This window comes from Jaculus jaculus, chromosome 19, assembly GCF_020740685.1.
Source record: "Jaculus jaculus isolate mJacJac1 chromosome 19, mJacJac1.mat.Y.cur, whole genome shotgun sequence".
Taxonomy (NCBI): Eukaryota; Metazoa; Chordata; class Mammalia; order Rodentia; family Dipodidae; genus Jaculus; species Jaculus jaculus.
Genome location: NC_059120.1, coordinates 18,017,102 through 18,161,280, shown reverse-complemented (window position 1 = coordinate 18,161,280; position 144,179 = coordinate 18,017,102). Strand labels below are relative to the sequence as shown.

The 144,179-nt window shown below is 44.7% G+C and overlaps 2 protein-coding genes across 2 annotated transcripts; both read right to left on the bottom strand.

The window, feature by feature from the left end:
* Positions 1 to 6,837: 6,837 nt before the first annotated feature.
* On the bottom strand, positions 6,838 to 7,800 carry LOC101594829 (proteasome subunit alpha type-6-like). The gene has a single exon (XM_045138505.1). The coding sequence runs from the start codon at positions 7,732 to 7,734 to the stop codon at positions 6,994 to 6,996; it is 741 nt and encodes a 246-aa protein (XP_044994440.1). The 5' UTR covers positions 7,735 to 7,800; the 3' UTR covers positions 6,838 to 6,993.
* An 18,623-nt stretch (positions 7,801 to 26,423) lies between these two features.
* Positions 26,424 to 131,007, bottom strand: Lrrc8b (leucine rich repeat containing 8 VRAC subunit B). The gene is made up of 5 exons (XM_045138315.1): positions 130,983 to 131,007; positions 64,574 to 64,629; positions 49,383 to 49,485; positions 42,981 to 45,148; positions 26,424 to 29,956 (listed from the first exon to the last, which is right to left on the bottom strand). Exons 4-5 carry the CDS (start codon positions 45,120 to 45,122, stop codon positions 29,684 to 29,686), a joined length of 2,415 nt encoding a protein of 804 aa, XP_044994250.1. The 5' UTR covers positions 45,123 to 45,148; positions 49,383 to 49,485; positions 64,574 to 64,629; positions 130,983 to 131,007; the 3' UTR covers positions 26,424 to 29,683.
* Between the last annotated feature and the right edge of the window lie 13,172 nt (positions 131,008 to 144,179).

Genomic DNA, 144,179 nt, shown 5'->3' with positions numbered 1-144,179 from the left:
CAAACTCATTATCTTGTCATTGCTGGGAAACACACACACACACACACACACACACACACACACACACACACACACACACGGCCAGAGGCAGCTTATGGGAGGAAATGGCTTATTTCTGGGAAGCTTTGATCATGGCAGTAAAAGCATGGCAGAGCAGGCAGCCAGAGTGTCACATCCTGTCACATCAGTGAGAAGGAAGCAGCCATAGTGAACTAACGAGCACTGTTGTCATGGGGGGATGGACCATAAAGTCCCAAGGCCTGCCCCAGTACACACTTCTCCCCTTCACAGACCAACCTCCCCCTCACAAACACCTCACAACTATCCCAAGTTGCCACCAGCCGGAGTCCATGTATTTTAAACACATGAAGCTATAGAGGACATTTTATTTTTTGCAATAATTTTCCTATTTATTTTATTTTTTCTGAAAAAAATTATTTTATTTTATTGACAACTTCCATGATTGTAAACAATATTCCATGGAATATTGTCCCTCCCCCACTTTCCCCTTTGAAACTCCACTCTCCATCATATCTCCCCCCCTCAATCAGTCTCTCTTTTATTTTGATATCTTTTCCTCCTATTATGGTAGTTTCAGGCACAGTGAGGTCATGGATATCCAGGCCATTTTGTGTCTGGTTGTGTCTGGAGCATGTTGTAACGAGTCCTACCCTTCCTTTGGCTCTTAAATTCTTTCCACCACCTCTTCTGCAATGGACCCTGACCCCTGGAAGGTGTGATAGAGATATTTCAGTACTGAGCACTCCATTTCTTTCCGGCACCATGATGCCTTCTGAGTCATCCCAAGGTCACTGACATCTGAAAAGAGAAGATTCCCTACCAAAAGTGAGAGTAGCATTAATATAAGGGTATGAACATTAAGACAAGTGCTTACTGGGCAGTTTGATGAGTATAGTATATACATTTAGCCAGACAGCAGCAGACATTACACCCCTAGGGCTCATGACTACCCCTTTTTTAATTTTCAGTATCAGGGATATATTCCCTCTCATGGAGTGGGCCTCCAGTCCAATTAGAGGGCAATTAGTTTCCACCATGACAGACATGCCACTATTGCACCCTTTGGCTCATTTGGCCTGGCTGGCCAAATACAAGGCTTGCAGTGTCCACTGTTGAGTATCTTCCCTGGTGATTTCTCTATTTCTCATTGAACTGCATGCAGAATGGCTTCTTCCAGCTTTCTGTCAGCTGGTCTACATGGAGGAGGTTATCAGCTTCATTCCAGGAGGATTTCTCAGTGGCCTTGCAGCCCACATATGTGGAGTCTTCAGCAATAGGGTCTTACTATCTATTCCTGGTGGGAAACCAAGGGCCTTGGCAATGGCCTGTAATGTTTTGGGGATATCAGGGACCTCCTTGGCCAACAACTCATTGGAAGGTATCCCATTCCTGGCACTGAGAATTTTCTAGTAACAACCTATGGTTCCTGAGTGTTCCATTGTCCAAAAAGGTAGGTTTCCATATGACTTATTTATATTCTCTTAGATTTTGATTAGTACTCCTTCCATCTTTTCTTTACTCAATCTCTTCTCCTGACCTCACTTAGGCCTTTTCACTCCCATTAATCTGTTCTTCTATTTACATATATACAATACCATCCTGTTAAGCCCCCTCCCTCCCCTTCTATTCCCTTTATATCTCCTTTCTAGCTTACTGGCCTCTGCTCCTGAGTTTTCTTCCTCTCAGGTAGAAGTCCAATCACTTGTAGCTAGGATCCACATATGAGAGAGAACATGTGACATTTGGCTTTCTGGGCCTAGGTTACCTCACTAAGTATAATCCTTTCCAAATCCATCCATTTTCCTGCAAATTTCATAACTTCATTTTTCTTTATCCCTGAGTAGAACTCCATTGTATAAATGTGTCACATCTTCATTATCCACTCATCAGTTGAGGGACATCTAGGCTGGTTCTATTTTCAGGCTATTGTGAATAGAGAGGCAATAAACATGGTTGAGCAAGTATCTCTAAGGTTGTGAGACAAGTCCTTAGGATATATGCCTAGGAGTTGTATAGCTGGGTCATATGATAGATCTATTTTTAGCTGTCTCAGGAACCTCCACACTGATTTCTACAATGGCTGGACCAGATTACATTCCCACCAACAGTGTAGAAGGATTCCTCTTTTTCTACATCCTCGCCAGCATTTGTGGTCATTTGTTTTCATGATGGTAGCCAATCTGACAGGAGTGAGATGGAATCTCAACATAGTTTTAATTTGCATTTCCCTGATGACTAGGAATGTAGAACATTTTTATATGTTTATATGCCATCTGTATTTCTTCTTTTGAGAACTCTCCATTTAGTTCCATAACCCGTTTTTTAATTGGGTTGTTCAATTTCTTATTATTTAATTTATTGAGTTCTTTGTATATCCTAGATATTAATCCTCTGTCAGATGCACAGCTGGAAAAGATTTTCTCCCATTCTGTAGGTTGCCTCTTTGCTCTATTCACAATGTCCTTTGCTGTATAAAAGCTTGTAATTTCATGAGATCCCAACAGTTGATCTGTGGTTTTATTTCCTGAGTAATTGGGGTTACATGTGGAAAGTCTTTGCCAATACCAATATGTTGAAGGGTTTCCCCTACTTTTTCTAGAGGACAATTTAAATTCAAACTACCACAGATGGCTACTCTTCTCTCCTGAACTGGCTTGAGGGTGGCATGAGCACAGGCTCAGGAGTCAGCAGGCCTGTGTTCGAATCCTAACTCATGACTTGACCAGTCCTGACATGTTGGGCTAAAACAAAGCTTCCTCACACCTCAGTCTCCTCATCTGAAAATTTTGTTCACTCGTTGAATGTCTGCATAGGTCAAGGAGAACAAATTTAGGACATTCTCACAGTAATCTGAGGGTGACCCCAGGGTGGTTTGTGCTACCTGGTATTTTATGTGTATACTGGGGATCTAAACTCAGGTCTTGATACTTGTATGGCAAGTACTTTATTCACTGAGACATCTCCCCAGCCCCACACCAGAGAATTTTTTTCATGGCTATCTCTTATGGGGGAAATAAAAGGAAGGGAAAGTTGGAATAAGCTGGGTGTGGTATTGCATCCTTTAATCCCAGACTCAGGAGGCTGAGGTAGGAGGATCGCTGTGAGTTCAAGGTCACTTTGAGACTACATAGTGAATTCCAGGTCAGCCTGGGCTAGAGTGAGATTCTACCTAAAAAAAAAATTGGAATGATAAATTTATTATAAATAAAGAATAAATAATAGATTTCATTTCATAGTTAGCTTTGGAGAAAGGAAGTAAAGACTCTGTGATTTCCCTTGGTAAAGGAGAATTCTAGTCTTTACAGCATGTGTTGGAGAGAAAGACAGTCTTGGGGCAGAGAAAGTTTGCCCCTGAGGCCTTCGCTTTGGGTGTTACTATCAAACCAAGGAATTACTATCAAATGATATAATTTATCAAATGTAATAAGTAACTTGTAAAAAACAAAGTAAAATAAAATAAAAGTTCTTGCGTACTCAAGAAAGCAAGAGTGATCTCTGCCAACCACCTGGAGAGAAGCCCAGAGGACTGACTTCACCCAGCTTCAGACTGTTGCCCGGGAGCTCCGAGCCCCACGCAGTAAGATGGCTCACTTACAGGGGTTTCGTTACCTTCCAAACTTAAAGGTAAAGAGAGGTCCTGGAGTTGGACATATAATACAGAAAGCACATACCTAACTGCCCACTGATTTATTTATTTTTTTAAGGATGTTAGAGATAGAATCAGAAAGAGTTCGTCATGACTAAGGATGTGGAGAAGTCAATTCTGACAGTTTGGAGAAACATATCTGTACTTACCGTGTGGCTGTGTGGATTTCCTGTGTACGTGGTAAGTGTGCATGTTTTTGGAGAACACTGGCATCCTCCTCTATTATTCTTTCATGTTGCATTTCTCTGAAACAGCCTGTCTCACGAAACCTGGAACTGATGTGTTTTGTTCAGAGTGGCTGCCCATGGAGCCCTGATTACCCTACTTTGGGGCCCTCCTTCAGGACTCAGTTACAGGCCCAGGCCCCTACTCCCGAACCATCTCCACCTTCTTGGAGAAATGTTTCAGAACCCAAATGGAGGAGAACTTTGAAGGGCGGAGGTGAGTTGCACAACAGAAATTATCACAGGGTCTTACCTGGGCGCCCAGGACCTGACTCATGGAGCAGTTTAGTAAATTTTAGCTTGTTCGCTTTTGCTTAAGACCTCTGTTATTTATTAATCTTTGCATTCTTAGCAGATACATAACAGATTCACTCTTTTCTAGACTCAAAGACAATCATTTTCTGTATTAACGTTTCTAAGGTCCTGGAGACTGAGAGACCAGGTCAACATGGGTACATTGTTGGGCAGGGGAACTATAATTGGAGCCACACAGGTAATTTGAAGTTTTCTAATACTCACATACTAAAAGATAACAAGAAATTAATTAGGGCTGGAGATATGGCTTAACATTTAAGGTTTTGCCTGCAAAGCCAAAGGACCTTGGTTCGATTCCCCAGGACCCATGTAAGCCAGATGCACAAGGGGGCACATGCATCTGGAGTTCATTTGCAATGGCTCTTTCCCTCTCTCAAATAAATAAAATTAAAAATTTTTTAAAGAAATTAATTAAATTAATTTTATGAATATTTGATTTAACGAGTACAGCCAAAATATTATTCCTTGTATACTATTTTTTTAATATATTTTTTGTGCATTATTTATTTATTTATTTGAGAGTGACAGACACAGGAAGAAAGACAGATAGAGGGAGAGAGAGAGAATGGGCGCGCCAGGGCTTCCAGCCTCTGCAAACGAACTCCAGACGCGTGCGCCCCCTTGTGCATCTGGCTAACGTGGGACCTGGGGAACCGAGCCTCGAACCGGGGTCCTTAGGCTTCATAGGCAAGCGCTTAACCGCTAAGCCATCTCTCCAGCCCCCTTGTATACTATTTTAATGCAATCAAACCTAAATTGGTTATTAAAAGGTGGGACCTAATCGTAGGAAGTAGGTGACAGGGAAGTGTACCTCTGAAGGTCATATCTTGTTCCAAGATCCCTCCTTCTGTCCCTTAATATTTAATAAGGACAAAAGAAAATGGCTATTTTACTCTTAACTAATTATGTGAAATGAAGTGTGATTTTTTGTTGTTGTTGTTTTTTTGAGGTGGGGTCTCTCTCTAGCCCAGGCTGACCTGGAATTCACTATGGAGGCTCAGGGTGGCCTCGAACTCACAGTGATCCTCCTACATCTGCCTCCCAAGTGCTGGGATTAAAGGCGTGCGCCACCACACCCGGCTATGAATTTTACACCTATAAAACATCTCCTTCCCAACAAGCCACCTTTCAAGACCTTAGCATGTGGCCAGTGGTCATCACATTGTGCAGTGCAGTTCTGGAGATAACGAGGATGGGATTTTCCACTCCTGCTTTATTCTTTCGAGTCCCTGACATCCCACTTCAGGAACACAGTGTGTTGGCAGCTGGTCAGCCCAGATATTACTTGTTTCTTTGCTTTCTGGTGGCGCACCCTTTCTTTCCCTTTCCCTCGCTCTCCATCTTTCTCTCTCTCTCAAATAAATAAATAAATAAATTAAAAATGTATAACAAATTAAAAAATAAGGTAGCATGAAACTGAGGAAAAACACTTTGACCTGCATATGCATATGCACACGTGCATGCCCCCAGCACACCTACCAACATATATACACACACATACACCCACACACCACCCATGCAAAAATGAAAAAGTACCTAGAGATATGCACATCTTTTAACCACAGAATAAACAGTCTCTAAACTCACATCTCATTACCCCTTAACATGATTTCCTATACTTTTGTGAGATAAATCTCATTTCTAGCTTACCAAGTCTTCTGACCAAGGACTGTCATACATTGGCATTTGATTGAAAGGGCCACTACAGTAACACTGTTGTGACAGCTAACTCTGATTGGCTTGAGAGGCACCTAGGAGATTCGTCAGGCACATTCTGGGTGAGCTGTGAGGGCATTCCCAGAGATGATTGGCATGTGGGGCAGCACCCATCCATCCTGAATGTGGGTGGGACTGACCAATCAGCTATGCTTTGGCTGGAACAAAAGGGGAAGAAGGAGGAAGCCTTCTGGCCCAGTCAGCCCCTCTGCTTCCTGGCCACCAGGAAGTGAGCCTTTGTCTACCCGTGATCCCACAGCCATACTTTCCCTCCCCGCAGTCCAGAAGTGATTCTGAAACGTGAGACAAGTAAGGTCTTCCTCCTTTAAACTGTTTCTCCCAAGTATCTGTCATAGCAATGAAAAGCCTGATATAAACTTTTTTTTTTTTTTTTTCTGGAGATCAAGGCTAGCCATTGTGTATGCTGGACTTAATACTCTTCAGTGAGGTCTCAGCTTAAGTTGTGTTTTGTTTGTTTTTGATTTTTTGAGGTAAGGTCTTGTTTTAGCCCAGGCTGACCTGGAACTCACTATGTAGTCTCAGGGTGGCCTCAAACTCTTGGCAATCCTCCTACCTCTGCCTGCCTCCCAAGTGAGTGCTGGGATTAAAGGCATGTGCCACCACTGCCTGGCTTTTTTCTTTTTTCTTTTCTTTTCTTTTTTCTTATTTTTATTTTTATTTTTTTTGAGGCAAGGTTTCCCCATTTTTCTCAGGCTGGCCTTGAACTCATGATCCTCCTGCTTCAGCTTTCCCTGGGCTGAGATTACTGGTTCACATTACCATACCCTGCTCAGTACATTTTAAACTAACCAAAGTTTTTAATAGGAAGATATGCATAAAATTCAACAGAATAAAAAATGAACAGCCCAAGGAATGTGTACAGGGTTCCTAGGGGATTTTTTTTTTTTAATTTTCTAAAATTTCTGTGTTTATTTATACAGAGTCCTACCACTTCAGTGGGAGGGAGTGGAAAAGTTCCTTTTTCAATCCATGGGCCTCTATCATGTTGGTCTGTTGTTACCAAACACACAGGCAAGTGGCATCTTGGACTTGGTAAACTACTGGCAATGTTTAGTCTCTCTCTGCTAGAGCAACAAGGTGGGTGTCAATCTCTGCTTCTGAAAGAATCCTAAACTTAGGATTGTCAACTGTAACTACTCCAACTTCTATTTCTGAAGGTTTGAAATCAATTGATAAAACAGTAGATAGGCATGTAATTGCAGTTTCTACTGTCTGTTCAAATGTCCAATCAAATTTCTTCTTCACTTTTTTTTCAAGAAAGCTGGTTGACTCCGTTTGTTTAACTCCTGCTGCAGTAGCTTTAAACCCACAGTAGTAACCTGCAGGATCACACTTGTACACCTGAGGACCTTGTTCTTCATCTGTACCAATTAAAATCATACAACAACCAAGTGGCCTCATTTCAGCATTCTGTGTGTAGACTTGAGAAATATCAGCGATTCTTTTACACAGCATATCCACAGGGATCTCATAGCCGTATTTGTATTTCCAATTAGCTGCTTCATAGCGCGCCCTCTGTACTTGGGATCTGCTGTCAGCTGTCATTCCAGTCATCACACAGCCAATGTTTTCAGTTATCTTGAACAAGTGTGTCACTGTGCTGGAATCTAGTAATTTGTCAGGTACTTTCTTCTGTGTGACAATTACTGCACAGTCTTTTCCTCTTACAGCTACTGATGTAAGGCCCCCTTGGTTAATAGCCTTAAATGCATATTCTACTTGGTAGAGCCGACCCTCGGGCGAGAAAATGGTAATGTGGCGGTCAAAGCCAGCGCTGGACCCGCGGGACATGCTGGGGTACCCACGACTGTAAGCACGGCGTGCACCCCGCAGCTCCCCACACCTGGCACACAAGCCTCCCCGTCCTCGGGGATTTTTGAACGTCCACTAGAGATAGTCTATGAATTAAGCTTTCTCTCACATACCAACCTTTAAATCCAGTCATGCATTGCTTATCAATGAAGATGCAATCTGAGAAATAGATCATTCGGTGATTTTGTTATCTTTACATGAACCAAGATGGTTAGTTCTATTACTGGCAATATAATCTTATGGTACCATCAATGTAGGTGATCCACTAGTGACTGGACATTGTTTATATAGCATCTAATTATATTTGGTTAGCACAGTATAGTCAATAGGGATCTATTGTTGTTATCAGATGCCCTCACATTACAAGCATTTATAAAGACATGGAGCAAGGGTTTTAGAGAGATTGATTGTCTCTCCAGACAGTTTCTTTTGTTTTTAATTTTTTTGTTTTGTTTTTCAAGGTAGGGTTTCACTCTAGTCCAGGCTAACTTGGAATTCACTATGTAGTCTCAGGGTGGCCTTGTACTCACGGCGATCCTCCTACCTCTGCCTCCTGAGTGCTGGGATTAAAGGCGTGCACCACCACACCCAGCTTTGCTTTTAATTTTTATTTGTGTGTGTGTGTGTGTGTGTGTGTGTGTGTGCGCGCGCGCGCGTGCGCATGCGTGTGCGTGGACCAGGAATTTTTGCTGCTGCAAGTGACTGTCCATGTGGCTTTACATGCCTGACTAGGGAACTGAACGCAGGCAGGCAGGCTTTGCCAGCAAATGTCTTTAACCCGCTGAGTCATCTTGCCAGCCCTCCAATGACATTGGCTATTGGCTCTGTTGGTGATCATCTCTCCTAACTTCCCAGGGGTCAATGTATGGGACAAAAGCATCGAAAAGAAGGAGGGATGGGCTGGAGAAATGGCTTAGCAGTGAAGCCTAAGGACCCAGGTTCCATTCCACATTCCCCACAAAAGCCAGATGCACAAGGTGGTGCATGCATCAGGAATTCATTTGCAGTGGCTGGAGGCCCTGGTGCACCCATATTATCTCTCTTCCTCTCTCTCAGATAAATGAAAAAATAATTTTAAAAAAAGAAGGAGGGGTAAGAAAAGGAAGGGGAAGCTAATAAGTCCCATGGGCACTGGTAGAGAAGGCATCTCTTCATACATGCTAACTCTTGAACAGGACACAGTTTAGGTGTCCACAGAGGCCAGCGGGGAGAGAGGCAGTCAGTAATGAGGGCCTTTATTGAGGGCTCAGCCCTTGGTGATGCCTCAGACCATACAGAGATCTTTGTCTACTGTGACTCAGCAGAAATCACTTACAGTCAGTTGATCTCATCTCTGAGATGACTGGAGGTGCCCACTCTTGAATAAACAATTATATAGGTTTTTCAATAATTGCGTTGTCACTGATGGTTTCAGTCGGTTCTGGCTTTACAACATGTACCATGGCTGGGTGGCTTGAAGAATGGACATTTATTTCCCATTATTCCAGATGCATCTGGATTTACGTGGGCACTGGGGAATCAAACCTGGGTTGTTAGACTTTGCAGGCAAATACCTTAGCCACTGAGCCATCTCTCCAGCCACTATGGTCTCTATTTTCAAAATGGGGAGGCTGATTTAAGATGCATTTGATGATCTCCCCAGCACCACATGACTAAGTGGCAATGGGGAAGTGAAAATTCCAGGCTTCCAATTTCAATTTTTGCATATTATATCTGCATCAGAAATCAGAAATCCAGCCACTACCCTTCCTGGTAATAGCAGAGACACCACAAAGGAACACTGTGAGGTGACTGGGTGCTATACTCAGTGCCTATCTCCTTTAAAATGTCATGTGGGGCAGATACCAGTGGTTTTTTAAAATTCTATTTCCTATCCTTGAAAAAAAATCCTAGAATGATCAGGATTAAATCACTTTATGCAGTCACACAGTTGGTACATGAGAGACTAAATGTTCCACTTAGGTCTGGCTGAATGTCGTGATTATGACTCAGTAAACCACTCTGCTACAGCAGCCTTTGGGATGCTCTTTGGAAAATGGTGTGCAAGATGAAAACATTCTTTTAGACATATTTATCAAGATTTTAGTTTTAAAAAAACCATAGCATCTCTTGTCCTTTAAAAGCATTAATGTCCTGCAAAGTGCTCCATTGCAAGTCCTGTTTTTCAGGTGCTACAGATGGAGGACAGATGTGTCTTTATGCTGGGAAAGGTCCACACCATGGAGCTGACTCCAATAAGATGGAATAAGATGGTATCTTGTTGTAAGTGCTTCAGAGTAATGGCATCGAGCAGACCATTCCAAATCAAACTGAATCAAAGAAATCATATCAAGGCACTGATTTCGTGAGCAAACAAAGCAAAACAACAGGATGTTAGTCAGTGACATGGGCGGGAACTCTGCCTTTCAGAGTTCATCCTGAACCCTGACATTTTAGGATATTTTCCACCCTAAGCTCCAGCCTGAGATCGGGCTGATTGAGAGCGATGTGATGGGCGAGGAGGGGGCGGGGGGGGGTGCGGCAGGTCATGGAGCTCAAGGCCCCTCGCTCTTTATTTGGGTGACATTCAGAACAGCATGGATCACAGAGAGCATGTGGAAACTTTGGTGTGACAAAGCAGACTGAAGAGAAGAACAGAAATTTTCGGTGAGTTTGGAGAAATGGCTCTTGACTGTGTGGGGAGATGTTTTTGAGAGCTCACTTGGGAGAAATGGCGGCGCCTCCTCGATACAACCTCACAGCTGTTGGGTGTGCTGGAGGCATGACTGCAGTCTATGGAGAGCTTTGTCAGGCTTGATGCTGAAATGTACTCAGGTCTTTTTATATTTTATTTTTATTTATTTATTTGAGGGGGAAGAGAGAAAGAGGCAGATAGAGAGAGAAGCAGGCATGTCAGGGCCTCCAGCTACTGCAAACAAACTCCAGATGCATGTGCCCCCTTGTGCATCTGGCTTATGTGGGTCCTGAGGAGTTGTACCTGGGTCCTTTGGCTTTGCAGGCAAGCGCCTTAACCACTAAGTCATCTCTCCAGCCCTGCACTTAGGTCTTGACTCATCTTATTTCCAGCTAAGAAAGTCTATTGGTGCTTTACAGAGAATCACAGCCTCTCAGCATCTACAAGTGGTTTTAGAGCACATACTTCAAGTCTCCTTTGCTTTTTTTTTTGGGGGGGGGGTGTAACATGTATGCATTTGTATGTAGTGTTCATGAGTGTGTGTGTATGTGTGTGATTATGTGTGGGTGTATGTAAAGGCCAGAGAATGATGTTAAATGTCTTATTTGATCACTCTCCACCTTGCTTTGTAACACAAGGTCTCTCAGTGAACCGAGAGCTCACCAATTGGACTAGACAAGCTAGCCAGCAAGCCTACCGTCTCTGCCTTCACAGGGCTGGGAGTACGGGTGTGCACCACAATGCCAAGCATTGTACGTGGGTGATGCGGATTTGAATCCAGGTCCTCATGCTTGTATGGCAAGCACTTTGCCCACTGAGACGTCCCCCTGGCTTACCTCTCATTCTGTGGAAGAGTGAGGCTCCCTGAGGGTTGTCACAGCTGGGAAGACACCCCCTACAGATCTAAAGGAGCCTTGTTCAAGGAGTTTGCAGATTTCATTGGTATTTTTGCGAAGGATTTAAGGCTGTAACTCTGAAAGCATATCTGGATGCTAAATGAGATTCTTTTGCTTATTAGGCTTGTGTCCTTTGGCAAGTTATTTAATTTCTCCCTGTCTCAGTTTCCTCTTCTTTAGAATGAGTACATAATTTTCTTTCTTTAATCTTATCACATCACTATCTACCAAAAACTGCCCCTAAATGACCATATCTATGTACCATTTCCTTTTCTTACAAAAACCTCATTGTTTCCTCTGTATGTCTTCAAAAGTCTCCACTAGTAATGTCTGGCACATACATTTGCCCTGACACAGTCTGGTTGACCCCATTGGCCAGGACATCCATTGCCAAGGATAAGGCTATTTGCTCTCCATTCATTCCTACAATGTACTACAGGCTTTGAAAGGGATAAAAGTTTAAAGATTTGGTTTCTGTTATCAGTTTATTGAAGGGAAACGCCATAAATATTCCGACTATGTAGATTTAAGGGTTGAGATCAAAGCCCCTCACTCCAATCTGGAGGGAAGGAAAGGAGTCAGAGATTTTGCACATGTCATATATATATACATACACACACACACACACACACACACACACACATGCACACACACACATATATATATATTTTTTTGAGGATGAATTGGGCTTTGAAAGATAGTTCTATCAGGAAGAGACTTCCGGCTGGGCTCACAGGCTGGGTGAAGGTATGGAAGTTGGCACAGCTTGGCATAGAGCACTGTCCTACAGCTCCAGGGTGAGCCTGCAGGAATGCGTGTAGGGGGTCCAGCTCTGCCTGCAGGATTTGGATGCTGGTCCAAATAAAGCCACTGCGGTTAGGTCACACTGATGTTTTGCTAAGTACCACAGGGCACAAGAGCGTTCCTGTTGCCAGGGAGCTGCATGAAAACAGCTGTACGTTGGCCAAGGTCTTGTCCTCAAGGTTCCAGCGACTGAGGGCTTCCAGATCATCTCCCATCAGAGTGAAGCAGCAGCATGGTTCAGCTTCTACCACAACACCATTCCTATCTCGTGATGTTGCGCCCTCTCTCTCTCTCTCTCTCTCTCTCTCTCTCTCTCTCTCTGTCTGTTTCTATGCCAGTGGTCAAACTCAGGGCCTCAGTCACTACCTGTGAACTAAATCTACAGCCCGTAGACTTTTACTTTTGTCAAGCTTGTACAACCTACAGTTATGAGAGACCTCATGTTTGAAACCACGTGCTCTGGCTGTGTCTGGTACGTGGTACCGAAGGGGACTCAGCGCGCTCCGCTCTCCGCAGGCCCCGGCGTGGGTGCTTAGTAACTGCGTCCCGACAGCGGAGGGCCCAGCACGCCGTCCTTTTGCCTTGGTCTGACCCTCGGCTGCTTTCAGGGAGGTGCTGCTTGGGGCATGACCCGTTATTTTTCCACTATTTCTTTGTCATCCTTCTTCTTCATGGAAGGAGAAGAGGAGAAAGAGCTGCACACCTGTTCATGATGTGCCAAATTCCTTTGTTTTGGCTTCAGTGATACCCCTTCCGACATTAGCCAGCTGGCTGCTCAGATATTTATGGAGAATTTCAAAGCTGGATTCTCAGACTACAGGTAGATATGGATACTGACTATATTTACAGCATAATCAGGAAAACCAGACACTAGACAGTACTCAACAAACGGGTACGAGGAAAAGTGTGGCCTTCCCGGGCAGGGATGGGCAGGGGCACTGGGAATGTGGTGATCTGTCCTGATGACTGGATGAACGGGCAACAGCTTGACGAGGAGAAATACATGTGTACAGACCACGGTGGGAAGGCTTGTAAACTTTTAATGGTTTCCATTAAATGTTTTGGAGGAAAACTCTAGAACTACATAGTAAGTCTGTTGCGTACATGACTTTATGAAGTGCTCCTAAAAGCTAGGTGGTTTGTTTCTATAAGGACAGGACTCTGGTCCCTACTGGCCTTTTATTGTTGTTGGTTTTTTGAGGTGGGGTCTCACTGTAGTCCAAGCTGACCTGGAATTCACTATGGAGTCTCAGGGTGGCCTCGAACTCACAGTGATCCTCCTGCCTCTGCCTCTCGAGTGCTGGGATTAAAGGTGTGCATCACCACGCCCAGCTTCCCCCATTGTATCTTTAATACCCAAGGAAGCTCTTGAGTAGTAGCACACATTAAATATTTGTAAAAGAGAGTTAATATTTACAGAAGAGGAAAGTGAGGCTTAGAGATATAGGGCAACTCAACAATTATTGTTGAAAACAGGACTCCAACCAGCATGCAGATGAACGCCCCAGCTCTATGGAGACAACTGTGTCATCTTCTTTCCCATACAGAAGGATCTAGAGCAGGCCTCAAGCAAAGGTTGGGTGCCAGAGCTCAGCACATGTCAGTAAGAAGTGAACCTGTTAGCCCACTGTGGTAGTTTGAATAGATGGCCCCCAATATACTCAGTGTTCTATTAGTTTGTAGTTTGCATCTTCAGTCACTTGGCTGGAGGTAGTGTCGCTGGGTGGATCTTAGGGTCCAGCCCTAGGGTGTGGTGGTGGGTTTAAAATTCCAATCTAAAGATATGCAAAGTGCCCAGTTTCACCTGGAGTTCCTGAAGTGTGTGCTCGGTGGCTTTGGGCTTGTGGCTTCTCTCTGCTTGGCCCTTCTTCTGCCATTATGGAACTTCCCCTGGCTCTGTAAACATCAATAAATATCCCTTCCTCCATAACTGCGCCTGGTCTGGAAGCTCATCTCAGTGAACCTGAAGCTGTCTGCGACACCCACCCTTGGAGCCAAAGCCAGGGAGCATGTGCCAAGCCCGGGTAGAAACTTCCTAGAGAATCCCAGGCACAGGTGCATCTTTCTAACCAGGACCCCGTGAGCAGATCTAGGGCCTGAGCCCTGGAACGCGAGCTTGAAGACTTCAAGCTGCCGGCTTCTATTGGCCGTGTGCTGGTGGCGGGGGCGGTGGAGGGCGGGCTGCCCACCTGTGGTGCAAGGTGAGCTTTCAGTTCTCAGCGGCAGTGTTAAAGCCTCAGCCAAACGGTGCACTCTCAGGACTTCCCCTCACTGGGAGCTGAACCCCTGAGACCCCGCTGGCTGCGTTCCTATGCATTCACCGTGAGCCTGACTCCCATGGGGAGGTCCTGCAGAGCAGACCAGCCGTGTAAGATAATTTCACTGGCTGAAGGTTGCAAGTTCTTCGGTGAAAACTTTCCCTCACATGTCATAAAAGTGAGTCATTTCAAAGCCAAGATAGGAAACCGATGACCTGCTCAAGCTCTGAAGAACATTGCTCAGTCCCGACCGACCCTGCTCAACCCTTCCCGCTCGCCCAGCATGACGATCACAGGGGGGAGAAAGGTGGGCTCACTGGCTTTGTGAGGTCAGTCAGTGTGGTGGTTTGATTCGGGTGTCCCCCATAAACTTAAGTGTTCTGAACGCTAGGTTCCCAGCTGGTGGCAATTTGGGAATTGGAGCCTCCTGGAGGCAGTGTTTTGTTGGGGGCGGGCTTATGGGTATTATAGCCAGCTTCCCCATGCCAGTGTTTGGCACACTCTCCTGTTCTTGCTGCCCACCTGATGTTGGCCAGGGGGTGATGTCCACCCTCTGCTCATGCCATTGTTTCCCCCTGCCTTCCGGGAGCTTCCCCTCTAGTCTGTAAGCCCAAATAACCTTTTTTTCCCCCCACAAGCTGCTCTTGGTCAGGTGATTTCTGCCAGCAACCAGAGCCTGACTGCACCAGTCAGGACGCAGGGTGTGTCGCCAGGCGGGTCACCATGGAAATGGTAGGGTCATGGTGCCAGCCTAGAAGTCACATCCACCATGGCTCCCCGCTCGCCCCCTGCATGAGACAGCCTCTGGCATCATCCCTACTCCATGGGGTCAGGTCCCCCGAGTGCCGGCTCACCCTGAGAAGTGGGGGCTTCCACACCAGCTCTCCCAGTCATTGGCTCAACTGCAGCGCTCCCCGATTGTTTGACCAACACCCCAAGCCACTCAACTCCTTTCCAGCATTGACCAAAAAAAAAAAAAAAAAAAAAATCCCCTCTGTGGATACCCTCTGCTAAGCCAGAGGATTGACAGGCTCTGCCAGTAAAGGGGAGAAAGACCGGTCTCTCTCATCTTCTGAAAGAAATAAGTAATGGGATTGTACCATGTCCCTGCATAATTGTAAGTCATCTTTTCTTTTTAAATTTTTTTGTTTTATTTTTATTTATTTATTTGAGAGCAACAGACAGAAAGAGGCAGTTAGAGAGAGAGAGAGAATGGGCGTGCCAGGGCCTCCAGCCACTGCAAACAAACTCCAGACGTGTGCGCCCCCTGGCTAACGTGGGTCCTGAAGAGTCAATTGTCGAACCCGGGTCCTTAGGCTTCACAGGCGAGCGCTTAACCGCTAAGCCATCTCTCCAGCTCTGTAAGTCATCTTTTCATTGGCACGCTTGCTGAGTGGAGGGGACAGGGGTCTCTGTGTGAGCGAGCCTCCCAGACAGCGGAATCAGGTGCCACATGGGGCCTGACCTGCCACCTGCCTCTAAGGGCCAGCGTGACAGCTGGCTGGGCTGGGCAGAGCCTTTGTCCCGCTCAGGGCGCGCTTGGCCCAAGGCAAAGGTGGCTCATCGAAGCATCTCGGCGGAACGCAGCTTCTTATCGGAAGCATGCCACCGATCCAACAAGGACAGCATAACTCGTCCCTCCGCCTCATGCCCCAAGTGTCAAAATCCACAGCAGACAAACGAGTGTAGCTGAACTGTGATGGGAATTCGCTGTGCAAGTTTGCCGTGCCTCCAGCATTACCCTACAATAAATCAGGGCCCTTGGGGAGTTAAACTGTAACTTCTATTCTCCCCTCAAACCTGAACGGGCAGCCTCCTCACTGGAAACAGGAAACCACAAAGTATCAATTCTTTTTAATAGATTGCGGGTCATTATCCTACATCACCCCAGAGTCAGAAATCCAACGTGAACCTCCATTCTTCTCATGAGAATAAATGTTTTTTAGAGATTTCAATTAAAGCATTGAAATAAAATCCAGCCATGGTCAAAAGTAACGTTAAGTTCAAAAATAGTCATTTGGATGACATATTTATACTAAAGTGTGTTTTAAAAAATTATGTGTGCGCCGGGCGTGGTGGCGCACGCCTTTAATCCCAGCACTGGGGAGGCAGAGATAGGAGGATCGCCATGAGTTTGAGGCCACCCAGAGAATACAGAGTGAGTTCCAGGTCAGCCTGGGCTAAAGTGAGACCCTACCTCGAAAAACCAAAAAAAAATTACATGTGCACTAGAGTACATGTATGTCCACCATTTCTAGAATATTCCGAGTCCATATATTATCAAGGACATTTTACTGGGGTAGCACTTACCTTCTTGTTGCTGGGACAAAACACAGGAGTCCCAGCAGCTTGTGGAAGGGAAGGGTTTATCTCTGCTTGCAGTTTTGCTGGTGAAAGCATGGCAGAGCAGACATCTGGTCACAGTGGCTGGGAAGGACTGGCAAGACTGGGTGGGAATGGGAAGCCTCAAGTTCTGTGCCCCCCCCCCACCAGTGACATCCCTCCTCCAGCAAGTCCCCACATCTTAAAGCACCTACCAGTTGGGGACCAAGTATGATATTTAATCACAAACACAACACGAGGCTATGGGTGATAATCCATAGTCTAACCACGGCTGGGCTAGACAGCAATACCCAAAACTGCACTCCCAACCCCACTACTTCCTAGGCAGTATGTCAGTATGGTTCAATTCTTTAGTTTAAACCCTGGCTCTGTCAATATACAGTTTATATAATCTAGTATGACAGTTAAGTTACCTGAACTAATTTTTCACTTATAAAATGGAGTTCATGGGCTAGGGAGATAGCTCAGTGAGAAAAATGTAGGTCACACAGGCCTGAGTACCAGAATTTGGAATTCCCCAGCACCTAGGAAAATGATGGTCATGGTGACACGTGCCTATAATCCCAGCACTGGGGAGGCAAAGACGGGAGGATCCCCAGTTCTAGATGATTAGCTAGTCTCGTCAAATTGGTGAGCTCAGAGCTCAACTAAGAGACTCTGTTTCAAAGAAAATAAAGTGGAGTGCGATTGGGGAAGATAGTGTCAACTTCTGACCTCCACGTGCAAATATGTGCATGGGTACCCACACATGAACATGCACATATACACACACGTACAAGTCACACACCCACAAAAGCGGAGCTCATGCAGTTTAAGTATCAGTGACATTAGACGTTCTCAATCCTGCCAGCTACTGAAGGTGTCTTTCAGAGCCTGTTTTGCTCATGTGTGAAATGGACACAAGAGCCCAAGTGGCCTCAGCACAGCAGTGTGCCCTGAGCATGGTGTGTGTGTGAGGTGGCAGTCAGTCATGAAGACAGAGTTTGTAGATGAAATGATGCACTTGTTAGAGAATGTGCCAGACATGAAGCTAGCCAGGAGATGTGGCTGCTGATCTGGGCTCTCACACACTAGGCTTTGGCTAAATGCATTCTCCCTGTGCTTCTCAGAGCCAGCCCTGCCCAGCAAGGGGAGCGCTCATGGGAGGAGAGCGCCAGCCGAGGCATCAAGCTCCCTCCATCAGTGTGTGGTGGTGGTGGGGGGGAGAAGGATCTTTACCAAGTCGCTAACCTTCCTTACTCTGAAAACTCTCAAGACTCTTTCTCATTGGAAAGTTCTACCATTCTAGAACTAAATTGGAGGATGAGTGTATTAGTTATCTTCATGTTGCTGAGATAAAACACCAATAAAAAGTCAGCTTAAGGGCTGGAGAGATGGCTTAGCCATTAAGCGCTTGCCTGTGAAGCCTAAGGACCCCGGTTCGAGGCTCAGTTCCCCAGGACCTACGTTAGCCAGATGCATAAGGGGGCGCACGTGTCTGGAGCTCATTTGCAGTGGCTAGAGACCCTGGTGCACCCATTCTCTCTCTCTCTTTCTACCACTTTCTCTCTCTCTCTGTTGCTCTCAAATAAATAAATAAAAATAAACAATTTTTTTTTAAAAAGTTAGCTTAAGAGAGGGTTTATTTATCAGTTCCAGTCAGTCCATCATGGAGGAGCTCAAGACCGCTGGTCACATTCAATCTACAGTAAGGAAGAAGAGAGTGGAGTGAGGTGTGCTGAGGCTCAGCCAACTCTCTCCCTTTTCGAACATTTTTCTTTATTTATTTGTAAGCAGAGAGAGAGAGAATAAGAATGAGTGCACCAGTGCCTCTACCCGCTGATGTATGTGCTACTTTGTGCATCTGGCTTTAGGTGGGTAACAAGGAATGGAAAGAAGGTTGTTAGGCTTTGTTGGCAAGTGTCTTAACTTCTGAGCCGTCACTCCAGCTCCAACACTTTTGTTTCAGTATAGTCCAGGATCCTGGCCCGTGGACTGCTTCTACCCCTCGTTAAAGTGGATCTTTCCACTTCAGTTAACCAGTTAATTAATCAAGACGATCCCTCTCCAGTGATTCTAGGTCCCGTTAGCAATCAATACAAACCATCGCAAGGAGGAAATTAGAAGACATAGCAAGTGGTTTTTTAGCTCAGAAGACAGGAATTGGGTATGGAACAGGAGGATGCTGAAAGCACAGGGGAGGTTGGAAGGGACCACGGAGCTCTGAAAGGCCGAGCTGTCAAGTCAGCATGGTGAGGTCACAAGGAGAACGCTCCAGTGCTTACTGGACACAAGCAGGCCATGCAGCCCCACAAGCAGCTGATGCCCCCCCCCCCCCCATTTCTGACCATCTCGAGCTCTCAGCATGAGGACACATTTTTATACTTTCTCACTTGCAGAATTGGAGGGCCACACCAAATAGGGTTGTTGGGTGGCTGCAGACATAACCCCCTTCTCCCCCCCCCAAAAGCCTCTGATAGAGAACATGGCATGTAGCACGTGCTAAATAGCATCCTGGTTGTCCCCTCCTATGTTACCCCCTTCTACAGCGACCGGCTTCAGGATAGATGGAGGCAGGGGCCACAAGCGAGGCTCAGACCAGCCAGGCAACTGCTGCTGCCCTTGAAAGGGTCTGCGAACGAACATTATGCACTGCTATGGAGAAAGCAACACAGGGTGTGAATGCCACCTGCTTGGAGGGAAGCCTGCAAGGAAAGCCCTTTCACACAGCTGGTGTTTGGCATCCCCTAGTGGTGCGATTTGGAAACTCTAGGAGGAAAATTCCCACCTTCCTCCTCAACACCTGCTGAGCATTGCAAGAAAGAAATAGCCTTTTAATTAGTTGCTCGCTGTTTCCTGCTTAGAGGGAGGTAGCCGCTGCCAGGAACAAGACACAGTATGCGCACCAGGCTGCGCTGAGCTAAAGGCTATTGCACCTCCAGGTGCCTGGGGATGCCGATCTGCAGGGCAGGGGTGCAAATCCCGTTACAAATACTTGGAAATATGGGGGCCAGTTAACCCAGGCTCTTGCATTCCACAGTTGCTACCCAACGAAGAAATAGAGGTTGATCCTGCTTCCATTCAACATAATCAATCTCTCCTTTTCCAACTTGAGAATATCAAGAAACTCCTAGTTTCTGGGAAGGGACACTCTTGTTCATTGAGAGACACAGGGCTGGAGAGATGTTCAGTGGTTAAAGGCACTTGCTTACAAAGCCTGGTGGCCAGACCTTGATTCCCCAATACCTGTGTAAATCCAGATGCAGAGTGGCGCACGCGTCGGAGTTCATTTGCAGTGGCAGGAGGTGCATCCATACTCACTCTTTCTGTCTGCCTCGTTCTCCCTCTCAAATAAATAAAAAAAAATTTAAGACACTTATTTTAGCAAACATAAACCAAAGCACTCTCCTTGGAGTAGTATTTAATATTCTTTTTTTAAAATTTTTATTTATTTATTTATTTGAGAGCGACAGACACAGAGAGAAAGACAGATAGAGGGAGAGAGAGAGAATGGGCGCACCAGGGCTTCCAGCCTCTGCAAACGAACTCCAGACGCGTGCGCCCCCTGGTGCATCTGGCTAACGTGGGACCTGGGGAACCGAGCCTCGAACCGGGGTCCTTAGGCTTCACAGGCAAGCGCTTAACCGCTAAGCCATCTCTCCAGCCCTATATTTAATATTCTTATAGGTGGGATTCAATGATAGGTGAGGGTACATAAGCTTAGGACATGGGACTGGGGGGAAGGTAAACAAGACAGGTATGGGACAGAAATGCTGAGTTGTGAGAACAGTTTTTCCTCTTCCTTGCAGAATTTTGTTTGAGAAGGGAAAAAGAGGAGAGCTGACATCAAGGCCTACAACTGATGAACTGAAAGTCAAAGTCAGTTTTCTCCATCTTCAGCAAATCTGTGTTGACTATTCAAAGAACATTTTATTGTTTGTTTAAAAGCAGTGCCAAATTCTTAATGAGCCACGGGACCAACCTCCTGGTCTGGTCCTGGTGCCAAGCACTGCGTGGGGCTGTGTTTGTACATCTCATTGGCGATATAGTCCCTGAGATTGAGTGAGGGCCAGCGAAATCTCACGCCATACCCGGGGGCGTTTGACTAAAGCCAGACCAGGGGAAAGAAAACCCAAAGCAGGAAATTGGGGTGTTGTGGCTTAAAGACCACATTGGGAAAGAGAGGCAAAATTCCATCCCACCTGCGCTAGCCCAGGGCTGCTTCCTGACTTTGTGGTGGTTACACACATGTGCAGTTCAGGCACTCACTCTGTGGGTGGGAGGCTTGGCCAAGATGAATGTGCACATTGATAAGTTGTAGGAAAGAATTTCCCCTTTTCTTAAGGAGGCCAAGATCTGAGATGCTGAGAGGCGGGCGTACAGTTAGGGTGACTGGACCCCTGAAGCTAAAAGGTGCAGGGAAGTTTGCACTTGCTAGAAATCAAAGATGATCTGACTTCTCATCTCTCTTGCCTAGTGCCCCAGACCTATTTTTCCACAAACAGCCAGGACCGCTCCTGGGAGGGAGGTCTTTCATAGGATTTGAACATTGTGGTTGGTCAAGTTCAGCCCCAGAACTTGATGCCAGAGCTACCCTCTTCCTGAGACAGCCCCTATCCCTAACCAACCAGCTGGTCCTCTGGTCCACCTGAGCTGGAAGACAGCCCACCCCCATAAAGTCATAAATGCCTTTTCAAGGGGAAAGCAGTCTCTGATCACTTGGGAACTTCCAGGTGTGGGTGAGTTTTTCCCTTGGCTCAGCCCAGGTCCAGGCCCAACCGGGAGAGGCCCCAGCCCTTACTCTCCGCAGGGGCTCTGTATCCCTTCCAGCTCCCCACATGCAGGAGCTCCTGGAACTTTCTTTTCCCTTTTCTTTCCCTGCCTTTTTCCAGGCCTTGCACGTGGAATGTCTAGCTACGTGGGCGCCTTTCTTTGGCTCTGTACTTCCCTCAGTAAATATAATCATTTAATAATTATCCTTCTCAGTCTTCTTTTTTATTCAATTCTTTGATTAAAAATTCGGAGTAGGGGCTGGAGAGATGACTTAGCAGTTACAGTGACTGCCTACGAAGCCTAAGGACCCAGATTTGATTCTCCAGGTCCCATGTAAGCCAGACACACATGGTGATGCATGTGTTTGGAGTTCATTTACAGTGGCTAGAGGCCCTGGCATTCCCATTCTCCCTCTCTCCCTCACTCTCTGACTGTAATTAATAAATAAAAATAAAACTCTTTAAAAAAATTAGGAGCAAACCTAGGGTTTGTGTTCTGGTTAGGAGCAAGATAGATTTTTTTTTTTTTTTTTTTTTGAGGTAGGGTTTCACTCTAGCCCAGACTGACCTGGAATTCACTGTATAGTCTCAGGCTGGCCGCGAACTCACAGCAATTCTCCTACCTCTGCCTCCTGAGTGCTGGGATTAAGAGCATGCGCCACCACGCCTGGCCAGACAGCATTTTCTAGTCTGGGAGGTAGTTAGCTAGGGACTGGCCTGTAGAAACATGAGTAACACCTTGCCTGCCCTGGCAAGACTGCAACGGGCATCTGACCCAGTCTCATCCAAGATGGCTGCCAGTAACAGCTTCTGGCTTCCTTCTTAGCTCAGCACATCTGAAGGCTGGTCCTTCCTGAGTCAGCCCCTTGAGTGCACCAGCCAGTCAGGCCCTAATTGGATGTTTGATTCCTATAAATGGGAAACCCTATGAGGGAGTCCTCCTGGCCCCTTACCACTTTCTTGGATGATCTTCCAGGTTGCCCATCCCCAGCCTAGGTGGGAAGGCTGCTTTCCTCTCTATGTGTGCCCAGACCTTTCCTATGTGAGGACGTCCTCTCCCCCTTCTAGACAGGTTTGGAAGGAGGGGCGTGGGTTCTCTTGACTCCAGCTTTCCTGCTGTACTTTCTTTCTTTGTTTTTTTGGTTTTTTTGTTTTTTGGTTTTTTTCAAGGTAGGCTCTCACTCTAGCCCAAGCTGACCTGGAATTCACTATGTGGTCTCAGGGTGGCCTCGAACTCACAGAAATCCTCCTACCTCTGCCTCCTGAGTGCTGGGATTAAAGGCATGCAACTATCATGCCCGGCTCTGCTTTACTTTCTTAACTCTCCCTAAAATAAAGCTCATATTTCATATGAGTCCACATTTTCAATTCTTTGATAACTTGGACAAGGAGCCAAAGTTGGGGTTCACTGACCTGGGGTCATTTTTGATAGACATCTAATCCCCCCCCATAATTCCCAGTCCTGAATCACTTAGCAAGTAACTGGTAATCTGTGTGCAAAAGAAGTTACCAGGACCAGTAGAACTGTGGGACAGGCAGAGAGATTCCGAAGTGAACAGTTAGAGAGGAAATGGGACTGGCCAGGAGGTTTGGGGTTAATTGGAAGCACAAGAAATGGTGGTAGGTTCTGGGCTAAAGAGATGGCTTTGTAGTTAAGGTACTTGCCTGCAAAGCCAAGGGACCCAGGTTCAACTCCCCAGTACTCAGGTAAAGCCAGATGCACAAGATAGCTCATGCGTTTGGAGTTTGTTTGCAGTGGCCAGAGACCCCCTGGCATGCCCATTCTGCCTTTTCCTTCTCTCTCTCTCTCTCTCTCTGTCTTTCTTAAATAGAAGGTCAGGTTAGCATGTATTTGTCTTCCAAAAAGAACGAACCTGAAGGACCCTGAGTTAGGCTGACAAGGCACTGGACACGCTTCTAGGTGATGTGTTCTTTCAGCGGCAGGGGGAGGTAGAGAGCGAAAAATAATTGAGAACAATGGACGCGGTGCGCAGGCATAGAGCTGAAGACAGTAAGTGAGGAACTTCAAACTCGCTGATTAGAGGCCGCTCTGCGGAAGCATTGTGCATAAGGAGGCAGAAAAGCTTAGCAGCAAAGGGAGAGATGGCATTTAAAAAAAAAAAAAACACAAAAATACCTAGCTGGATGTGGTGGCGCACGCCTTTAATCCCAGCACTTGGGAGGCAGAGGAAGAAGGATCACCGTGAGTTCGAGGCCACCCTGAGACACCATAGTGAATTCCAGGTCAGCCTAAACTAGAGTGAGACCCTACCTCGAAAAAACAAAAAACAAACAACAACAACAAAAAACCCTACACATGGAAAACGGCTTCTTTTCAGATCCTTCCTTGGCTAGTGACCCCGGGTTCTTATGTAAACCCGACTTGCGGTCCAGGTGTGTCCTTGCACCAGGGAAGCTCTGGTTTTGGATCATCTGCATTTCTCTAGACTTCAGAGCTGAGAGGGAGAAGGGGACCCCACGTAGGAAGCAGAGGAACAGAACAAAAGCGGAGGACGGTGGTCCAGGACCGCCCCCCCCCCAAACAGCCTCCCGTCCCCCGTCAAGGCCTGCGCCACGAGCCCTCCGGACATTCGGCGGTGACGGCTGCGGGCTGGAGGTGCGGCCAGCGACTTCTGGGGTTGCGAGGAGAGAACTGGGGCGCTGAAAGCACAGGGCGTCCCCGAGGCCCCGCAAGCCTGCGTGGCTGCATCATCCTTCAAGGGCCTTCTCGTCCCTGTACTTGAAATGCTGCGATTTTCACGAGAACGACTTCCCTTGGTATTGTTCAGTGTTCCCGGCGGCAGCTTGCAAAAGTGGTACTGAAATGTGTGTATGTGCACGGGGGTGAGAGAGATTTAGAAAGAAATTAAGGGACTGGAGAGATGACTAAAAGCGAAGGACCCAGGTTCAACTCCCCAGGACCCACGTAAGCCAGATGCACAAGGGGGCGCATGCATCTGGAGTTCCTTTGAAGGGGCTGGAGGCCCTGGCGCACCCATTCTCGCTCTGTCTGCCTCTTTCTCTCACATAAAAATAATATACAAATGAAATATTTAAAAATAAAAAAGAAATGAAATTTTATCCAAAGTATCATATCGTTGGCGCCGGGCATCAGGTCAGTTAATAGTGTTCACTATGCAAGTAGAACCAGAGCTCCATCCCCCAGTGTGTAATCCCAGGGCTGGGGAGATGGAGATGAGCAGATCCCTGGGCTTATTGGCCAGCCAGTCTAGCCTACTTGGAGAGACCTAGGCCAAGGACTCTGTTTAAAAAACAAAAACAGGATGTTCCTGAGGGTGCCAGAGGTTGTCCTCTGACCTCTGTACATACATGCAAATGCGCCCGCACCCCCTCACACAGACACTATCAAATTATTAAATATATATTGCCTAGTAATGCATTTTCACTAAACCCTCTCAAAATGGCCTGCTTTCCAGTTACTTGCTTTTGTTTACCTGTAAGATGTTCAGTGTCTGTTAACAGCGGAGGAACAGGAAGACTTAGCAGCGTCTGAGCAGTCCTTCCCGAAACCTTCCAAACAGAAACACGGCTGGGCACGGGAGGCCAGCATGAGACAGACAGACTGGGCTCCTTCTCCGTGGCATCCGCAGGTGCTGTTGTTTGGCGACTGCAGAACTTTCTTACTTACACTATTGCGGGGTCACATGGAAATCTGAGAACTCCATCACCTCATCTCAACCACTCAAACCTAGATTCTGATAAGAAAACATAGGCCACAATGAGTACAAGCAACTTCAGGCATTGAATGTTTTTATTTACCATTTATTATAAAAATCTGGATCTTTATTTTTACAGAAAAGGTACTTTAAAAATAGTAAAGTTTACTAACAATCCGCTGAATCGCTGGGACTCAGTAGGGATTTAAACCGGAGGGCCAAAAAGCAAGGAACAAAATCTTACATTCTCTAATAATTTGTTACCCGAAACAAAACCCAATTGTATACATTTCCAACCATGTGACAGAGATAACAAATGCTGGCCTTTACTGAGAGCGAACAAAAGGAAATGTTTCTACTCAAGATTGGCCCGTTATCCTACCATGAATGTAACATTTGAAGACTTTTAAATATCTGCTCTGTATGATGCTAATAGACACATTTCACATATGGGCACAAACACATCCATTCTACTCGCTACCCTTTTGTGGCTTGTAAGTTGCAATCTCTGTTAGAGATGGTGAATAACATGCAGGAGGCAATCATCATTGTTTTCCTCAGCAATAGTGTATTAATTGTATCAGTTAAATGAAAAACTTGCAGTTCAGTTGGAAGCCATGTGAACTCAGTCCTTTGTCTCATGTATTCCGTGTTAATCATTTTGTGTTGCTGAAGTCATTCATATAAAAGCATGTAAAGAAAATGCAGCCCATGACAAAGGTGCCTAGCAGATCGATCCTACTGGGTGGAGAAACTATGGACAAGAACCGAGAAGAGATCAATGAACTAGGACTGCAGTTTGGGACTGCATGTTACATCCCACTCAAGTAAGAACTAATTCTATCCAGGGCATCACGACCGCTGTTAGTTTACAGGGTTTCATATACGTAATGTCTTCACAATACGAAGTAATTCCTCCCTTCCTCCACCTGTCTTTCTTTCATTTTCCAGAAAGAAAAAGAGTCCAGTGCAATATACAGTTAATGAAAATGAAATGGATTTAGAGCTATATTCTTCTGCTTTGGATAGGGATGAAGGATCCTAGGATCAGCTCTAAATCCTGAAGGGATGATTAAGCAGAACTGCCCAGTTATCATTATGCACACTAGCTCCCCCCGTCAATAAATACACACTCAGATGTTGCTACTAATGCTGTAACACAAATACTGTCATCACTACACAAGTGCTGGTCACACTGACCGAGGTGAGTGAGTAGAGGAGGAAAACAGGACGCCTTACACACACAGAATGGTGCTAGGAGAATATAAAGATGGAAAGATAATTTTATTGAAGTTAAGGAAATAATATTAACTGCACAGAATAAGTGTTTGACTATTTTAATGAACCCAGCAGTATCATGCAATACTTTAACAAAACATAAAATTGGAATCATTGAAACATTTGTAGAATGGAAACATATTTCACTCTCCAACAGTAATGTTAAGCACATAAACCAGTTCAGCATACCACAGTTTGCCGTCAGAGCCACATCGCTATGAGGCCTTGAGGTCTTCATGGACCCTGATTTAATTTATGCTAAGTGACAATGAAGTATAGTGACATACAGATGAAAAAAAAGTTAAGACTGAGGGGCAAAAAATGAAAATACAGTACCTGCATGCCACAGAGGTATACCCGGATGTAGGTTAGGGAAAAACACACCTTAATAGGAATGCATACACTTCTATCATTTAATTTTCTTTTAAATGTTACAACTAAGGAAATAGAATACTTTATAATTCTGAGTAAGGAACTTAAAAGATTGCTAGCCTCATATTGTATATAACATGTAACCTCTTGTAATTTGGGAAAAAATACTAAAAACATAAAAAACTAAAAACACAATTTGCACACATGGAACATGTGTGTCTCCATGTGCATGCAAATAAAATGAACCAATGCCACTGTTAGCATAAGCCAAAATTTTGTTTTTAGTCCTCTATATTTGGCTTTTGGAAAACATAGTCTTAGAAATCAAATGCTAACTAAAGTCTCATGATAATCATTTAGAAAATTTTATTTTCAAAAAACTTAGTTTTCTTCATTTAAAATTCCTTTTATGTGAATATGAACACTGAAATACAGATCTGTTCTGATGGAAAAGATGGGACTAATATCACATTTTTCTTATGCCAAGCAGTAAAGTCATTATTCATTGAATCAGCATTAAGTTTGTTTTAAAGTTACCTAAACATGGGTGCATATGATTTAAATACAAAAGGCATTTAAAAATTGTGGTGTCAAGAGCAAAGCAGTTTGCTTCAGTAGCAACGTTGCAGTGAATGTGGCAAGCAGCAACCTGATCCACTATTGATCCTCCCAGGAAACCTCTCCCAGCCCATAAGGATGATTTGCCAAGACTTTTGCACTTGGAAACAGTTTCCAAGTGGGGAAATCCTTTTTTTGTGGTAGGTGCATATTAGGAAATCTGAACTCTGTTCTGAAAATTGTTCCCTGGGATTTTTTTAAAAATACAAATTATGGCTAATAACAACATTGAAACATCTCTCCGTTTATGTTCAAAAGTTCAGATCATCTTATCCAACTCTGGAATCAGTACACACAACAATTCTACCGGGAAACGTTAAGATAACCAGCCACTCACAGTTTTAAAAAAAGTGAAAAGAAGAAAACCCTGGATAGATTCAGAATCTGTTTACAAGTCCTGCGAGAAGGTTGCCTCAGTCATGCCTGGTTCCCTGAGAACTTAGATACTCTGATTAAAAGGCAAGTTTTGGTTAAAAGTCTATTTTTTTTATTCTCTTCCTTTGCATTTAGAATAAACAACGTGTTGGGCAGCTTCAGGCCCTACGCTCCTTTGTAGCTCACCTTACTCTAGTTTTGCTTGCTGTCAGTAATTCTTTTCTCTGAACATCGGGCTACCGTGGCAGGTGGGGGAAGCTACATTTTTTTCTACTTGAAAAACTCACCTGCCTCTTTCTGGAATGAAGCAAGAGGGGGAAAAATAAAAGACACCCCATAGTTCTGTGATTATAGCTTTCTTTACTCATCGTGTTTTGTGTAAATGCAGTTAATAGATTATAGTTACGTCCCAATCAAGGTGGTTTCACTGTGCCTAGACCCAGTAGAGGAAAACACATCAAAAATGTTCATTTCCCCATGAGTCGGTAGATTTTTATTCAGTTAACAGTATGCAGGAAAATAAAAACCAAACACAAACCTCCTTATAAACAAGGGGCATCACGCAGTACACCAGAGCTAACAGTATGAGATGCGTTTCAGCTAAATGGGTCCAGTTGTTGGGAGTTCTTATAGGTACCGAATAGACACTGAGTGTTTATATTATAACCATACCTAGACATCATGCAGATGGAAGAAAAAATTGTTTTAATGCTTTTCTGCAAAGTATTTTCCAATCAATTTTAAAATCCAAATCTGTCCCTCTCCCCTCCGTCCCAGTTTTTAAGTAGCTAAGAATTGTACCCACAGATTTGCAGGTCACCCAGGCTGGGGAAGAGAGAGGTAGGTGATACAGCCGGTCATCCTCTCACAAGGAAACCTCCAGATACTTTAGGACACAAAACACCAAGCTTTTGTCATCCAAAAGTAATTTGCTGCGCGGAGTACAAAAACATTTTGGGGCAGAATGCGTATAAACGGGAGTCATAAACAGCCCAAGCTAAGTATTAAGTTCTTAAAGAAATGCGTGTGTTTGTTCTTTGTACCTGACAAAAAAGTATTCTCGCAGATGTGGAATCTGAGAGTATAGGTTAGAAAATATTCATGTGTCTTAGGTTTCACAAAGAAATTCTTAACAAATTAAAAAGAAAAAAAGAAAGGCTTTGATGACGGACAAGAAGAAAATGTTGAGAATAACATTAAAGTTGAGGGTGCCAAGAACCTAAGAATGCGGGTTCCTGTTTTAGGCACATGCCCAAGGCCGGCATTCTCTCAGGGACCTCACTGTTATTGGAGAAATCCAGATGAAGGAATATTCAAGCAAGCTTGGAGAGGAAATGAAAAATAAGCCAAAAAGGAATTCTGCCAAACATAACACGCCCTGCCTAAAACATATATATATGGACATAAATCAAAACCAGTGGTGAGCATACATCAAGGAAATTTATACTGATGAGCTTTTATGGGCTTGGTGATAAATATCAAATGAGGAAGTCAGTTAAAACAAATGTGCAAATAAGTAGGCTAGGGAAGAAGAGGAAATATATATATATACATATATATATATATTCCTATGGGTAAAAACTGAAAGTTAAAGATGATATGATTTCATGCCCCTTAACCCACCCTCAATGTATACTTCTTACATTATCTCAATAAGTTAAAGATCAATTACAAAACTCCAGCTCAGCACTGACTTTTTTTTTTTATCTGTTTGATTTAGGGCCAGACACTGAGTTGCTTTAATAAGATATCCCGTTACAGTGTATTATAGCCACCAGCCATTCCCCCCACCCCCATCTTTATAACTTGGGAAATTTCACTCTCCTATAAAGCCCTGGGGATTTCCTTTTGAAGCGCTTCGGCCAAGCCCCTGAGCTCTAGATCAGCATTTATCTAAGCACGTCTGCAGACGTTCCGTCACAGGGAGAGGCAGCGTGTTGAGCAAACTGTCCTCGACGATCAGGCAGCTCCGTTTCAGAGACTGGCACCCTTCCAGCTCCGGGGGCAAGGTTTCCAGGTAGTTTCCGATGAGCTCCAGGTGTGTGAGGTTCGACAGCTCCCCCACGTGAGGGGACAGGTCCGTCAGGCTGTTTCTCCCCAGAAGCAGGCACTGAAGCTTCTTGCACTGGAACAGCCCATCTGGCAGGACCTCGATCTGAAAGGGGAAAGGAAGTAGATGAAATCGGTTTGCAAGACGACAGTACATGTATGCATTTATATTCTAGCTACCTTTCCCCCTGACGTGGTCTTGGGTCTGAAGAGTTACTTATTACACTGATCATAAACGGGAGGTATCTGTAAAATATAAAAAACAAACCCGTAGGAATGTCCCACCAAGCCAGATACAATGTCCCCCATGAACATCTCAACTGTCCCTGAGCACAGTGAACAAACACTCAATATGTGACTTTGAACCTCACTGTCACTAACATAAAACACAAACCAGTAACTCAGGAGAATCCTACTTATTCTTGAGTCCTAGATCAGAAATGAATTGCCCTTATGAGTCTTTCTAAACAGTTAACTGTGCCGGGCGTGGTGATACACACCTTTAATGCCAGCACGCGGGAGGCAGAGGTAGGAGGATCACCATGAGTTCGAGGCCACCCTGAGACTTCATAGTGAATTCCAGGACAGCCTGAGCTAGAGTGAGACCCTACCTTGAAAAACAAAAAAAAAAAAAAAAAAAAAAAAGAGTTAACTGTGGGGGAGATGGCTTAGCAGTTAAGGCATCTGCCTGTGAAGCCTAAGGACCCAGGTTCGATTCTCCAGGTCCCACATAAGACAGATGCACATGGTGGCGCATGTGTCTGGAGTTCGTTAGCAATGGCTGGAGGTCCTGGGGTACCCGTTCTCACTCTGCCTGTCTCTCCTCTCTCTGTCTTTAAAAAAATAAATAAATAAAAATTAAATGTCTTTAAAGAGTTAACTGTGTCTTTAATGAGAACATCCTTAAACTGGCCCTAAGAACAAACACAGGCTATTTCTGAAATTGGATTTTTTTCATGGAGCTTGAAATGTGATTTTGTTTTTCAGAAGGCTGCAGAAACAGAGGCAAATAAACAAATCTGACAAGATAGGCATGCACATTCCACCCCTCTACCAACACCACCTTCTGAGTATCTACCCTCCTTCCTAAGCTCACGTGACATCCATTTCAACATGTCACACAACAGAGAGATCATTTCAAATAACTGCCCATCAGGTCTGGTGAGTAGGCCAAGGGGATGTGCATACATGAATCCGGATTCGTTAAGGGGTGATGGGTGATGACTAGAGGAGAAGCTGAGCGCACTCCACCCCTCAGCTCATCACGCCACCCAGGGAGGGATGGGGAGCTCTGGAGACCACACAGCTTATCTACACTGGCTGGGGAAAAAAGCCATCTTGGGACACCATGAGATAGTGTTGTCTGCTTAGCTGGGGAAGCAGCTGTTAGAAACAGGATGGAAGAGCCCTTGGGCTTGGAGGCCTGCTTCCTCTGAGGAGCTAATGCAGTGCCAACTGGGCTACCTCTGTTAGGGCACCAGTACTAGGGCCACCTGGAGCCATTGCCTCAAAAGGACAAATATGAACTGAGGAAATTGGATTAGCGGTTAAGGCATTTGCCTGCGAAGCCTAAGGACCCAGGTTCGATTCCCCAGGACTTAGGTAAGCCAGACGCACAAAGGGGCACATGCGTCTGGAGTTGGTTTGCAGTGGCCGGAGGCCCTGGCGTGCCCACTCTCTCTTTGTATCTTCCTTTTCTCCCCCATCTCTCAAATAAACAAATAATAAAGTACATTTAAAAAAAAGAATCAATATTCCTCCCATGAACTAAACATGGTGGACAGCATCAGAAATGCTTATGATGTTGGGAACTCCTTTCTTCTACACTGTCCCCCACGTCTAACCCTGGACGTCCCACTGCCGAGACCAGCATTCACCATACACTGTCGCCATAAACCAAAATAAGATGCAAACAAAAGAGATGCATCTGTGCGTCGATTCCATTTCTTCTCACGCCTATACCTATGTAGACTCAGTCCTGACGAGGCAGAAGTGAAGCTCTTCTTAAAGCCATCCCTTCTGGTGGCAGAGCCCCTGGCAGCTCCGACGGAAAAGCCAGGCCCTGAGGGCCGGGCAGCAGTGACCGGGAGGCATGGCGAAGTCAGGGTGGGCTGGCGCCCATGATGTTCGTCTCCCGGCTGGGTGCTAGGGCTGAAGGGCTGAGCACCCGGCAGGGCCTTCCAGCGCGTCACCTAACGTGCTGTGGATATTGGGGTGGGAATATTCTCTCTGTGGCACCCGAGCTGCCAATCACACTTTCCTCCACAACCCCAAACATCCTCACACAAGTGTCCCTTGAAGGGCCAATGTCACCTCATGCAGTAGAGCAGCATTGTGTAAGGAGTGAGCCACACATTAGTCACATCTGGGAATCCCATACTCCCCTTCTGCCAACTCCAGATGGCCCTAAGGACATAACTGGATCGATCTCCTCCTGGGCCACCACCCTGGAGCCACAGCCCAGGCTCTCCTGTCTGTCTGTCTGTCTGGCTGGCTGGCTGGCTGGCTACTGGGTTCCCACTCATCTTCTTTCATATCTCTGAATTTGTGATTTCAGTCACTTCTGTCCCCACCAGAGGAGAGGGATTACATCACTCAGCGGAGGGAGTGACAGCCTGCTCCCTGCCAGGGACTACCCTGCCCTCTGACCCCACAAGGCTGTGGCCAGAGGTGAGTCATGCGCTGGCTATGACTGGCCGAATGCCCTCCCGTGAGTCAAGGGTTCATCTCAGGGCCTTTCTGTCCAGGCCAGTGCCCAGCTAATATGCAGGACCTCAAGTAACCGACTCAAATCCAATTTCCCTAAAGAAGCCTGAAGAACTTTGTTAAGAAAGTCAAGACTTTCTATTAACTTTAAAAAAAAATTTTTTTTGCTTATTTTTATTTATTTATTTGAGAGCAACAGACAGAAAGAGAAAGATGCAGATAGAGAGAGAGAGAGAAAATGGGCACGCCAGGGCCTCCAGCCACTGCAAACGAACTCCAGACGCCTGTGCCCCCTTGTGCATCTGGCTAATGTGGGTCCTGGGGAATCAAGCCTCGAACTGGGATCCTTAGGCTACACAGGCAAGTGCTTAACCGCTAAGCCATTTCTCCAGCCCTTCTGTCAACTTTTATCATGAAAAAAACAAACAAACTGTATTTACAAACTTTAAATATACTTTGCCCTAAAGTTTACAAACAAGAACACCAAGCAGATTTTGCATTTTGGGCCAGTATATTTTATTTTTAAAAAAGTGTTTCATGGGCTGGGAATTAGCTCAGTTGATAGAATGTCTTGCAAGCACAAAGCCCTGGGTTTGCGTGCCAATTCTACATATGACTATGCTTCTATAATCCCAACAATGGGGAGATGGAGGTAGGAAGATCAGGAGTTCAAGGCCATCCTTTGCTATTTAGTGAGTTCAAAACCAACCTGGGCTACATGAGACCCTGTCTCAAAAAATGTCTCATATAATTAATTTATACCTAATTCTTAAAAAAAAATATTATTTTATTTATTTGCCGAGAAAAAGAGAGAGAAGGAGGGAGGGAGGGAAGGAGGGAATATGAATATGAGCATGTCAGGGGGCTGAAGCTGCTGCAAATGAATTCCAGATGTGTGTGCCACCTTGTGCATCTGGCTTTATGTGGGTACTGAGCTGAGGTTCTTAAGGTTTGCAGGTAAGAGTCTTAACCACTCAGCATATCTCCCTAGCACTCTAGTTATTATTTATTTGTGGGGTTTTTTTTTGGGGGGGGAAGCAGAATTTTTCCCAGGTAGGGTTTTAGTTTAGCACAGTATGACCTAGAACTCGCTCTGTAGTTCCAAGATTGCCTTGAACTCATGGCAACCCTCCTGCCTCTGTTTCCCCAGTGCAGGGATTAAAATCATGTGCCACCACGCCCAGCTTCTCTAACTCTTTTAATATACCCTGTTCCAGACTGCATCATACATGAGCCAGAGAGGAAACAAGTCACTCTCATGGACAACTGGTCTCTTTCCCAAATCAAGAGGAAAGTTCAGCCTGGCATGGTGGTGCCATTAATCCCAGCACTCGGGAGGCAGAGGTAGGAAGATTGCTGTGAGTTTGAGGCCACCCTGAGACTGCATAGTGAATTCCAGGTCAGCCTGGGCTAGAGTGAGACCCAACCTCGAAAAAAAAGAAGAGGAAAGTTCAGAGGACTGTGATATGAAGTCAGCCTGAGGGTCCTCTGCAGGTCAGCAAAATGCAAATCTCTTGCTGTCTTCAGGCTTTTGTCAGATTTACTAAAACTGTTATCTTCAAGCAGGGATTATGTCACAAGTAACTGACCCCAACTTAAAAATTTAAAAAGAGGAAAGTTCATAGATTATTAGAGAAATGATAAACTTCAAAAACAGAAGGGTTGGCTCACAGGAGCTAAATACAACTGTGTGGCTCGGTCCAAGATGCCAATCCCCTTGGACCTTTCAAAAAGTTCGGTTTAAGAACCAGCGAGCAAAATCTAAGGAGGTCAAATGTAATATTGAGTCAGAACAAAACACTGAACACCATCAGTCACCTGAACACAGCAGTCACCTCACGTTCAATACCAGCGGTCACCTGAGGTCCAGCGCCAGCAGTCACCTAAGCATGGAGCCCACACCAGGCTTTCCCGGAGCTACCTAAACACTCCACCCCAGTACCCTGCCAACATCTACCCCATGGTCCCCGTTTATTCAAGCCATGCGATGTCCTCGTTCCTCCTCTGAGTGTCCTCTATTCTTAGTGCCCCCGATACGGCAGTGGGAGCCACAGAGGGACGCACTTTGACTACTGTTCTGATTCTAACGTATACCGGATCCATCCCATTTGGGGATCTCAGGATTACCTCTCGGGCTTCAGATACACTCCGTTTTACTCTGAACCTAGAAAGGAGACACTAGACAAACAATGACACGTTGGTAGTGGTTTCCTTTCCTCTTTTTTTGGTGGCCTGTTTTTAAGAAGACAGTCTTGTTCTATCCGTGCCTCCCAAATGCTGGGACAGGCCTTTTTAGCTTATTTATTTCGTTTTGTCAATTGTAGGGATTGATCCCAGGGATCTAATATACTACTAACCAGCTGCTTTGCCACTGTGCTATTTCTCCAAACAACCCACTTTTTAAAAAAAAATTTTATTTTTTAAATTTTTATTAGCATCTTCCATGATTATAAAAAAAATCCCATGGTAATTCCCTCCCTACCCCCCCCCCACTTTCCCCTTTGAAATTCCATTCTCCATCATATTACCTCCCCATCTCAATCATTGTACTTACATATATACAATATCAACCTATTAAGTACCCTCCTCCCTTCCTTTCTTGTCCCTTTATGTCTCCTTTTTAACTTACTGGCCTCTGCTACTAAGTATTTTCCTTCTCACGCAGAAGCCCAATCATCTGTAGCTAGGATCCACATATGAGGGAGAACATGTGACACTTGGCTTTCTGGGCCTGGCAAACCACCCACTTTTTGTTCTCTTGTTTTTCTTTCTTTCCTCTTCTCCCTCCCTTCCAGGTGAGGTTTCACTCTAGGCCAGGTTGACCTGAAACTTACTATGTAGTCTCTCAGGGTGGCCTCACATCAGTCCTCCTACCTTTGCCTCCTGAGTGCTGGGATTAAAGGCATGTGCCACCACACCTGGCTTTCTTTTGCTTTTTTTTTTTTCTCCTTAGGGAGCGCTGGGAATCAAAACCAGGGCCTACTCTATGCTAAGCAAGCTCTCTACCACTGAGCTAAACCCCAGGCCCCGTCCTGAGCAATTTTACTACAGGGAATTGAAAACTTAAGGAAATCCCTGGGCTGGAGCAATGGCTCCAAGGTTAAAAGCACTTACTTATTAAGCCTGATGGCCTAGATTTGATTCCCCAGTACCCACATAAAGCCAGGTGAACAAAATGGTGCATAATTCTGGAGTTTGTTTGCAGGGGCTAAAGGCCCCAGGACACCCATTCTTATTCTCTATTTCTCTTTCTGTCCTTGCAAATAGATAAATAAATAAATACAATTTGTAGAAAATCCTCATAATTCCAGTCTCTTGGACCTTCAAGATGGAAAGGGACACTCTGCAAAGTTCCCTTGTCTGCCTAAAGTACAGAGCCACCAGAAAAGAAAGTTACCTATAGTCACTTCTCAAACCTTTCCTAACCAGACTAAACCCATCACAGGAAAACGATCACATTCACTACTGCAATTCTCCTCTCCTGTTTAAAGATGCCTTTGCATTCTGTTTGGTCAGGTAGTAATCACATGTGATTATCTTCAGCATAAAAATATGTTTCCCTGTTTTGCACAATAATAAAGATATAATTTGAAAAAAAAAAAAACAACCAGAAGGATTGACTCAGATGGGGAGAGGATATGATGGAGAATGGAGTTTCAAAGGGGGAAGTTGGGGGGAGGGAGGGCATTCCCATGGGGTATTTTTTATAATCATGGAAGTTGTTAATAAAAAAAAGACTTGAAAAAAAAAGAAATGTTTTGTAGAGTAAGCGATAATATATAATGTAAACAGACACAAAATATACTGAATAATAAACAAGGATTCTGAAAAACATTAAAAAAAAAAAACCTGGCTATGTTATTTCTCTGTATCTCTGGAAATCAAGTCTTTAGTCAAATGGATCAGAGACCACAGGTTAGGACAGTTCTCTTATCTGTGGCTGACAAGGACAAAGAAATATCCTTCTGTCCGACAGACTAGGTGGGACTTTCCTCTAGAATCCTTCTCAATGTCAGATTGCCTTGTCTTGTTTTTCTTGTCAATGATACACACACGCGCGCACACACACACACACACACACACACACACACATTATCTTAGGAAAAGACATGGTAATCAACCCCACAAGTAGATCATTTCAAGAAACAAGGCAGGGGCTGGAGGGATGGCTTAGCGGTTAAGGCGTTTGCCTGAAAATTTAAAGGACCCAGGTTTGATTCTCCAGGACCCAGGTAAGCCAGATGCACAAGGTGGTGCATGCATCTGGAGTTTGTTTGCAGTGGCTGAAGGCCCTGGTGCACCCATTCTGTCTGCCTCTTTCTCTCTCGCTCAAATAAAATAAAATAAAATAAACATCTGTGTATATAGGGATAATAATAAAATCTTATGAAAAAAGAAACAAGGTAGGATAAATCCACTACTAAATAGTGATGTCAAAGTGACAAGAAGAACTTTTTTTCCTTCTTTCTCTCTCTCCCTCTCTCTCTCTCTCCCTCTCTCTCTCTCTCTCTCGAGGCAGGATCTCACTCTAGCTGACGCTGACTGGAACTCTCACCCTAAGTTGGCCTTGAACTCAAGAGATATCCTACTACCCCGGGCCTCCTGAGAACTAGGATTAACAGCATGAGCCACCATCCCCCAGCTCCCCAAATGATCCTTACAAGGAATCTCTACATTACTCACTTTCTGAATGGAAGGTTTTGTATTCCTTAAAGGAATATACACACAAGTATGGAAGCTGCAACACCTGAATCTACACTTGAGTGACTTACGAAGATCTGAACAAAAGAAGTTAAATATTTCTAATTGTGTGTGTTTGAAACCAGATGAATTTAGGCACTGGGAGAGGGTTGGATCCCATCTCTTCTTCTCTCACCTTCCATACCCATTGCCACACTTACACCCACTTACGCCACACCCATGCGGCACACTTACAGTGATGCATCATGAGATGCAAAAGTAGGACCACAGCCGGGCGTGGTGGCGCACGCCTTTAATCCCAGCACTCGGGAGGCAGAGGTAGGAGGATGGCTGTGAGTTCGAGGCCACCCTGAGACTACAGAGTGAATTCCAGGTCAGCCTGGACCAGAGTGAGATCCTACCTTGAAAAAAAAAAGTAGGACCACATGCCCCCCCCCTCGCCCCCACACCATCACCAGGAAGCTCCAGGCAATGGCCCAGTCACTGTGACCCTCAATTTCAGTATTAGTAAAATGAGGGCTGTGAACTATGTAGTAGAGACTGGCAAAATTTTTCTCTTGCAGTACCAGAACAATAAATATTTTGGGGTTTGGTGGGCCAAGGTACTTATTAGAATAAGGGAGGAAAAGTATTCCATATCTGTTGAAGTGATGAAATCTTAACAGCTGAGTCCGAAGTTTTGTATTATTTTGTTTTGTTTTTGTGGTACTGGGGATTGAACCTAGGGGTCCATGCATGATAGGCAAGTACTTTACCACTGAGCTACATCTTCGACCACTCTGCATAATTTTAATTTATTTTTTATGAATCAGGGTCTCACTAGCCCAGGCTGCCTTGCAACTCATTGTATATCCCAGGCTGGCCGTGAACCTCATGGTGATTATCCTACCTCAGCCTCCTGAGTGCTGGGATGAAAGGTGTGTGCCACCATGCCCAGCTAAGATTTTTATAATACAAACCCACTGAAAAGAATGGAATTTGTTCATGGACACTGAGACTTCAATTTCACACAATTTTTTTTTTTTTTTTTTGAGGCAGGGTCTCACTCTAGCCCAGGCTGACCTGGAATTCACTATGTAGTCTCTGGCTGGTCTCAAACTCACAGTGATCCTCCTACCTCTGCCTCCCGAGTGCTGGGATTAAAGGTGTGCGCCACCATGCCCGGCAAATTTCACATGATTTTTATATGTCACGAAATCTTATTCTTTTCATTTTTCCCTAATCATTAAAGATGCAAAAATAATTTTTGCTTAGACAGCTAAACTTCAAGTGAAACCTGGGTCCTAAATTGCCATCTTCTGAGCTAGGTGGGCTCAGAGGGTTCCTTTCCAATATGAATCCCTATCTCTTCTTCTAAATCATAGCTGATTAAACCTTTCCATGGGGTTTTGAGTTTAGATGTCTTCTTAAAAATATATATATATTTTTGAGGCAGGGTCTCACTTTAGCTCACCCAGGGTGGCCTTAAACTGATAGCAAGCTTTCTACCAGTGCTCCATAGTGCTGAGATTAGAGGTGTGGACCATCACACCCAGCTGCTCTCTCCTTTGAAGGTATCAATTAGCTCACCGTAGTCATGTCACCATGCCATGACTCAAACATGAACTTGAAGAGAGGACGTCCAGGCCCTCTGCATTCCAACCCCACGGCCTTGCTGGTTGCTCCCATCTCTTATTACATCCGGGTATAGCATTGCAACCTTCAGTTCATGATCTCTGTCTTTTTATGTTTCCCTAATCCATTGTTCCCAGGCTGTTTCATGAAACATTCCTCCCACAAATTCCTATGAAGAAGGGGTCTCGCTCAAATACACTGGGCAACCGTTTCACATCAGACCTCCCCTTGGAGAAGCAGATACAGTTCACACGTCAAAGGTATAAAGGACTCCTGCAGTGAAAATATGCTTCCAAACAGAACTATTGGGGGCTGGAGAGATGGATCAGCAGTTAAAAGCACATGCTTGCAAAGCCTGACAGCCTCGGTTTGATCTCCCAGTACCCATGTAAAGCTAGAGGCACAGACTGATCCGTCTGGAGTTGGTTTGCAGCAGCAGGAGCCCTGGTGCACCCATACTCTCTTTTTCTCCCTCCCTCTCTCAAATAAATAAAAATAAAATTTAAAATAGAGAAAAATATTCATGTTTTCTTTATTTTCATTTTTATTTATCTGAGAGAGAAAAAGGGAGAAGGGAGAGACAGAGAGAAAGAGAATGGGCACACTAGGGCCTCCAACCACTGTAAATCAAGTCTAGACATATGTGCCACCTTGTGCATCTGGTTTATGTGGGTATTGGGGAATCGAACTCGGTCCTCAGACTTTGCAGGTAAGCACCTTAACTGCTGAGCCATCTCTGTAGCCCCTTTCAATTTTATTTTTTATTTCAGTTCATGTTTTCTATGAAGATGCTTATCCTTCTGTGCAGGGGGGTCTGGAGTACTCTGTGAGGAAAAGTCTGTCCCCGGGGGCCTGTTCCACAGCATCTTGTGTCCTGACAGCTCTCTAGCTAGGGGCTAGCGGGAAGCAAAGCTCACTTCCCACCAGAGAAGCTAACGGACTCTGTGTCTGGGGTTCCCTTACAGCGATAGCGCGGGCATTCAAGAACACAGGGGTCAGGCTTGAGGCTGCCACAAATAAATGGAAACTGAGGAATCACAATGTAGGAGGCAGGGGTTGCAGTCGTTTTCAGAGGCAGAACTGGTGCCTCCTGACGTGGGCAGTGACGGAGCACCCTCACCATTTTACTTTGCACTTGACTTTAGTCCTATTGTGCTTGCTTGACTGTTGATCACATTTGATTTTGCAACTTTTTTTTTACATTTCCAGTGGTCCTATGAGATACTCAACATCCTTTCACCAAATATTTATTATATACAGCTAAAGCTGTTTTATTTTATAGCTTTCATAAATACTGTGGTCTCACTGATACATCGAGAGAATCTCCAAGGTGAGATGACACCTTGAAATTTAAATTCCTCATGAAACATGAGTCCCTGGCTTCCTTTGATGACATTCCCATGGAGTGGCTCACAGTTGAACTCCAGAGTTCTGGTCGCAGGACAGTCCCTTCTTCCTCCTCACATACTCATTCTGTCTTTCAGCTACACTTGCATTGCTGTCAATAAGATACGTCTTCCCTGTGAATTTTTCAAATCTTTGAAGGCCAATACTGCGGAATATTCCCATATTCAGTTCCATGCTTTCCGCCGCCAGGGCCACTGTTCCATCAAGAGCCCTTTTTCATTCTCTAGGGCTATGTTCTGAATGCCCAGGAGTTTCTGGGTGGCAGAGCTCAGTAAGTCTGCTTCCTGGGTGCTACACTCAGAGGGCAGTGCCCCTCACCCACTTAAGGGTGTCGTGTTCCCCCGGGCCCTGGGGACACTCAGCAGCCTTCGCTCATAAGCCCCAGCAGGGTACCACACTGCCCTTTGGCTTGCAGGTACCTTTAAGCCGAGGCCCAAGAGCACTTGTTCAAGAACTGGAAGTTCCTGGTTTCCTTACTTCCACTCTCTTCCAGACATAGTCAACAAGTCAAGAAACTTGGTATCAAAAGCACCCCAAGGTGTTAAGGTTTCATTAAATCAACAGCAAAAAAATATAAAAATAAAAATAAAAAATAACATGCCCATACATTTAAATAACAACGCATGGCCTGCAAACAACTGAATCAGCTTTGACTTTCAAAACTTCATGCGGGGCTTGGAGAGAAGGCTCAGTGGTCAAAGGCACCTACTTACAAAGGCTGCTGGCCTCGGTTCTATTCCCCAGCAGCCACATAAAGATCTCAATATGGCAAGAGACCCTGTCTGAAACAGGTAGAGCCCAGATACTTTGAATCTGTTCTCTGACCTACATATGTGTACACACACACATGCACACACACACACAAATATTTTAGGAAAATTCGGGCTGGAGAGATGGCTCAGTGGTTAAAGGCACTTACTTATAAAGCCTGATGGCCCAGGTTCAATTCCCCAGTACCCACATAATGCCAGATGCACAAATCGATGCATGCATTTGGAGTTTATTTACAGTGGCAGGCACACTCATACTCTCTCTCCCTTTCTCTCTCTCTCAAATAAATAAACAATTAAAAAAATCCTCTTTACTTGTGATTTTCAAATTTCACCAGAGTAGCATCATAAGCTTCATACAAGAGTTGTCAACAATGCTGATTCTTGTATGTTACAGGAGACCCTCTCTCTCTCTCTCTCTCTCTCTCTCTCTCTCTCTCTCTCTGTGTGTGTGTGTGTGTGTGTGTGTGTGTGTGTGTGTGTGTGTGTGTGTGTAAGGAGTGGGGTCTAGCAATAGGAGTCTCAGCAGGCCCTTCAGGTAATCCTCATGACCACTGCCAGTCCAGGTTGCTTCTGGTGAAAATCCGTGAAGGATTCACATGAGTGGCGGAACGCTCTCTCTGCTCTTATGCATGAGGACAGTGTCCCGAATCCTAATGGATCAACATGACTTCTTCTCATCACACCGTCTTCCCAGCATCTTTCTAGCGTCCGTGCTCTCCAGAAATGATGTCTGGTAATTACCTTGTTTGTAGCCATGACACAGGAATTACAAAAGGCCTAGACAATAATACATTTTGGTGTGGGTCAGAAGAAAAGAGCAGTGCCTGCCCTTCAGTGAAGAGAGGCTGGTCCATCCCTTACAGACCCCACCTCACTCTGTCCCTCTCCCTTCCATCACCTTGCTCTCTGGCCCTTCACACTGACTGGTCTTCTTCCTCCTTCACATTTTAACCTAGGAAGCTGCCTCGCTTTCTCTCTTTTTTATTGTTTGTTTTGTTTTTCCAGGTAGGGTCTAACTCTAGCCCAGGCTGATCTGTAATTCACTATGGAGTCTCAGGGTAGCCTCGAACTCATGGCGATCCTTTTACCTCTGCCTCCCGAGTGCTGGGATTAAAGCCGTGCGCCACCACACCTGGCTCTTTTCTCTTTTTTCTTATTTTTTCTTCTTGTTTCAGTGAAATTACATTTCCCTTAGCTTGGCTTTACCATTGAAAATTATGGCTCATTTTTAAGCACGGATGCTAACAAAAGAAGCCCTAGTGTTCACTATAGAGTTAGTCCTTTCATTCTGAACTGCCTTTCTAGGTATGCGTGTAGATTTCAAGTCTTTTTTTATAGCATCACAAAACTAACTTATGAATAATTCATAATTTCATATCTCAAAATAAGAAGTTATTATTTTATGGCAATTTTACAGGATGCATAACATCTACCAAACTTTTACTGCAACTAATAAATGAATTTAAAATACTTTAACTATGACATTTACATAGAAAGTAGGAAAAGAGAATCAAGAGAACATTTGTTGAGTAACTATTATAGGCCAGGAACTGTGCCAGTGATTATGTATTTCATAGAATCTCCATGACAATTTTTAAGCTAAATAAAAAACCTGGGCCGGGCATGGTGGCACACGCCTTTAATCCCAGCACTTGAGAGGCACAGGTAGGAGAATTGCTGTAAGTTCAAGGCCACCCTGAGACTACATAGTGAATTCCAGGTCATTCTGAGCTGGAGTGAGACCCTACCTCAAACAACAACAACAACAAAACCCTGAGGTTTGGTAATTTGTTCAAAATCACAGGGAAGGGGCTCAGCTAGGAGACTGCTCTGTGTGACCTAAAGTCCATTTACTTTCCCCATTCCACGATACAAGCACAAAAAGGCCTGAGAGGATTGACTGAAGAAAGAAGAAATGAATTTACTCACGTTGTTGTTGGTCACTGCAAAGTACTGCAAATTACTCAGATACTGGATTTCTTCTGGAAGGAAGGTGAGGTGGTTATAGCTGAGATCCAAATAGTGGAGTTTGGTGCATAGGAAAAGCTGCAAGGGTAAATTCTCAATATTATTATGATCCAAAGAGAGCTGCTCTAGGTTTGATAAAGCCCCGATCTGGGCGGGAATATATGCAATGTTATTGTGCCACAACTTTAAGCAGGACAGATTCTGAAGGTGCTGGAAGCTGATGATTTCTTCCACTGTTTTGAGGTTATTCTCCTTTAAATCTAACTCATGCAGGTTGTTCAGGCTGAAAATGGAGTGTGGAATGCGTTCCAGGTCACAGCTGATCAACTCCAGGCTTTTGAGATTGACCATCTTTTTCAAGTTGTTCAGCACCACCAGTTTGCTCCCCTCGTTATCAAGGGAGAGCTTTTGCAGTGAAGGCAGGAGGTCAGTGATGACTTGGGGGATCCGGGACAGGCTGCTCTTCAGGGAGAGGGTCCTCAGGTTCTTTAAGTCTTGAAAGCCCTCCAGCTGCGTGGTGCCCAGCTGCTCGGGGAGGACGCAGCCCGACAGGTGGAGTTCCCTGAGGTTCTTCAGGTAGAAGACCCAGCGCGGGATTTTGCCCATTTCGGTAAATTTCAGACGGAGGATTTTTAAGTTCTCCTCCAGAAAGGCCAGCGCGGGGTGGTCTACCACCAGAGACGAGTGGTACACGCGGAGCTCCTTGAGGTTGACCAGCTGGGAGACCGCGGCGGGCAGCTTGACCTCGGGCATGAGCTCCAGGCTCAGCACTTCCATCTCCGTCAACTCGAAGACGTTGTCGGGGAGGCCGCCGAGCATGAACAGATGCAGCTCCATCTTGTCCTGGGGGTTTTTCACAAGCTTCCCTTTCAGCTTCTCCACCGTCCACTCGTGGTTGAGGTTGATCTGCTTCAGCTTGTTCTCGCTGACCTCCGACAGGAAGATGGAGAAGCGTTTGGAGTAGAGGGGGTCGTACTGATCAGCTAGATGCAGGATGAAGGCAAAGTCATTCTTGACGTCCGGGATGTCGCTGTAGTTGCTCTTCTCCCTGAGTGCCTCGAAGGAATATTGCTTCAGGGAACTCCTCAGCATCCACCACAAGCTGTAGGAGGAGGTGAGACCATAAAGTATGACCAGAATGACATAGAATGAAGCCAGGACCTTAAAGATTTCGGCCAAGGAGTAGACACACTGGTAGCGCTTATATCCCGTAAATGCCTGCACATCTATCGAGCAGTCAATTTCAAGAGTGATGTAGCTTAAAAAATATGGGACATAAGTGATAATGAGGACGAACAGGATGACTTTGACTATTATCTGCTTCAGATACACCCGATAAATAATGTCCTTCTGCTCCACGTGCAGGCGGAATCTCTTCACTTTCTCAAAGATGGCTTTGGCCTGTTCGCCCTCCTTCTTGTCCAGGACACTAGAAGTTGGGCTTTCTATGCCAGCTGACTCCAAGCCCGGCTGTGGGTAAGGGAGTGACTGCTTGCTGGCATCGATCTCGGCTGAACACCCTGAGGTTGAAAGCAGCGTCTTGGACTTGGAGTGCTTCAGGGGCCGCACGGACTGCTCGGCCACGGTTTCAGACAGGGCGCGCGTGGTCCACGGCGAGTCGAAGCACTTGTGCAGGATGGCCACGAAGTGCTCGAGCCGGGAGCTGGTGCTGGGGTAGTGGAGCCAGAAGTTGCTGCAGGCGGCGAAGATGAGGGTGTGCAGGAGCACCAGGTAGGGGAAGAACTTGGCGAACCAGTGGAGCTGCTTCTCGTAACACACGGCGTCGATGTAGGAGTACTGCTGCCGATGGAGATCATTCTGGATGCGCAGCGGGAGCTGCGGCGGCGGCGCCCCGGAGTTGGAGGACACGTTGGCGCCGGCTCTGAGCAGGTCCCAAGGCACGGTGCAGTGATTGTCGAACTCCACCTTGCAAGGAAGACAGCACAGAACCCTGCTCTGTGTGAGCTGGAGAGCTCCGGCCAGCACAGCCAGCAGCAGCATGATGAGGGTGATGTAATACCAGAAGACATCCCACCACGGTTTCAGGATATGGTACGATGACTGGGCGTCCGCCAAGCATTTCAGCTCTGTTAGAGTAATCATGACTTTCCCTTGTACAAGTACAGAAACTGCAGGAGGAACATGGAAGAAACACTACTGAGATAGGCACTCAAATATACTTCCCACCCTACCCTAGACTGGGTCTCATGTATCCCAGGCTGGCCTGGAACTCCTGACCTTCCTCCTTCTCCCTCCCAAGAGCTGGGATTACAAGCCTGTACCAACACTCAGCTACCACTAGCCATTTCAACCCCAGGCTTGTACATGAATAACGTACCCCAGATGAGGCCTTTAGCTCACACCCAAAAAGGATGCATCCAAACAAGACACACAAGTCTTCCGGTTTCACGGGACAGGGAACTGTAAAGTGCCTTCCGTGGACGACCTTGGTGACAGTGAAATCTATACAGGTGGTGGACCTTGAAGCAACTGCACAGTTTCTTTCTGGATATAACCCCAGGGTTACTAAGAATGGGAGCCAAGCTTTCTTCAACGGACCTTGGGAAAACTTGTTCTTGTGCTGCTAATATCTAACAGTTGTGATTCTTAGCCCCTAAAAGTCTGAACAAGGGGCTGGAGAGACGGTTCACCTGTTAAAAGCACTTGCTGAAAAGCCTGATGGCCTGGGTTTGATTCCCTGGCACCCACATAAAGATAGTGGCAGGAGGCCCTGGCTCACTCATTCTCATAATTCTCTCTTTCTATCTCTCAAATAAATAAATAATTTAAAAAAATCTAAATAAGATCCTTTCCTTGGCCCATCCTGTGTCTGGAGTGTTGTTTCCGTCATGGCAAAGCACCTTCCTGAGCAAGATCTGCTTTCTGACAATAACCCGTAGACTTTAAGGAACATACCCAGTCATGCAAAGAGCTGCCACTGAATCTAATTCCCCTTTCTCTCCAAGCTACCACTCTGCAACATAAGTACACAAGTGTTTAAAAGCATAAAGAGCATTTAAAAGTTGGGAAATGACAGTAATGGCTTAGAAAGGAGTGGTGAAGAAAGCCCCCTTTAGACTACTCTATCAGAGGGACCCTCTCATGGTTAATGATAGTAATAATGAAGTACTAAAAGGGGTAGATGATAAAACCCTGGCTTGGCGGTTAAGCCATTTGCCTGCAAAGCCAAAGGACCCAGAGTTGATTCCCTAGGACCTATGTAAGCCAGACGCATCTGGAATTCATTTGCAGTGGCTAGAGGCCCTGGTGTGCCCATTCTCTCTCTGTCTGTCTCTCTTCTATCTCTCTTTCTCTCTGCTTGCAAATAAATAAATAAAATTTTAAAAGTCAAGATGGATTTTATATTTTCATAATGTAAAACATTTAGACAAGTCTTTGGAAAATTTCTATACTTGGCTTTACTTAAAAATCATGTACAGGCCAGGCGTGGTGGCGCACACCTTTAATTCCAGCACTAAGGAGGCAGAGGTAGGAGGATCACCATGAGTTCAAGGCCACCCTGAGACACCATAGTGAATTCCAGATCAGCCTGAGCTAGAGTGAGACCCTACCTTGAAAAAAACCAAAAAAAAAGTCATCTACAAATGCTAATAGTAAAGTCTAGACTGCTTATAAGACGTCAAAGAATAAGAAGAAAAAAAAAAATTTGGAGATTACCCAGTGTCTCCATGCTAATAGGGTCGGGGGAATGGCTTAGTGGTTAAGGTGCTTGCTTGCAAAGCCAAAGGATTCCCCAGGACCCACGTAAACCAGATGCACAAGGTGGCATATGCTTCTGGAATTCATTTGTAGTGGCTGAAGGCCCTGGCATGTTCATTCTCTCCCTCTCTCCCTCTCTCTCTCTCTCTCTCTCTCTCTCTCTTTCTCTCCTTCTTGTTCTCTTGTTCAAATAAATAAAATAAATAATTAAAATTTTTTTTTAAAAATCATGGTAGCCTGATAGCCTTTGCTGCGAGTACAGATCTAACCCAAGTCCCAGGGCTCTCCCTGGGCTCTCTTGAGGCTTAAATTACTATCTTTCCAGAGTCACAGCTTCTCTCTAGGTATCCTATCACTGGTGGCATTTCTAGGTAAGCCTCTTTTGCTGTCATGAGACCTCATTTTAGAAACTGGTGCCCCACCTTGAACCCAAGAAGCTCATCCCAGAGACCAAGAGATCTCTTGTGTTGGCCATCTTCAGTAGATTCCTGACCATCTGACCACCTATGCAGGAGAGCACCTGCCTACTCTCCACCTGTGAGGGTATCCCAGGATTCCTTACTTTAACTCCAGTACCAAAGCACCATCTTCTGCCTATCTCTTTTCTGGAAATAATATTTTATAATACCTCCTCCTCGGACCTGTGGCTTGATTATAAAATTTTCCAGAGCTTGCTTCCTTTACCTCAGGTTAGTGGGTGTACCCTCAATTCTTTTCATTCTGCCTCATTCCCACTGTGATTAACCATAATTACATGTCAAAGGAAGACACAAAACAAGATTACATGAGATAAATAGAAAGTTCTGGTCTTAGACCTCAAAATACCATAAACATGAGAGAAGGGAGATTGTAGAAAATATAATAAAAGAACATACGAAAATATCCACGGAATTTAGCTGGCAGGTATGCACATGCCCAGCTAATCATGCGATGGTTTTTATGCTGCCACAGAGAACCCAGATGAAGGGGGTGCAGCTTTGAACCTACTTAGCGACATCACACCTGGATTCCAATTCTCAGTTACAGGTTCAAGATGAACTGGGGGAATGGGATAACCACGAGCTGCCATCTCGAATCATGCCCCATGGAGGAGCATGAGAATTGATGCAATTCAGCAGTGTGAAAGATTGCTAGGGGAACTGGAGAACATGACTACCCTTTCAGGCAGCTACCTTGCTGAGGTGTACCTATTTCCCCAGGACCTGACATGACCACCTTTGTCATGGTCTTGTGACCTACAGAATACCTTGGCCTTACAGTCTTGCAAAGAAGTGAGTAAAATATATAAGGACAGCTAGGCCTCTGGTAACAGGACTGGGGCTGTTAGTATTGCCTCGTGGGCAGGGAGGGCAGGGTCATCAGATCCCGATCTGATGTTCTACTCCAACTCCAGATTTACCCCAGCTGCACCAATGGAGGTGACAGAGCACAGAGAAAGGAGGAGGGAGAAGATGACGGTCCACGGGGTCCTAGTGACACAGCTTTCTGGAGTCCTCACCTGTACTAGAGAAGGTCTTTTGGTGATGCACCCATTTTGGATGCACCCATACTCCTGTAAGTAACCCCAATAAACTCAAGGATCACCAAGCTGGACTTGGGTGGAATAATTTCTTTTTATCTTTTTAATTTTTTTTTGTTCATTTTTATTTATTTATTTGAGAGTAACAGAGAGAGAAAGAGGCAGATAGAGAGAGAGAGAGTGAGTGAGAATGGGCGCGCCAGGGCTTCCAGCCACTGCAAATGAACTCCAGACGCGTGCGCCCCCTTGTGCATCTGGCTAACGTGGGTCCTGGGGAATCAAGCCTTGAACCCCAGGTCCTTAGGCTTCATAGGCAAGCGCTTAACTGCTAAGCCATCTCTCCAGCCCTGGAATAATTTCTTTGATCAGTAAGTAGATGCTTGTCTCTCCCCAGGCAAAGTTACTCAACGCAACTCACAGATGAAAGTGTGTGCAGATTTGTCTTAGGCAGAACTAATGGGCGGAAGGTTTATAAAGATATATGTCTAAAAATGTTTTGGGGGAAGTAGAGGCAGGAGGATCGCCACAAGTTCAAAGCCACCCTGAGAGACTACTAGTGAATTCCAAGTCAGCCTGGGCCAGAGTGAGACCCTACCTCGAAAAACTGAAAAAAAAAAAAATTTTTTTTTTTTGGTGTTTTGAAATAAGGACACATATAACTTAGGCTGGCTTCAAACTTGCTATCTAGCCAAGGCTTGCTTTGAGCTCCTGATCCTCCTGTTTCTATGCTCCAAGTGCTATAATGTCAGGCCTGTGCCATTACGCCCATATATCAAGTCATACGTGATTCCATTTCTTGGTGGAACACCATAGAACTGATGGGTCACTGAAAGAGCTTAGCTCCCTGCCTCTACTTGGGCACAGACGAGTAAAATGACCATCCACCAGGGATACTGCAGAAGGATTCCTCATGACGGTCAAGGAGAATGAAGGGGGCTCTGTGGGCTTTCTCAGCCCTAGTCCTGTCAGGGTCCTGAGAGTCTAGAAAGGAATCTGAAATTGTGGAATGCAAGCAAAGAGCTCAAGCAATGGCGAAGGTATCTGACGGAGAATGGAGACTTACTCAGCAAAGAATACTAGAGCCCGCATGGCCCAGGATAAACGCTCCGAATCTTCATACTTACTATTATGGAAAAAAACAAATGAAATAAATCAGCTCCACTTCAGTCAGGAGGTCTACACCTTTTGAAGTTCCTTAGACACACCATCTCTGAGTTTGTCTTCATTCTGTGAGAAAGCAGAAATAGCTTGAAGGCATCACGCTTGTTCAAATGAACACACAATGTGGGTGATAATGTTTCCTCTCCCTCAGGAGACGTAATACCTTTAACAGGTCAGTTTACCTTTCACATGGGGCACGTAGGTCTAGACAAGACCCCACCCACAAGCATCAGACTGCACTCCCTGAAATTCCTTTCAAGTATGGAGAAATTTCTGTAGAGATTTCGGTGTGTTGTATTTTACATTCTTAGTTTTGCTCTACTTCCTTCCATATGTTAATTCCTCTTGCTCAGCCTCAGACACAGCTGGTCTTATTTACACTTGTCAGTAGGCTGATCAAACCATGTGCTTTCAACACCCTGATTTAAAACCACACCATCTACCCAAATAAGAAGACACAGAGCTCCAAAAATTTAGCCTGCCAATTTCATCAGAAATCACAGGTAACGGCACTTTTTTTTTTCTGTACACAGCCCATCATTATAGCTGAATTTCCCCTGAAGCTATAACATAGTCTTTGTGCTGGTATTATTTTGATGGGCTAACATCAGCATCTACTTCAGTCACTTGTGGTAGTTAGGTTACACATACATTGTGAACTGTGAGAAAATTCTGGAATGTTAGTAATTTTTTTTCAGTGTTGGGAATAGAACACAGGACCTTATGCATGCTAGCAGAATGGTCTACCACTGAGCTGTACCCACACCTTTGCATTTTTAAATTGAGTGTGGAAATTCTGATTTTCAGTGTCCATTGAAACCTCAAAAAAGTTTTCTGGGGGAAGGTTTTACACTTGCCCTGAAGACCTATTCCTCTCTTTTTTTAAATTTATTTTTGTTTATTTATTTGAGAGCAGCAGACAGAGAGAAGGAGGGAGGGAGGGAGGGAGGGAGAGAGAGAAAAAATGGGTGCGCCAGGGCTTCCAGCCACTGCAAACGAACTCCAGACGCGTGCGCCCCTTGTGCATCTGGCTTACGTGGGTCCTGGGGAATCAAGCCTTGAACCAGGGCCCTTAGACTTCACAGGCAAGAGCTTAACTGCTAAGCCATCTCTCCAGCCCAACCTGTTCCTCTCTTGAAATTAATTAAATACCTGAAATCCAGCAAAGAGCCCTAAGCCAAAACTGTATTCAAACTGTTTATTAGCAATAATCTTGTAATGGTATCATTTCAAATATCAAATAGTTGGACAAGTTTGAGATTTGCTTGGGCCTATAAAGCCATGTATAAAACCTGCTTTGCGGTTTAGCCAGCATAGAGTAGCTGCTTTTCAAGGCAGAAAGCACAGCTAGAATGTGTGACGACCTGGCTGTGTCTGCATGCAGCCAACAGGGGGAAGACATCTGGGGGCTTGGGGTACATCTCAGAGCTCGAGCATGCATGTTTAGCATGCAGGAAGCCTGGGTTCAGTCCCCAGCACTGGCAAGAAAAGAAGTCTGACATAGTCGTCCATTGCACTGTAGAGAAGATTTTTTTAAAAATTTTCTTTTAAATTTATTTATTTGAGAGCGACAGACACAGAGAGAAAGACAGATAGAGGGAGGGAGAGAGAATGGGCGCGCCAGGGCTTCCAGCCTCTGCAAACGAACTCCAGACGCGTGCGCCCCCTGGTGCATCTGGCTAACGTGGGACCTGGGGAACCGAGCCTCGAACCGGGGTCCTTAGGCTTCACAGGCAAGCGCTTAACCGCTAAGCCGTCTCTCCAGCCCTGTAGAGAAGATTTTAATTCCAGTACGCCGCTCGGCTGTCAGCTCCAATGCGCTCATATCCGAATACCCCTTAGTCCTACCAGATACGAGAGACACGTTTGCTACTTTACAGACAGCGTGTTGGTTACATTCCACATTGCTGTAACAAAATGCCTGAGAAAAGGCGATTTAAAACCAGGTATGGTGGCTCACACCTATAAACCCAGCACTCTTGGAAGGCTGAGATAGAAGGATTGCTATGAGTTCAAAGCCAGCCTGGACTAAAGTAAGACCTTACTTCAGAAAAGGAAGGGAGGGAGGGAGGGAGGGAGGGAGGGAGGGAGGGAGGGAGGGAGGGAGGAAGATTGAAAGAAAGAAGCAGCAAAATAAGGGAGGAAAGGTTTATTTTAGCTCACAGTTCATGGTTATAACCCACCATGCTAGGGAAGGTGTAGCAGCAGGAGCATGAGGCAGCTGGACACATAGAGCCACAGTCAGGAAGCAGAGTGCTGAATGTTGAAGCTCACCTCACTTTCTCCTTTTTTTTGTTTTTTTTTTAAATATTTTTTATTTTTATTTGTTTATGAGAGAGAGAGAGAGAGAGAGAGAGAGAATGGGCACGCCAGGGACTCCAGCCACTATAAATGAACTCAAGATGCATGTGCCCCATTGTGCACCTGGCTTATGTGGGTACTGGAGAGTTGAACCAGGTTCCTTTGGCTTCGCAGACAAATGCCTTAACCGCTAACCATCTCTCCAGCCCTACTTCCTCCTTTTTATATTTTATTTTTATTTATATTTTAGAGAGAAAGAGGCAGATAGAGAGAGAATGGGCACCCCAGGGACTTTAGCCACTGCAAACAAACTCCAGAAGCATGTGCCACCTTGTGCACCTGGCTTATGTGGGTCTTGGGGAATCAAACTTGGGTCCTTTAGCTTTGTAGACAAACGCCTTAACTGCTACGCTATCCCTCCGGCCCACTTCCTCCTGTTTATTCAGTCTGGGACCCCAGGCCATGGAATGATGCCAATCCACACTTAGGTGGGTCTTCCCAACTCAACTAACAAACTCCCTCACAGACATTCCCAGAGAAGTCTTAGGTGATTCTAGATCCTGTCAAACTGACAGTATTAACACAGATCATGTCTCTTTGAAAGATGAGAGACATCAACCTCCAATTGATACTAATGTTTAAAGAATGATCTTACTGAGAAACTGCTGTGGACTACCCTCCAGAGGATGCCAAGTGAATATAGGTTTGACCTGCTTACTCTACCAGAAAATTAAGCGTAAAGAACTTTCTCTATTTGCCTTTTAAACTTTCTAGACTTTCCTCAAACTACCTAGTCCTGATTTCCTCTGATGAGTTTTTTGTCAATAAGAGCAAATAAAAATATATTACTAAGGCTGGAGAGATGGTTCAGTGGTTAAAGGGCTTGCTTGCAAAGCCTGATGGCCTGAGTTCAATTCCCCACATAAAGCCAGATGCACAAGGTAGCTCATGCGTCTGGAATTTGTTTGCAGTAGCAAGAGGCCCTAGCAAACCCATTCCCTTTCTCTCATTCTCTCTCTTTCTCTCTCTCTCCCCCCTCTCTCCTGGCAAATAAACAAAATATTTAGGGCTGCAGAGATGTCTTAGTGGTTAAGGCCTGTGAAGCCTAAGGACCTAGGCTCGACTCTTCAAAACCCACGTAAGCCACATGCACATGGTGGCGCATGCGCCTGGAGTCCATTTGCACTGGCTTGCCCATGCGCTCGCTCTCTCTCTCTCTCTCGCTAATAAATAAATATAAACAATAAAATAAAATATTTAGAAAAAATCCATTACTATGGTCTAATGTTTGCTGTCCTACTTTAAAAGATATTATTTTACATCAATTTTTGTTTGTTTGTTTGTTTGTTTTGCTTTTTCGAGGTAGGGTCTCACTCTGGTCCAGGCTGACCTGGAATTCACTCTGTAGTCTCAGGGTGGCCTTGAACTCATGGCGATCCTCCTACCTCTGCCTCCCTCCCGAGTGCTGGGATTAAAGGCGTGCGCCACCATGCCTGGCTCTAATTTTTTTCTTATAATGGAGATAAATAGCAGTCTTCTTTCCATGTTATATACACCGATAATAAAACTAACCTAAAAAATTTACCTTCTTAAAATAACAAAACCCTCAAAAACAAAATTACAACTAGACTTTGGAATTCAAATTCCAAGCTTTGTCCACACTCGACCAAATGGCCTCAGCAAATCCAATTAACTATGGCACTGTTTTCTCAAGAGCAAGAGAAAAAGCCCTTCAGCTCTGTCCCCAGCATCTGCATTATAACTAAATTCTATTGTAATCCCAAAAAACAAGAATGCAAGTGTGGTTTTCTGTAACATTTCCAGTGACACAGTTACATATCATGTCATTAATCTATGTTCTTAGCTAAATATTTTACTGCTAAATATTTTCTACTGAACTAAGAAAACTTAATATTTCAATACATGGCATCAGGATTTAAGGATACATGAAAAGGTCTAAGCATTCCTACATCGAATGCTGCTAATTTTTCTAATTGACGTGCTTAACCAGAGTTAGAGCTGTTAGGCCAGCTGACTGCGCCTCAACCTCTTCCACACCACATTTTAGCAAACAATAAACCTTCAATCCAAGCGAGAGCTCCATTTCTAATATACAAATACATCAAATCAGTTCAAAGACATAATGTTAAGAGCAATGGATTTTATGGTCCTAATACCATTCCTTGAGCTTTTAAATCTCATTAAAAAGTCATCAGAGCTCTTCAAAGCACATGAATTCATCTGACAAGCTCAGCCCAAAGTCTCTAAGACTGCAAACAACAACACTCAAGTTAGGCATCTTTATTTCCCAGTAGTCCTTTTACTTTGAAAGCATTTCCAAAGTAACCAGCAAGGGGGGCGGGGCGGGGGTAAACAAATGATGATCAGATGGTCTTTCTAGTCATTGTATGCTGAGAACCGAATGCTGCTTCAGAGACCCTGCTGCTGGTCCGAGGCAAGCAACTGAAAATGGGGGTTTTCTCCACGAGCCTCACTGGAAAATCCATCTAAAAACCTTCTTATATTCGGCGAAAACCTTCCTTATGGGGCTGGAGAGATTTCTCAGTGGATAAAGCATTGGCAAGCAAAGCCTAATGACCTGGATTTGATTCCTCACATAAAGCCAGATGCACAAAATTGTTTGCAGAGGCTGGAAGCTCCAGTGCTGGTTGGTGCTCTCTCTCTCTCTCTCTCTCTCTCTCTCTCTCTCTCTGCTTGTAAATAAAAACAAAATTATTAAAAAAAAAAAAAAAACTTTCTGAGGCTGGAGAGATGGCTTAGTAGTTAAGGCATTTGCCTGCAAAGCTAAAGGACCCTGATTTAATTCCCCAGGACCCACATAAGCCAGATGCACAAGGTGGTGCATGCATCTGGAATTTGTTTGCATTGGCTGGAGGCCCTGGAGTGCCCATTCTCTCTCTCTCAATCCTTCTTTCCCTCTCTCAAGTAAATAAATAAATAAGTAAATAAATAAATACCCTTCTTTCCCAAGTGGATGTTTCCTAGTTCTTTCTAACTTCTTCCTGAAATCACAATTACCTTCAGGCTTTCTCCCCAGGAACCTAGACCTTGGAGTGTTTTCCCTCTCTTCATCGTACCAATGCCCTCTTTCCCTGCTGCTTAAAAATCTACAGTCAAGCCATTTGCCTTTCTCATGAACTTGTACACAACCACTAGCAAAAATGCTTCATAGATCAGCATCTGCTCAGGACCAGGGACTGACCCCAGGGCCATCTACATGCTAGCAAGCGGTAGAGGCAAATGCTCTGCCCCGGAGCCATATCCCCAGTCGAGACCAGTGTCCTTATGTCCCTTCCCAGTTCCAGTCAGTACAGGGACTTTCTAAAAAGCAACATCCTTTTTGCACAAACTTGTAGTTGTGAGATCTTAAAAGAAACCATGAGTTTTATCAAGGAGTGTTTCTCTAACATTAGAGTATCTGTATAAAAAAAAAAATCATTGAGGGCTGGAGACATGGTTTAGCACTTAAGATACTTGCCTGCAAAGCCTAAGGACCATGTTCAACTCTCCAGATCCAGGCAGGCCAGCCGCACAAGACGACAAGCATGCAGGAGGCACACGTGTCTGGCGTTCAATTGAAGTGGCTAAAGGCCCTGGTGTGCCGATTCTTTCTCTCTCTCATAAATTTTTTTTTAAAAAACTCAAAAACATCACTGAGAGCTTTTTAAAACAGAAAGCAGCAGATCCCATCCTCACTGTCTGATTCATTACACTGTGCTGTACCAAATTCCTACTCAATGTGGCTGCTACTGGCACAGTCGCCGTAGTTTGAGGTTAACAATTCCATGACAAATTCTCACAGAGAACGTCAAGTGGTCGGGGGGGAGGAAAAAGCTCCTAAGATGAATCGGCAATTAATCATTTGGGAAAGGTACCTAAATCTTAGGTCTACATGGAAGTCGCTCTAAGATGTCCATGGGGCCCCAAGACTACAAAGACCCCTCTACCTTCTCCTGTGTGACCTCTTCAGAGATGCCAGCGTGTGAGGTAGTAGGATGGTAAGTTATGGGGCAAGAGAGATTAGCAAGGGGATAAAGGAGGAGGGATTTGAGATAAGTGGTCAGATGAAAGTGTATTTCAATCACAGGGCTGAGAAATAACAAGAAAATTCTCTCAGATTTTAAAAGAAAGTAAAGCATGAAACAGTCACAACTAACATTGTGTATCTTGAATGTCGTCCTCTAAAAGCCATGTGTTGTGGAAGCTGGCACCTCAGCCCACGGCGCTATGAGGCAGTGGTGGCAGAATTCAATTTAAGAGGCGGGAGGAAGTTAGGCATTGTGGGGTGTGGTTAAAAGGGGGTATGGTAATCTGGGCTCCTCCCTCTTTCACTTTCTGGCCACCATAAGGTGAACAATTTCTTCTTCCCATATTCCTACCTTACATTAGTGATGGATGAAACCTCCAAAAACATGACCCTAAAATATGCCTTTCTCTTTGTGTTGTTGATTATCTCAAGTATTTTGTCACAGAATGAGAGGGTTACTGAGCAGTCAGTGTGAGTTGAAACTCAACACCAACCGACAACATCCGTGTTCAGTCTTCCTGTTGCTGGGATAAAACACCTGACCACAAGCAGCTGATGGGAGGAAAGGGTTTATTTCCACTCACAGTCTCGAGGGAAAGCGCAACAGACAGCTGGGCACGTCTTGCACTTATCAACAGCAGGCCAGGAGCAGCCAGAGTGAGCTAGCACTGGCAAACTGGGCTAATAAGCCTGAAGGTCTGCCCCCAGCAACATACCTCAGCGAGGCTCCACCTCCCAAATTTCCACTTGCTGGGGATAGAACATTCAAACATATAACTCTGTGGGTAACATTTTATCAGACAGATATCCATAGAATCATGGGAGCTAGGGCTGGAGAGATGGCTTAGCAGTTAAGGTGTGTGCCTGCAAAGCTTGAGGACCCACGTTCAACTCTCCAGTCGAAGTCCAATCCACATAAGCCAGATGCACAAAGGTGAGGCAAGCACAAGGTCGCGCATGCCCACTAGGTGGCGCAAGTGTCTGGAGTTCTATTTCAGTGGCTGAGACCCTGGTGTGCCAATTCTCTCTCTCTGTTTCTCTAAATTAAAAAAAAAAAAACAGGAGTTAAATAGATTCAGATTTTGATTTTTTTTTAATTTATTTATCCATTTTGAGGCAGAGAGAGAGAGAGGCAGATATAGAGAAAATGGGTGCACCAGGACCTTCGGCCACTACAAACAAACTCTAGATGTAGGCACCTGCTTGTGCATATCACTTATGTGGGTCCTGGGGAATCAAACCTGGGTCCTTAGGCTTCACAGGCAAACAACTGCTAAGCCATCTCTCCAGCCTGAGATTTTGATTGTATTATAGTATAACTTAAGAGTTTGTAGCATATGGTCTATAATCAGTATTTCTAAAATAAGATGAATACACAAAAATGCAAACGGCAGGAAAAAATACAGGTGTCTATGTAGGGTGGATTTAAACTGACAGAAGCCATGGGTTGGCCTGAGCAATGGCAGAGGAGAGCCCAGCAGTCTATGAATGGGAGGATTTGGCCTAACTGTTTGCACATTTCATACTTAACAGCTCAAAATCTGTTAGGGTTTTATTCTTGAAATTGTTGTGGGAGGTTACTTCATAATGCTGGGCAACACAAAGATGGCTGGAAGACTGACAATGTCCTCGTTCACTAGGCTGACAGCTGGAGCTGACTGGGGCTGAAAGTTTCTTCAGGAGATGATGCTGGGCTCTGGGTGCTGTTAAAGAGCACACCGGCTGCGTTCTGAGACAGGGTGTGACAAGTCCCAAAGTGAATGCTACGTATCTTTTTATTTATTTATTTATTTACTTATTTATTTATTTATTTATTTATTTATTTACTTATTTATTTAGAGAGAGAGAGAATGGGTGTGCCAGTGCAAACAAATACCAGATGTATGTGCTACCTTGTGCATCTGTCTTATATGGGCACTGGGGAATTAAACCTTGGCCCTTAGGCTTAGCAGGCAAGCACCATAACTACTAAGACGTCTCTCCAGCACCCCAACTCTTTTAAGTCATAACATTTAAGCCACCAATGAGGAGAAAGGGAACAATGGAGACAATAGTGCCTGTTTTATACCACTGAGGGGGGTCCACTCTCTGTAAAGAAATATGGGCCACAGGCTATTAAAAAGAAAAGGACAGGCTTTTGAATCTATGTAGTCCTGTGTTTAAAAATCTTTTGATCGGGCTGGAGGGATGGCTTAGCAGTTAAGGCGTTTGCCTGTAAAGCCAGAGGACCTAGGTTTGATGCCCCAGGACTCACATTAGCCAGATGCACAAGGGGGCACACGCGTCTGGAGTTCCTTTGCAGTGGCTGGAGGCCCTGGTGCGCCCATTCTCTCTCTCCCTCTTTCTCTGTCAAATAAATAAATAAATAAAAATTATACATATGTTTATAATATTGATCAAGGAAGTCCACGGCCAGAGCAGGTTTAAGGGAGGAAGCACACCTCAATGGCAGGAATGGCAAGTACTTTGCAGCCATGATAACCCAACACAAACTTCTCTCTGATTTGATTTTTCTACATGCTAAGCACCCAAACCCTCTCATAAAAAACCGAATCTTACTACGACGTCAAATTCAGGCTAAAGTCTAGGATCATGCCAACAAAATCAGATCCAGGATGCTATGGGGCGCCACATGCTTTTTGAAGCCCCTCTACCTACTCAGGAAGGTAGGCACTGCCTAAAGTGACTGGAATTTCAACCCAGAGTCCGAAAGCTATGTCCTTGCTTTAGTTTCCAACGTCGGGGCCCAGCGTCCCTTGTAGCTGGTCTCTGAGTCTCACCTTTGGACCCGAGGCCATTTCTGTTTTTTTATTTTTCTGGGTACAAGAAGATATCAGTAAGAACTAGTGTTGTGTAAGACCTTAGATTCTGGATTGGAATATTTCCTCCAAGGTACCGTTTGTTCCTTAATTCATCTCCCTCCCTCGCAATACTAAGTACATGAAAAAGAGAGTCAAATGGTACTTCCAATACTCACTGAAAATTCTCCTAGTGCAGTGACTTTTCTTGTTGCTGTGGTCAAACACCTAATGAGAAAAAGCGTAAGGAAGGAAGGGCTGATTTTGGCTTACAGTTCCAGGAGACACAGCCTGTCGTGACAGGGCAGATAGGGCGCAACGGGAAGCTGGTCACACTTCATCCACCCTGAGAAACCACAGGAAGACCAACACCCCATCCACCTTTCTCCTTCTTCTACAACTCGGGATCCCAGCCCGTCACATGATGCAAGCCAACATTCAGGGTGGGTCTTTTCACCTCACCTAACCTCATCTAGAAACTTCCTCCACAGATATGCTCAGAGGTTTGCTTCCATAGTGATTGTAAATCCTGTCAAATTCGCAAGTTCATCCATCAGATCTCTGAGCCTAGGTCCACATCACTGTAGGTGATGGTTGACTGATTTTTCTTTCAATATAAAGCAAGGGTGCTGTTTTGCATCCTCCAACAGCAACTTCCTAACCGACCCCAGGCCACCATTGCCATTGCATTTTCACCAAGCTTCAAGGCCTTGACTGCCTCTTGCTCCCAGAGTCAACGGCAGGTATGTCATTATGGTAGCAGCTCACCGGAAGGTACCAATTTTGTTATTGTTCGCAAACCACACCAAATCACCATTTCTGAACATAATTTGATATTTTCCATAATTCTGTGTGACGGTGAACAGTCCTGTTCTACAGGGTATCTGATCAGATGCTGGGATGGCTGGAATGTTCCAAGTGTCCCAGTCACAGGGTGATACTGAGGTTGGCTGCTGAGTCAGAGCCCAGCTTAGCCTTTTCACTCAGACCTTGCCACTGTCTGTACAGTTGTGTAGGCTTCCTCACAAGGGGGCTAAGTTCTGCACAGTGAGGTTTCAAGCACACGAAGTCACTTAAAGTTCAGCCGTGGAAATTACTGCTGTGACATTTCTGCCTCATTCCAAATCAAATCAAAACTTCCAGAGTTGCCGAGTTAATTCAGTTTCAAGGGATGCCATGGAAAAGAATTCCTTGAGAGAAATAACTAGGTGAATGCAGAAGAGAATTGCTATCCAGGTGAAGGAGGAGAACAGAAGCAGGTCCACAAAACAGACGGGAACAAGCATTTCTGGAGCGCCCAAACCAGTTTCAGGGCAAGACGCTGACATCATTGTTAACACAGAGAGACCAAAGAGTAGACACAGGTCAATGAACACCTACGAACTGAGGAGGCACTTTCCTCCTCAAGCTGTATGGTGGCAAGGAGTTCCTGGAACAATGCTGAGTAATATCCCAAGTGCTGTGAAGACCACACAACTACTGGAAACTGCAGGAGATAGCTATTGAACACGTCAGGTTAAATTGAACAGACAAGATGAGCTACAAGTTACTGAATGAATACCACGCTAGAAACCCTAATGAAATCAGGGCTGTTCCTTGTTTCTAGCAGCTACAGAAAGCATCTTCACTTTGCTCACTGCTGCCACTAATGATGGACACAAGCAATGTTAAGGGAGGAAGGGTCATCTCGGCTTACAGTGCAAGGGGATTCGGCCCATCCAGCAAGGACACCAAGATGAACGCTGTTGCTCAGCTAGCTCTCTCCTTTTTTGTTTGTTTGTTTTTAGGGTTTTTCAAGGTAACGTCTCACTGTACCCCAGGCTGACCTGGAACTCACTATGTAGTCTCATGGTGGCCTCGAACTCACGGTGATCCTCCTACCTCTGCCTCCCGAGTGCTGGGATTAAAGGCGTGCGCCACCATGCCCAGCTCAATCTCTCCTTTGTATTCAGTCCAGGACCCCAGCCTAGGAGATTGTGCTGCAACAGGGTGGGCCTTCCTACTGTAATACTCTAATCTAGAAAATTCCTCACAAACATGCCCAGAGCTTTGTTTCCATAGTCATTTAAAAATCCTGTCAAGTAGGTGGCATACACCTTAATCCCAGAACTCCAGAGGCATTGGTAGGAGGATCACCATGAGTTCTAGGCCACCCTGAGACTACATAGTTAATTACAGGTCAGCCTGGGATAGAGTGAGACCCTACCTCAATCACCCCCACACAAAAATACTGTCAAGTAGACAACTGAGGTTAATCACCACTTCACATATTTAGTTTACATAGTAATTGTCTGCTTTGAAAAATATAATTATTTGATGCTTTTAATAGACAATTACATTACAATTACATATAACATTTTTTTAATGAGAGAAATTAGGTGGCAGAGAGAGAGAAAAAAGAAAATTGGCACGTCTGGGACTCCAGCCACTGACTGAACTTGACATGTGCGCCCCCTTGTGCACAGGTGCGACATAGCATGCTTGCATCACTGCGTCTGGTCTTTGTGGAACCTGGAGAGTTAAACATGAGTCCTTAGGCTTAGCAGGCAAGTGCCTTACCTGCTAAGCCATTTGTCCAGCCCTGTTTTTTTAAAATTATTTATTTTAGTCAGGGTCTCACTAGGTAGTCCAGACTGAACTGGCTCTCATGAGATTCCTATGACCTTCCTACCTCAGCCAGCTGAGGCCACACTAACTCTAACACGTGCACTAAATGAAAAGAGTTGCAATACATGGATTGGAATGTCAAAACACAAGTTACAAATAGTGGGATAATTCTTCTTTTAATGAATTAATTTACAAGCAGAGAGAGACAGAGAGGAGAGGGATAGAGAGAGAATGGGCATGCCATGGCATCTAGCCACTGCAAACAAACTCTAGATGTATGTGCCTGCCACTCTCTCCATCTGGCTTTACATGGGTACTAGAGAATCAAACCTGGGTTGTCAGGTTCCATAGGCAAACACCTAAACCACTGAGCCATCTCTCCAGCCCCAAATGGTGGGATAATTCTCTTTTTTTTTTTTTCAAGGTGGGGTCTCACTCTAGGTTCAGACTGACCTGGAATTCACTATGTAGTCTCAGGGTGGCCTCAAAGTCTTGGTGATCCTCCTACTTCTGCCTCCAAAGTGCTGGGATTAAAGGCATGCTCTAGGATTATTTTATTAATGAGTTCTCATTGTTTCAAAGAACATTCTTCTGACTACTGCCCCATGGCACCATGAAAAAAAAAAAAAAGCCATAATAAAGCAGGGCCACACCCAGGCCTTCCACAGTCTGCTTAATCACACACACTGTCCTTTTGGATCCAAGCAGAGGGAAGACATCATCATTCTTTGGTTATCATGCTACCACAAGTGACCTTGCGTTCACAGAGCAGTCACATAGACTCTGATACAGGAAGATACTGTAGAACTCAAAGTCCATTCTTGGCTGAATAAACAACAAAACAAGCTCAGAAGAGTTTAAACAGTTTCACTATGGCCACAAGGTAATAAATAGAACATGGGCTAGTGGACAAGGGGTCTAGTTTAAGAACTGGGGGCTGAAGAGATCACTCAGTGGTAAGGCACTTGCCTGCAAAGCCAAACAACCCAGGTTCAAATCTCTAGTACACACGTAAAGCCAGATACACACTGGTACATGCATCTGGAGTTCATTTGCAGTGGCTGGAGGCCCTGGTTGCACCCATTCTCTCTCTCTCTCTCTTTCTCTTTCTGTTTCTCTTCTCTCTGATTACAAATAGATCAATTAATTTAAAAAAAATAATTGAGATAGCATTGATTCTGGTCACCTGGAGTAATTAATCAGAGGCCTTCCTTAGAAACATGCATCTGGATATATTGTACAGGAAATCCCTAGGTATATGTACACATGTAAGTATGAATCAAAATGAAAGAGATGTTTGTAGATCTGGGCAGCCAAGTCAGTGTACTTGAGAAATACTTGAAAGCATCATTCAGCCATGAATCTAAATATATTCTCTAAAGTTAACATTTATATATTCAAATATGTAGGCCAAGTATTATAAAGTCATAGAAGGATGAGGTCTCATCTCAGTTTTCCTAGAACCTCAATATTATTGTAGAAAGAAGACACACATAGCTGAAAGTCACACCCCATCTTTTACTGCCCCTGTTGTGAACAAGTGATCGGGCTGGTGGGATAAACCTAGCAGATGCTATGGTGGGCTCTGTAAAAACAAAATGCAATGCAGAGAGAATGGCCAGGACATTCATCAACAGCAGCACCAATCAAAGAAAGATTGAGAATTTGGGCTGTTCATGCAACAAGACTTAGAATTCCTATTATGTAACAGTTCTGTGTTTTAGAAAAGTGAAAGTGTAAGACAGGCCATGAGCTGGGGACACAGCTCCGTGGTAGAGAACTTCCCTAGCATGTGCAAGGCGCTAGGTTCAGTAGCCAGTAAAACAACAGCAACAAAACAAAACAAAAAAAAACCTAACTAGAACAAGTCTTGTACTTTTATAAATTTTCCTGAGCAGTGTGAAAAGAGACACAAACATGTAAGGATATAAACCCGCTTTAGCCTGAGTGGTCAGGCGAGGCTTCCCTGGAGGCCAGTCATTAGACCGGAGATGACAACGCCCTCGGTAGTCACTCACCCATCTGTGGGAGATCATCCCGGGTGGAGGAAATGACAAGCCTAGGATGCGCAAGGACCGGAAGAAGGGCAGTTTGGCTGGGATGTCATGAGCCACTGGGAAGGAGGAGAGTGACAGCGCGTCTGTCACCGAGGTGAGGAGCCTGGGTAAGAAATAACCCAGGAGTGACAGCGAGGCCATTCATTGCAGGCTCATAAGCAGAGTCTGTTATGTGCTGGAAACAATTTCAATCAGCTCAGTGAATCAGCATGAAGTATGGATATACACACCCTAAATGAAATAATTTTTTAAAAAAATATTTATTCATTTGAGAGAAAGAAGGAGAGAGATAGAGATAGAGAGAGGGGCAGATAGAGAGAGAATTGGTGTGCCAGGGTCTCCAGCTCTACAAACAAACTCCAGACGCACGCGCCACCTTGTGCACCTGGCTTATGTGGGGCCTGGGGAATCAAGCCTGGGTCCTTTGGCTTTGCAGGCCAGTGCCTTAGCTGCTAAGCCATTTCTCCAGCCCAAAAGAATTTTTACCCTTACAGAAAGAAGATGGCTAAGAATGTAGCAGTGACAGGTGTACTGTCCCCACCATGGAGTCCCGCATGTTCGGAACTGGGGGATACCTGTAAGACACGCTTGTCTGCCACCATCCAACACCAAAGGCTTCCCCACAGAGCTAACTTGCGATTCGCCCCCCACAGTTAGCAGGAGAGGATGATATCAGCGAGAAGCACAGAGCTCTTGTCTCTGGCTCGCCTGCTCAGGAAAGCATGGCCGTCTTCTACTTAAGAAATATGGCAAAAGGACCCTACGTGTGATGAACAAAGCTAGCTGGGGCCAAAATCAATAAGACAGACACGGATGCTAAGTCTCTCGTAGACATTATTATAGCTCCTGACCTTTAATTGTAAAAACATTTTTTTTAAAAACAACATATCAAACATGCACATTCATGTACATTTCTGTTTGCAAAACCCAAAAGGACAGGAAAATGACATTAAAATTTTTTATGCATTTATTTGCAAGGAGAGAGAAGAGGGAATGAGCACACCGGGCACTCTCGCCATGGCAAATAAACTCCAGATGCATTTGGTACTTTGTGCATTGGCTTTACATGGGCTCAGGGGAACTGACTTTGGGTCAGCAGGCTTTGTAAGCAAATGCCTTTAATTGCAGAGCCATCTCCCCAGTCCAGGAAGATGACATTTAATTAAAACACATACAGGCTTAAATTTCTATTCAACTGGTTTAAAAAATATCAAAAGGCCTTTACTCAAAACTACTGTAAGAATAGTAACTTTTGTATTTTTTTTCTCTTGTTCCGCCCCAAGCTACCAACTTAATTGCCCCAATCTTTGCCATGTGTTCACAATTGAGAATGTTCATCTTACCCCATGAATGCTGGTCAACCGGAAACTGTGTAGTTAAGTTTCAATTTGAGGATTTCCTAAAGAGAAATCATAAACATACTGTCATACTTTTTGTGTCACAGGGCTGCAAGAACTTACATAGTGGTTGAATTTCCAATACACTTAAGAATTCTGTGTAACATACAAAAGATAACTTTTGGAGGCAGAGGTAGGAGGATCACTGTGAGTTCAAGGCCACCGTGAAACTACATAGTGAATTCCAGGTCAGCCTGGTCTAGAGGGACCCTACCCATTCACCCCTCCCAAAGTGAACTGTTTCAGAGATTGCCTTCTGACCTCTAAACAAAGGTGTTTGCAATACCCAGAGAGAGAAATAAATCACAAGCACATCACATGTTACATGTTTTATCTCATCACAACAGGAATTGACAAGGCACAAAATATGAACAGTAATTTTTTTATTAATTTGCATGTGTGTGTGGACATACACGTGTGTGTGTGTGTGTACACCCCAGGGTCTCTTAATGCTAAAACAAATGCCAGATGCATGCACCACTTTTGGGTCTAGCTTTACATGGGTGCCAGGGAATTGAACCCTGGCTGTCAGGCTTTGCAAGGAAGAATCTTCAATTGCTAAGCAACCTCCCCAGCCCCAAGAACCCAAGACATTTCTAACACAGAATGAAGTATTACACCTAACACATATATCTGTATTATATCTATACCTGTATTTTTTTAATGAGTCAAAGAAAAACCCAATGCAAATATCTGTGCTTTTTAAGTAATGGAAAGACAGTAAGAGAAAGAATTAATATTAGAAATAGCTTTCTCTATCTAGCTTTGTTGTTTTTGTTGGTCCCTGACCTGTTAACGTATATAATTATGCTATTGTAAAGTTCAATGGCATTAATTTTGAGATTTACTGTTGCCATATATATATATCATGGGATTGCTGATGTTATTAAAGTTTCTTTAAACATAACTTTTAAAAAAAGTTTTATTTTTTTGAGAAAGAGGGAGGGAGAATGGGCATGCTAAGGTATCTGGCCACTGCAAACGAACTCCAGATACATGTATCACCATGTTCATCTGGCTTATGTGGGACCTGGAGAACTAAGCCTGTGTCCTTAGGCTTCAAAGACAAGCGCCTTAACCACTAAGCCATCTCTCCAGCCCTAAACATCATTCTGATAGAAGCATAATTCATACCTTAACCTTAGCGGTTAAACGCTCACCTGTGAAGCCTAAGGACCCTGGTTCAAGGCTCGATTCCCCAGGACCCACGTTAGCCAGATGCACAAGGGGGCGCACGCGTCTGGAGTTCGTTTGCAGTGGCTGGAACCCTGGCACGCCCATTCTCTCTCTCTCTCTCTCACTCTTTCTCTCTCTGTTGCTCTCAAATAAATGAAAATAAACAAAAATAATTTTAAAAAATGTCTTTATAATTACTAATAATGCTATAAACATCTCAGTGTTCTATGTGATTTCCCATCTCCATTCTGCCTTACCTCCTTTCTTCTTCCTTCCTCCCTTTCTTTTTCTCTCCTTTTTTGCTTCTGTCCTTCCTTTGCTTTCTCTATTTTATAAAAATACTTTATTTTTATTTACCTATTTGAGAGAGGGAAAGAGGCAGACAGAGAAAGAGAGAATGGGTATGCCAGGGCTTCCAGCCACTGCAAATGAACTCCAGAAGCACGTGCCCCTTTGTGCATCTGGCTTATATGGGTCCTGGGGAGTCGAACATAGGTCCCTTGGCTTTGCAGGCAAGCACCTTACCCGCCCAGCCATCTCTTCAGCACCCCCCCTTTTTTTTTTTTTTGTTTTTCGAGGTAGGGTCTCACTCTGGTCCAGGCTGACCTGGAATTAACTCTGTCATCTCAGGGTGGCCTTGAACTCATGGCAATCCTCCTACCTCTGCCTCCCGAGTGCTGGGATTAAAGGCGTGTGCCACCACGCCCGGCAGCCCCTGTTTTTTACTGTTATTTTTTTGTAGTGCTGGGGATGACTGAACCAAGGACCTTGTGCATGCTAAGCAAGCACTCCACCATTGAGCTATATCTACGTCCTTGGCTTTGCTCATACGATTTCTTTTGCACAAATTTCAAAACTGAAAGCACTGGGTCAAAATGAAACTTTCAAAGCTTATAATACCTGATGACAAATAATTTTTGTTTCAAACTTACTCTAATAATCTTGCCTACAGTTGTGTATCAGTAGCACTCTGAGCTGATGAGGAATTATCAATGCAACACCACAAAAACAAAACAAACAAAAAAACTCTTTCCTGATTCTATCCATGAAAATTCATTTCAACATTGCCTTCTTTGGCATTTCTTTGAGTTCAACTGTCAATTTCCCATCATGCGTATTAATAAGTCTCATTCCTCTCTTCTATTTAAATTTACCTCAACCAGTGGAGTGTTGGGCTGAGAAGATATAAATGTAGCATTTAATGAAAACTGTCATAATGACTCCTTGTCATCTCAGAACGAAGCCACCACTGTCAACTGAAAGAATCAACACAATGCGGCTAAGTCTCTTTATCCCGGCTAAACGAATCATTAAACTAATTTTAGAAACTGTTGCAAAAGTTATCCTCTTTTTTCTTCCTCAGCAGAACACAGAAGTACCAAGCTGGAAGAATGAAATGTGAAAATCCTAAACAGCAAGGCTTCTGAGAATAGAATAAATCACCCATATGAAGCAGGATAAAAACGGGACAAAGATTGTCACAGCAATTCTGACAGACCAGCTGCGGGAGCCAGGCGACTGCAAGGCTAATGATTGTCACCAAGCCAGCTCCAGCTCCTCCCGCAAAAGCGCTTCTTCCTCCCCAGAGGCCGGGCATAGCATGTGTGTATTTTAACTTAAATAGTTCCAGGCTAACCTAAAAAGAATATATGCTGAAGACGTGGAAGCCACAAATGAATACTTGGGGACCCCCTCCTGCCTTAAGAGAGTTCCCTCAGAAGGTTGCCAGTAAGGGGCAGATGGGAAAATCCTCCCAAGTAACCCAGGGGACAAGGATTAAGGGGCAGTAGGCGGCCACCAGCTTTCAGATAGAAAACAAAAGGCCCCAAAGTGGCCGACACTGACCAAGCCTCAAATCTGCAAATGGGTTTCCATTTGTAGTGATCTGTCTCACAATCCTAAGCGCAAAGAAAAAAAATAGCCAAAAGGAAAGATCTAGCAAAAAGCCAAGAACCTCTCTTTTGTTTTCTCGCAGTCCTGAGAATCAAATCCCTGGCCTGGAGCACACTAAGTGGCTTGGTTTGAATGGAAGGTGTATTTGAATACTTGGTCCCCCGATGGTGGCGCTTTCTGGAAGGGCTGAGGAACCTGCAGGAGGTACAGCCTTGCTGGAAGAAGTGGGTCACGGCAACAGGCCTTAAGCTTGGCCCCATTTCTGGTATGCTTTTAGCTTCTTGACTCTGGATGCCAATGTGACCAGCCAGCTTTCTGCTCCTGGCCATGCCATCCTGGCCAGGGTGGAACATAGCACCTGGAACTCGAAGCTAAAATAAACCCTTCCCTGTAGGGTATTTGGTCACAGCAATGAGTAAAGTAATATAGCACGGAAGTGTCTAACCACTGAGATATACTTCCAGCTCAAAGCCAGGAGTCCTATGGCTCTGTCACAGACATGCAGACAGCTCTGTGACAGCTTTAGTTGGTCAGCTCTTGTGGGAATCACTGCAGTGGGTCCTCCCTCTGCCTTGAGTTCAGATCTGTAAGCTTGAGGCTTCGGATATGTAAAATCAGCGTCCTACTTCAATAGCTGGAAAAGCATTTAAGAGTAAAAACCTAAAAAAGGGACCTTCTACCTCCTCATCAGCTATCTCACTGTGGGGTCCTAGAATAGCCTCCATGAGCTTTTTAAAATTTTTTATTTATTTATTTTTGGTTTTTCGAGGTAGGGTCTCACGCTAGCCCAGGCTGACCTGGAATTCACTATGGAGTCTCAGGGTGGCCTCAAACTTGTGGCGAGCCTCCTACCTCTGCCTCCCCAGTGCTGGGACTAAAGGCGTGCACCACCATGCCCGGCTTTCTCCATACAGGCTCCTTTCCAGGCTCTTGGGTCCATGTTCCTGGGAAGCACACAGTGCTTTCTGCTAAGCCACCGCCTCAGGTTCCTCAGGGCTGAGGCAGTCTCTTGCTTACCTGTGCTTCGGGGTCTCTCCCAGCGGGCCTTTCCCACGCTAGAACAACAGGTATTGAAAGACTGAAGGGAAAGATGAAGACCCTGGTTGCCACTTCTTTCTGGTCAGTTGAGATACTGGGAACTGACAAAAGGGGGAACCAGAGGGGCTAGCATACACATGCTCCCTCAAATAAATAAGTAAAACTGTTTTAAAAAAATAAAATGTTAAGGGCTTAGTGGTTAAGTGCTTGCCTGTGAAGCTTAAGGACCCCGATTTGAGGCTCGATTCTCCAGGACCCACGTTAGCCAGATGCACAAGGAGGCGCATGCGTCTGGAGTTCGTCTGCAGTGGCTGGAGGCCCTGACGTGCCCATTCTCTCTGTCTCTCTCTGCCTCTTTCTTTCTCTGTCTGTCGCTCTTAAATAAATAACTAAATAACTAAATAAAATGTTAAGTCGGGCATGGTGATGCACACCTTTAAGCCCAGTACTCAGGAGGCAGAGGTAGGAGGATCGCCATAAATTTGAGGCCACCCTGAGACTACAAAGTAAATTCCAGGTCAGCCTGACCTAGAATAAAACCCTACCTCGAAAAAATAAAATAAAATAAAAAGTTCTGAATAAATATCTAAAGGAGCAAATTCTGCAGGGACATTGAACTGTTAATCTGCTCTAAATAATAAGAGATTATTTTACCTAGGAGGCCCCATGTCTGGCCTTATTCTCAAACGCACCATGAATATTTGGTAAAGTCGATGTTGAGTGCATGCAAGACATTGAACCAGTGTCCATTACCATGTTAGGAACCGAGGGTCTGGGGGAGGCTTGACTCTCAGAATCATCTGTGCACAGAATTAGTGCTCACCGACGGTGAGTCTGGCAAAGACAGCAGTGGGGACAGTAAGGCCTCTCATCACCCAAACCAGATGCAGAGATCAGAAGCAATGGCTAAGCCTTCCCCTTCAGGAAGAATTCTTGCCAAGTTACCCAGTGGTCATGACGTCTCGCAGATCAGAAAGCATAACTGCTGTCCAGTTCATCCAGACTGGCTACATTAGAATGACTGTGGGTCATTTTGAATCAGTGGTGGAGTACTGGATAAATGCCACAGCCCTCCTAAATGACCCTAAGAGCTCACTGAGTTGTGATTTCATAATTTTTCCCTTGTTTTTGTTTTTTTTTTTTTTTTTTTTTTCCGAGGTAGGGTTTCACTCTAGCTCAGGCTGACCTGGAATTCACTGTGTAGTCTCAGGGTGGCCTCGAACTCATGCTGATCCTCCTACCTCTGCCTCCTGAGTGCTGGGATTAAAGGAATGTGCCACCACGCCTGGCTTTTTTCTTGGTTTTTGAGGCAGGGTCTCACTGTGGCCCAGGCTGACCTGGAGTTAACTATGCAGTCTCAGGCTGGCCTCAAACTCACATTGATCCTCCTACTTCTGCCTCCCAAGTGCTGGGATTAAAGGTGTGCACCACCACACCCGGCTTTTAATGATTTCACAATTATTCTTCTGCAGAAGTTAGTCTTCTCATGCCAGAAGAATAATGGTGAGATGGAATTAGCAAGGTAACACTCAAACACGCATGTTTCACAGCTCACTGAGTTTGGCCTCATTTCTGTTTAGGCTGCTTTCCCTCAAAACCTGCTGTGGGAGGACAGAGGCCTCTCTTGTCTTCTCAAGGTCTGCCATGTTAGTTGTTCTATAAATAGTCCAGGTCCACAACCCTGAGTTGATCAAGTTGACAATCTCTCATGCACTTGAATAGCTTTAGTTTCACACAGCCAATCACTGCTGGTAGGAATTGCTGTAAAAAGTGCTATGCGGGCTGGAGAGATGGCTTAGCGGTTAAGCGCTTGCCTGTGAAGCCTAAGGACCCCGGTTCGAGGCTCGCTTCCCCAGGTCCCACGTTAGCCAGATGCACAAGGGGGCACACGCGTCTGGAGTTCGTTTGCAGAGGCTGGAAGCCCTGGCGCGCCCATTCTCTCTCTCTCCCTCTATCTGTCTTTCTCTCTGTGTCTATAACTCTCAAATAAATAAATAAAATTTTTTAAAAAAAGTGCTATGCTTGGCCTGGAGAGATTTCTCAGTGGTTAAGGTGCTTGCCTGCAAAACCTAATAATCTGGGTTCAATTCCCCAGTTCCCATGTAAAGCCTGATGCACAACGTGGTATATATGTCTGGAGTTCATCTGCAGAGGCTAGAGGCCATACTACCTGTGTGCCTCTATGTCCCTCTCTTCTTAAAAATAAATAAATAAATAATAAAAATATTTTAAAAGGCCAGGTGTGGTGGCACACACTTTTAATCCCAGCACTTGGGAGGCAGAGGTTAAGAGTGAATTCTAGGCCAGCCTAGGCTACAGCAAGATCCTACCTTGAACCTGCTCACCTCCCCAGTAATTTTTTTTGAAGTGCTCTGATGGCTACTACAAACTTTTTATACAATGCAAAAAATCAGAATGTCTTCCATGAAAAAAAGCTAAGAAGATGGTGCAGCAGTTCAAGGCATTTGTTTGCAAAGTCTGCTGGCCTGGGTTCAATTCCCCAGTACTTATGTAAAGCCAGATGCACAAAATGGCACATGTCTCTAGAGTTCATTTGCAGAAACAAGGGGCCCTGGCATGCCCATACACACATTCCCCCCCCCCCAATAAATAAATTTTAAAAAATCTTACAAAGCCAGGTGTGGTGGCAACATACCTTTAATCCCAGCACTCAGGAGGTAGAGGTAGGAGGATTGCTGTGAGTTTGAGGCCACCCTGAGACTACATCGTGAGTTCCAGGTCAGCCTGGGCTAGAGTGAGACCCTACCTCAAAAAAACAAAACAAAACAAATCTTATGTGCAAATTAGTTTAGTGTTTAACTTGGGCAAATTTCTGACCATGAAATATAAAGGTTTGATAATTACCAATTATTAGATGACCATGAAACACAGTCGGGCCTGACTTGCTCGCAGAGATTAGCTAGCTACTAATTTGACACTCAGGAAGCACTGATATTCCACCACTTCCAGCACTGCTAAATTCCATCACTAACAGCTGGTGCGGCATCTTTCCTGCCTCTAAGTGCATGGAACAGCTGGTTGCAAAGAACAGGAACGAAGGCACGGCAGAATCTCTGTGACCACTGGTTGTGTGGAAAGGGGCTGATGGGAGAGGGCAAGGGGCAAGAGGCCATTGACTGGAGAGCAGGAAAGGTTTGCCTGACACACTCGTCTCTAGTGGCGAGAAAGAGGAGAATCTGAGAAACTTGCTCAAGGTCATCAGCAAACCCAGTCTCCCCACCAGCTCTAAGAGCCATCTGCTACATGGCCTCGCCCCAGTGCTATATAAAAACAGGAGTTTTTATATAGAATGGGACATCTCCTTTGCTTTTTCTTTCCTCAAATCAACAACCCATCCTTTTTGGAACACAGGAGATGATTTACAAATGCGGCCATTATGTTCCCTCCCTCCTCCCTCCCTCCTCCCCGGCATTCCTTGAAGCAGGGCAGAACCACCAAGAGCTGCTTTTCCATCCGCCTGCCTATTAAGTGATTAAGATTGACATGACAGATAGCCAAAGCAAGAATGCAAGCTGCTTACACAGCCTACAGAAAAACACTGGCTGACAACTTCAATGACAAGATGAAGAACCCAAGTGAATGTAATGGGCAAATTGGGGTCCTGGGGTGCTTTTTGGAACCGCAAGCCCTGAGTTTATATCTGCAAACTAACCAAAGAATTGGCAATTCCAGATTAAAAAAAAAGAAAGATTTTTAAAATACCACATTTTATTCAGATTTTACAAAGGAGTGCAGAAAGGGGAAGGCTGAAGGGGGAGATAAAGTGGGGAGGAGTACACCACATGGAGCCCCAAAGCCCACGTAGGCCACGTGTAGCTCAAGGGTCTACGTGACCAGATACAGTAAACTGCACCACCCAGCCCACCAGAGTACTTCATAGCAGGCAAACTCAACACCAAGGATGACTGCTGTAGTTGGAGGGGACAAGAGCTACACTTGGCACCTTAAACTCCCACTCTGAAGGTACATAAAGTTGGATTTCCAAGTCTAAGAGCACCACAGATAATTAGGAAACCCGAGCATCAAATCAACTCAGGATGCAAAACACAACTGTAGTGGGTGACGTCAACAGCCCTACTCTCGTCAATTGGCAGGTCATCCCGGGAAAAAAATAGAGACATCTGGATTAAATGATGTCTTGGAACAAATGTACCTAACAGATATCTACTCCATCCAAATGCTGCAGAATATATATTTTTCTTAGCAGCACATGGAACATTCCCCCAAATAGACCATACATTAGGACACAAAGCAAATCTTAACAAATACAGGAAAATTGAAATAATCCCTTGTATTCTATGTGACCACAATGGGATTAAACTACCAATCAGCAACAAGAAAGACTACAGAAATTCATGGAGACTAAACAGTACACTATTGAGTGATGAATGAGTCATTGAGGAAATCAGTACATTCATAACTCAAACGATGATGAGAACACAACACACCAAAACCTTTGGGACATAATTCAGGCAGTCCTAAGAGAGAAATTTATAGCTCTCAGTGCCTATATTAAGAAATTAAGAGACTTAGCAAGTAGACAATTTAATGGTTCACCTTAAGGCCTTGGAAAAAGAAGAACAAGGCAAACCAAAAATCAGTAGGCAGGAAAAAATAATAAAGATTACGGCAGAAACTAATGAAATAGAAACTGTAAAAACAATCCAAAAAATTGATGAAACAAAGAGTTGGTTCTTTGAAAGGATAAACAAGATTGATAAACCTTTAGCAAACCTGACCAGAAGAAAGAGAGAAGAGGCAAAAAATAATAAAATTAGAGGTGAAAAAGGCATAATTACAACAGATACCAAAGAAATTCAGAAAATCATAAGGACGTATTTTAAGAATATATATGCATCTGGCCAGGCGTGGTGAGCACGCCTTTAATCCCAGCACTCGGGAGGCAGAGGTAGGAGGATTGCCATGAGTTCAAGGCCACCGTGAGACTACAGAGTTAATTCCAGGTCAGCCTGGACCAGAGTGAGACCCTACCTCAAAAAACCAAAAAAAAAAAAAAAAAAAAGAATATATATGCTTCTAAGTTTGAAAATCTGAAAGAAATGGATGATTTTCTTGATTCATATGCCCTACCAAAATTAAATCAAGATGTGATAAATTATTTAAATAGACCTATAACAAGCACGGAGATCCAAGCAGTTATAAAAAGTCTCCCAACTAAAAGTCCAGGCCCCGATGGGTTCACTGGTGAATTTTACCAGACCTTCATGGAAGAACTAACACCACTACTTCTCAAATTTTTCCATAAAATAGAAAAGGAAGGAATTTTACTGAACTCCTTCTACAAAGCCAGCATCACCCTGCTACCAAAACCAGAAATAGACAGAAAAAAAAAAGAAAATTACTGACTAATCTCCCTCATGAACATAGATGCAAAAATTCTCAACAAAATATTGGCAAGCAGAATATAAGAATATAGAGGGAAAATTATTCACCCGTCCAAGTAGGCTTTATCTCAGAGATGCAGGGATGTTTTGACATATGCAAATCAATAAATGTAATACACTATATAAATGGACTGAAGGACAGGATAAAGACCACATGATCATATCACTAGATGCAGAAAAATCATTTGACAAAATCTAGCATCCCTTCATGGTAAAAGTCCTACAGAGACTGGGCATAGAAGCTACATATCTCAACATAATGAAAGCTACTTAAGACAAACCTATAGCCAACATAATACTAAATGGAGAAAAACTTGAAGGCTTTAAATTTTAATTCTAAAAAATTTTTAAATTTTTAATTTTTAAAAAATTTAAAATTTTTTAAAACTTAAAGCTTTAAATTTTTTTAAATTCAGGAACAAGACAAGGGTGTCCACTGTCCCCACTTTTATTTAATATAGCACTGGAAGTCTTAGCCATGGTACTAAGGCAACAGAGACTCAGAAAAAGGGATACAAATTGGAAAGGAAGAGATCAAATTATCATTATTTGCAGATGATATGATTCTATACATAAAGGACCCTAAAGACTCTACCAGCAAACTGTTAGTACTGACAGACTCTTTTAGCGACGTAGCAGGATACAAAATAAACACACAGAAATCAGTAGCTTTCTTATATACTAACAACAAACGTGGAGGATGAAATCAGAGAATCTTTCCCATTCACAATTGCCTCAAAAAAATAAAGTACCTTGGAATAAACCTAACCAAGGAAGTAAAGGATCTCTACAGTGAGAACTTTAAAACACTCAAGTGAGAAGAAATTGCAGAAGACACTAGGAAATGGAAAGACATCCCATGTTTTTGGATTGGAAGAATCAATATTGTGAAAATGTCAATCTTAACAAAAGCAGTCGAAATATTTAATGATATCCCCATTAAAATTCCAATGGCATTCTTCATGGAAATAGAAAAAACAATCCTAAAATTAATTTGGAAACACAAAAAACCTTCAATAGCCAAAACAATTTTGAGCAATAAAAATAAGGCTGGTGGCATCACCGTACCTGATTTTAAGCTATGTTACAAATCCATATAACAAAAACAACATGGTACTGATTCAAAGACAGACATGTAGCAATGGAACAGAGTAGAGGACCCAGACATTAAGCCAGGCAGCTACAGCCATCTTGTTTTTGGCAAAAATGCCAAAAATATTCATTGGAGAAAAGACAGCTTCAATAAGCGGTTCTGGGTAAACTGGATATCTATATGTAGATGGACAAAAATTGACCCCTGTCTTTCTCCATGCACAAGAATCAAGTCCAGATGGATTAGGAACCTTAGTATCAGACCTGAAACTCTGAAATTGCTAGAGGAAAAAGTAGGGGACACCCTTCAACATATTGGCATAGGCAATGATTTTCTGAATATAATCCCAATTGCTCAGGAAATAAAACCACCAATCAATCACTGGGATCTCATGAAATGACAAAGCTTTTGAACAGCAAAGGATACTGTGAATAGAGCAAAGAGACAACCTTCAGAATGGGAGAAAATCTTTGCCAGCTATACATCTGACAGAGGATTAATATCCAGAATATACAAAGAAATTAAAACACAAAACAATTAAAAAATGGGCTATAGAACTAAATAGAGTTCTTAAAAGAAGAACTACAGATGGCATAATCTAAAAAGTGTTCTACATCCTTAGCCATCAGGGAAATGCAAATTAAAACTACTTTGAGATTCTATCTCACTCCTGTCAAAATGGCTATCATCGAGAAAACAAATGACAGTAAATGTTGGCAAGGATGCAGAAAAATGGGGACCCGTCTACACTGTTGCTGGAAATGTACTCTGGTACAGTTATTGTGGAAATTGGTGTGGAGGTTCTTGATAGCTAAAAATAGATTTACCATATGATCCAGCTAGAGCACTCCTAGGCATATATTCTAATGACTCCTCTCAGTACCTAAGAGAGACTTGCACAGCCATGTTTATTGCTGCTCTGTTCAAAATAGCTAGGAAATGTTTCTGGTGGTAAACCAAGAGCTCTGGCAATAGCCCACAATGTTTTGGAAGCAACAGGGACCTCTCTGGCCAACAACTCAGTGGAAGGTATCCCATCCCTGACAATGAAAATTTCTAGTAACATTATAGAGCTTAGATGTCACTCAACTGATGAAAGGATAATAAAGGTGTGGTACATTTACACAATGGAGTTCCATTTAGCGGTGAAGAAAAATGAAGTTATAAAGTTTGCAGAAAAACGGGCTGGAGAGATGGCTTAGCGGTTAAGCGCTTGCCTGTGAAGCCTAAGGACCCCGGTTCGAGGCTCGGTTCCCCAGGTCCCACGTTAGCCAGATGCACAAGGGGGCGCACGCGTCTGGAGTTCGTTTGCAGTGGCTGGAAGCCCTGGCGCGCCCATTCTCTCCCTCTCCCTCTATCTGTCTTTCTCTCTGTGTCTGTCGCTCTCAAATAAATAAATAAATAAAATAAATAAATAAATAAATAAATAAATAAATAAATAAATAAATAAAGTTTGCAGGAAAATGGATAGACCTGGAAAGCATTATACTAAGTAAAGTAACCCAGGCCTAAGAAGTCAAACATCGCATGTTCTCTCTCATATGTGGATCCTAGCTATAAATGTGTAGGCTTGTGTTTGAGCTGGAACCAACAATCAGTAGCAGAGGCAAGTAAGCTAGAAAAAGGTTATAAGGGAGGGAGGAGAAAGAAGGACTTAGGGGACGTTATCATATATATGTAAGTAGAACAGATTACAGGGAGAGGAAAGGCCTAAATGAGGCCAGGGGGAGAGACTGAGTAAAAGAAGGGTTGGGGAAGGGCCAAAAAAAATTCAAGATATAATGAATGAGACATACTCCTGAAAGTATACTTTTTTAGATAATGGCACATCCAGAAGCCATATAATGTTACTAGAAATTTTCATTGTCAGGGATGGGATACATTTCACTGAGTTGTTGGCCAGAGAGGTCCCTGTTGCTTCCAAAACATTACAGGCTATTGCCAGAGCTCTTGGTTTCCCACCAGCAAGAGATGATAAGACCCTATTGCTGAAGGCTCCACATGCCTGGGCTGCAACGCCACTGAGAAATCAAGCTGGGGCTGAGCTGGAAACCTCCCTGTAGACCAGCCATCTGAAAACTGGAAAAAACTGCAATGCGTACCGCCCTATGGGAGACAAAAGTCATCAGTGTTACAAACAGTGGCCACTGGAAGCCTCAAGTTTGGCCAGCCAGGCCAAATGACAGGTGCAATAGAGGCATGTCTGCTTTGAGGGAAACAACTGCTCTCTAATTGGACTGGAGGCCCACTCTATGGAAGGGAAGACATGCCTGGTACTGAAAACCTAATCAAAAGCCTATGGTGGGGGAGGTCATGAGCCTTAGGGGTATAAAGCCTGCTCTGCTCTTATCTGGGTAAGTGCATATATTACACTCACCAAACTGCCATGAAAGCACTACACATAATGTTCATATTCATATGTTAATGCTACTCTCACTTTTGGTTAGAGAAGCTTCTCTTTTTAGATGGCGATGACCACTGGGATGACCCAAAAGGCAACACAGTGCTGAGAAGAAGGGACGGAGAAGTGTCCAGCACTGAAACATCTCACACCCTGCAAGGCTCAGGGTCCACTGCGGAGGAGGTGGCAGAAAGAATGTAAGAGCCAACAGAAGGGTACCACTCCTTACAATGCAACTGTCCAGTCAGAAATTGGCCTCGATATCCACGAGCTCACAGTGTCCAGCACTACCTTCACAAGACCCTCAAAATAGGAGAAAAAGACAACATCAAAATAAAAGAGGCTAATGGAGAGAGAGAGGGGATATGATGGAGCATGGAGTTGTGAAGGAGAAAGTGGGAAAGGGAGGCAATTGTCATAGTTGTTTTTAAGTATAGAAGTTATCAATAATAAAATTACACATTAAAAAGGAGACATCAATCTAAAAGTTAAAAAGAATTAAAAGGACACTAATCTACTGGACGGCATCAGGACCCTCTACTGTGGGTGAGGGGTCACAGTGCAGGGAGAAGGGTGTGTGTGTGTGTGTGTGTGTGTGTGTGTCTGTGTGTGTGTCTGTGTGTGTGTGTGTGTGTGTACACCAGAGTTTCCTGTTACTGCAAATGAATGCCTATCTAACTTTATGTGGGTTGATGGGGAATTGAACCCAGGCAGGCAGGCTTTGCGAGCAAACACCTTTAAACTACTGAGCCATCTCCTCAGCCTCAAAGAAGCAATATTTATTTATAGATTTCTATATCTTTAAATTTTTTTTTAATTTTTGAGAGAGAGAGAGAAAAAAAGGTAGAGAGAAATGGGTACACCAGGGCATTTCTGCTGCTGGGAATGAACTGCAGCTGCGTGTGCCCCCTTGTGTGCACGTGCGACGTCGCGTGCTTGGATCACTTTGCACCTGGCCATGTGGGACCTGGAGATTCGAACATATGTTCTTAGGCTTCACAGGCAAGCGCCTTAACGGCTAAGCCATCTCTCCAGCCTGATTGCTTTATCTTTTACTCTCAATGTTGAGTAAGTTGGGTCTCCCTTCATTCTTCCACTCCCCCACACAGGTGGCTGGCTTTCCGGGTTGGTCGTGTGGCACACATGCACTGGAGTGAGTCCCGGGCCTGCCTCACGGCCACCTGCATGGGCTCCGCTCCAGGCCTGTGTCTGCTCAGCTTACACACACAATCAAGCTGGCCTCAGCATTGACACTAGCAGTCAAACACGCACTGGGGGAACATTCTGGAATCATCACAGTGGCAAGTGTAAAGGAGAAGTTTCAAAAGAAAATCACACTTGCTGGTAGGTGATTTGAGGAGAGGGTGTCATTTTAAATTTTTTTTTTTATTTTTATTTACTTATTTGAGAGTGACAGATATTTACTTATTTGAGAGTGACAGAAAGAGAAAGAGGCAAAGAGAGAAAGAGAGAGAGAGAATGGGCACACAGGGGCTTCAGCCACTGCAAACAAACTCCAGACGCGTGCGCCCCCTTGTGCATCTGGCTAACGTGGGTCCTGGGGAATCGAGCCTTGAACCAGGGTCCTCAGGCTTCACAGGCAGGTGCTTAACTGCTAAGCCATCTCTAAAGCCCATGAGGGTGTCTTTGATACATTATCTTAGGTTGAAGTAATACAACTTGGGAAATGATATCACTTTGGTTCCAAGGAAACAAAACAGCCAAGTATTGCAAGGTCATGGGCACTTGCTAACATTTAAGCCCACCTACAAGGTCCAAAGGAACTTCTAAAAAGGCTCCGAGGCCCTGGGGTCTAGAAGAAACCTGTGGCCCAAAAACAGACTGTCGATTTTCTCGTTTGAGGATGGTTAAACAGGAACCTAAGTCCATAGCAGTGGATGGGCAAATGGGCCATGTATGGTCTGTCGGTCACACTGTAGTCAGCCAACAATGCATATTTCATCAGCTCCTATTTTCCCCATAAGAAAGTGTGGGCAGTGAGGCCTTGGGCAAGACCATTAAGAGAAACTGATGAGTTCTGAAAGAGCTGTCACATCACCCATGTCTCAGATACAATGTCCTCTTTCAACCTTAATGTTCAATCAGTGCCTCACACATCCAGCTTGGCAAAGGGTCGCTGGTGGTCAAAATCAGAGTGGTCATTTGCTCCTCTGCTGAGGCAGAAAACACGTTCCGTATGCATTTAGATGCTGAGATGCCTTTTTCCTGATACCACTTTCTCGGTCATCAGCCGGCAAGCCTACAACGCAGTCCTATTCCATGCTAAGTGCTCAGAGCTACCACTTTCCTCTATACGTGTAAGGGCTCAGTCCCAGATGTCCATACTTCTAATGGTCCCCGAGCTACCTGACCTTCTTCCCAACTTGACTACACATGTGAGCATTCCCAAATCCCCTCTGCAATTTCCATGATGCATTATTGACTCCTGAACTCAGGAGAACATGAGTTATTGTACTGCTTTGTTATAAAAGATGCAACTCGGGAACGGCTAAACGGGACAGATGCCTGGCGTGAGGTGCGGGATTGCTGGGATGTGTTTGTGTGAGAAGCTGGCCTCCATGAGGGTGCAACTCTCCCAGCATTGCACAGGGTCACCAGCCTGCAAACTCCCTGAATCTCACCACGTAAGGATTTTCATCGAGGATTCATCGGAGGCCACCGGTAACTACAGATCTCCAGCTATCCTTCTCTCCCCAGAGTTCGGACGGAAAGCTTCAACCTCAGAATGGAATGGGTAACTCCGCTGGTGACAAGCCCTCCTCCAGTAGCTATGTGGGACTTGACACGGGTAACTTCATCAGTACAAAGTCAGGCAGGATTGCGAGGGAGCTCGTTATGAACAGTCGATGGCGCGGTCAGGAAATCCCAGGGAATCAGAAGCTCTGTGCGTGAAATTGAGGCCAAGAGCAAATATGTGTTTCTTCTTACACCACACATAGCATGGGCGCTCCCAGGAGGGCGGATTCTGATTCCACACGGCTGCAAGTTGAACCAACGCCAGCAAGGTCACTTGGAAAGTCAAGTTCACCTTCAAGGCCTCAACAAGACAGCCAATTAAGACACTGATGCAGAGTCAATGACTTACAAAGGTACTTGCTCAGGGACTGCTCTTTGACGCCCTGACCAGGTCTGGTCACAGCGTGATCTTGTAGCTCTCCACATCTTCCTCCGAGCCCTTATTATCCACCTATAAGTAGCCACTCCATTAAAGGTTTTTTGGTTTTTTTTTTCCCCTCCCACTAAGCAATAAGCTCTCTGAGGTCTGGTCTGTATATATTACATCGATCATTGTATCCCAGGGCTTAGCACGCAAAGGTAGCTATTGCATATTAATGGGACAGATAAAAGAGTTAAAATTAGATCTCCTTGCTTGGAACAAAAACCACAACTTCTCATTACCTTCCCATCATCTTGCCTTCAATTTACCAAATTCCATGTGACATGCAAAGGTCCCTGAATCTTTTAGCTGAGACTAATAACTGTACTGAGCCCATGGAGGGAAATCGCTCAGAATCATCCCTAAGAATAATTTGGGAGCAACTGTAAATGTGTGGAAGTACTTGAATAAGGTGAGAATTCTAAAAGAATCCACAATAATAATAATAATAAAAACCCTAAGGGAACCAAGCAAAAGGTCCACTTTCCAAAGAAGGTGGCAAGCAAGATTTCTGCACAGGCCAGCTCTGTGCCTTGGGGCTCAACAGGACTCTCAGGCATCATGTGGAGAGAAACCAAGTTCTCTCTGGGAATTTTATAATTTCCATGGCTTTCCAGGAGACAGAAGTCACATTCCCCATTCAGAAGTTTGACGCATGACTTCTGAAAGTGGGGGTGGGGATTTGTCATGGCTTTATGACAAATCCGGCTGCCCAATTCTGTCAGGGTCCTGAGCGTCCCCTTTGTGAACAGCACCTGAAATCTATAGTTATTTCTTAGCAACCCAATTCGAAAGGCAGAAAAGACTGCGCCAAGAAAACTAATGGTGTGCTTTTGCCCGCTCCCCCGCTCCCACCCCAACAACCCACACACAACAAATATTTTTCTATTTCTATTTGACAACACCATCTGTTTCTCTTTGGAGAGTTTTATCTGTTCAGGAAATGCGACAACTGCGTCACTGCTCGTTGAGACAGAGGTCGAAATGAAGAGGGCCCAACGTGCCACCAGCTCGTGTCATGGTCCAAGATATGCCACCAAGAGAAGTGAAACGCCACACGTTGCGTTCACTCTGACACTCGGCATCTGATGTTGGACCAGGCTTCTTGTGGGTGCAGAGGATTGTTCCCAGCAATGAAGGAGATGGAATGGGGTCACACCCACATCTGACCCTCCCCAGCAGCTCATCCTTTGATGAAAACGGACACAGATGTAAGAGTGATGAAGCAAATCAATTAGACAGTTGTCTTCAGGACACACCAAGTAAAAGAATTATAGTCCCTGAAGGGAGGTTATGAGTTAGGCCAAGAAAGGTGCATAAGATTTATACAATTAGGGGTAAAGGGATAAAGAAAAGAAGGGATTAGTAATGGTATATACTTTAAAATTATTTATTAGAGAGGGAAGGAAGGGGAGAGAGAGAGAGGGAGAGAAAGAGAGAGAGAGAATGGGCCTCTAACCACTGCAAACAAACTCCAGATGCAGGAGCCATCTTGTGCATACGGCTTATGTGAGTACGGGAGAATTGAACCAGGGTCCTTAGGCTTCAGAGGCAAGAGCCTTAACCACTAACCAATTTCTCCAGCCTGGCATATATATATATATATATATGGAATTGAAACAGTGAATTGAAAGTCACATGAACTTAAGAGTGTACTGTAGCTTTTCAGACAGATGCAATGAAAATAAAAATGGAAAGTAGATTAGGGTCAAATATGAATAAAGTCTTAAATGTCAAGCTAACAGATTTTCAGAAAATAATCCAGGTGAGTGCCTAAAAGGTATCAGAGGACACACTGTTTTGGGAGATGATATTACTACTATTGGTTTTGTGTTTTGTTTTGTTTTTTTTTCCTTTTGGTTTTTCAAAGTAGGGTCTCACTCTAGCTCAGCTCAGGCTGACCTGGAATTCACTATGGAGTCTCAGGCTGGCCTCAAACTCTTGGCAATCCTTCTACCTCTGCCTCCTTAGTGCTTGGATTAAAGACATGTGCCACCATGCCTGGCCTTATTACCACTTTTGGAATTAATGAAGATTTTCAAGAGCAGCTAGGAATTTCAAGTTTATTCTATTTACTAAATACCTCTGAAGGGATCTGGGCCAAAGTAATAATGGGAAAAATACCTTTAAGAACATATTATCATATTATATTTTGAAACCACCAAAGATTCATTGGAAGAAGTTCAATACTGAGAGCTGGAGACCCAATTTTATACTAGAGTGTACATCTGATGACCTTAAGAAATAAAATACAAATGGACTTAAAAATTAGGATTCCAAATTGAAAAATCATGATGCTATATTCCAAACTGAAAAATCATGATGCTATAAAAAAGAAATCCTATTTCAATGGGCTTGGAGAGATGGCTCAGATGTTAAGGCACTTGCCTACAAAGCCTAATGGCCCAGGTTCAAGTTCCCAGTATCCATCTATAGCCAGATGCCCAAGGTGACACATGCATCTGGAGTTCCTTTGCGGCACCTAGATGCCCTGGTACACCCATTCTCTCTGTGTATGTCTTTCTCTCTCTGTTTGCAAATAAGTAAATAAATAGTTTTTTAAACATCCAATTTCCTGATTCACCAGTAAAATGATGTAACCAGAAAAATAAATTAGATCTTGAGGAAGCAGGCTTTTTCTGAAACTCTCAGCAGAAATTTTACAAAAGAGAAATGAATTTGGTGAGCACATTTTAGACTAGAAGTTACCTGAGTACTTGGATAGAATGTAATATTTTACTACAAAGATATCACCTCAGAGTTAGCTGCCACATATTTTATGTCATGTTAAAACACACAATAGCCATGTAAAACAGACACACATTGGGCTGGAGAGATGGCTTAGTAGTTAAGACCTTTGCCTGCAAAGCCAGAGGACCCAGGTTCAATTCCCCAGGACCCACGCAAGCCAGATGCACAGGGCGGCACATACGTCTAGAGTTCATTTGCAGTGGCTAAATGCGCTGGCATGCCCATTCTCTCCCTCCCTCTCTCTCAAATAAATAAATAATTAATTAATTAAAATAAAATAAAACAGACACACAAAAGGACAGAAGGCCAATCATCAGTCATGTTAAACACACAAGAAGCAAGCCATCGACTTCATGTACTAGACCTTTAGGCATTGGGAAAATGAGCCACTCATCACGCAATCAAATCTCTGTTTAAAATCAAATTATAATTATTCTAATTGTGGGTTCACATTTCATTTGTTTCACAACTGGTGCCTAATCACACAGTGCTGTAGAAGAGATGATTTCAGCACAAGGTAACTTAGTTTACTTCATTGCCAAAGTTTTTTTTTTTTTTTTAAGTATTCTCACTTTTGGCTAGGGAAGCTTCTCTTTATAGACGGTGGAGGCTACTGGGAAGATTCAAAAGATGTCAACGTGTTGAGAAGAAGTGACAGTGGAGTGTTCAGCATTAAATGACACAACTCTACCAGCTCCCTCCTGGGCTCAGGAGAGAAGGCAGAAAGAATGTAAAAGCCAGAGGTTGGGGAGGAGTGCTTGGGAATTCTGTCTTTTGGACATGAAGTGGATGTTTTGTTGCCGAACTCACAGGGGCTTTTCTTACCTGCTCAAGACCTGCATAATATTGGGCCCATCAGCATTCTGTCATGGATGGTGGAGGAGAAAGAAAAAAGAGAAAAGAAAAAACATCAAAATGGAAGAGGGGATAGTTGGAAAGAAGGGTTCACTGTGGGTAGCGGGTGGGGAAAGGGGATCAAGGAGAGTGACAAAAAGAACTATGTAACTCTTTGATAAGATTTTCTAATTAAAAGAAGACTTTACACAACTGACTTTGCCCGTTTAGAGGTTAGAAGTTTTCTCTCTATAAAAAGTATTATGGTGGGCTGGAGAGATGGCTTAGCAGTTAAGCACTTGCTTGTGAAGCCTAAGGACCCCGGTTCAAGGCTCAATTCCCCAGGATCCATGTTAGCCAAATGCACAAGGGGGCGTATGCACCTGGAGTTTGTTGGCAGTGGCTGGAGGTCCTGGTGCACCCATTCTCTCTCTCCCTCCCTCCCTCCCCTTCTTCCCTCTCTGTCTGTTGCTCTCAAATAATTTTTGATTTTTAAAGTACTATGTCAGAAAGCCAGGCATGGTGGTGCATGCTTTTAATCCCAGCACTCGGGAGGCAAAGGTAGGAGGATCACCATGAGTTCAAGGCCACCCTGACACTACACAGTGAATTCCAGGTCAGCCTGGGCTAGAGTGAGACCCTGCCTCAAAAAGCCAAAAAATAAACAAATAAATAAATAAATACTACATCAGTAGGAAAGGACAGAGGGACAGGAACAATGAGGGTGGGGAAGCCCTAGAGGAGGGGCTAAGAATCAAGCATGATGTCATACATGTATGAAATTGGCATGATGCAATCCTTTGCTTTTAATGCTAACTTCAAAAAGCATTAATTTTACAGAACGAAGAAAAATGCTGCATGAAATAAATCTACATCAAACTAAAAAGTACTCATTGATTTGGCAATGATATTCTTCTGTCATAATCGCGGAATTTAAATATGTCCCGGGAACAGACTTATGTGGACACACCAGGAAGTGCAAATAAATGGACAAGCCGGGAAAACCCAGTACCATCAAAGGCGACACTGGAAATTAGTTGGAGCACTTTTCACATTTCATTTACAAGCCCATTCCGTGGGAAACATCGATTTCATCAGTGCAACAGTAAGAGGCATTTCCAAAGCATAAGTCATCCTTTTTTGTTATCTGGCAACGCCTTCATGTAAATGTCTTTTAATTCCTTCTTTCATGTGAATGCCTCTTCCTGTGGCAGGGCTGGCTAATCTTAAGTGTGAGTGCGCTCACCCATCACCCTGGTGCAAGGAGGGCAGGGGGAAGCTATGACTTCTGTGCCAATCGACTCTGATACAATCCCACTGGAAGCGTCGGTGACTTGCTTTGAGGAAAATGGGTTTTGTGTTTCTTAGGCCATAAATCCCATTTCTCCTAATTGTTTTGCTGGCTGTTCCTGTCATATCCTTTATTCTACTACAGACAGGAACTGTACTTCACCGGTTGGTTGGTTGGTTTTTTAACTGAGACGCAGTCACCCAGGCACAGTAGGAATTGTAAGTGCCTGATGACGGTCCTTGTTGTTCAAGGATTTAATGTGTCCCTTTCCTTCTGGGATGATTACTAAGTGGCACCATCAAGCCCCGGGTTCTACTGTCCCAGGAATAGTTTGTTCTAGGAAGCTGGGTGTGGGGAGATGGCCTGGAAAGAGAAGATGAATTCTCTTGCACTAATTACTTCTTGTTCTTGTTCTCTAGCTAGAAGCAGGATTGAGTGGGTTTAGTATAACACAGAGCACAACATTTTTACGAATGTTTCTTAGCAATCTAAATCAAGGTCAGTCCTCAATGACCCATGACTTTAGTCCCTAAGAGACTACATAAAAAAAGCAAAGAATATGACTGCCACACCATAGAAAAATCTGCTCCACTGTGGTACATATCCAATGATTTTAAAAAATATTTTTATTTATCTGCAAGAGAGAGAGAGAGCCAGAGCCTCCTGCTGCTGCACATGAACTCCAGATACACATGCCCCCTTTTATACCTAGATTTACATGGGATCTGGAGAATTAAACACAGGCCAGCAGGCTTGAGAGCAAGTGTCTTTGACCACTGATGCATCTCCCAAACCTCAGAATGAAATTTAAAAGGGGAAAGGGAACTTGAATAAGCAGTGACCATCCAATCTATTGGTGTATGTAAGTGCATGCGTAGTCATACATATAAATATAGATGATGTGGGTAGTGAATTCAGTAAACACTCAAGAGCGAAGGACAATGTCACCCCTACGCCATCTACTGCCCTTGTGTTAAGGGTGGAAAAGCCTGACTACGACTGTGGTCTGGAGCCCTCAAGAAAGAAGTGACCCATGAATCCTCCAGCCTGCTCTCTGGGCATCTTTTTCTCACTGTCACTCCTTCCCTCACTCCATCAAATCCTACACACTTCTGGTTTAGGACCTCATACTTCAGAGCAGGATGTTTTTGATTTTATGGACATGGACAATTTATTGAGCATCTGCTAAATTGTGGATGGGACAGGATAAGAAAGTATATTTCATCTTGTGTCTCCCTTTAAAATATTGATGCAAGAAGATGGGAAATATAAAATGCACAGGAAATGAATAAGGAATAGAAAAATAGCCAGGTGTGGTGGCGCATGCCTTTAATCCCAGCACTTGGGAGGCAGAGGTAGGAGGATCACCTTGAGTTCAAGGCCACCCTGAGACTACATAGTGAACTCCAGGTCAGCCTGAGCTAGTGATACCCTACCTCAAGAAACCAAAAAAAAAAAAAAAAAAAAAGAAAAGAAAAGAAAAGGAATAGAAAAATAGATAATCATGGATTAACTGGCATGGTGGAATTTTTTACCCATTAGCATAGTGCTTTGAAGTACAAGAAGTATTATTTTCAGGCAGTAGTTTTTCAGAAGTGGTTCTGTCAAACATGCCCTTGACTTTAAGACAAGCATACCAGTTAGAAGAGAGAAAAAAAGTTGTTTTGGGCGATGCGATTTCAGCGGGAGAGTGCTTACCTAGCAGGCACACAGCTCTGGAATGGATTCCTAAAACAGAAGCGGGAAAAGATTCTTTCAAGAATGAAGCAAATATTTCAGGAAAATTAGCCAGGAGAGGTTTGAGAAATACACTGGTTGGGGGAGGGGAGGGGAGTGAGAGAGCTAGGGAGGACCCCGAGCCGCAACTCGGCAGTACAGCTGTAAGGGTCTGGAACGGGAGAATGTTGGTGAGAATGGTCAGAAACAAAATGTTTTAGGACAAATTAGAAGGGAAAATCAGCACTGGCTGACAGGAGGGGCAGAAAGCAGAGGGAAGTTGAGCTGGTGAAAGTTTTATCTAAAGCATTAGTTAATATTCAAATATCCAATAAGCCCATGAGACACCTGGTAATTCTGGTTCACTTTGGAGAGAGGCTAATTATTAACATAATGAAGGTTTGATACCTTTCTTAGGCATACTTAAGGTTTGACTCAAGAGGGGAAACACTGAGAAAGTTGAGGAGGATGAGAAAACAAGGCCACTTAGTCCAAGTCACAGAGAGACGTGGGGGCCCAGATTGAAGCCAGCAAAGGTGCTTGGAGGGGACAGTGACATGATGTGGTGTGTGTACCATTTTAAGTTTTGAGAGTGAGAGTTTTCCACTCTAGAAGCGGCATAAGGACACAGAGAAAGAGGAAATGCATATGGAGAAGAGCAGGGGAGTCTGTAGTGCAGGGTATGAATAAAAACGGAGGCTTGGGCTGGAGAGATGGCCAAGCGGTTAAGGCACTTGCCTGCAAAGCCTACCAACCAGTGTTCGATTCTCTAGTACCCATGTCAAGTCAGATGCACAAAGTGGCACATGCATCAGAAGTTTGTTTGCAGAAAAAAATGTTCTACGTCACTAGTCATCAGGGAAATGCAGATTAAAACTACATTGAGATTCCATCTCACTCCTGTCAGATTGGCCACCATCATGAAAACAAATGATCATAAATGTTGGTGGGGATGTGGAAAAAAAGGAGCCCTTCTGCACTGCTGGTGGGAATGCAATCTGGTCCAGCCATTGTGGAAAACAGTGTGGAGGTTCCTAAAACAGTTAAACATTGATCTACCATATGACCCAGCTATAGCATTCCTAGGCATATATCCAAAGGACTCATCTCATTTCCTTAGAAGTACATGCTCAACCATGTTTATTGCTGCTCAATTTATAATACCTGGGAAATGGAACCAGCCTAGATGTCCCTCAACAGATGAGTGGATAATGAAGATGTGGCACATTTATATAATGGAGTTCTATTCAGTGGTAAAGAAAAATGAAGTTATGAAAAATGGATGGACCTGGAAAGTATTATACTAAGTCAGGTAACCCAGGCCCAGAAAGCCAAGTGCCACATGTTCTCTCTCATATGTGGATCCTAGCTACAGATGATTGGGCTTCTGCGTGAGAATGAAAATACTTAGTAGCAGAGGCCAGTAAGTTAAAAAGGAGACATAAAGGGTAGAGAAAGGAAGGGAGGAGGATACTTAATAGGTTGATATTGTATATATGTAATTACAATGATTGTAATGGGGAGGTAATATGATGGAGAATGGAATTTCAAATGGGAAAGTGTGGGGGTGGGGAGGGAGGGAATTACCATGGGATATATTTTATAATCATGGAAAATGTTAATAAAAATTTTTAAAAAATATTAAATAATAAAAAAAAGAAGTTTGTTTGCAGTGGCTGAAGGCCCTGACTCTCTTCTATCTCTCTCTATCTATCTATCTCTTGCAAGTAAATTAAAAAAAAAAAAAAAAAAAGGGAAGGAGGCTGGAGGGATGGCTAAGCAGTTAAGGCATTTGCCTGCAAAGCCAAAGGACCCAGGTTTGATTCCCCAGGACCTATGATAGCCAGATGCACAAGGGGACACATGCGTCTGGAGTTCGTTTGCAGCGGCTGGAGGTTCTGGTGCTCACTCGCTCTCTCTTTCTCTCCCTCTTTCTCTGTTAAATAAATAAATAAAAAAAATACATTTTTAAAAAAAAAAAAAAGGGAAGAAAGGAGGATTAAGCAAACAGGACTGAGATTGAAGAGATTAAACCACCAGGCTCAGGCGATAGCTCAGTGGGTGGAGTGTCTGCCAGTCAAACATGAGGTCCTGAGTTCAGAGCCCCAACAACACATAGATGTCAGGCACAGCTGCATGTGACTGGAAGCTGTAACCTTAGCGCCGGGCAGCTGGAGATGGCAAATCCCTGGGGCTCACTGGCAAGCTATTCCTGTCAAACCAGTGACTAGAAACCTCTGATTTCTAGTCAAATCAGCGAGCTCAGGATTCAGTGGGAGAGCCTGTCTCAAAGCACAGTGGACAGCGACCGAGCAAGACCTCCGGGCGTCACCCTCGGGCCTGGGCGCTTCTATCCACAGGCACCAAAACACGTGTCCTGACACGCACACACATACACACATACTAAGACGACGAAACAACGTGGCCGCAGAATCGCCGATGGAAATGGATTCTAGGGTTCCGCAGACACCCGGCGTGGGGGCTGTCAAGCCAGACATAACGCGGGCGGGCCAGGGCTCAAGGTCAAATGAGCACCGTGGTTTAGGCCATGGGGTCAGCAGTGGAGCCGGGTGATGACCACGATGGTTTGGGGTGTGAAGGGCTAAGCGTGCAGCCCCTGCGAGCCATCAAGATGCGGGGGTCCCACGGGCAGGCGGAGAAACTAACTGGGGCTCAGGGAGAGGAGAGCGTGAGTGCGCGTGTGGGCTAGCTTGCGGTTACTGAAGACGCCAGTCACGTAGGTACAGCCTGAAAACCGGTATAAAGTACATTCAAATGAAATGCAGCTCAGTCCATCTCCCATAGCAAGTGACTTATTTCATAAACTGTTTTCCAAATTGGTGAGTTTAAAGATGGGCAGTTTAACTGTGTGTGTGTGTGTGTGTGTGTGTGTGTGTGTGTGCGCGCGCGTGTGTGCGTGTGTGCACACACGGGAGCAGGCACACGTGGGCGGTGGTGTGCGGCAGGCAGAGGCCATCCAAGGACACTGGTCCCCATCCTCGGCTGCGTCTCAGGCAGAGTCCCTAGCTGTTCACGGCTCTGTGTGCTGTGCTCACCTGACTAGCTGACTCTCTTTTTTAAGATTTACTTAAAAGAAACGGGGGGGGGGGGGTGAGAATGGGCACACCAGGGCCTCTAGCCACTGCACAAGAACTCCAGATGCATGCACCACCGTGTGCATCTGGCTTATGTGGGACCTGGAGAATCGAACCTGGGTCCTTAGGCTGTGCAGGCATGTACCTTAACCACTAAGCCATCTCTCCAGCCCCTTGTCCTTCCTTCTTTTTTTATGAAGACAACTTAAGAGAATAAGATAGTCTGTTTATTGCTTGGCATGGTAATGTACACCTGTAATCCCCATACTTGGGAAGCAGAAGCAGGAAGATTATGGGTTATATTAATGCTACTCTGACTGCTAGTTAGAGAAGCTTCTCTTTTCAGATGGTGGTGACCACTGGGATGACCCAAAAAGCAACACAGTGCTGAGAAGATGTGATGGAGAAATGTTCAGCACTGAAACATCCCTATCACACCTTCCAAGGCTCAGAGTCCATTACGGAAGACGTGGCAAAAAGAAGGTAAGAGCCAAAGGAAGGGTAGGACTCCTTACAACGTGCTCCTCCAGACACAAAATGGCCTGGATATCCATGACCTCACAGCGCCTGACACAGCCTACACAAGACCATCATAATAGGAGGAAAAGATGATGACATCAAAATAAGAGAGAGACTGATTGAGAGGGGAAGGCGATATGATGGAGAGTAGATCTGTGAAGGAGAAGATGGGAGAGGGGAGGAAATGATCATGGTTTATTTTTTGTAAGTATGGAACCTGTCAATAGAAAAAAAAAAAAAAGGAAGATCACAGGTTGCAGGCTAACCTGGACTACATAGAAAGACTCTGTCTCAAGCTAACGAACAGCAAAAGAAATAAAAATGATAATAATAATAAAGCCCAAGATAAAACAAAATATATGTTCCAGAACACACAAACACACACGGCCCCTCAACATGTGTCTCAGAACTATGAAACGCCTCCCTTCCTGAATAGCTTTGATGTGACTGTCCAGCTGGAGGTTCACAGGACTGGAAGCAGTCATCTTGTCTCTGACTGACTTCTGGCCACCCCTCTGCAGGTGCTGGTCACCTTCTTGATGGTGACCTGTCAGCAAAATATGCAAAGACCTCCTTTCCCTTCCACTTCAGTGCAGAGAAAGACAACTTCTCCCCCAGGCACTCTGACTTGAATTTGTGCTCTAAACTACTGCTTATAGAGCCAGTGAACATACTTGGTGCATCAACATGATTAATGGAAATGAGAAAAAATTTCAGAGGGCCAGCCAGTTTGTTTTTACTGAATATCGATGTCCTTTGTGCTTCGATTAAAAATTGACAAATGGGGCTGGAGAGATGGCTTAGCGGTTAAGTGCTTGCCTGTGAAGCCTAAGGACCCCGGTTCAAGGCTGGATTCTCAGGACCCACATCAGCCAGATGCACAAGAGGAAGCATGCATCTGGAATTTGTTTGCAGTGGCTGGAGGCCCTGGCACACCCATTCTCTCTCTCTCTCTGCCTCCTTCTCTTTCTCTGTCACTCTCAAATAAATAAAAATAAACAAAAAATAATTGACAAATGTACCTCTGGGTGATGCAAGTCAGAGGAATGGTCCTGATTTCTTTTGCTGCAGAGAGGTGACCTGTGTTTCATGGAACATGCAGTGATTTATTCTGTCGACTGCCTCCACCCACCAGATGGTGTGCCCAACAGCGTGGGGTGTCTTTCTGCAAGGATCATGGAGATTTCCCCAACACTGATCCCAGGCGGCAGGGACTAAGGAAATAGGTGAGTGGAGAAATCATAGTCCTGCGATTCTGTGAGAACTGTATGTGTGCGTGTCCTAAGCAATCTTGTCGCAATCTGCACAGTCCAACTCTATCTTGAACTATGACATACATCTATTTACTCTGAAAACTCTCTTTTGGTACTGACAGTGTAGAGGGACCCTTCTGGGTACCAAAGGTTACTCGCACAAAGGCATACACACAGAACTTGGGGGACACTGGAGCCAGGGGTGGCCCTGGGTTTCCAGGTTTTCCAGGCGGCTTCTTGCTAGCACACTCTTAAGGGGAAGAGGTGTCATGATTCACCTCCTACCCACCCTAGTTTCTGGTTTCCCTCCTCTCACTTCCTGTTTACACCCTTTCTTCCAGTCGACACTTCCTTTAGTTATTTTGACCCCAGGCTACCTGAGTTTGACATCTGTTGCCTTTATTGTTTGAGACATTGGTGTTGGTGGTTAAACGTGGAGAACGGTCTAGGCTGGATTTCTACACAGACCAGCCACCTGCATAATTTAAAATTACAATTTTAGATGACTTTCCCTTCCAAGTTCTTATTGTCTTTCCTTGTCCCCATTATCAAAACTACTTCCTACTTCCCTGATTCACTAAATGATCATAATGACCACTTACATTCACTACTTAGTATATATTTTTTTCTCATCAACTAGATTAAGTAAGTATGGATTATTATATAATCAAATCCAAGAAAGAACTACTATCATACTCCAAATTCAGGCTGAAGTGCTTAAGGCATTTGCCTGCAAAGTCAAAGGACCCAGGTTCATTTCCCCAGTAGCCACGTAAGCCAGATGCACAAGGTGGCACCCACATCTGGAGTTTGTCCACAGTGGCTAGAGGCCCTGATGAACCTATTCTTTCTCTCTATTTTCCTCTTCCTCTCTCTCTCTCTCTCTTTTACTCCCCTCCTCCTCTCCCTCTCAAAATATTTTAAACCATACTCAAAATTCATATTGAGGAAGAAAAAGCCTCAAGCTTACAAAAAAAGGAGAAATATAGTCTAAGTAATTTATGCTACAACTTTTCCATTTGATGCTTCAACATGTTAGAAAAAATACTGGGCTTTCGCTCTATTTGTGAAAAGTCGTGAGCATAGAATGTAGGCTGTGACTTGTTAAGTCATTAAATTGGGACTCATTTCAATTCACAGTCCAAATCCATGTAGTGCGATCAGCAAGGTAGCATCCAGACAGGCGCAGAAGGCAAACTGGCTGGCCGCACTCATTTCTTGAGCAATGACTCACATCAGCCAGACTGAAAATAAATCTAAAGGGCACACAGCTGGCATGTTGCTGCAAGCGGCCTACGGAGCAAGAACCTGATTCATTTCCCCCTATTTGTGCGACTGGCTCTGCAACCCAGCTTGCAGTCCAGCAAATGCGTTAACCCTCCATGTCCCACGGGTGGTTCGATTAGGGCCCTTTACTTTGATAGGTACCATAAACTGCACAAAGGGACTGCTTGATTTTTACCTCATAACAAGCAAGCCTTTAAAGTCAGAGAACCATTTATAGGAGAGAAAAAAAAAAAAAACCTGAGAGTAAGACTTTATCAAAGGAACAGTATCTTCAAGATTTGAGGGACAGCAGACGTGGTGGCGCACGCCTTTAATCCCAGCACTCGGGAAGCAGAGGTAGGAGGATCGCAGTGAGTTCAAGGCCACCCTGAGACTACATAGGGAATCCAGGTTAACCTGGGCTACAGTGAGACCCTACCTTGAAAAAAACCTATATATTTACATACATATACATATATATAATGGCTTACATAGTCCTTAATAGTAGTAGCAGCAAATTATAGTAAAATCATTAGGACATGATAAATGCATGGATTACTTTTAAAACTTTATGGGTTTTCTTTATGTTACTTATGTGAGAGAGAGAAGTGGCCCGCCAGAGCCTCCAGCCGCTGCAATCAAACTCCATATGCATGTGTCATATTGTGCATCTGGCTTACATGTGCTCTGGGAAGCTGAACCTGAGTCCTTAGGCTTTGCAGGCAAAGAGCCTCAATGGCTCAGTTGTCTCTCCAGTGCCTGTATAACTTTTTATAAGGGTGTGTGTGTGTGCACATGTCTGTGTTTCTATAAGGGGGTGTGTGCACATGTCTGTGTTTCTATAAGGGAGTGTGTGCATATGTCTGTGTTTTTACAAGGGTGTGTATGTGCATATGTCTGTGTTTTTATGAGGGTGTGTGTGTGCACATGTCTGTGTTTTTATAAGGGTGTGTGTGTGTGCATATGTCTGTGTTGTTATAAAGGTGTGTGTGTGCATATGTCTGTGTTTTTATAAGGGTGTGTGTGTGTGTGCATATGTCTGCGTTTTTATAAGGGTGTGTGTGTGTGTGTGTGCATATGTCCGTGTACATGTGGAGATTACAGGTCAACCTCAGGTGTCATTCACAGTCATTATTTTTTTTTATGACGACAGGGTCTCTGAGTGACCTGGAACTTGCCAAGTAGGCTAGAGTGGCTGGCCAGTGAGCTCCAGGAATCCTCCTGTCTGCCTCCCCAACACCTGAATTATAAGCATGCGCCACCATACCTGGGTATTTTTTTTTTTTAATACATTCAGGTCTCCATGCATGCAAACCAGCACTTTATTGACTAAGCTATCTCCGCAGCCCCATAATTTTAGGTTTCTCTTTTAATTTGTTCATTTACTAGAGAGAATGAGAGCACCAGGGCCTGCGGCCACTGCAAGTCAACTCCAACACATGGGCTACAAGCATCTGGCCTATGTGGGTTCTGGGGAATTGAACCTGGGTCCTCAGGCTTCCCAGGCAAGTGCCTTAGTAGCTAAACCAACTCCCTACCCCAATTTAAGTTTTTTAATGGGTATGTTTAATAACTGGCTTGCAAAATTCCTCAAAATGCAAGAAGACAGTTTGTTATGAGCCTGTGTATGAACTGAATCACACTGAAATAATTAGTAATCCTTTACTTATCCACTAACCAAATGTCCTTCACACCTCTCTTTTCTCTCTCTCTCTCCTTCCACAGTAGAGAAGTATTTCTGCAGGAAGAGATAGAGAACTCTGCTTCCAAAAGCTCCACCCAGGTGGTAGGCTTTCTGTGTGGCTCAGCACTGCGGATAACTCAGTCTGTGTCCAGGAGAACGAATCATGGATACAGACCTTCACATCACCTGGAAGTCACAGCAATACTTTTATCACCGACCCCAAGAAAACAGCTCCACAAGGAGCAGGAGGAGGGACTTAGAAAAAGTGAAAATGGGTCCACTCAAGTGGGTCATAAACTGCTAATGGATTCTAACAAGGAGAAGGTGGCTAAGGAGGTCCGAGATAACCTGCGTCTGGCACTGTGCACAAGAAACTCAAGTTTGCAAAAATTCCTCTGCACTAACGACGGTACTAATGTGACTGCATACACTGTGCGCATAAGTAATAAACCATTTTCTCTGGGGGCGTGGGGAGAGGAGAAGTGTATACTTGCTTGCAGAGCTTGCCTGCCTAGGTTCAATTCTCCAGCCACGCACATACACCCAAAAGGTGTGCCTTTGCAACAGTAAGACATCCTAACACACACACACACACACACACACACACACACACACACACACACAGAAGTATTTTTTTTAAAAATCCCTCAGTGGGGCTGGGAGATAGCTCAGTTGGGAAGGTGCTTGCCGCATAAGCCTTAGGATTTGAGTGCAGATCCTTAGTGTCCATGTAAAATGCTGGACATGTTGGTGTGTGTCTCGAACACCAGCACTGGGGAGGTGGAAACAGAGGAATTGCTAAGGGTCACTGGGTAGCTGTACTCTAGCCAGATCAGTGAGCTACAGGCTTAGTAACTCACCCTGTCTCAAACAAAGCAGCGGGGGGGTGGAGAGATGGATCCACAGTTGAAGACGCTTGCTTGCAAAGCCTGATGGCCCTGGGTTCGATTCCCCACTACCCATGTAAAACCCGATGCACTACGTGGCACATGTACCTGGCGTTTGTTTGCAGTGGCAGGAGGCCCTGCTGTGCACATGCTCACTCTTCTTCTGTCTGCCTCTTTCTCTCTGCCTCGCTCCCTCAAAAAAAATGTTTCTGGTTTTTTTTTTTTTTTTTTTTTTCAAGGTAAGATCTCACCTGGAATTCACTCTGTAGTCTCAAGGTGGCCTTGAACTCACAGTGACCCTTCTACCTCTGCCTCCCAGGTGCTGGGATTAAAGGTGTGCATGCGCCACCACACCCAGATAAAATATGTTCTTAAAAGATAAGATGAAGGTGCTGTGGAGAATTCTCAGTGGTTAAAGGTGCCTGCTGGCAAGTCTGCTGGTTTGACTCCCCAGCACCCATGTAAATCAGATACAAAGGGGTACCTGCACCTGTGGTCCCAATGCACCCAAGACAACAGGAGGCAGAGCCAGGAATAAGAGGCCTGTGGGCAGCTAGTTGGACATTCTGCCTTGACAGGAGACCTTGTCTTGAAGAAGGTGGAATGAGGGCACAGACACCTTAACGCTGCCCTCTGACTTCTACATGCACACCATGGCACACGCAAACACATGCGTACACACACATATACAAACAAGTTTTTCTTTTAAAAAATATTTTTATTTATTTATTTGTGAGCAAAGAGAAAAGAGAGATGGAAGAGAAGCAGATGACAGAATAGGCACACCAGGGCCTCCAGCTACTGCAAACGGACTCCATATGCATGTGCCACTTGGTGCATCTGACTTTACATAGGCTCTGGGGAATCAAACTCAGGTCATTAGGCTCTGCAGGCAAGGGCCATAACCAGTGAGCCATCTTTCCAGCCCAACATACAAACAAATCTTAAAAATTAAAATTAAGGGCTGGAGGGATGGTTTAGCGGTTAAGAGGCATTTGCCTGCAAAGCCAAAGGACCCAGGTTCAATTCCCCAGGACTCACGTTAGCCAGATGCACAAGGGGGCACATGCGTCTGCAGTTGGTTTGCAGTGGCTGGAAGCCCTGGAGTGTCCGTTCTCTGTCAAATAAATAAGGTTAAAAAATATTTTTAAAAAATTAAAAATAAGATGGACAGTGATCAAAGAAGGCATCTGACATCGACCTCTGAGTTCCACACCCAGGTGGACACACAAGTGTGCTCTCCCCCAACAAAAATACTCTGAAGTGTGTCTTTGAGAACTGGCCACAGTAGGTCAGGTGTGTGTGGCCGGTGCAGGGGGTGGAGTGAGGCGGCTGCCATTCCCCATGGTGCAGCCCGACCTTATGCTCACAGTCAAACAGAACTGCAAAGCCCAATCAATGAACGTCAGCCTGGGCGAGAGTGAGACCCCACCTCAGAAACAAACCAGCCATCCTGCTGGAGCTGAGCTGATAACCTCCTCCATGAAGACCAGCTGACAGAAAGCTGGAAGAAGCCATTCTGCATGCAGCTCAATGGGAGAGAGAGAAATCACCAGTGAAGATACTCAACAGTGGACACTGCAAGTCTTAAATTTGGCCAGCCAGGCCAAATGAGCCAACGGGTGCAAGAGTGGCACATCTGTCATGGTGGAAACCAACTGCCCTCTGATTGGACTGGAGGCCTGCTCTGTGGGAGGGAATACATCCCTGATACTAAAAACTTAAAACAGGCGTAGTCATGAGCACTAGGGGTGTAACATCTGCTACTGTCTGGCTAAATGTATATACTATACATATCAAACTGCCCAGTAAGCACTTCTCTTAATGTTCATACCCTTATATTAATGCTACTCTCACTTTTGGTAGAGAACCTTCTCTTTTCAGATGGCAGTGACCCTGGGATGACTCAGAAGGCATCATGGTGCTGGAAAGAAGTGACAGGAGTGCTCAGCACTGCAATATCTCGATCACACCTTCCATGGCTCAGGGTCCATTGCAGAAAAGGTGGAGGAAAGAATGTAAGAGCCAAAGGAAGGGTAGGACTCCTTACTATGTGCTCCCCCCAGACACAAAATGGCCTGGATATCCATGACCTCACAGTGCCTGACACTACCTACACAAGACCATCATAATAGAGGAAAAGATCATGACATCAAAATAAAAGAGAGACTGATTGAGATAGGGAGGGAATATGATGGAAAGTAGAGTTTCAAAGGGGAAAGTGGGGAGAGGGAGGGCATTACCATGGGATACTTTTTATAATCATGGAAGTTGTTAATAAAAAAATACAAACCAACCAACCCACCACTACCAACAACAAAAATAGGCAATAATAAAAAGACAGGAAAAATTTCTAACACATATAAAAAGTTAAAAGCATACCTACCGACCTGTCCATGTGCCCCTTCTCCTGAGCCCCAACAGTGATCAGCTCACACCACACCCACACCAGGTCAGTATTCAGGTGAGCTGTGGGCTAATGATGTAATCTGCAATTATTTCGATATGGCACCCCCCTGATTCAGTAGTTCCTATCTATTCTTTCCTTCGTCTGTCCACATCCCCTCCTACTCTGCTTTCAATGAGCTCGTGAGCCATGTTCTCTCCTAGGGGACATCTACCTGATGGCTAGCCTGCTGTTCTTAAGTCGACATTCACAAAGTCATTGGCTTAGGAACCAGGAAACTCAGTGACGATATGTTATTTTATGAACTCGTGCTTAGTAGAGAAGAGATCAACAGACAACAACCAGCTTTTACAAAGCTTGGTGACATTGGCATCATTTTACCTACACAGTGACCAAATCCCTTGTGTGCAAAGTGTCAGGAATGGACCTGGGACCCGGTACACAGATCTCGTAGGGTGAGATAGAAAGGACAGTTCAAGCTTTGAAGAGCGGGGTTCTTGCCCTGCCCGTAGCTTATGTGCTATTTTGGTGTGTGTGAGAGGGTAGGGGTTGGATTATGTGGCTCCTCTGAGGGTACCCGTAAAAATAGAACTTAGCTGCTGTCAATCTTCCTCAGTGAATTATCAGAGGCAACTGTGACTGTTTATGTAAAGGTGGTTATAAAATTGATGGATACCATCATTTGTAAATATTTATTTCTTTTTAAGAGGGGGGGGGGTGTAAGGGACCTCACCAGGATCTCTTGCTGATGAAAGCAAACACAAGACTCATGTGCCACTTTCCGATCCCAGCTTTTACGTGGGTGCCTTCGACAGGCCTGACATCACACAGGAGCTGACGTCTCTTCTTGCTCCAGTAGCAAAAGAGGTGAGGAGGATTCCCAGAGAAAACAGTGTTCTGCAAACCACACTTACTGCTCTGTGGGAGAGCGGCACAGAGGCTTAGCCTAACTAAAACTATCAATATTATGCTAAGTTTCTTACAAATGAATAAAAATTACAGGGGTTGGGAAAAGTGTTTATATTTCATGGAAGCTGAATTATCTAGGCCAACCTAGGAGAAAGAGTATTTTCAAGTTCGGACCTTAATACGACTTAGCAATAGTCAATAAAAACAACAGCTGCTGAGCCTGGTAAATCCAAATGAGATTATTAGGTTAAAATCACAGAAATTCACAGGGAACATTTCAGAATTCCCAGCACTGAAGAAAAGCAGTGCAACAAAAATCTTATTAGGAAAGGAAACATTTTGCTTAAAAATATTTTTTTAAGACTTGATCATATGTAACTACTCTGAAATGTTATTAGAGAGGAAAGACACAAAAAGAGCCAAACAATATATAGCACATCTTGGGTTTCCTTCCTCTCCTCTCTTTCCTCTTGTCAAATCTCACTGCACACAGTGTAACTATGTATTTTTACCATGTTACTCTCCATAATTACACAGAGATTTTCAAAATTGTGGCTTGTCGTTGAAAACCAAGGTCCTATTATTAGTATAAACATTCATTTCTTTTTTAAATACTTATTTATTTACAAGCAGAGAGATACAGAGAGAGAGAGAGAGAGAATGGGTATGCCAGGACCTTTAGCCACTGCCAACAAACTCCAGATATATGTGCTACTTTGTGCCTCTGGCTTTATGTGGGCACTGGGGAATCAAACCTGGGTTCTTAGGCTTTGCAGGCAAGTGCCTTCACCGCTGAGCCATTTCTCCAGTCCCTAGAACAAACTCTCTTAAGGAAGCAGCCAGAGTCACTGATTTTTTGCTGCTTTCATGTATAAAAAGAGAAGAAACAAAGTTTAATAAGAGTTCTACCCATGGAAAACAATTAGAATGAAACACTGTCCATATCTCAAAATACGCACCAGAACTGTCCATCTGCTGACTGGGGTTGAGATTCGGATGCTGTCTGCTCTGGTCCTGGGACAGCTGCAACTTTTCTTAATCTAACTTATCTGCAGTATTTCTATTTGTTCAGCAACCATGGGGCTAAGGGGGTGGTTCAGGGGGTAAAGTACCCGCTGTGTCCCATCAGCCATAGAAAGGATGGGTGGGCACAACAGTCTGCTTGTGCTGGAAGGAGTGGAGACAGCAGACCCCCAGGGCAAGCTGGCTAGACTAGCTAAACCACTGAACTCTGGGTTCAAGTAAGAGACCCCCACACCTCAATATATAAGGTGGAAAGTGATCAAAGAATACACCTGATATCGACTCTAACCTCCACTTTATACACCACACACATATCCATATACCTGCAAACTCACGCACATACAAACAGCAAAGGCACAATCATGTACACGTGCAAAAACAAAACCCTCACCCGGCATGGTGGCGCACACCTTTAATCCCAGGACTCGGGAGGCAGAGGTACGAGGATCGCCGTGAGTTCAAGGCCACCCTGAGACTACAGAGTTAATTCCAGGTCAGCCTGGACCACAGTGAGACCCTACCTCGATAAACCAAAAAAAAACAAAAAACAAACAAAAAAAAAAACCTCAATAACAACTATGCAAGCCTAATTTTCCAGAAGTAATTTGATTCTACTTTGAAAGCAACAGGCAAAAAGTCAAAGCCTAGTTCATTGGACTGATAATGTTATACATCATCAAAAGGCAAGGTAGAGGGGTGGAGAGATGGCTTAACGGTTGAGGTGCTTGCCTGTGAAGCCTAAGGACCCAGGTTCAATTCCCCAGTACCCACGTAAAGCAGATACACAAGGTGGCACATGCATCTGGAGCTCATTTGCATGCCCCATTTTTTTTTTTTTTTTGAAGTAGGGTCTCACTTCTGGCCCAGGCTGACCTGGAGTTCACTATGGAGTCTCAGGGTGGCCTCTAACTCATGGCGATCTACCTACCTCTGCCTCCTGAGTTCTGGGATTAAAGGCATGCACCACCACACCCGGCTTCTGGCATGCCCATTTTCTCTCTTTCTCTTTGCTCGCACTCTCTCTCTCAAATAAATAGATAAAATTTTATTTTTTTAAAGCAAGGTATAAGTGTCACCCTCCTAGGTGGATAAGACCAAGAAAGGCCTGTGGGAGGACCACAGACCCAAGGAAGCAGTTGAGGTGAAGTTGGCATCGTGGCCATGCTCCATGCATTGGAAACCTTGGGAAAGCCGATACTCAAAGGTTAGGTGGTATTCAAAATGCTTCTAAATCCAGCAAATAATTGTAACTACTGCTGCCAACAAGCCCATGAGGTATTTACTCCCCACCTTCCCCCCCCCACACACACACACCATTTCTCTGGGCTGATAAATAAATAATAGTTTTTCTTTAAAGAAATAAAAACTTACTCAGGCTGCGGCCACCAGCCCTACCTGCAGTAAAAAAGAAAAAAAAAAAAAAGAAAGAAATAAAAACTAACGAGAAAGGAGCAAAACGTGTTCAAGGCCAGGGTCTTAGTCTAATTCCAGCTTTCTGATTACATGACAGTGGCCCTGGGTCTGTGCTCAAGTTTCAAATGCCTCTAGACTGTTAACCTTTAAAGGTACAATTCAGGGCTGGAGAGATTGCTCAGCGGTTAAAGCACTTGCCTGCAATGCCTAATGACTGGGGTTCAGTCCCCCAGTGCCCATGTAAATCCAGATGCATAGAGTGGCGCATGCATCTGGAGTTCGCTTGCTGCAGCTGGAGACCCTGGTGCACACACACCCACACACCCTCTCCTAACATTTTATTTATCTACTTTATGTATTTAATTCAGACAAAGAAAGTGTGTGACAATGGGGACAGCAGGGCCTCCAGTCGTTGCAAACGCACTTTAGCCTAATAAATAAATTTTTAAAAAGTAAAATTCGGGGCTAGAGAGATGCCTTAGCGGTTAAGGTACTTGCCTACAAAGCCTAACGACTGAGTTTGTATGCCCAGCACCCACATAAAGCCAGATGCACAAACAAAAAAAATTTATAACTTTTATAATTCTGTCAATATCAAGAGTAGCATTTAGGCCAGGCATGGTGGCACATGCCTTCAATCCCAGCACTCGGGAGGCAGAGGTAGGCAGACTGCCATGAGTTCAAAGCCACCTTGAGACTACATAGTGAATTCCAGGCCAGCCTGGGCTAGAGCGAGACCCTACTTCGAAAAACAAACAACAACAAAAAACAGTAGCATTTAAAATAACAGCAACAATAATAATAGTAATTATTATTATTCAGTGCTAAGTACTGAACCCAGGGCCAAGCGCTTATCCACTGAGCTAAATCCACAACCCCAGATTATTATCATCATTATTATTTACTTTCTTATTATTTTTGAGACATGGTCTTATGTACCCCATGCAGGCCTGAAAATCACATGTAGCCAAGGACGACGACCCTGACCTTGACTTCTTGATTCTCCTGCTTCTAGCTCCCAGGTGCTGGGGTTACACATGTGCCCCACATGCCCAGCTCAAATTGTCAGCAAAACCGGAATGTCACTGCGGCGATATTTTCTGTCCCATTGAGTATCTGAAGCCGGCTACCTTAACCACACAGCGCAGCAGACACCCACAGAGGCAGGGAGGGTGAACTCCTATCCTGCCAACTTTCATCTGCCTAAACATTAGCCAAGTTACACACAGTCTCTCAGACAGCCAGCTTTTAAATTCATCAAAACAGAAATAATTCCTCCTGGCCTACTTTCTACCTCCGCATTGCTGATAACATCAAAAGCAGTGAAAACTACTTCCACCCACTAGAGATCAGAGAATAGTGGCCCCATGAAAGAAAACTGCTCACCAATACCACCTCTGTTCTCCTGGGCCATGAAACCTACCCAGTATGCCCACAGTGTCCTGGGCAACGGGGGGACAATGAGCTGTCTGGCACATAGCGATGCCTGGTTTCACAGAGCTCGTATATGCAGGGTCTCTTCTCCTCCACCCAGTGATTCCCTCTACTCTCTTCTCATCACCCAGCAGAGGACGCTCATGTTGAGAAGCTAAAATATTTTTTTCCCCTTTTAAAATTTATTTTTATTTACTTACAAACAGAGAGGGGGGGATGGGTGCACCAGTGCCTCCTGCCCCTGCAAACAAACTCCAGAGGCATGTGCCACTTCGTCACCCGGCTTTGTGTGGGTACTGGGCAATCAAACCTGGACAGTTGGGCTTTGAAAGCAGGCACCTTAAACCACTGAGCCATCTCTCCAGCCCTGGAAGCTATGATATTTAAAGCTGTGATAATAAATCATACTCTCCTGGGTAACTTGTAACTTGGGGACCTTGTGGAGAGCTTAATCCATTCCTTCTCTGAAAAGGGATGGAAAACATGGGGATTATAATAAAGCTAAGGAGAGTCCAATAAGCATAATTGACTGTAGTAATTGTCATAGGAGCCTTCTGATAACAGGGAATGGAAAATGTAATCTTGTGATTTCTTTGCTCAAATTTCTTTGCTATCAGTCTCTTCTATTCCAGCTCACTGCTCAGTTGGTCTCTTGAGATGATCTCCTTCACCTCTGATACAGCTCCCGTATGGCTGCAATGTTACTGCCCCACACCACCCTGGTAGCACCTTCTGCTTCCTGGTGTCCCTGGGAGGCTAGGAGCGGTTGCCAGGGGCCGCCCGCAGCAAGCTGTCTAACTAGACCAGCTGAATCAGTGAACTCTGGGTTCAAGTGAGAGACCTGCCTCGGTAAATAGGAGGAGGGTGATCGAGAAAGACAGCCAACGTCCACCTCTGGCCTCCACATGCATGCACACACCCGCTTACATGTAAGCATATACATACATACTTGTGTCCACACACATATAAGCACACCAACACACACAAAACCCAACTGTGAACAGCTACTGGGTCTTATGCGAATCACTAAATCTCACAAACCCTAGAGAACATTTCATTGGAATTCTGAAAACAAATATAAAATAAGAATGTATTTGGGCTGGAGGGATGGCTTAGCGGTTAAGGCATTTGCCTGAAAAGCCAAAGGACCCAGGTTCAATTCCCAAGACCCAGGTTTGATTCCCAGGGCCCACGTTAGCCAGATGCACAAGAGGGTGCAGGTGTCTGGAGTTTGTCTACAGTAGCTGAAGGCCCTGGCATGCTCTCTCTCTCTCTCTCTCTCCCTTTCTCTGTCAAATAAATAAATAAAATAATTTAAAAAAATAAAATGAAATAACCATGTATTAGTTGATTAGTTTAAGAAAAAATTACAATAGCCCAGAGTCAACGCTGCAAACTAGCCGTATTCAGTATTTCTTTTCATGAAATTAAAAGAAAATCTAATGCAAGCCAAGAACCTTGAGGAGGGAAAACGTTAAGCTGGCAAATCTCTATTGAATACGTTGAACAAAGCAGCGCAGCTCATGCGTGGTGAGTATGAAAACCTTCCCAAGAGCCTCCCGTGTTAATAATGCATTAGCGGAGGAAGCATTTGTACGCTGAGGTGCACTGACTACTTCTGAGACGCTAATGTCTGTCTCTACCTTATACTCTCACAGGCTCTCGAGGGTCCTTTCCTTACTCTCATGACTTGGTGAAGAAAGGACTAGAGGTATGCAGGACACTAAGAACAGCAGAGTGAGCCCAAATCCGCCTTATCCGTCTGGTGGTTCTTCCCCACTGGTCTGGCCCAGTTCTGCCACCAGGAAAGAACGCCTGGCAAGCCTAGATCCCCTCGGAGCACCATGAGACATGTGGGAAGATGCTTATTATATACGCTTTGTTCTCTATTTCCATGGTGCCTATCTCCATAGTGACAAGCACACAGATGGACAAAAGTAGGCTAGCAATCCCAAAATATGGGGGTGGAGCCAGGGTTGGAGAGAGGACCATGGGAGGAAGGGCCTTTTGCTAATTTTGAGGGAAAAGGCTATAGAGTTTCTTCCATTAGCATACTCAGTGCATCTAAAAGGCAAGTGGCACTGAGAAAGTAGATTTTTCTTCATCTTTACAAAATCAACAGCAGTCAAAAAATTTAATAAACACTAATGCTTATAGGAGGTAGACTTGCTAGGCCTCAGATTTCAAAGTTAGAAGAACTTTACTAAAGAAACCTTAAAAATGCAAATCAAAACCTTTAAATAGCACCTACATTTGCAAATCATGTGCTAATCCCACAGGGTAGTTGATTGTTCCTTCAAATTTTTTGTTATTCAGGAGTACTAACAAAGTCAAGACATCTGTTAAGGAAGTGTGGTTGGAAAGATACTCACCACAATGAATATGTTCCTGACAGTGACAAGTTTATCTTTCAAGCTGCCAGCATAAAATGCATCCAGAGGAAATTCCCCCATGGGAGTTGCTTTTGTTAAGGGAGTCCCTGCTTCTGCTTCTACGGAAAGACAGAGGGACAGGCTGTTCCCAGCCCGTCTACCATCCACACATCCGGGGACCACAGAGGAACTGTCGCTGTCCATCTGGTCTTTAATTGAGGAGGCAAAGTTTCAGTTGTAGGGAAAGAGAACTGTTCCCACGGCAGGATTTCTATTCCTCCGTGCTTTCTGGTTTTTTTCTTTCTTGCCATGAGCCTGAGTTCCTGCTATCATTTTCTAGAACAGTTGAATACTTCTGATTTATTTTTATTGTAGCAGGAAGCAGGAAAAAGCCATCCTTGCAGCGTGGTTTTACTCTGCACATGTGTGTACACAAACATGTGCATGTCAGTATGTACACACACACACACACACACACACACACCCCTCATGCATAGTGCAGTGTGACAGTTCTGGGAAGTGCAAACTCAAGGCGCTGTCCATTACACCGTCTAAGAGTGCCCAGCCTCACAGACAGTGACTTCTCACCGTGTTTTCCGGTGACAGGAAGGGCGAGCAAGACCCTGTTGGGGCTTGCTGTGCTTGAAAGAGGTTCTTACCCCATTCATCAGAACTCTACCCTCAGGATCCAGTCACTTTCGAAATGCTCGACACAATCACCTTGGGGGTTACGTTCCCACATATGAATCTTGGGGGCCACGGACAACCAGAACACAGGGGTTCATACACATAAAACCCAGGAGATGCTTTATAAACGACAGTCTGGGTTTGATTCCCTGGTATAAAGCCAGATGTACAAAGCGGTGCATGCTTCTGGAGTTCATTTGCAATGGTTAGGGGGCCCTGGTGGGTCCACTTTCACTCTCATTCTCTCTCTTTGCAAATAATAAATAAAAATCTTTTAGAAAAAAAAGTAAATAAAAAAAACTGCCAACGTACAGGCAAATGGTCCAAAATACCCTCTATTCAAACATTTTTCACTGTGAATGCATGGCCTTCTCTCTGTTCTGCCTGCTCTTCTTACCAGGTCCCTCTAGCCCGGGTCTCAGGATTGCACGCTCATTCATACGTATCCCCCGCCCATACTTGTCCTCACCCTCTGCTGTTGACCCAGATGCCATAGATGATCTTGCCCCCGCAGCCCCTTGGGCTCCTCCAGCTCCCTCAGCCTCTCCTGACCCCCCCCCCCAACCTGGTAACAAAGTTTGATTTTCATCTCGGCAGTTGCAAATAGTTTAAAATGGGAATGTATAGCTTCTGAATGAATAAATGAGTAAAGGGGAAATGGTTGTCTAGAGTCTATATGAAAAGTACACTACTTAAAATGAGTGAGTGTGGGTGTTTGTGTGTGCGCGTGTGCACATGGTTCACAGCCTTAAGGCTGCAGAATGATTTCCATTCTGAGCAGTGCCATTTCATTGTGGGGATGTTCTCCACCAAGCCCGCTGTACTAGATGGCATAGTCAATTTTGACTGTTGAGTGGCGCCCAGAAGGAACACTAAAAGTAATTAAGATCATGGGGGAAAAAAAGACAAAAAAGCAAGATTCTCCTACTCTTAACGAGTTGTAAAATGGCAGAATCGGAAAGCTGCCTTGTAACCCTGAGGGATGTCCAAACCTCTCCCTGGAATTTAGCAGAAAAAAAAAAAAAGGCTCGCTCCTAGCTTCCCTGCCTTGCAGATCCAGGGGGCTGCAAGCACAGGGAATCTCGGGATCCTGGCCCAGCATGATGGCCAATGAATGCCAAGTCACTGTGAACAGACAGGGACTTCTTATAAGAAATCTGTAACTGTTTTTACGTTTACCTTATCTTTCTACGCTTCTATGGAAGTACTAACAAACAACAGCCTCAAAATTTTATGCTTAAATTTAGAAGTACTCAATACTGAGTTTGTAAAAAAAAAAAAAAAATCTAAAATTTCTAATAATGTTTGAATCTGCTTTCATATTTAAAAAAATATGCTTCAAGAAAGTTATAAGACACAAAGTTCCAAAATCAATAAATGATAAAAAATCTACAGATTTATTCTAGATAAATAGTATAAGTCAAATCTAGTCTATTATTCTTTTATAAAAAAGTTATTTCAAAAGGCCTTTTACTAGAAGTCTTACGGTAAGGACAATGAAAGTTTTTGTTGGTAGTTATAAGATGAACTGACTAAGAGATAAACTGGAGAGAAAACTTTAAATGTTGCAAAAGTTTGATAAAAAAGGTTGTCAGAGTGGTTACACAGATTGTAGATTAAAGTGTGTGGACGAAGGTGTGAGTCAGCTTAAAGGGAAAGTTAAAGACAAAGTACGTGGTCAGATGACAGACCTCTTGAGATATAAAATAACTATTCCTCTAGGGCTTACACCAGACTAACAAAGTGCAGACCTGGCTGGTAGCAGGCTGCTTTGGTATTCAGGTTGTAAACTTAACTTTAACTTACTGATGTCAATCTGGTCATCATCATAACAGTCATAAAAGACTGCATTTAGAGTCCCCAAGCAAGGTAACTAGATTCTTCGATTTGTCAATCGTTTAACGGAATCTTAAGGTTAAAATTAACGCATTAATATTTAATTCTCTCCTAAGGTTATTATATTTAAAACCCTGCCTCAAAAAAGAAATTATCACAAAAGAATTATTTACTCTATTTTCCTATTTTATAAGGTAAATAGACTACACTTGAAAACATTAAACAGTATTTATCTGTCACACACTTGAAAGCTATTTATATCATGATGAGCAGGAAAAGAAAATTCTAAACAAAGTTAAGTTGTGATTTAAGATGTAATTCCTCAATTCCTCCAACAATCAGTCTTAATAGTTTAACTTAGGTCATTACTGAACAAGTTTACCAAAGTACCACCGGCAGAATTATAGAGTTGGTTAAGGTTCAAATAGTTATAGAATGTGTCATAAAATTTTGTGCATGTTTGGAATTCAATATAGTTCTATAAAATTGATTTGGAGATTACAAATAGCTCTTTTTAGCTCAGCAGCTAAAGGTGCTTGTTTGCGAAGCCAGATGCAAATAGTGGAGCGTACATTTGGAAATTGTTTGCAGTGGCAAGTGGCCCTGGCATGCCCATTCCCTCTCTTTTCCATGAGACTTGTCTCCTTTTATTATTATATCATGGCAATTTAGTCCAATTCCTCTATTCTTTGGATATGTTAGATATAGCTGAATTAATTTCAAAAACTGACTTCTAGATTGGATGGACATCTTATTTAGCTTTTGGGTTTTTTGTTGGTTTGTTTGTTTTGGTTTTTTTGTTTTTCAAGGTAGGGTCTCACTCTAGCTCAGGGTGACCTGTAATTCACTATGTAGTCTCAGGGTGGCCTCAAACTCATGGTGATCCTCCTGCCTCTGCCTCCTGAGTGCTGGCCACCACGCCCGGCTTTTATTTAGCATTTAAAAGTGCTAAATCTCTCTTTCTCTCTCTCCCTCTCCCAACTCTGATAAGGCTTAAAGACTGTAAAATGTTTTATGTCTTTATATTTAATCCAAAAATGTTACTACATAACATAGATTTCTTGTTTATTTTCAATTCTGTTAGCAGATCTTTTGTTCATATTTTACTCTCTGTAGCCTCATGTGCCTTAAATATGTGAACTTTACTTTTTATTAATATCAGACTCTTCCAGATATCAGAATATTGTAATTGGGTTTATATAAAGCCCATGATATTTGGCTATCAATAAACATGCTTCACCATGCCTGGCGAACACTCTAATTTAAAGATGGTTCTTGTCTTATTCAAGCTAATTTCACTGGATGATCATCCCTGAGGTTATAATCTAAGTCTTATAAAAGGTGACTTATTGTGATGCTGTTCTTAGGAAAACAGAAGAAGCTCCTCATGTCTTAGGGAAATCCACTATATACAAACAATATTAATATATAGTTTGTCTAAGCTTCACATAACAGTCATATTTCTTTACTTAAGCATTAAAATTGTTTGATGGTAAAAGGTACTTATTGAAAAAATTACTTTGTGTCTATCATATTGTCTCTAATGTATGTTAAAAATCGGGCTTGCGAGCTGGAGAGATGGCTTAGCGGTTAAGCGCTTGCCTGTGAAGCCTGAGGACGCCGGTTCAAGGCTCAATTCCCCAGGACCCACGTTAGCCAGATGCACAAGGGGACGCACATGTCTGGAGTTTGTTTGCAGTGGCTGGAGGCCCTGGTGCACCCATTCTCTCTCTCTTTCTCTGTCAATCTCAAATAAATAAAAATAAACAAAAAAATTAAAAAATTAAAAATAAAAATAAAAAAATCAGGCTTGCTGGGCTGGAGAGATGGCTTAGCGGTTAAGCGCTTGCCTGTGAAGCCTAAGGACCCCGGTTCGAGGCTCGGTTCTCCAGGTCCCACGTTAGCCAGATGCACAAGGGGGCGCACGTGTCTGGAGTTCGTTTGCAGGGGCTGGAGGCCCTGGCGCGCCCATTCTCTCTCCCTCTATCTGTCTTTCTCTCTGTGTCTGTCGCTCTCAAAAAAAGAAGAAAAAAACAATCGGGCTTGCTTAACTCAGCAATGATCAGGTTTCATTTTATTCTTGAGCTATGTATAATCAGTCTCAGTCAAGGTTTTATTTAATTAATTATCTCATTTCTGGTACCTTAAGCTCATTACTTATAAAGATACTGATACTTAAGACATGTTTCCTGCCCTGAAAAAATAATCTTAAATTGCTGTTCTGCTTCCAGTTTTTTTTTTTTTTTGAGGGGAGTAATTGGTATTTACATTGGTATACATACTAGCCAAAGTTGTTTTCAAACACAGATGTCAAGTTTTTATACTGTTTTGTCTTTTTCCTGACATATACTTTCTAGATTAAATCAATTGCCTAAAGTTATTGATAAAATAATTGACAAAATGCTTTCAGGGCTACAAAAATGTTCTTCATATACCTATAACTGACAGATACTTACAAGATAGAATGTGCACACTTTCTATGTCCCAGATATAGCTTACACTGTCACCTGACAAGTAAACTTAAACGCTCATCAGAATGATTTTAAACTATTGTGTCATTCTCTAACCATACCTGCTTTGATATCCAGATAGATTCGGCATCCTTTTAAGTAATATCTTGCTAATCAGATAATGTACAGTCTCCCTGAGTGATTAACAACCATGTGAAAGCCAAGATCAACTAGAAACACTGGATTTAAAACAATCACCAGGGCTGGAGAGATGGCTTAGCAGTTAAGCGCTTGCCTGTGAAGCCTAAGGACCCCAGTTCGAGGCTTGGTTCCCCAGGTCCCACGTTAGCCGGATGCACAAGGGGGCGCACGCGTCTGGAGTTCATTTGCAGAGGCTGGAAGCCCTGGCGCGCCCATTCTCTCTCTCTCCCTCTCTCTGTCTTTCTCTCTGTATCTGTCGCTCTCAAATAAATAAATAAAAAATTTTTAAAAATATAAAAAAAAATAAAACAATCACCAATATTTTGGTTCCTGTTCCCAGGTCAGAAGGCCACAGGAGATGATGGGACACTTACTAACCTCTAACCTCTGGTAAGTTACCTGTCTTCTTGATCAGAGAGGATGTGGAGACCCAGGAATGAATTCCGAATCAGTGTATCTGCAACAGGAGAGTGACATCAGAGGAAAATCAGTCCTCCAGGCTTCCCAAAAGAGGAAGGGCCACTTGGTCAGCACGGCCTTATCCTAGCAAGGACACTGCTGAGAGTCACAGAACTCATAGGTCCCTAATAATCTCTCCTACAGTGACATTATTGACCTCCAAATTGTACAGTTAATTCTGACAGCCTGCATGTTCTTAATCACCCAGTAAGAAAAATATAACTACAATATAAACAAAGATTCTGACTAATAGGTTCCCTTGTCTGATGCTGGCTTAATATTAAACTCTAACATTAACTCAGGCCTTCTGTCTCTGCCTGTCCCTGATGACTTCTGAACTTCACCTACGCTGACCCCAGCTCCTCCCACTTGCCTTAGCCAGAATCAGAGCTCCTCCTCATCCCCTCCTTCCCTAGCCCTAACCCTACCTCATCCGGGGAGTAGCACACTGCCACCCCAATGGGCACTCTCAAACTTAAACTCTTGTGTTCCTACTCTTGCCCTGATCCCCAAATGTGCCTCCTGATGGCCCTTTGCCTCCTCTCTCTTGCTCCAAGCCCTCTCTCCCTTGCCTCGGAATGCTCATCCTCCCCTTGGACCTGGCATTTTGATGTCATAGCTGCTGACAAAGGTAACAAGCTCCTTAATTCTTTCTTCTGTCCTCTCACAGGGTGTGCAGAACCCATCTCCCTCACCCTCTCTATAACAGGTATCACCAGTGACTGCCCCAAAGCCAGCTCAATACAGGGATGGTATGAGAGAAATCTCTTGTTTCATTCAGGAACCAAGACGTTACAACATGCTACGCTGGCGCTGACTACTGATCTCCCAACTCTGTCACCTCTAGCCACCATGAAACTGCCTCATCACCTGCCCCAAAGAGAGACCCATCGACTGCATTATCCAGCCTCTCCCATAAGAACTCATGGCCCCTATGATCAGCATGAAAAAATTAACCTTCATCTCTTATCATTAACAAAAGGCTGGAATGTTAGGTCAGAACAGGCTCCCAAAATGGAATCACCAAGGGCAGCAGAAGGGTGACAGAGACTTAAGGAAGTAGGCTATCCACATTCCTCAAGCCACTATCCCTTCCTTGCCTAAAATTGCCCCAGGTCATGGTTTCCTGCCTCCTTATCTCATAAGTTGTTTGCTCATTGTTCTGGTCTCACACCCTACCTAATAGAAAGAACAAACAAGTGCTTTTCCCTTCCTCGCCTTCTCCCAATTGAAGAATCCCTATCAAGCCCACTATCTCCAATCGCAGGTTGGCTGTGCCCCCCTCTTGTGAGCCAGCCCTGGCAGCTCTTGCTTTTCCCAAATAAAAGCTTCCATCCTTTGCCTCAGAGTGGTTTGTGTGGTCATGGTCACTCGTGAACCTTACAGTTCACTTGGTAGGATGTCTTGCATGCACAAAGCTCTGGGTTCAATCCCCACTGACATATAAATGGGGCATGGTGGCACAAACCTGTAATGCTGACACTCAGGAGGTAGAGGCAGGAGGATCAGGAGTTCAACGTCATCCCTGGCTACGTGGTAAATTCCAGGCTTCTCAAGGCTACCTGAGATCCTGTCACAAAGTGGCAAAGCAGAACATGTGGCTACCCCTGGATTAACAAGCACCCTCTACCTCCTCACTACATTTTATTTTTGGTTGTCACATCTGGTCTATGACTCAATGCTTTGCATTGGCTGACTGGCCATCTCCACTGCTCTGGGATGCATGGTGCAGATACAAAAGACTTTGTCTCTATTTTCTTCACTGTTGGATTTCTTCCCAGTTCCTGTGCAATTCCTGGCTCATATTAAATGCTCCAAAGAAATCTCTTAAAGAATTAATTTTTTTAGATCTATAAAATTAAAGGGCTAGGAAGATGGCTCAGTGGTACAAGTTGCTTGCTTATAAAGCCTGTCTGTCATTCTCAAATAAATAAATAAAAATAAAAATAAATTTTAAAAAATAAGAATAACCAGCTGGGCATGGTGGCGCACGCTTTTAATCCCAGCACTCAGGAGGCAGAGGTAGGAGGATCGCCGTGAGTTTGAGGCCACCCTGAGACTACAGAGTTAATTCTAGGTTAGCCTGGACCAGAGTGAGACCCTATCTCAAAAAGCCAACAAAATAAAATAAAATAAAATAACCTATGAAATGGCCAGGCAATAGAGTGAAGGAAAACTCTTGGATTTTGGTCTGTCAGATCTTGCACTAAGTATGAGGTTTGCTTAACTAAGCCACACATCCTCAATGGCCCTGAGTTCCCCATGTGTATCATAGGCACAGTACTTGCCCATTGAACTAGTAACTTTTTGGTTGCTGTGACCAAATACCTGGCAATAAACAACTTGAGGAAGGATTTATTTTGGCTAATAATTCAGTGAGGGCCGGAGCGATGACTCACTGGTTAAGGCATCTGCCGGCAAAGCATAACAACCCTAATTTGATTCCCCAGATTTGATTGTCCAGTACCCACATAAAGCCAGGTGCAAAAGTGGCTCATGCACCTGGAGTTGGTTGGCAATAGCTAGAGGCCCTGGCACACTTTCTGTCTGTCTCTCTCTACTTGCAAATAAATAAATGAAAGCTGGGCATGGTGGCGCACGCCTTTAATCCCAGCACTTGGGAGGCAGAGGGAGGAGGATCGCCGTGAGTTTGAGGCCACCCTGAGACTACAGAGTGAATTCCAGGTCAGCCTGGGCTAGAGTGAGACCCTGCCTCGAAAAACCAATAATAATAAAATAAATGAAAATACTTTTTTTAAGCTAGTTCAGTGAAGACCGGCCATCATGGAAGCAAGGCCCCATGGCAGAAGGCTGCTTCCTTACATCTCAATCAGTCAGGAGGCAGGGAAGGAACACATCAGTGCTCACAAGCAAGTTTTCTCCTTTCATCCTTTTTATTCCAAATCTGGGACTCCAGTCCGGGGGGAGAAGGAGATGCCACCCACATATCCCCCCCAAAGGTATGACTCATTAATATCTTTTTTAAAAAATATCTATCTACTCATTTGAGAGAAAGAGGCAGATTTCCCGAGTTCTCGTGTAAAGAGCTGTACACATCTGGAGACCGCGTGCAGTGGCTGAGGCCTTGGTGCACCCATCCTCTCTCATTCTCCTTGCAAATAAATACATTAGTTTTTTTAAATGGTATGATGGTGGACTGGGGAGATGACCTAGTGGTTCGGGCACTTGCCTGCAAAACCATAGGGCCCAGTGTGGATCCCCAGGACCCACATAAGCCAGATGCACAGGGTGGTACGTGTGTCTGGAGTTTGTTTGCAATGGCTGGAGGCCCTGGCACACCCATTTCCTCTCTCTCTCTCTCTCTCTCTCTCTCAAATAAACAAAAATAAAATATTTTAAAAATAAAAAAATTAAAAAATATATCCTGGTGACACTCTGGTACCCAATTAGCTTCCATTGTGATATTTCAAGGAATGATATATTCTAACAATGAGAAGCAACCTTTAAAGTGACTTTCTTTTTAATTATTTTTTTCTTTTGTTTTTTTGAGGTAGGGTCTCACTCTAGCCCAGGCTGACCTGGAATCCACTCTGTAGTCTCAGGGTGGCCTCAAACTCACAGCGATCCTCCTACCTCTGCCTCCCAAGTGCTGAGATTAAAGGCATGTGCCAACATACCCAGCTTGAAAGTGCCTTTCTTAAAGGGGCATGTTACTCTAACAGCTAATTTGGCTGACAAGATTTTTGTCTGTTTATGGGTTGGGGGTTTTCGTTTTTTTGAGGAAGGGTCTCACTTTAGTTCAGGCTGACCTGGAACTCGCTCTGTAGTCCCAGGCTGGCCTTGGACTCACAGTGATCCTCCTACTTCGTCTCCCAAGTGCTGGAATTAAAGGCATGCACCACCACACCTGGCTGCCTTTTATATATATATATATATATGTTGGTATGAGATACTCTGGTGTAATCCATATCCAAATCAATTAACCCTCCAAGTACCCCACAACTTGAATGTTCTTTCCAGCTATTTCTCCTTCCCACCCACCCCCCTTTAAATTTGTCATTTTTCTACATTACAAAAGAAGGGCAAGCCTTACTTCTCAAAAGTCAGTTTATGGGACAGAAAGCTGGAAGAATCCATTCTACATGTAGTTCAATGGGAGAAAGAGAAAACACCAGTGAAGATACTCAACAGTGGACACTGCAAGTCTTAAATTTGGCCAGCCAGGCCAAATGAGCCACTGGGTGCAATAGTGGCACGTCCGTCATGGTGGAAACCAACTGCCCTCTAATTGGACTGGAGGCCCACTCCATGGGAGGGAATACATCCCTGATACTGAAAACTTAAAACTGGGGTAGTCATGAGTCCTAGGGGTGTAACGTCTGCTGCTGTCTGGCTAAGTGTATATACTATGCTTATCAAACTGCCCAGTAAACACTTCTCTTAATGTTCATACCCTTATATTAATGCTATTCTCATTGTTGGTAGAGAATCTTCTCCTTTCAGATGGTAGTGACCTTGGGATGACTCAGAAGGCATCATGGTGCTGGGAAGAAGTGACAGGAGTGCTCAGCACTGCAATATCTATATCACACCTTCCAAGGCTCAGGGTCTATTGCGGAAGAGATGGCAGAAAGAATGTAAGAGCCAAAGGAAGGGTAGGACTCCTTACAACATGCTCCCCGCCCCCCGCCCGACATAAAATGGCCTGAATATCCATGACCTCACAAGACCATCATAAGAGGAGGAAAGATCATGACATCAAAATAAGAGAGACTGATTGAGAGGGGGAGGGGATATGATGGAGAATGGAGAATCAAAGGGGAAAATGGGGGTAGGGAGGATATTACCATGGAATATTTTTTATAATCATGGAAGTTGTTAATAAAAAAATTTGAAAAAGAAAAGTCAGCTTATGTTGTCTTACCTTGGGGATACAATTTTCAAGCTGCTAAGCAGAGAGTTGTTTTGAAATAAGCACAGGGTTACAGGCACTGGGAAAATGAAAAACTGCCATCGTTGAGAAGCAAATCCTTTTGGCTCTGGAGGAAGCTGCCATTCCTTTGCTCTGGAGGAGGAACTGACCTCAACCAGCATCAGAAGAACATAAAAACCTTTGTGTGTGTGTGTGTGTGTGTGTGTGTGTGTGTGTGTGTGCGTGTGTGTGTGTGTGTGTGTGATCAATCTCCAGATAAGCTGTGGCATGTACTGAGAAGTTCAGGATTGGAATTATACTGTCTGTGCTCCTTCCTACTTGTGTGGTAAGATTTGTTAAGCATTTGGTTACAAAGCCTTTTCTTAATCTAGTAAGAATATTTAACCTATGCATCAATAAACTACTTTAAAGTCCACATCTCATTAAGGAATAACTTTGTAATAAAAGTTCATGTATGTATCATAATTGTTCATCAATATTTTTACTGAGAGCTTTAATATATTAACATATTGCAAACTGGTCATACTCTCATCATCTTTTCTGCAACCCTATTCCACTGAGGGTCCTCCTCTCAAGACAGGGTGTCAGTAATCACTGTGGGGTCAAATTTTAACAAGGCTGGAGAGATGGCTAAGCGGCTAAGGCATTTGCCTGCAACGCCTAATGACCTGGGTTTGATTCCCCAGCACCCATGTAAGCCAAATGCACAATGTGGCACATGTGCCTGGAGTTCATTTGCAGTAGTTAAATGCCCTGATACACCCATCTCTCTATCTCTCTTATTTTTTAGAAGTTAATAGATTTGTTGCTATGGTCAGTTGTGTGCTAGCAAAAGTCACAACAATAAAAAATTTATTTCATCATTAGAGCTTTACTGTGATATGAATTAAAAACCACCTTAGAGGGACTGAAGAGATGGCTTAGCAGTTAAGGAGCTTGCCTGCGAAGCCTAAGGATGGAGGTTCAATTTCTCAGTACCCACATAAGCTAGATACAGAAGGTGGCACACGCATGTGGAGTCCATCTGCAGTGGCTGGAGGCCCTGGCATGCCATTCTCTCCTCTGTCTCTCTCTGCCTCTTTTTCTCTCTCAAACAAATAAATAAGTAAAATTTTAAAAACCACATTAGACATATTGTTTGTACATGTGTAAGCTGTGTTTGCATGTATGTGTGTGTATATATATGTGTGTGTGTGTGTGTGTGTGTGTGTGTGTGTGTGTGTCCCAAGAGAATAATATGGTAACCAAAGAAAGGCTTCCAAACATAAGACTGTTACACTGGAATCAAATTATAAAGGAAAAAAAAAGGAATAAAAATAATTTCTACAACCAAAACAACTACATAAATTTCCTGACTTTTACAAAAAAGTTCTTTCTGTGTGTCTTAAATGATGGGTAACAATGGGGACCAAAGCATTTTGGGATTTAATTTCGCTTCCACTGGGTAGATTTAAAAGAGTGATTTGGGGGCTGGAGAGATGGCTTAGCAGTTAAGCACGTGCCTGTGAAGCCTAAGGACCCGGTTCAAGGCTCGATTCCCCAGGACCCACGTTAGCCAGATGCACAAGGGGGCACACATTTGCAGTGGCTGGAGGCCATGGAACACCCATTCTGTCTCTGTCTGTCTGTATGTCTCTCTATCTATGTAACTATCTGCCTTTCTCTCTCTGTTGCTCTCAAATAAATAAATAAAAAGTGATTTTTTTTTAAGTAATTGTGTACATGGCATGTGCATGCCACAGAACATGAGCGGAGGTCAGAGGGCAACCTTGAAGTTTTGGTTCTCTCTCTTGCCACTTTGTTTGTGACAAGGTCTCTCTTATTTGTTTGTTTGCTTTATTGCTGGGAAGGCCAATATAGTAGGTGCATTGGAATTACAGATACATGAGCCATTTCCTGTCTGGCTTTTATATGGGTGTTGGAGATGGAACTAGGGTTGGCAAGCTTGTAGGACAAGGGTCTTAAACAATATTTTATGTTTTCACAAATATCATCTTTTACCCTTATTTAAAATAATGATAAAACATTTAGATATTAACTTTAAAAAGTATAACAGAAGCAGCCAGCGTTCAAAATTCTCCAAGAATACAGAGATGCCATTTTAAACTATCTGTGAGCCACTAGTCTTGGAAAGCCATCTAAAACTTTGACTTCTGACAGAAAGACAAAGCAAGATTGTTTCAGAAAGTACAAAAGCTGGGCTGGAGAGATGGCTCAGCAGTTAAGGCACTTGCCTGCAAAGCCTAAGGACCCAAGTTCGATTCTCCAGGTCTGGAGTTTGCAGTGGCTGGAGGCCCTGGTGTGCCCATTCTCTCTCTCTCTCTCTTCTCTCTCTCTCCCTCTCTGTGTCTCAAATAAATAAAAAAACAGATAAATAAAATGTTTAAAACTATATCTTTTTTTAAAAAAAAAGAAAAATAATAGCTGGGCGTGGTGGCACACACCTTTAATCCCAGCCCTCAGGAGGCAGAGGTAGGAAGATGGCCATGAGTTTGAGACCAACCTGAGACCCCATTGTGAGTTCCAGGTCAGCCTGGGCTAGAGTGAGACCCTACCTCAAAAAAACCAAAAAAATAAAAAAGAAAGAAAGAAAGAAAAAAACAAAGAGTATAAAAGCTACCTTAAGCATCCCTTGAACTGACTCTGAAAACAGTTCAATTACCACTAGTTCACTAACTGTCCACCTGATACCTGTTTACACCAAGGATAGTGTGTCTTAGAACTCCTAACCTTACAAGCGAGTTCACCCAAGTCTTGGTTAGATACCAGTGGAAAGCTAGTGACATGAATGGCGCTCTGGAGAGGGGAGCATGCCTGCTGGATGGCCTTCCTCAGGTCCCCCCGGATCCGCATTACTGAGCATTCGCAGCATGTCAGGGCTGAGGCCTGGCCCAGCAAGCTGAGAGAGAGAGAAACAAAACCTATGTTTTACCTGGAAGGCACACCTGGTTGGAGGGAACGCTGCTTTTGGCATTGGGCCATGGTCAGTGTACAAGGCTCGGAGACCGAGGGGAGGGAAAAGCCTCTGGCGCAGGTCGGCAGAAGAAAGGTGTCAGTCGTGGTTTTTACAAGGACACTTCATGTGAGTTTGAAAGATGGGCATGTGGGCGGGGGGGGGGGGTGGGGGTGGCTGGCTCACCGCAACCCCTGTGGCAGACTGGCGTCAAGCACCGGCTCGTCAAGAGCATCCCAGGTAACAGGAAGGCACACAGCCATGGAGTGAAGCCACCTGGCTTCCTAGAACGTCCCTCTGTGTCACAAGTATCTCAGGGTGGCTGTGTGCGGGTGTGTCGGGGGGTCGCTGCACAGGATCCATGGTGCACGCGCTGGGGGCACACCGAAGGCGGAGCTGGGCACTGGCACAAGCCAGACAAAGGAAGCCTTTATGATCAGTACATCCAGGCATTAGCACTTGCTCACTGGCAAAAGGTGCCATCCAGCGGGATGAAATTTACCTTTTAGATTAGTGGGTGCAGTGTAGTGTGCGCAACAAACTGGGGGTTAGGGGGGCCTGGGTGCGAAAGACAGGCAAGATTTCAAGATCCCAAATTAAATCCTCAATTCGATGACAGTTTCTGGTGGGCTGGGGAAAAGGCCTTTGCCCCTTAAGCACAAGGGCATCTCTGGCCAGACACCACCAAGTTCAACTCCCCAGAACCCACATAAAAAGTTTGGCAAGGCCATGCATGTCTGTAACCTCAGTTACTGGAGGGAGAGCCGGGCAGGGGTGGGGAAGGCTAAAGAATAGCTGAGGCTCACTGAAGGACGGCAGCTTGGGGGTGGGGGGAGAGAAAAAGAGAATGAGAGGGCAATCCAGCACAAGGAAAGAAATACAATGACTAGGCCTGATGTGGTGGCATACACCTTTAATCCCAGCACTCGGGAGGCAGAGGTAGGAGGATCGCCATGAGTTCGAGGCCACCCTGAGACTACATAGTGAATTCTGGGTCAGCCTGAGCTAGAGTGAGACCCTACCTCAAAAAACCAAAATAAATAAATACAATGGTAAGCGATAAGAGAACACTCTTCTGGCCTCCAGGTGAGGTGCACACATCTTCACACACACGTGCACATACCACACCCATACTCTTACACACACACACACATGCACACACAGACAATTTTCGGTGCTCCTAGCACAGGTTCACACAGCAAAGAGACTGTGGAGGAAGGGAACTACAGGAAGAAACTAAAGGACATGTCCTCTCCATCAATCAGCCACCGGTGGCACAAGCGGAAGGGCAGCGGGGAATAAAGCCGGAGAATCACAGCACAAGGTCCAGTGCCGTATTTCTCTGGGTTAGATGACCTGGTAAACATTTTGCTATTTACAAAACTATAGGACCTAAAGATAAAGCGTCGTGTGGGGGAAAGAAGAGTGGCCACTAACTCCAGGCCCTTATTTGTTCAATGAATTACTGACTCTCTCATTGCTGTGACCAATAAAGAAGCAATTTGAGGATGGAAGGGGGTTATTTTGGCTCACAGTTAGAAGTTAGGGTCCACCACAGACAGGAAGGAAAGGCAGCAGGTGCTGGTCACATTCAGCCCAAAAGTGAGGAGGCAGAGAGAGATGAAAACACGGGCTAACTTTTTACACAGCCCAGGAACCCTGCCTATGGAAGCGCTCAGGCCATATTGAAGGTGGGTCTTGGCATAAACTAACCAGGAAAAGCCATCACAGACACACTGTGGTAGCTTGAATGAAATGTTTCCCGTGGGCTCATGTGTTTTGAATGTTTGGTCCTCAGATGGTGACAAGTTGGGAAAGTTATGGGGCCTTTGGGAGGTGAATTCACACCCTTTCTGGAAGAGGTGTGTTGCTGGGAGGTAACAGAGCCCAGCTCCAAGCCCACCCATAGACCGCTTCCTTCCCTGTCCTGTGGAGATGTGACGCCCGCCCAGCCAGCTGCTCTGCCTTCCCAGCCATGATGAGAGCTCCCCTCAAAACTGGAAGCCAAGCCACAGGGGGTGGCGCACGCCTTTAACCCCGGCACTCAGGAGGCTGAGGTAGGAGGATCGCTGTGAGTTCAAGGCCAGCCTGAGACTACACAGTGAGATACAGGTCAGCCTGAGCTGGAGACCCTTGAAAAAACTGAAAAGAAAGTGAAGACCTTTTCCTTCCATAAGCTACTCCGGGCCCATAAGCTAGCCCAGGTCAGCCGGGGCTAGAGTGAGGCCCTTCCTTTAAAAAATAAAAATGAAAGAACTCGCCGGGCATGGTGGTGCATTCCTATACTCCCAGTGCTCAGGAGACAGAGGCAGGATCACTGTGAGTCTGAAGCCAACCTGGGACTTCAGAGTGAGACACAGGTCAGCCTGAGGTAGAGTAAGACCCTGCCTTGAAAAAACTGGAAAAGAAAAAAAGCAAAAACCAAAAGAAACCCTTTCCTTCCATAAGCTGTTTCTGGTTGGGTGTTTTGTCAGGAGACGAGAAGGCCAACCACTGTACCTCCGACCTGTCTCCATGATGTCAAGGTGACAACCAAGATGAGCCAACACATGCACTGAGGTGTGTCATCACAGGTATCGACAGCCCCAGTGTATGCCCGGTGGGATAAAATGATTTGCCGCCCTTACACACATCGGTTCTGGGCTGCTCCCAATCCACAGCAGGCTTTAGAGCAGGCCGGGCACAGAGACACACCTCTGCGTTCACAGGACTGACATCCTGGTGGTGGTGAAGGGGACAGAACACGGGGAAGCAAACCGTAAACCGCAGTTTGAAAGGTTGAGGGGCTGGAGAGAGACGGCTTAGTGGTTAAGGTGCTTGCCTGCAAAGCCAAAGGATCCAGGTTTGATTCCCCAGTACTCATGTAAAGCCAGATGCGCAAGGTAGCACAAGCGTCTGCATTTCGTCTGAAGTGGCTGAAAGCCTTGGTGTGCCCATTCTGTCTATATATAGCTGACCACCCCCTCTCTCAAATAAATAAATAAAATATTTAAAAAAGATTTTTTAAAAAGGCTGATGAGGACAGGGATCATGGGCACAGGTGGCCAAGGAAGGGACCTTTGAGGTCACAGTTGAGCTAACACTTCATCGAGGTGAAGGGAGTTATCAGGGGTACATGCATCAGGGAAGAACAGGATACATCGGAGAGCCCCCCACCCCAGGGAGCAGTGAGCTCAGTGCCAATGAGATGAGAATTCAAGGAGCACGGATAAACCCAGAACAAGTTCAGGCACAAGGGCACCTGGAGGATAATGGCAACGAGAGACCTGTGGCACCCGAGGGCAGTATGGGCAGAGCCCGGGAGAGCCTGGGAACCTGCCTCACCATGCACACCACGGGGCTGCGGGAAACGTCTCCGTCACTTAGGACTGCTGCTGGAAAGCAAGTCAGGGCTCGGCACAGGGCTGTCTGCCTCGGCCCTGAAACGGGGCCAGCAACAAACCCATTTAGTTCTGCCTAGAGAAATGAACTTTAGCTGAATCAAGCGCGCCTTAAATGCGTCCACTCCTTACAACAGATAATCTGCAGTCCAACAGCCGACAGGTCGCTGCAAGGTAGGGGACATGGAACACAGGCAGTTGCAGAGATTAGAGGGGTAACAACCCCCCCCCACACACACACATACACACATTAATTTCCCCCTTTAGAAAGCTCAACCGTACAGGGCAAGGATAAATGGCCCCTTCTGCCAATGGCGTCTGCTGCCAAGCTGGCTTCCTGCCTACACAAACCTGAAAGCCACACATGGGCTGGACATGGTGGCTGTCCACTGGCCCTGGCGTTGGCCATCGCAGGCAGAGGAGTCCAGCCAGCCCTCTGAAATGCACCATCCGTGACTCTCGTTCTCTGGTCCATGTTATGAGCTACTGATTCTCTTCCAGACAGCCTCTCCCCACTTGGCCACGTGCCTCAAATTCTACTGGCCACAGACGATGCACAGCAGCCAGCTGCCCAAGTCTGAAAAGCTCCTACTTTGCAGCTTCCTTTCTCAGCTATGTCAGCTTGGTCTACCAAGAAAGCATGTGTATTTAAAGCCGGTCAGTACAGCACACATCGTCAAAGAATTACATTCTTCCCGAGTCAGGTAGCCTCCATTGCAAAACTGTATTTTATATAAGCTTATTTTATTTACTGTGTGCGCGTACGTCTTATAGGCAAGGGGTCTACAACGGAGCTCCACCTCCAACTCCGTAAACACTGATTTTTTGTGTGCTTGTTTTTCGAGGCAGGCTCTCACTCTAGGCCAGGCTAAGCTGGAACTCACTCTGTAGCCCAGGCCAGGCTTGAACTCATAGCAATCCTTCCACTCAGCCTCCTTGAGCATGGGGACTGAAGGCGTGCGTCACAATGTCTGGCTTTATAGACACTTATTTTAAGATAGCTCCAAACATTATGAAATGACTTTATTTATTTATTTATTTATTTATTTATTTATGTTTTGGAACAATGCTAGAAGCCTGCAGGTCCTTGTCTTGGCATGGACTTATCTGTGTCTAAACTCACATTAGAGCACATTAATCCTTGCTAATCGCTGCAGCTCACTCATTAAACGTCCTGCTTCTCAAGTCCCCCTAAAGCGTCTCTGTGGTGCATTTGCGCCTGCTCTCACGGGACCCCTCTCTCCCTCCTGACAGCATTCACCATGGCTACCTCCACTTGTCTGTAGCAACTGCTCCATGTCTCCTCCAATACTGCAACCTACTTGTGTGTGTGTGGTTTTTCGAAGTAGAGTCCCGCTCTAGCCCAGGCTGACCTGGAATTCCCTATGTCATCTCAGGATGGCTTTGAGCTCACCATGATCCTCCTACCTCTGCCTCCTGAGTGCCTGGATTAAAGGCGTGTGCCACCATGCCCGGCCAATACTGCAATCTAAATGAGGACTTATCACTGTGTCCCCAGTGTCTGGCACACAGTAAGTGACTAAGCAAATCAATAGTTGGTTAAAAATACTATGAGCTGGGCGTGGTGGTGCACGCATCCCAGAACATGGGAGGCAGAGGTAGGTGGATTGCTGTGAGTTCAAGGCCACCCTGAGACTACATAGGGAACTACAGGTCAGCCTGGGCTAGAGTGAGACCCTACCTTGAAAAACCAAAAAATAAAATAAAGTAAGATAAAATAAAACTAAGAGCATTATGAGCTGGGCATGGCACATGCCTTTAATCCCAGGACCGCCATGAGTTTGAGGACAACCTTGGCCTAAAGGGTGAGTTCCAGTTCAGCCTGGGCTAGAGTGGGAAACAAACAAAGATATTAAACTGGGGTTGGTGAGATGGTTCAATGGATAAGAGTGCTTGCTGCAAAAGCCGGAGTTCAGTTCCTGGTATCCATGTAAAAAGCTAGGCGTGGGCTAGAGAGATGGCTCAGCACTTAAAAGGCAATTGTTTGCAAAGCCTGACAGCCTGTGTTTGACCGCCCAGTACCCATGTAAAGCCAGATGCACAGAGAAGCAGGCATCTACAGTTCATTTGCAGTGGCAGGAGACCCTGGTGATCCCATATTCTCCCCCCTCCACCTGCCTCTTTGTCCCTCTCAAATAATTTTTTTTTAGAAAAGCTACGTGTGGCTGCACCTGCCTGTAACCCCAATACTGAGTGAGCAGAGGCAGGAGGATCGCTAGGGCTTGCTGGTCAGCCCGTCTAACTAAACTGTGGTGAGCTCCTGGCTCATAAGAGAGTCACAAGGCGTGGTGGTGCACGCCTTTAATCCCAGCACTCAGGAGGCAGAGGTAGGAGGATCACGGTGAGTTCGAGGCCACCCTGAGACTACATAGTGAATTCTAGGTCAGCCTAGGCTAGAGTGAGATCCTACCTTAAAAAATAATAAAAATAGAGAGAGACTCTGTCTCAAGAAAATAAGGTCGAAGAGCAACAGAGGAGGATACTAAACATCCTTTAGTCTCCACACACGTGCATGCCCAAGTACACGCATCACCACTCATGTGCATACGTCACACATAGTACACAGCTCTTCTTCTAAGCATATAAACCTTCCCATACTCTGGGGCTGGGGCAGACTGCATGCATAAAAGGATGTTCCCAGCCAGACGTGGTGGCGACGCCTTTAATCACAGCACTTGGGAGGCCGAGGTAGGAGGATCACGGTGAGTTCAAGGCCAGCGTGAGACTACAGAGTTCAAGATCAGCCTGAGCTAGAGTAAGACCCTACCTTGAAAAACTAAAAAGAAAAAAAAAAAAAAAAAAGGAAGTTCCCTAGACTATTCCAAGAGACCATGTCAGGCCCTAAATTCTAGGTATAAGCATGAAAGCTCCCAGGAAATGTTCTTATGAAGCTGTCAGCTCCTGCCTTTCTCTTCTCTTCCATTCCTTCTTTTCTTTCCACCACTAGAGCTCGAAAGTGAAACATCATCTTGGACCACAAGGTGGGGATGGAGGCCTCACATCCTATGTATGGTAGCTCTAAATACGCGTACCCAAATTTTGTTCTCAAAAGACTAGATATCTCTGGTTTGCCCATTTAAAACCTTTGGGACTGGGGTGGGGAAGTATTTATAAGACTTCATTATGCAGTCCAGGTTGACCCTGAACTGGAGGCAATTCTCCTGCCTCAGTCTCCCCCATGTTAGGATGACAAGCATGTACCACCACTCCTGGCCGTCTACAGCCCTCTGACTAGAGTGTGCAAGTGAAACAAACACCAAGTCCTTGGATTATCCTACTCACAGTGCTCTTTGTGATCTGAATTAATCCTGTCATCCAAAGTGATAGCAAAGTTCAGGTGCAAGTCCATTGGTTTGCAGAGTTCACACTCCAGGGGAGCGTGGGTCAGAGGAGCTCCGACTTTCAGTTTGCAGTAGATCCAGGGGCTGGGGAGAAGCGTTTTGAAATGATGGAAAGGGACTAAAGAAGAGAAAATAAGGCAGGCTTGAGTAAACTCAATTCTGCATACCTGAAAAAGAATCCAAGGGACTATGCTACTGAAAAGTACTCAGTCTCCACTGACCAGGGACCCGCAGGGAGCTGAGCACAGAGGAAAAGCAGGGCCGGCTGTGACGGCGCATGTCTTTTGTCCCAGCACTCTGGAAGCTGAAGTAGGAGGACAGTCACGAGTTCGAGGCCAGCCTGGGCTAGAGATCCTATCTCAGTGGGGGAGGAAGGAGAGGAGAAGAAAACCAGCAGCTGTACCACAAGGCAGCTGCCACAAGGGGAGGAGACAGACCAGAGGGAGAACAATAAAAAAATAAAAATAAAATTAAAAAAAAACACTGAATTCCAAGAGGCAAGAGATGAAGTTCAAATATACGCAGCATGTACCGGGACAGGGGAAATCACGTGATCCACATCCAAACCAGCATACAGGTCCAAAAGGCAAAAAGAAAAGGTCAAGGTTCCAGCCTTGACAACTCGGTTTTATGCATTTCCTTTACGCTGCTCACAATAGCATTGAAGGAGTAAACAAACTGTGTGGCAAAGGGGTCGTTTCTAACTCTAAAAGAAAGAAAGTCAGAGAACAGGGGTTTTACTTAATCACCCCTCTGTTCACTTTCTAAATAGTTTATTTTTGTTTACTTATTTGAGAGATATTAAGAGACAGAGAGTGGGAGAGAGAGAGAATGAGCACGCCAGGGCATGCAGCCACTGCAAATGAACTCCAGTTGCATGCATCACCTTATGCCACTGACTTACGCAGGTACTGGGGAATCGAACCTGGGTCCTTTGGCTTTGCAGGCAAGCACCTTAACCACTAAGCCATCTCTCTAGCCCCTCTGTTCACTTTCTAAATAGACACCCATGGTAAGACTTTAGGACAGAGATTCAGTAGTGCTAGGCCCAACTTTAGTTAAGATCCATCTTAGTGGTCCAGAAGAAAAAAAAATGGCTTATGATGTCTTCCAAAGGCATTCTTTTTAAGAATGTTATGTAATAAGGTGTGTTCAAACTTTTAAAAGACATAGTTGAAGGCTGGAGAGATGACTTAGCAGTTAAGGTGCTTGCCTGCAAAGCCTAAGGACCAGGTTTATTCCCCAGGACCAATGTAAGCCAGAAGCACAAGGTGGAGCATGCACTGGCGTGCCCATTCTCTCTCTATCTGTCCCTATCACTCTCCAATAAATAAATAAATAAATAAATAAATAAATAAATAAATATGTATGTATATATACATATACATATAGAGAGAGAGAGAGAGAGGGAGAGAGGGAGGGAGGGAGGGAGGGAGGGAGGGAGGGAGGGAGGGAGGGAGGGAGGGAGAGAGACACAGAGTTGGGAAATAAAAGCAGCAGTAGCAGTCAGAGTCAGCTAATACAATACAGGGTAGAAGGCTAAATTCTACATGGCCATTGGGCCTCAACACTTCTGTTGGGAAGGTCACAGACCCAAGCTATTTGCTGTTACATTCACTACTGTGAAAATCAGAGAGCAGACATGGTCATTCTATAAGGAAAGCAATGAAAACCATTCTGCCCAGTGTGGAATAACACAATAGCACCGAAATGCATTTGTTTCTGATAAAATCAATGGGTAGTAGAAAGAGGTGGGGAAGAAGTTGGAAGTTCAACTTGAGGCAGTGAATGAAAATCAGGCATTTATATGGAGAGCAAAAAAAAAAAAAAGTTTTTTTAAGAAACATAAAATATTCATAACATTAAAAGGATAAGGAAAGGGCTGGAGAGATGGCTTAGCGGTTAAGCGCTTGCCTGTGAAGCCTAAGGACCCCGGTTCGAGGCTCGGTTCCCCAGGTCCCACGTTAGCCAGATGCACAAGGGGGCGCACGCGTCTGGAGTTCGTTTGCAGAGGCTGGAAGCCCTGGCTCGCCCATTCTCTCTCTCTCCCTCTATCTGTCTTTCTCTCTGGGTCTGTCGCTCTCAAATAAATAAATAAAAAAGTTAAAAAAAAAGTATAAGGAAAGAACTTTAAAATGTTTACAAGGAGGCAGAGCGGGTGAGTGGATCCCTCTTTAGCTCACTGGCCAGCAAGTCTAGCCTCACTGGTAAACTCTAGGCCAATGAAAGACCTTGTCTCAAGAAGTTACTGCTCACAGCTGTTGTTGCCTCCGTAATACTCCTGGCCCCAGCAACACGCCACTGTGTATGATGAAGGAAGGTCAAAAGAAAATGAAAGCTGGAAAGCCGGGCGTGGCAGTTCACGCCTTTAATCCCAGCATTTGGGAGGAGGACCACCTTGAGTTTGAGGCCACCCTGAGACTACATAGTGAATTCCAGGTCAGCCTGGGCTACAGTGAAGCCCTACCTCAAAAAAACAAAAAACACCAAAAAGAAGAAGGCTGGAGAGATTGCTTAGTGGTGGTTAAGTCGCTTGACTGCAAAACCAAAGGATCCATGTTCGATTCCCCAGAACCCACATAAGCCAGATGCACAAAGTGGTGCATGCATCTGGAATTCACTTAAAAAATAAATAAAATGAAGAAAGACCTCAAAAAATAGTAGAGGGTTGGAAGGAGGAAGGTTTCAGTTTTACAGACATGGGGGAGTGGAGGCAAAAGGGGGAATAGAAGGTGACTAAGGTCAAACTTCATTTTTTACATATATAAAAACTGTTGATAAACATGCTTTTAGGGGTTGCAGAGATGGCTCAGCGGTTAAGGTGCATGCTTGCAATGCCTGATGGCCAGAGTTCAATTCCCTAATACCCACATAAAGCCAGATGCATAAAGTGCCACACATGTCTGGAATTGGTTTGCAGTGGCAAGAGGCCATGGCATGACCATTCATATATCCTCTCTCTCTCTCTCTTTCTCTGTATTTACAAATATATAAATAAATACACTTGAAAAATGTCGTTGGCATTCCTGAAGAATGACACCTAAGGATGTCCTCTGCCCTCCACATACATGTGCCTACACACAGAAACATGCATACATACAAGCATGCATACCACACACAAACAACAAAAGAAGACCTACAAGTTAAAACTACTTTGAGTAATTCTAAATTTTAAAATATTTCCCCTTTCAACTTCAGAAAACAAAAAAAAAAGACAAATTTTAGGCCACTGAGGATAAATACCCACATAGATTATAGATTATTCTAGAAAATTTTAAATAACATGTTTTTTTTCCAAATGTCATTGTTTAGGGCTGTTTTTCCTTTTCTTTCTTTTTTTCATTTAATTCACATTGTTTTTATCCTGAGGATTATGAAAATTAAAACAGCAGTGGAGAATATTCAGGAGTTTGAGGAACAGGCTTAAAAACCAATCTCAGTGCCGGGCATGGTGGCGTACGCCTTTAATCCCAGAACTCGGGAGGCAGAGGTAGGAGGATTGCCATGAGTTCGAGGCCAGCCTGAGACTACATAGTGAATTCTAGGTCAGCCTGGGCTACAGTGAGACCCTACTTCGAAAAACCAAAAAAAAAAAAAAAAAGAAAAGAAAAGAAAAGCAATATTAGTAAGTCAAATAGAGTTAATCACAATATGATTTTTTCATGTAAGGGTGTACATGTTGGAACACCTTTCTGAAGAAGCATGATTGCAAAGAACAGTAAACTTAATTCTAACCTAAGGATTTAAAATCATGACTCAGTGTGCACTCATTAGTGACAATTTTGCTCACTCCCTGAACCAAGAGTCCTTTTTAGCTCAGAGCAGTATCAGACATGTTAGGGCTTAAGGTCTTAAGTCACACCGGCCCAATTACCTGGGCGATTAGCTGTCCTTTCAATTCTCTTCAAGAGTGGAGGTGTTCACTGTGAAAGCCAGGGGCAAAAGAAAGTCACCGCAGCCCCATAAGTCAGTTTTCTTTGGGCCTTCAGGCAGCGTCCAAGGGAGGCGACTGGAACTGTTCCTTAATCACACTACACTTTCCCACACCTAGGCCCTAAACTTCGGTTGGAACCCACAGCAGCCCAGCAAGCATACGTGCTATTCCATTTAGTATGAGTGGTCTTTCTGTAAAACGCAGCAGGAATAGTTGGGGCCAGATATTGAATCCAAGGCCTTGCCCATGCGAAGCCCCTCTGAGCTATCCGCACAGCCCCTAATTTCTCAATATATACTGATCAAACTGCCTTAATTGGCTACATATTTATGTTTACAAAAATGTCCTTTCTGTTCTTCTGGCTTTTTGCTTTTAAATTTACGTTTGTCGCTTTTTGTTGGGAAGCGGTTGTTAGGAGGTAGCCTTCCAGAGAAAAGTCTCCCACAAATGTCACCCGACCACAGGTAACCTATGGACTGTGGGAAGGCAGGAGGGAACACAGATTAATGAGCCGACCCTGAGCCTCTTCCTGGGTGACCTCTCAACAGCCGGAGCCCGGCAGGACAAAACTCTTTGAGCCCCTCTCTACATGGGCATCACTTGATATTTTTTCTCTCCCAAACCCCAGATTCAACTCCGCACTGTAGGCCAGTACAGTACCCAGGGGCAGAAAGTGTCAACAGGCGGCGCCAGGACAGGAGGCAAACGGGGGACCACCCAACCCTGGCGCTAGTCCCCATCACCTGCGGCGTGGCTCGTGCTGGGAGGACAGTGCCCTCCCCGGGTCGCCCACCTTGTCCTGCAGCGCCCCCAGGACTCGCGCGCACAGGTGCAACGCTGGGCTGCGGGGGTGGCAAGGGGACCACCCGGGCGCGACCACCCACGCCTCTTGCCCCAGATGACCCCAGCATCCAGGAGCGGAGGTGCTCTGAGTTTGGGGTTGGGGGGGTCGGAGACCGTCCCCCAGTCTGTCCAGGAGCCCCCGGGCGCTCAGTGAGCACGCCACCTGCCCGTGGCCGGGGCTCCCAGGTGAGGCGGACGCAGGTAGGCGCACCTGCTCGGCCACCCCCACCTGCTGCAGCCGCAGCCGTGGCCGTGGCCGTGGCCAGCCCTCCGCGCTCCGCTTCCGCCTCCACCTACCTGCGCGCGTCCCGCCCCGGGGCCCGTGCGCCGTGCGCTCCGCGGCCGCTCCGGGGCGCGCTGGCGGGCGGGCGGGCAGGCAGCGGCCCGCGGCCCGCACTTGGGCGGCTGCCGGCGGCCGCGGGCTCAGCGGGAAGCCCCGGCGCTGCCCGGCTCGCCGCCTCCGAGCCGCTCCATTGTGACGCGGCGCGTTCCGACGGCCAATGGGCGCGCGGCGGCGCGAACCGCTGACTAAGTTCGCGGCTGCAGGAGGAGGGGACGGGGCGGAGGCAGCGGGCGCGCGGCGGAGGCGGTGGCGGAGGAGGAGGAAGAGGCTGCGGCGGCCCCGGGGATGGCTGCTCTGGCCGGGGAGCTCCGATGGCTGCCTGAGCGCCCCCCACCTCCCCCGAGCGTCTGGTCCGGCTTTGGGGACTGCGGGGTTCCCGCCGGGGACAAAGCGCCGCTCCATCTCTCCACCCCCATCCCCACCCCCCAGCGCGCCATGCGGCCAGCCTGGGGTCCGCAGGCATCTGGGCACAGCCACCCGTGAGGGCGGGTGGAAATTGAATTCCAGAGACCCCAGGGACAGGGGCTTAGGGGTCTTACCAGCACCCGCCCCCCCTGGGAGGGCTACGCCAGGGACCCTGGCCCTGCGGCGGCCCGCTTTCTCACGGGGGCACCCTCCCCCCAGTAACTTGTAAATCGCGTAACTTGAGCGGCCAGCAAGGGTGGGATGCGGTGTGTGCCAGGGCCTTCTGTCGTGTGTTCGCCACCACTTGTGCTTGGAAAGGTCACAGGGCCCAGTGCCTGGGAGGGAGGATTCCAGTAGTAGCCAAACTGAGCAGTCTCATGTAGACTTGGGGCCTCCAGTGCCATCCTCCTCTTTCCAATGTTTGTTTTGCTTATCTTCAGGATGAGAGGCTGCTACTGTAGAAAGACCACCGCTATACCCAGTGCCACTATTTCACAGTAGATCAGATAGATGCAGGTCCGCCCCATCTTACAGCCCCACGGAGCTGCCTCCTACAGTTAAGCAGCCCTGCATCTGGAGAGTATCGTTGTGCCCTACGAAAGAAGCAAAAACGTAATCCAAGGCCTGGTGCGGCATCGCACACTTCAACCCGAGCCCTCGGAAGGCAAAGGTAGGAGAGCCGCCCTGACTTCGCCAGCCTGGAGCTGCAGAGTGAGCTCTAGGTCAGCCTAGGATAACGTGAGCCCTTGCCCCCCCCCCAAAAAAAAAATTAATGTAGATCTTGTAATTTGGGGGATTTTATATTTTTGTCATCCTCATCTACTCACTCTCCTCACCCCGCCCCTCCCCCACTGCCTAGTTTACCATTTGTAGCACAGTGACTTGATTTAAATTAGGCAAGATTTATATCTCCTGGTTGCTATGGTGATCACATCACCCATTTTAACAAAAAAAGAGAAAAGGCAAAACTCTGTACAAGGACTATGATGAAGACAGCATTTGGAACAACCGGTCAGTGGACTTATGTAATTCAGAGTTGAGTCCCATAGAGAATGTTCAGATTAGGACTTTGACGTGCCTGCTGAAGGTTAGCAAGAAGGCTGCCAGCTGCGTCCCCATCTGTCTGTCCATCCCACGTTGACAGCCGTCTTCTTCCTGGTCTTGGCGGAAAGGTTGGGAGAATATGCCTTCTTCACTTGGTCACTCAGTGAGTGACAAATAAATACCTGTGAGCCGCTGTGTGCACACGCCTATCACCCTAGGTTTAAGTTAGGTCCTCAAACCGCTTGCCACCTGGAGAAAGAGAAAATATACATATGTAAATTATGAAAAAAAGAAAAATGTAAGTGCTACAAAACATGTTATAACATTAAAGCCTGGAAATATCCGATTTTGCAACTATGTCTTTGGATGTTGGCAAAAGGATGCTTTTTGTTCTTCCACACTCATGAACAGATAATCCATTTTTCTATCTCTGTGACATGATGACCTGTGTGACCTGGGGTGGTGATTTAACCTGGTCTCCTCACCAATACAGCAAGAGAGCATAAACTCAATCATCTGCTCAAATCCCAGTTCCAATAGGGATACAAATAAAAATAGCAGAAAGTGGAGAAACATGTTCATTTAAAATGTATTAACTCTGGGTTGGGCTGGAGAGATGGCTTCGTGGTTAAGGCATTTGTCTGTGAAGCCAAAGGACCCAGGTTCGACTCCTCAGGACCCACATAAGCCAGATGCACAAGGGTACATGCATCTGGAGTTCATTTGCAGTGGCTACAGGCCCTGATGTGCCCATTCTCTCTCTCTCTGTCTTTCTCTCTTTCCTCTCTCTCTCTCTGCAAATAAATAAAAATTTAAAAAGTACATTATAAAATGTATTTACTCTGGGTTAGCCTCACATATGTAGCTTTTAAATGTGATTACCATTATTTTTATCCTAATTTTCACTGACAAAACACCCTTTGATGACAGTCCTTATAACTGACAGAAGAAAGAAGACGTCTGGATTTTTGTTACACTTAGAAAACCCTTTCTGAAATGTAAGCATCAAATCCATAGTTCTTATTTCTTCTTCATTTTATGACATATCATACAACCTTCTGCATGTGTTAACAGAGAAAAGAAATAGGAGTGCCCTTAACTGCTGTTTTCCGAGAGCTTTTCTTTAAAATACTATGCACATGATATGGGCCCATTTAAAAAGCATAGCTAATGGCTGGAAATTTTTTGGCATCCTAGGGTAGGCTTTATAATGAGAAATATAAACACTATTTGATTTCTTATGCCTGTGACCAGTTTTTCCATTACGTTGCAATCTGAAAATGATCTATGAATTCCTGGAACACTTTCAATTCCTATAAGAATATCCAAAATCCTCTCAGGTACTCTTGGACCAATTCATTTTCATAGAAAACACTAAAAAGAGCCACAGCCAAATTTGTCCAAGTTTGATGAAAAAAAAAAATCGCATCACAGATATGAAGCTATGTGTGCCTAGCCACGTGGCAGATATGATGGGACATGTCAAAGAAGTTAAAACTTGATCCCTACCGAGGAGTGGTGGCATATGCCTTTCATTCCAGCACTGACATAGAGGATCACCGTGAGTTCAAGGCCAGCCTGGAGCTCTACAGTGAGTTTGAGACCAGCTGAGGCTAGAGTGAGACCCTGCCCAGAAAAACAACAAGAACTCAATCCCTGACTTCCGTAGTCCACTAGTAACACAGAAAATGCTCAAAGCCGGGTTCGGTGGTGCATGCCTGTATTCTCAGTCCTCGAAAGGTTAGAGGCAGGAGGATCAGGAGTTCAAGGCCATCCTTGGCTACATAGAAAGTAATCCAGTTCTGCTTTGGCTCATACGATGAGAGAACAGAGCAATCAGTGTGAGTCACCAGAGAAAGCCTCATGAAGAGAGGGGCACTTAAACCAGGTTTTGAGCTACAGAACTGGATTGAAAGGGGCTCCATCTTGTCCTTCCTTCTGTCTGTCCCGAACAGTGTCTTGAAATGGCAGTCAGCCTTCATGGCTCTGAGGAGGAAGCCAGGGGAAAACGCTTCTGCTGTCCGCCACGTCTCAAGAACAGCTGCTGGTGGTGTTGGTATTGGGTCTGGACGTTCATGTGGTGCAAGGGAGGGGACAGACAGCGAGTTGGTCGCTTCCTCTGTGCAATGGCGTGAAGCAAAGTCACAACTGCCTGGAATGAAGAGATCACTGCAAGTTTGTCATCTCGTGGCCGACCTCCGTGACCTCCTTGAAGGCGTCACAGGACTCATGTGATTGGTAGTTTTCTCCTGGGTGGGTTTCCTAAAAGAAAGAAAAGCCTTTGATTGAGGTCAGTTATTCAGCTCCGTGGCACAGTGGAAGGTCCTTGCTTGTGCTCGCCCAGGCACATTTGTTTGCAGCAGTGAGAGACCCTGGCATATGCCCCATGCCACATACACACACTCATTTTTTAAAAATTATTCTGTTATATTTGACCACTTTAAGAGTTTGCTTTTCCTTGAATCTTCAAAGAAGCTTTTGTGATTGATAGGAAATGGAATAGAAGCCAATCTTAATATTCTTAATATTCTTTCCCATTTCAATAGTCTACAAATTCTTTAGGACAGTGAGGAATCAACTTGTCTTTTGAAATTAAATGCTGAATACCCTTTCTATAATGCATATAGAAAGCAGTGGCAACTGGAAGAGGCGATGGAGAAAACAGATCAGTGTACCGATTTCTTTCTTTTTATTTTTTTCTTAAAAGCTATATGTTTCCTTTCCTGATGAGAAAGGTAATCCAGGGAGCGTGCTATCTCAAAGGGGAGGTGAGCTATATTATAGCACATGGTCTGGCTTGACTTGGAAATCCAGCCTGCAGCGGTGAATTGTGCAAGACCAGCTGTGCCCTTTGTGAGTGAATCACCTGTCACACTCCACGTTGGAATGTGAATTGCCCCTCCCCCCATAGCCTGGCATTTGTGATTAAGCCTCGAGCTGAGTCCCCAGCTGCTGGAGCCTTGCTGGAGGAGGTGTGTCACTGCGATGGACCTTAAGGCAGGTTGTTTCAGCCAGCTGTTTGGTGAGGTCTAACTCCCTGTGGCCTCTCTTTCATCTCTCCTCCCAGCTTCACGTGGCAATGTGACACCCCAGCTTCCTGCTCAGCCACACTTTTCTCCACCAGTATGAGCCACTCCCCAGAAACTGTGAGCCCCAAATAAACCTGTTCCTCCCACAGGTTGTCTTTGGCTGGATTCTTTTTTTTTCTTCTCCCCCAGTAACAAGAAGGCAATTGCTCCGCCATCTGAAATGATCGCAATAAGGCCCTGCCGGGCTGAGCAAGCATCTTGCTTTTATCACTGCTGGGACCAAATACTTAACAAGAAGCAACTCAAAAAAGGGAAGATTCTTTTTGCTTCTGGTTTGAGGGCACCGGCCATGGTAGCAAGGGCGGGGGAAGCCAAGCCTGTGGTACAGGGACAGGAGGCTGCTTGCTCATATCTGGGTTGATCAGGAAGCACAGAGAGGGAAATGTCACTGCTTAGCTGGCTGTTCCCTTTTTCCCTTTCCATTCGGTCCAGATCCTGCTCATGGGAGTGGCACAACCCACATTCAGTAAATCTGCAGGAAAGCCCTCCCAAGCCATGCCCAAAGGTGTGCCTCACCAAAACTCTTAAGTGTTTCTTAATTCACTCAAGTTGACAATGGAAATTAAATACCACAGCAAGAATCACCGGCCTGAGAAAGGTCAGCTAGCTTCAGGGCACTGAACAGAAGTGATAGTCAAGTAGTCAGGGAACGCTTTAAGTCTTGGCTCAGGATCAGCGGTCCAAGGTTGCTGGGTCTGTCATAGTGTCAGGTCAGGACAAAAAGAGCAAAAGTACAAGAGAGCAACCCTGCTTGCACTTTCGCGTTCTTGGGAAGCTTGCCAGCACCCCCAGGTTCAGCTGCGTATGAGGGAGCACATGACCATTGCTGAAGGGTCTTTTTGCTCGTCAGTTGGGGGGGGAGGTATGCACGCATGAAGGCGCGTGCAGGGCCTCATTCACCCACTTGTGGTGGCCCCAGTGGGATGTGGTTGTACTGACCCATCACGCTTGTGCCTGGTCTTGTTTTTGAGTTTGTGGGGGCTCCGTAGGTCTCTGCTCCCCTGCAGGACTGGGGTTACAGGCATGAGTGGCCATGCCCAACTGGCTTATATGGGATGAGATTTGAACTCTGGAGGTCTTTGACCCTCATGCTTATACCTAAAGCTGGCATCTTTCCAGCCCCTAAAGGTTTTTTTGTTTGTTTATTTAAATTTTTTCCCTTTGGTAAAACAGTCCACTGTATTTTTCTGACCTCTCAATCTCTTGGATGATCTTCTCTTGAGCCTGGGGCAAATTCCTAGAATGGCCCTTAGGATGAACCCATGGTGAGAATTCTGAAGCAGGCAGGATGAATTGGATATTACGCATGCGTTTGGAATAAGGTAGCTTGACCTAGAAATCCAGACTGCAGTTGTGTAAGGCCAGCTGTGGGCTTCTGTGTGAGCTGGCCACCGAGCGGGAAAGAGTCACAGCCCCTCCGTGTTCTCCCCACGCGGTGCCTTGTGCCCCATCTGCTTTAACCAGGCCCTGCTCCTTCCCCACCAAACCAGGGCTGTGATGGCCGCCCTCCTGAGTCCTTTCTCCTAGGGGAAAAAAAAAAAAAAAAAAAAAAAAACAACCCTTGGTTCCTGAAGCAGGATGCCCTGACATCCTCAGTTGATCTGTCTTCTGGGAATGTGTCCAAATATTTCTTTGAAAGTTTCCCATGCATCCCATTTCAAGAAAATAAGCTGTCATCTGGGTCACATATTGGAATCTGTCACACAGAAGCCAGGTGGTTATTGACTCCTGTCCTTTGCACATCCACGTAAAGGACTGATGCGCAACCCCCCTGCCCCGCCTCGGCTCCGAACCCCCTGTAATTTTTGCAGACAGTGGCCCAGCATAAATATTTGTTGGTTCACTATTAAAACAGGCAAATTAAATTACGTCCAAGCATTCTGAAATATGGAGTATTAAAGCAGGTGACTTCTCAGGCAATAAAAAGGAGATGGCTACTAAGGAAATACCCGTGTGTGAAGCCAGGCTGAAAATTCAGATTTAAGTTGAAGGGGACCCTCCTCCACTCCCATACAGTGTGCCGAAACCAGCCCCCAGTGGGGCGGGCTCGTGATGAGACTGCTTCTTGCTGGAATCACTGTGAGAATCTCATCTGGGTTTCTGAACTTTGCTGAACTCTGGGTAAGAGATTTCCTTGTGTTGTGAAGGTGGCTGGCCTGAGAAGTTCATCATAGCTAAGCTTTCTGTTTCAGCCAGACTTTTGTTTCCCCTTTTCTCTCAATAACTGCGCTGTGCTTTAATGGCCTAATAAAAGACCATCTGTTAATTCTAACACACCCAGAATACTGGTCTTCATTTGCACTAAACGGACCCTCTGAGACTAGCAATCAATATGTCTTGTTGGTTTATTAGGGCCTTGAAATTTTTTTAGAAGTTATAAAGGAAAAGATTCAATGCATTTTAGAGCTGGGAAAGAAACCGATGTCTGAGGGAGCATGCTGGGCTCTCTGCTCGTCATGGGATAAGCCACAGCCCAAGCGGAGTCTCCTTTTTTTGGTGTATTTTATATAGCTATCCTGGCACACTCCTTATTTCAGGATTTCTGAACACTATTTACTTGGCTATTTCATCTATCATCTGATAAATATTCTATGTCACTATTTGCAAAAGATATAGGGGGGCGTGGTGGCGCACACCTTTAATCCCAACACTCTGGAGGCAGATGTAGGAGGATCATTGTGAGTTCAAGGCCGGCTTGAGACTACATAGTGAATTCCAGGTCAGCCTGGGCTAGAGAAACACTCTACTTTGAAAACCAAAAAAAAAAAAAAAAAAAGATATGAGTTTTTGGGGATTTATTAGTCCACATGATGAACATGCCCATTTCGTTCTGGAAGGCCACAGCTTCTTAGCATTTCTCCAGACAGTGTTAAACCAATAAAAGGTGTAACTAGCCAGGCGTGGTGGCGCACGCCTTTAATCCCAGCACTTGGGAGGCAGGAGGCACCCTACCTTGAGAAACAAACAAAAAAAAAAGGTGTAACTACCCAAACTTCTAGACTGTTCCATAAGCACCATTCTCTTTGGCCTTGTCTTCTAAATCCTACATACTCACATGCAGACTTACCTTCCAATTACCTGCTCAGTTTTCAAGCGTCTATAGCCACTGAGCAATCTCCCCAGCCCCTAAACTTCATTTGTGTGCACAGGTGTGACTGTATGTTTGGGTGCACCAGGGTCTCTTACTGCTGCCAGTGAACTCCAGACACAGCATCATTTTGTGTGCAGCTTTTCACGGGGGCGAGAGACTCGAGACCAGGCAGACAGACGTGGTAAACAAGGGTCTTTAACCACTGGACCCTCTCTCCAGCCCAGTTTTCCACTAACTTAGTTCTGCCTCCTTTCTGTCGACTGAAACATGATGAAATTAAAGAAGTCAAGACTTCCGAGGAAGCTTGTTTAGCGACAGGGCAGATCTTAGTGGTCTTGGTGTAGGTGGGGAGATTACAGACAGCCCAGCTATAAGCAACCATAGGGAGCCATCCTGAAGGATGAAAACAGGTAAGGGAAAGCAATTTTACAATTTTATACCAATCTTTTGAGTGAATTTAACTGCCAAATAAAACCCTGGCACTTAATTTATCTATCTACTTATTTATTTTATTTATTTTTAATTTTTAATTTTTTTGTTTGTTTGTTTGTTTGTTTTTCGAAGTAGGGTCTCACTCTGGCTCAGGCTGACCTGGAATTCACTATGTAGTCTCAGGGCGGCCTCAAACTCATGGAGATTCTCCTACCTCTGCCTCTCAAGTGCTGGAATTAAAGGCGTGTGCCACCACGCCCGGCTTTATTTTTGTTTTTTAGGGGTAGGGAGGGTCTGGCTCCAGCCCAGGCCGACCTGGGATTCACTATGTAGTCTCAGGCTGGCCTCAAACTCACCACTGTTCTCCTATCTCAATCTCCTGAGTGCTGGGATTAAAAGTGTGCACTAGAGATGGCTTAGCGGTTAAGCACTTGCCTGTGAAGCCTAAGGACCCCGGTTCAAGGTTCTATTCCCCAGGACCTGCAGTTAGCCAGATGCACAAGGGGGCACACGCATCTGGAGTTCGTTTGCAGTGGCTGGAAGCCCTGGCGCGTCCATTCTCTTTCTCTCTGCCTGTTTCTCTCTCTGTCTGCCACTCTCAAATAGATAAGAATAAACAAAAAAAAAAAATTTTTTTTAAGTGTGCACTACCATGTCCAGCCCTAATTTTCAATTTAATAAGTGTATCCGATATTTTGTTCTTTAGGTTACCTGAGGACAAAAACACCCCCCCCCCACATTCTGACAAAGTAAAACCACAAAGCAAATAATTTCTATTTATAAACTAGTTGTAGCTCACATACATCTCTCAAACCATGTGTGGTCGCCCTATCTCAACAACCTGCTCTTATCTGCAGTGTGTACATCTAAGAATGACTGGATCTGTTAGGAGTCACCAGCCTCGCTGGTGACTTGCAGCTCAAGCATCCTTTGCAGGCCCAAGAGGAGAGACGAGGGTCTCTTGGTGGTGAGTCGCGCACATCCTGGGCGGGAGCCCTGTGAAGCTGTGGTTCAGAAGGGCAAAAGTCTTTTCCATCGCACAAGACTCTTCCTGCGCTCGCTCGTGCCCTGCACCTCGTGGGCCCCGAGTGAATAAATAAGTGAATGAGGCGTAGCCGGAGACTCCAGACGCGCAGACCTCTGTGGATGTTCTGGGGTCGTTTCAGGATTTGACCTCCAGCTCTGTCTCCTTTGGTTGTCATAGTAACTGAAGAATCAACACACAGAAGACTGGGGTGTTGGGGAGGGGAGCTAGAGATGCTAAAGAGAGAATGTAAAGAGCGAATTGCCAAAAGGAAGCTAAGGGGCTTTGAGATCGGGCTCGCTTGCCTAGTGTGCTGGAATCCCTAGGTTCAGTTCCCAATGCTGAAAAAAATTAAGCGAAATGTTTGTTTATTACAAAGTTCCTATGTTTGTAATGATGATGAAGGCTCAGAATGCCTAACTTTTGTTTTGTTGTTGTCTTTTCGAGGTAGGGTCTCACTGTAGCCCAGGCTGACCTGGAGTTCACTCTGTATTCTCAGGGTGGCCTCGAACTCACGGCGATCCTCCTACCTCTGCCTCCTGAGTGCTGGGATTAAAGGCGAGCGCCACCATGCCTGGCTCATCATCCAACTTTTGCATGCCCATTGACACTGGATCACTCTTTTCAATCTAGTGTCCTGTGACTTTGAAGCACTATAATATCTTCAACTTTCTTTGATAATTATTAACAAGTAGATTGGATTTAGAGCCTCAACTGGAAATTAAAGTGATCAGCATTAACTGAGCCATCTCCAAACATCATTAACTTTTGGAGGCAGTGTTGAAGATACCTTGGATTCTAGAGCAGAGTTGCCTCAATGCGTGTCTTAGTTTTCCCTTAATGAACTGTTCTGGCTTTGTCCAATTACTCTTCTCAGGGAAAAAGCTCGATGAGGATTAGATGGATATTATGGGTAGGGCGTTTCTAGACACAAAATCATATGAACTTTGGTTGCCTTCTTGAGTAAGTCACTCAATCATTTGGGGCTTAGAATTTCCACCTATAAAGCTAGAAACGTTGGTTAGATTATGTCTGATAATGGGCCCTCCTGAGCCTATTGCGTTCAGACAAGGGCAGTGAACCATGTAGTGTCATTTTTGTTGTTGTTTTGTTTATTTTATTTTATTTTATTTTATTTTATTTTATTTTATTTTATTTTATTTTATTTTATTTTATTTTATTTTATTTTATTGTATCTGTGTGCGTGTGGTTGGGAAGAGAGACGCTGTGTTACTAAGCACTTTCTGTACTAATGGAAGAAGGGTTATTGGAAGATTGAGGCATCCTTATTCATGAGACTAAAGTCCTTGTGTATGTCCTTTTCCCTTAGGTCTCTCTAGATCTCAGTACCTGAGGACACTGGGTGGCTAATAAGCTGTTAATGATGATAAAATAGGTGCCGTCGTGTCTTTGGTTGCTGGCTGTGTGGAAAGGGAAGGGTGGGTGACTGCTTTCCAAACCTTTTCTAGCTTTGAAGCTACCAACACAGAATATGTAAAAATCATGAGTGCCATCTACTGGAAATCCTTATACTTCAGAAATTCCTTGTTGATTTTTTGTTGTTGTTGGTAAGTAAAGTTTTATTGAAATATACTCAAGACCACTCACGTACATATTGTCAGTGGCTATACAGAAAAACTGAGCGGTTGTGGTAGAAGGGCAGATGTTCTACTAAGTCTGTCCCATTTTCGCACCAATTATTAAAGGGATTTTTTTTAGGCTACAAAGAGATATGATTTAATTGATACTTTTAAAATATTTTCTTGGGCTGGAGAGATGGTTTGGTTTAGTTGGTAAGGTGCTTGCCTGCAATGCCAAAGGACCCAGGTTTGATTCCCCAGTACCCACATAAAGCCAGATGCACAAGGTGGCACATGCATCTGGAGTTTGTTTGCAGTGGCTGGAGCCCCTAGTGGACCCATTCTCTCTCTTTATCTGCTCCTTTTTCTCTCTCTTTCTCATTAATAAATAAATATCAAAAAACAAATAGAGCCAGGCGTGGTGGCACATGCCTTTAATCCCAGCACTCGGGAGGCAGAGGTAGGAGGTTCACTGTGATTTTGAGGACACCCTGAGACTCCATAGTGAATTTCAGGTCAGCCTGGGCTAGAGTGAGACCCTACCTTGGAAAACGCAAAACAAAACCCAAAAAACATTTTCGTATGGAAAATGACAGACACATGCAAACCATCAACATAGAACAATAAGCCCATCGCCCAGCTTCAATAGCTACTCACACTTTTCCATTCTTATATCATGTAAAGCTCCACCCACTCTCTACCCTCCCAGTGGTTTATTGTTTTCTACAGTTATATTTTCTCTTTTTTTGTAGTTATTGGCCTTTTTTTTTTTTTTTAAATAAAACAAAGATTCAGAGTCTACAGAGAAAGCAACACTAAATCCTGTCTCTATCTTGCCCACCAAGGCTCTGGGAGCATTATGCAAGGGGGGGAGGGGGAGATTGTGAGAGCCTCAGCATGGGTGGGAATAGCTTGAGACCCCTTGTTTCCCCACCACCCCGGCAGAGACTGACTAAGGCATCTTGGTCCCCACAATGAGTACCAATGACCCCCCAAAGAAGACCCTCAGCAGAATTGGGGTACGGGGCAAAGGAGTCTATGTGTGCCAACTTTTTATAAAAACTATCAGTCAATAAAAAATAGTTGATTTTTAAAAAAATCACGTGATATATCTGTTTTGTAAACTTTACTTACAAGCAGATGCACACACACAGAAAGAGGAAAGCAAGAGAAAGGAAGGAAGGAAGGGAGAGAAATGGGCGCACCAGGGCCCTAGTGCATCTAGCTTTACATGAATACTGGGAAATCAAATCCAGGCTGTTGGGCTTGGCAAGCAAGTGCTTTACCCAATGAGCAATCTCTCCAGCCCCCTTGGTTGATGTTTTGGTGGCCGTGTTTATTCACGTTCATGAAATGCGGCAGTTTGGAAACAGGCTGTGGTCTGGGGAGATGGCGGTACAAGCATGAGGACCCTAGTCCCATCCACAGCATCTGCTGGGTGGGACCCTGATTGCCTGTGACCACAGTGCCATACAGCAATAGGGACAGAGAGAAACAGAGACAGGATCATGGGGAATGCTAGCCAGTCAGTCTCTCTCTCTTTCTCTCTCACATACATAGAGAGGTTTTTATTTTTTTATTTTTTTTGTTTGTTTTTATTTTTATTTATTTGAGAGCGACAGAGAGAGAGAGAGAGAGAAAGAGGCAGACAGCGAGAGAGAGAATGGGCGCGCCAGGGCTTCCAGCCACTGCAAATGAACTCCAGACGCGTGCGCCCCCTTGTGCATCTGGCTAACGTGGGTCCTGGAGAATCGAGCCTGGAACTGGGATCCTTAGGCTTCACAGGCAAGCATCTAACCACTAAGCCATCTCTCCAGCCCTACATAGAGAGTTTTAGGTTCAGTGAGAGATCTTGTCTCAAGGAAACGAAGCAGAAGAGTAACGGAGGAGGACACCATCTGGCCTCTGCGTGTGTATGCGTGGCATGCATACATCTGCACACGTAAGTGTGTACACCACATGCACACACATGCCGCACACAGAAAAAAAAAGCAGGCTATAGTAGGTTAGACGTTACACCGCATTGCAGGTGGATACAGAGTTCGCTCAATGAGAACGATAACAGTCCCAGTTTCAAGGTTCATTCCTCTGCACCATCGTTCTGTCTTTTCTCAACAGTGGTATTCTTCCTAATTACATGTAAATAAATACACTGGGGCATTATGAAAACGTCAATAGAAAGGTGCAGCACAGAATGGTAGAAGACATTTGTAAATCGTATAGTGAGAAAGTTGTAACCAAAATGTATGAAATCATAATTCAACCACAAAAGAGTAATAACTCAGTTGTGAAATGGAAAAGGAGCTTGAGAGATAGCTCAGTGGTAGAGCGCTGCATAGGAAGTGAAAGGCCCTGGGTTCTAGTCCAGAAGGAAAAAAGGACAGAGAGAAATGGGAAAGGGCGAGATTCTTGGAAGAGGGTGAAGAAAGGAAGCACTGGAAGTCTCTCTTCCCACCTACACACTAGTTACACTGGCAAGTTCCACT

Coding starts and splice junctions, on each gene's coding strand:
- Lrrc8b (XM_045138315.1), bottom strand. CDS start 45,122: ATGATTACTCTAACAGAGCTGAAATGCTTGGCGGACGCCCAGTCATCG. Junction 29,957..42,980: donor TTGCAGTGACCAACAACAAC/GTGAGTAAATTC, acceptor TTCCCCTTTCAG/ATCGAGGTCCTGCCAGATGG.
- LOC101594829 (XM_045138505.1), bottom strand. CDS start 7,734: ATGTCCCGCGGGTCCAGCGCTGGCTTTGACCGCCACATTACCATTTTC.